The following is a 144,179-nucleotide window of genomic DNA, read 5'->3' on the forward strand; positions in this document are numbered from 1 at the left end:
CTGGTCCATTCTTCCAGGATCCAGCACTTGTTCAGCTGGGCATTTCTTGGCCTGTGACCTAGTCACAGCAAGGACATGTGAGGAGAGACCTAGCATTTCTACATGAGTCCTGTACTCCACATCTGACCACAGTGAGGAGTCCAAATCATTGCCCAAAAGACAATCTACTGGGAGGTCTGAACTAACTACAACCCTTTTGAGGCCAGTTACCCTTCCCCAGGAGAAATTAACAACTGCCATACTGTGATTGGTAGTGACATTGCTAGCATTGGTCACTAGGTAATCTGAACCTAGCATGATCTAGTCAGGGTCCACAAATGTTGGTGTCACCATGGTGACACTGGCACATGTGTCCCTGTAGGCCTGAGCCATCTTTCCATTAATTAAAGGCGTTTGTCTGTATTTGCCCAGAGTGCTAGGACTTACAGTAGGGGTCATATCCATGTCCCCAGTACAAACAAGAACTGCCTGAGTAAGAATTCGAACTAAGTCAGAACCCACCTCAGTTCCCAGGGTTAACCCAACTATAGCCGTGGGAGGTACACTACCACTACTAACTGTACTAGGGGGTGCAGGTGTCTTAGGGACAGTAGTGGTAGGAGTTTGGCCTTTCTTGGTGCACTCACTAAACCAGTGAGTCTTACTTTTACAGTATTGGCACCATGGTTTCTTAGGACCATCATTCTTCTTCTTTTGGGAAGTTTGGGACCCACCCTCCTTAGGTTGTTGGGGCCCTGTTGAAGACTTCTGGTCATTTTGCTTATTCTCATTACCCTTCTGGTCTGCTTTCTTCTGGCCACCACCCTGGTTCTGGTTCTGCTGCTTGACCCTTGTCCTGACCCATCTGCCTGACTTCTTTCCCAATTCTTGGGGAGAGGTCAGATCTGAGTCAATCAAGTGCTGATGCAACAACTGGTTCTGACAATTATTTAAGATTTGCTCTCTCATAATTAGATTACACAATCCTGTGTAATCAGTAACTTTACTTCCCAGTAACCAGCCCTCCAGGGCCTTAGTGGCACAATCAACAAAGTCAGTCCAATCTTGAGCCTGAGTTTTCTGGGTATCCCTGAACATCAACCTGTACTGTTCAGTGGTTAAGCCAAACCCATCAATCAGAGCAGTTTTCAAGACTTGGTAATCATTTGCATCCTCATCTCTAACAGTGAGGAGCTTGTCTCTACCTTTACCTTCAAAGGAGAGCCACAATATAGCTGCCCACTGACTTTGGGGTACCCGCTGTACTTTGCAGGCTCTCTCCAAAGCAGGTATCCACTTGTGTATATCATCTCCTGTCTTATAGGAGGGCACTATTTTACTCAGGTGTCTATTATCAAAACTCCTGTCTCTATCCCTAGGGATAGTGCTGCCACCAGTGGGGACTACCCCGCTCAACTGTTGCTCTCTAGCAAAGGCAAGCTTCTCTTTGGAGTCATGAGAGTGCACAGATCTATTGGAGTCCCTAGAATGAGATCTATCCCTCCTAGCTCCAAAGTTAGGCCTGCTCAGGGTCAGTACTGGGGGTCCCCCAGATCCTTCCCTATGTAGGTCTAAGTTGGCCCTTGTGAGTCTGCTGACTATCACAGAGCCATTGTCTGCCTCATCCCCAGATGGTTCTTCTTCTTCCTCCTCCTCTTCTACATTCTCTGTTTCAGGGAGGTCTGGATCTCCAAGAGTACCTTCTAAGGCTGGCATGCTCCTATCTAGATTAGAGGGGTCTGTGTTGGCAGCCCTTCTGGCATCATATGTCTCTAAGAGACCTAACAGAAAAGGAGTGGTAAGGTTAGAACCCTGTTTCAATTTCCTGGAGGTACACAATTGTCTCATCTCCAGGAAACTGAGAGCTGCATATCTGGAAAGGACCTGTGGAGGGTCACTAACCACTAGGGGAGTCTCTGAGGACTCTCCATGGGTAGACATGCTTTCTAGTGAGGTGTAAGTGATGCACTTACCTACACTATGGGTTTTCCTACTGATCCCTTGCTAAGAGTTGTAGTCAGGGTGTGCTAGGCCCTTTCTACTACCACAGCTGGTTCAGTAGAACTCAGAGTATTTCTAAGCTTGTTATATGTACCTAGGTACCTTATGTGATCTTTCAAATGATATTTCAAGATTATATGTGGTAACAACAACAGCAAGCTCAAATCCTAACCGCTGCACACCAATGTGAGAAGTTGGCCTGATATATGATGCTCACTAGTTCTAGTGATCACCTTGTATCAGTCCAAACAACCCTTATGGTGATTGGTTGTAAGTCAACCTTATAGACCAGCTATCCTAATGGTAGCATGGACAAAGCAGTCTTAGGCCAAACTCTTTTGGCATGTGAAGCCAGCTGTTTTACCACAATATAACCCCTTGAATACCAAGTGAAAGGACACCACACAGGTTGTTATGAAAATAAACAGTATATTTATTAATAACAACACCTCTGAACTCTTTATGAGGTCAGAGGGCTAAGCACATGACAATCTCTTACGAAAAATACGTCAAGTTGCACAAAATTACAATGGTGCCTTAGGGGCACGACAAACCATATACTAAGTAAGTGGAATGTGAAAGTCGATAAAAGGAATGGAGCTGTCCAGAGGCTGTAGGATCGATGGGACCACGCTATACTAACTTCAGGTAAGTAATAGGAGGCCCACGGAACGCGTGTGCAGAGTGTGAACTCACACGCGAGATGCGTAACAACGTCTATGGACAGTACTGTTCAAGTTAAAGGTGAATACGGACAATCCTGACTAGGTAGGACTAAAACGACTGTGGAACTGGACACTAGGACAGTTAAACTACCCTTGAGCACCGAAATGCTCTTGTTACCTCACCCACGGGCCGCGGGTGCATAGGTGTCAAAGTGCGTCGGGTTCTCGCGTTGAAGTCAATGGAGCCTGAAAGAAAAGATGCTGCAGGCGACCAGGAGGAAGATGTCCGGTGCAATCCAAGGGTGGATTGTTGAAGAAGGAGACCTGAAAGCAGAGGGGACAATGTTCACAGTTACTAGCCAGTGACTGGAGTGGAACCAGGAAGGAACCAGATGTCGTCGTCGCGATCAGGTGAAGAGTGGACGCTTGACTCTGCAGCCACGTGGACCAGGAGGTGTCTTCGACAACCAGGATGGAGGCACGAGCTGTCCCACGCAGGCTCTTGCTGTCGGCGGTGTCGGATCCGGGATTGGACTCAACAGGCCTTGGCAAAGGCAACCCACGCGGTGATTGAAGAAAGTGTCTGGTGCGGACTAGGAGAGTCCGGTGTGCCCCTCTTTTGGAAGAGAGCAAGGGCCAGTCTGGAGCAACCAGACCAGCAGTGAAGATTCAAAGGTTCGTCGTATAGGAGGCCACTAGCCAGCCGGCAAGTGACCAGACAACGCATCGAGCAGCAAACAAGCAGAAGGGCCCCACACAGATCTCGTGGATGCTGGAGGGCTGATCTTCGGTGCAGGGGCTGCTCGGGGCTGGGGCTTCTCAGTCCCCAAAGCACTTGGTCGAGTTTACCTCGGGAGTCGTGCTGGAAGCGAAGTGCAGGTTCGTTCTAGATGGCCGGTCCCACGTGTCTCGTCGCACCCACGGGTCTCAGCTTTGCTGCAGATGTAGGTGGGGATCGGAGAGGTCTGGGAATCCGGGTCTTGTCGGGCTCTGAAGTCTGGATCCTCGAGGGAAGACGACAAAGTGAAGCCGCTGGACGCTTGATGGTGCCTGCAGTTGCAGGGTGGACATTCCTTGTCCACAAGGGAGATTCTTCAGTCTTCTGTGGAGCAGAACGTCGAAGGCCAGAGTTTCTTCTTGTTGAATAGTTCAGGATAATCTAATTTGGAATGGGACCAGCTCCTACCTTTATTCTCCTAAAAGGGGCTGCACTACTGACTAGGTGCCTCCCCTGGGTGGGACCAGGAAGGGGGGTGGTTACACCCCCTATCCTTTGTCCGGTTTCCCACCAGAGCTGGGGCTGGGATGCCCCAGCAACTGGTTTGAACCGGTGTATGCACAGGGCACCTTGTGTGCCCCAGGCATGTCTCATTCCTTTCAGGCCTCCCTACCTCAATACACAAAATCCTGTCTGGGGTGGTGTTAGCACCTTCCAAGGCAGGAAACCCTTTGTCCAGGCCATCCTCGCTGGAAGGACTCCCAGCAGCAGGAGGTCAGACTTGTGTCTGTGGTGGCAGCATCCATTTTGTGATGCTGAGGCTCGAGTTAACTTTAACCGGGGTTCACAGTTACATACATGTCGTGTCCCTCTAGAAGGGTGTAATGCTACCACCGTCGCCAGAATTGGCGAGGGGGTAGTATTCCAAATCGTATGACACCTTATTCGACATGTTTTGATAATGCTATACCAGAGTTAGCATTTAACCGCGGGGTTGATAATGCACTTAAGAGTATATGGTATAGCGTTATCATGGAACACCTATTAGGACTTTGTTCCGCAAGCTGCAAACGGGCTCAGCTCATGCCAGAGCACCATCTCACATAATTCTAAGCACTCTGGAATGGAATGGAATGGAATGGAATGAGAATTTGTAGAGCGCGATGCCTACCCAGGGGCGTCACAGCGCTGTAAAAAAAAGTGATAAGTTGAGCTGAAGGGGTGGGAGTGTGGGGAGCAGAAGAAAAGGATTAGGTGGAGGTTTTATTAAAAAGCCAAGTTTTTAAAAGTTTTCGAAAGGTAAGCAGGTTAGGTTCTGATCTGATTAAGAGGGGGAGAGAGTTCCAGATCTTGGCCAGGTTGTAGGAGAGCGAGCGGCCTCCGCATCTGGCTCTTCTTATGCGTGGTACAGAGGTGAGGTGGGAGGTCGCGGATCTGAGGGGCCGAGAGGGACGATAGGCTTCCACCAGAAGATGATTTATGGCGGGGCCTGTTCCCCAGTAAGAGCGATGCGCAACGCACATGCTCTTGAATTCTATTCTAGCTCTCACAGGGAGCCAGTGAAGGTCCTTCAATCTGGCTTTGACTGAAGATCGACGGGGGAGGTTCAGCAGGATTCTTGCCGCGCAGTTTTGAATAACTTGTAGTTTGGTGAGTGTGGACTGTGGGGCGCCAAGATATAGGGCGTTACCGCAGTCGAGACGCGACAGGATTAGTCCTTGGACCATGATCCGTCTTGAGTGAAACGGGAGGAGGGGGAGAATCTTTCGGAGCAGTCTCATCAACCCAAAGCAGATAGCGGCAAGTTTGGTGGCTTGGTGGTTGAAGGTGAGATTTTGGTCGAGCCAGATGCCTAGGCTCTTAATTTGGTCTTTGGGTTAAGGGGGGCTGCCTAAACAGAGGGGCCAGATGGTATCAATGGATTTCGTGATGTTATTTCCAAGGAGCATTACCTCTGTTTTGTCCCCGTTAAGTTTTAGATAAGAGTCCGACATCCAGGTTGCAACAGCTTTCAGGCATTTATGTAGGCTGTGGTGAGAGTTGAGAGGAGGGTCCAGCACTACCACCAGCTGAGTGTCGTCCGCGTAGGTAACAATTTTCACCCCGAAGGGGCGGACAACATCAGCCAGAGGACTAAGGTAAACATTAAAAAGGGTCGGACTCAGGGAGGAGCCCTGAGGCACTCCACAATTAAGAGGTTTACTAGAGGAGGTGAACTCCTTTTCGAATACCTGGAAGGATCTATCTGTGAGGAATGATTCCATCCAGGTAAGTGCTGTTCCTGACACTCCCATCATACCAAGGCGGTGGAGTAAAATGCTATGATTTACAGTGTCGAAGGCGGCACTCAGGTCAAGTAGGACGATGGCCGTGGAGCCGCCACCGTCCAGGATCCTTCTTGCCTCCTCCGTCACTGCAATCAGGGGGGTCTCAGTTCCATGGCGGGGCCTAAAGCCAGTCTGGGTGGGGTCCAGTATATTGTTGGATTCTAGAAAGTCTGTTAAAACAGAGTTGACGTGCTTCTCCAGAAGTTTGCTGAGCCAGGGTAGGAGGGAGATGGGTCGGTAGTTGGAAGGGTTGGACTGGTCGAGGTTGGTTTTATTAATAGGGCTTTGACCATAGCTCTCTTCCATAGGGGCGGGACAATGCCAGTCTCGAGGGAGGAATTGAGCAGGTCTTGGATGGTAGGTGATATCTGGCTAATTATTTGAGTGAGTACCCTAGGAGGAGCTGGGTCAACTGGTGATCCAGATTTGACCAGTCTCATGAACTTTTCTAGATTGGTTTTGTCAAGAGCCGGGAAGCTATTGAGAACACTGAGTGGGACTGTCGTGGGGTCTGTGTTGGTGGTTGGTTGGTGGAGTCTCTGGGCGGAGTGGCAGAATGGGGGAAGGAGGAGTTGATGATTTCTATTTTATGGTGGAAAAACTCCGCTATTTCCTCACAATGGATCTGGGTGTTATTGTGAGCTTTAGAGGTCTCAGGAAGTTGCAGGAGAGATTTAACTATACGGTAAATCTCCTTGGGTTTGGACGCTGCATTATCTATCTTTTGTTCATAATATGTGGCCTGAGCTCGTTGGATGTCTGTTTTGTAATTTTTAATAGCTGCTCTATAACTAACTTTGTCTGCTAGGCAGTAGTCAAGGCGCCATTTTCTCACCATTCGCTTGCAGGCACGTTTGGCCTCACGTAGATCGTTTGTGTACCATGAGGCTGTTGGATTGCCCCGCTTGGGATGGATACTTTTCAGTGGGAGTACGAGGTCTAAAGAATTGGTGATCCATCTGTTGTAATTATCGTTACCCTGGATAGGGTTGGATGAGTTAGAGGGTTTTGTACACTGTAAGGAGACTTGCCATTCCGGGGGATTTTTTGCCAGTTCCGTGACTGCTGAGTTGTCGGGGGATTAGGGAGGGTCCAAATGAATGGGATAAGAAAATGGTCGGACCAGGGCAGTGGGGAGGGGTTTTTAGCGAGAAGGTTCGGGCAGTTACTGAAGATGGGATCTAGGAGATGCCCTTTTTGGTGTGTGGGCCCGATGACAAGTTGATGTAGATCCAGGGCTTGTAGGCTTGATGTAAGTTCTCTGGTGGAGGGGTCGGTCAGATCATCCAAATGGATGTTAATGTCGCCCAGAATTGTGTAGTTGGCAGAGCTAAGTGCCAGGTTTGCAACTGTCGGTGCAAGGTTCAAAAGAAATAGACCTTGTGACCCTGGCGGGCGGTATATAAGCATACCGGAGAAGGTATGAATGGGGCTAAATTTTATAAAGAAAGGAAGACATTCACTGTCTGGGAGATGCACAGGGGTGCTAGTAACTTCATAACCTGCTTTATGGATTACTGCTAGCCCGCCTCCAGTTCCTTTTTTCCGGTCGAGGCGGAGTATTTGATATCCAAGCGGAAGAGCTTGTACCAGATCAGGTTACGAGTGTTCCTGCAGCCACGTCTCTGTGGCAAAGAGGATGTCTGGGTTTATTTCCTCTAGCATTAGATACATTTCCATGGAGTGTTTGGGAAGTGAACGGCAATTGAGCAAAAGCATGGAGTGTGTTGTGGGTTTCATAGGGGGGTGAGGGGCAAAATGAAAGCCGCAGTTACTGCATGCAGGATGTTTTATAGAAGGATCCCATTCGTGTAGGCAGGGTGGCTCAGGTAGTTGGTTTAGTTGCCGTAGGGAGTGCGAGCTATAGGTGATGGTCTGGCTCGATGAATGGGCAGGGGGAATGGCCCCTGGCCTCGTGCGGTCGCGGACGGGCGCAGACGGGCTTACCTTTGGCGCGCCTTCGGCGTGCAAACGTCGCGCCCGCTGCGCTCGTCCGCTGCGCGTCCGGAATATGCACATAATTTATGCAGCTGCAAGGTAATGACCGTGGAGGTGTGGCCTCGAAAGGGGGCGTGCCCTCCGTTCTTAGCGAGATGGCACCAAGGAGTGTTAGGGATAGCGGTGCCGCAACAGCGTTAACGCGGCTGCCTAGGACAACTCGTTTCCCTGCCTTCAGGATTGATAAGGCCTTCCATAGGAGTGACTGATAGGAATATATGTGTCCATTTTAGGGTTAGATATAGGTATACTATATCTACAGCAAAGGGTGTTTACACCACCTTGCCCCAGCTGTCATGCAGCCAGTTGTGTCAGATTTAGATGGCCAGCCAGGGGTGGCATAATACATGCTTCAGCCCCTGGTAGGCCCTGGGACACCTATGCCCTGGGTACAGGGACTGATAAGGTGGCCCAGTACCAATTGGTAAATGCACTTAAAGTACATGGTTGTCAATTTAGAGAGAGAACAGCTAGGCTGTGGGTCTGATTAGCAGGCCCACAGCCAGGGAAAGTCGTAAACCAGTGAAGCAAAAAGCAAAAATCTGGGGTGACCATAGGATTGCAGACCCCACTCTACTACAGGGGGTGGTGGATATTGTGTCTTCTGTAGTTCCACATGCTGCCCTTGCTACTTGTATTCTACCAGTTCCTTATGTTAAGGAGACTTGTACTGTTCCTGCCCAGGCCGTAGCTGTTCCATGCTTTAGGGTAGGGTTCTCATTTCACTGATAACTCTCCAGTCTCCTGTGAGGAGCTCCACTATATATATCTGAAAATTATAAATTAAGAGCTTCTGTTTTGTTAAATTAGTTATGGTTCAAAAATTGAAAAGGATGTATTTAAAAGCAAAATGTGTGTGTTTTTTAGAACTGATGAGCTGGAGTTTACATAAAAAATATATTTAAGACTGATATGAAAATGGTAATTCATGCTGTGTTAGGCAGTTTAATTACTTGAGTTCTTCCTTAGGTGCTTGAGACATTGTGTATATGACAGCTATGTCATCTAAAGGCATTCAAAATAAAAATTGATAAACTGTTTTTACAGTATTGCTGGTGACCTTGCATGCTGTACAGTGGTGGTCATTGCTAGTAATCCTGCATGTAATGGCCACTAATGAAATCCTGTCTGATGTTGTCACTCTGCAGATAGTTTGTGCAGGAAGTCTGTTGACCAGGGGTCTCTACAAGTCCTCTTTATTTGGTAATTCTTTTTTATTTTCAGGACATGGGTATTGTGATGTTACATCTGGCCAATCAGAGTGTGAGGTCCTGCAGTATGGACCCCATGGGTCACTGGGAGAAAAGGCTCATTCAGCCAATGTGATTTTAGTATTTTATTAATTTTCGGATCAACTGGACTTACATAGAGGTCCTGCAGGGACCAGTGGTCCAGATATCACTAACATATACCCCCTTCATAACTAGGTCAGGGCGAAATTTAAATTACACCGTGTTCATTCTGAATTTTCAGGAATTTTGTGTCCTGCTTATTGCATGAAATTCCCAAAATTAAGCCATTATGCATCATTATGTTCCCATCATTTCGGTCCTTGTACCGAAAACTGATACAAGGATGCATTTTGTGCTAAAATGTAGTATGACATGACGGAATTGTATTTCATGTAATTGTGCATCATTTTGCATAATTATACCATCATTTCACATAATTACGCGCAACTATATATGTGCAGATATCATTAAAAAAATGTATAACTTTCCTTCATGGGAAAGTCCTGCTTTGTAATCTACCTATACATGGTGCGCGTGGTACTTACCTGCATGGTAAACACTGCCTTGTAAACAGACTATGTGATAAAAGATGTGTTGTAAAGGTGACACACCCAAAATGGCAGTAGGAACATTCCCACTGTCGCAGAAGGCCTTCCCTGCCCCATATTTTTTAAACTTTGTGAGCTCTTCGCTCTTCGCTTAGCAACACTGGAGAAGTTTAAATAATAAATTCTCAAAGTTATGAGGTCTTGAGCATTGAACACCCCTACTCAAGAGTTACACTGCACCTCTAGCCTAGAATACACCAAGCACTGACATCCCATAAGGGAGACATTGGGATGGATTGATTGCAACCCTACAATGATACTTATAATACCGAGATTGAGTGCCCTTGTGATGCCTCGTTCTACTGTAATGCATTACTGTGCACTCTATTCTAAGAGATGCTAGTGATAGCTCAGTTGAAAACATTTCAGAGACCAGCAGAGTTAAATGTTTAATCCCAATAAAATAGCTGATGGGATGACTAAGAAAGACAGTGCAGAGGGATATGGTGTCTTCTTCAGTTCCACATGTTGCACTTGCTATTTGTATAACACCTGTTCCTTGTATTAGGGAGAATTACACTATTTCTGTCCATTTGATTGCTTCCCCATATTTTAGTGGAATCTGTTAAAATGCATTTGGAATACACTACACCAAATCAATCATTATTTTTTTATTTTTTCCCCAAATCTCTTGATTTTTAGCAATGCATTTCAATCAAACTGGGCAGATTAAGCACTCAGCCCTGCAGGTTGCAAGTTCAGATTCTCAATACAGTCTTTGTCATCAAGCGATAATAAAATAAACAGCCAACTAAAATAATACAAATCACATGCACAAAAGCTCTAAAAAGTGCTGATGATAAAAGCACGGATCTGTGTGTGTGTGTTTTTTTTAAATGGCTGTTTCCACACACCATGAAAGAGTGATGCATTTTGTTTAATGTATCTAAGGGCAAATGTCATTTACCTCAACAATTAGAGCACACTCTGAACACCTGAATATGGTAGTCAAAGAGTAAACGGTGAGCACAAGGAACCTTGTCCAGACAGCTAATTGCTTCAAAAAAGCATCTATCCTAGTGCGAGGCCCCTCCTGTGAATAACAGGGCCTTGGCTGTGGGAGTTGAAACGCCCTTTGAGGCCACATTAAAGGTGAATGCGGTAGAATGCAATGACAGCACTTGCCAAGCACTGAGGAAGCGTTGCTAAAAAGGCACCCGCTGTCCTGCATTCTCCAGGTAATGTTTACTTTTAATGAGGAAAAAAAGAAACAAAACTCAATAAATGAACTGACAGTCTAAACCAAAATATAATCGGGAATGTATATTTTAGTTTAAAGAGAAATTTAGTTACAAAACATGGACATGAAAATGTCTAGTGCCTGCTGAACTTGTACTTTAGTAGGTCTGTGCCGTTGCGCGATAGTGACCCTCTCTGACCTTATTGACTATATTACACCTTCTCTAAGGATGGATTCTGCGGGCCAATTCATAGAACTAACTTAAGACAAAATCCTAAACTTACTACCATTTTGGTATTAACAGTAGGCACTTACTCATTTCGGTATTCACAGAAGTTAGGAGTCCTAACTTTAGGACTCCTAAACTGAGAAAAATTCTAATTTTAAGACTTTCGGTATTCACAGAAGGCATTTAGGAGTCCTAAAGTTAGGAGTCCTAACTTTACTACTACTAAACTGAGGAAAATCCTAATTTTAAGAAGTTTCGGTATTCACAGAAGGCATTTAGGAGTCCTAAAGTTACGACTCCTAACTTTACTACTCCCAAACTGAGAAAGATCCCAATTGTAAGACTTTCGGTATTCACAGAAGGCATTTAGGCGTCCTAAAGTTAGGACACCTAACTTCTGTGAATACCAAAATGAGTAAGTGCCTTCTGTGAATACCAAAATGGTAGTAAGTTTAGGATTTTGTCTTAAGTTAGTTCTGTGAATCGGACCCTCCGTCCCTTTCCTGTGATTGCATACCAGAGCAGATTACACTCCCAAAGCGAAAAGCGGGATTCACTCTCCATTCTCAGATACAGTCCCTTACCCCTGCTGTTGATGTGCGAGGTGAGGGCTTGTATAATCATTCCAGTGAATGCGAAAGAGGTGCGAATAAGCGCGCTTTCAGGCAGCTCTGAAAGATAAAGGGCCCGACCTTGACACTCACAGCTCCAGCCGAGTAGCTTTGGCCCCTGGCTCCAGTGTCTGTAGATTTCGACGAAATGCATTCACTTCTCAAACACTTACATTCCAACAGCGCACAAGCTTAAAAGCATTGTATGTTTTGCAGTGAAAAATAAAACTTTTCAAAGCTGCAACCATTTAACATTTACTTTTTATCCTTATTTATATTTTTAGCAATTAAACACATAAACAATCAACAGTGGCATTCAGACATGGTTCCGGAATACTGATACACATATGTACAATGGCTGTAGTCTTATCCTGCCCCTCAAACGTGTGATGACACATAGCAGCTCCATAATATATCCAAAGTGGGCTGCTGAAGTCTTTAGTCTGCTGATGAACTATTTAACATTCTTTAAATAATGTGACAAGCCCGGGCCACTGTGGCAAATGCCCAGCAAAATATATTCATATCGCAATTCAATTACATTTTCCAGAACCTGAAAGGAAATCCTATAGCTTTGACTTAGATATACATGTGTATACAAAGATTGACTGCATGCTAATGTCTGTGTGCTTTTTATAAGCAGGTTCTTTACATTCTAATGGTCTTCATTTTCTTATAATTCTTGTAACATTTCCTACCCTTTATAAGATCACCTAATGAGCAGTATTTCTTAAAGGTAAAACTTTTTCAGTGGACTGATCTTTCCACATCTCATGGTGAACTTCTACAAAGTCAATGACTTATAATTGTACATCAGTAGGCAGTATCCCTGCCTGCCTGTAAAAAGCATAGCACCAACTTCAATCATTACCATTTGATAAAGAGTGGTTGTTGCCGGTGAAACGTTTGGTTTTTTTGTACCATGGGGCTTATTTACAAGGCCCTTGCGCCACTTTTATGTCATTTTTAACATGGGAAAAGTGACGCCAAAGTGTTGCAAGAGGCTAGTAAATAAGCCCCTATGTTTTTACTGCAAAACTATTTTCATGCTCAAATATAACGTTAGTATTGAAATTGCATTTACATAATTACATGTCATCTTGCATAATTTCACCAAACTTTTGCATAATTACGCAAAAGCAACTGATGCAAATTTTGCACACTGTACCACTTTACATGTAAAAAGGATTTCTGCCTTGCAGACGTTGCCAGATGGATTACTAGGCCTTCTTTGATATTTCCCTGCTGTCCCTCTAACTAGGCTAGTGCTGTGGTGCTGCCTATATGTTTTAGTTCTAACTACATTATAATTTGAGTGTCTATCTCTCACAGCTCCTGCTTCACTCATAGGCACTGTGTCCCAAGAGAAGATAAGAGAACTCTCTGGGCATTCAACATGACAAGGGATTTTCGTTGGTTTGTTGGCCTGCCTGCGTTTCTATATTCCTTTACTCTGGTTGGTAAATACTGTCCATCTGTCCCGCCTTTGTGTAACGGTTTCCCTCCCAGCGGACATCACCAATTGTATTTTTTGGTTGGCCACCTGATGCCTCTTCTGCTCGCATCCCCTCCCTTCCGTCATTGCTGACATCCTTCCTGCAGCATGTCCTACCCCTCTGCACGAAACTGTATTGAATTTCGTGGCTATGGCGGCACGCCACGCTTTAGCTTTAAATATCTAAAGCGTGGCATGCCGCCATTGCTACAAAAGTCAATAAATAGAAAAATAAAGCAGTCGGATGCCTCATACCTTTTACATTTGCAAAGCAATAGCTCAACATTTAACTAATGCAAGACCTATTGCTTTGCAAATGATTGCACACCTTTAGTACCAATTTAACACCCACTTTTAGCCATAAGTAATAGGTGACCATTCCAGGTTTGCAAAGGGCCTTCCACCACACTGTAACATGTGTTGCTGAATTTTCTGGTAACGTTTGAGCTAGAAACAAGTTTTTTTTGTTCAAATCTGCAGATTATGCGGCAAATGACAGTTTATGTGACAAATACGGAAAATGTATAATTATGTGAAAATCGGCGCAGCAGAACAGTCCCATAATTGCAGTGGCCCTGCACAGGCCTCTGACTTGGTCCAGAACTGCTCCTCTGTGGTTGCTTCTTTTTTGTGTCTCATTGAGTTTATAGTTGAGCCTCTATGGAAATAAGAAAGACTAAACCTGAGGCTACCACTCCACAACCCAGACTACCACACCACATAATTACTCCCCATAACACATAATCCCACTCCACATAGTTCATTCACACTAAATACCACATACTTTGTAGCCACATAATTTCACTGCACAACATACCAAATAATTCCACTACACACAACGTACATCCGTTCCACTCCAAAAATATTAGTAAAAAATGTTTACATTTACAACACCAATAACGCTAACTCTCTCAAATGCGAGACCTTTTGCATTACAAATGCTTGTTTAACTAGTACCAGCATTTGCAGAGTGGTGGAGAAAGGGGCTGGGCCTCCAACCAGTGCTCAGGAATTCCACTGCGTAGGACTTATAGGAGGTACCAGGAGGGCTTCTTGGCCCCCAAAGTCCCTCAGACCTCTTAGCAATCCCACTGTGTGGGAATTTCTGGAGGTAACTGGAGGGGTAGTTGGCAACCAAGGACGTCCTTGGAGGCCAACTACCCCTCCTATTATCTTCAGTCAGCCCCACACAGAAGGATTACTGAGTTCTGGCACCAGGCCACACTCCCTTTGTCCACCTCTCTGCAAATGCGCCTCCAGGCGTACTCTTGGTTGGGGGAGGAAGTCCCCTTCGCTGCTGGGGGTCCTTAGGGGCCAACTAGCCTACCTGTTACCTCCAGTAAGCCCCACACAGTGGGATTGCTGAGAGGTGGTTGCAGGCCATGCCCCCTTTTTCCACCACTCTTCAAACACAACTCCTGGAGCGCTCCTGGTCGGGGGATGAAGTACCCTTGCCTATTGAGGGTCCCTGGGGGCCAACCATCCCTACTGTTACCTCCAGTAAGACCCACACAGCTGGATTGCTGAGAGGTGGTTAGAGGCCACACCCCTTTTTACACCACTCTGCAAATGCACCTCCTTGCGCACTGCTGCTTGGGGGATGAAGTCCACTTTAGTTCTGAGGTCTGCACAACACAACGGGACCACATCCAATAGGCGCCTTTGCAGAGTGCTGTAAAAAGGAGCATGACCTCTGAACACCCCTCAGCAATCCCACTGTATGGGGCGTATTGGAGGTAACAGGTGGGTTAGTTGGCCCATAAGGACCCTCAGACTATGTGTGTAGGTGACTGCATGTGTGTTGGTCTGTGTGTGTTGCTGACTGCATGTGTGTTGCTCTGTGTGTGTAGGTGACTGCATCTGTGTTGGTCTGTGTGTCTGTGTGTGTGTGTAGGTGACTGCATGTGTGGTGGTCTGTGTCTGTGTGTGTAGGTGAATGCATGTGTGTTGGCCTGTGTGTGTAGGTGACTGCATGTGTGTTGATCTGTGTGAATGTGTGTGTAGGTTACTGCATGTGTGTTGTCTGTGTGCGTAGGTGACTGCATGTGTGTTGGTCTTAGTGCCTATGTGTGTAGGTGACTGCCTGTGTGTTGGTCTGTGTGTCTGTGTGTGTTGATGACTGCATGTGTGGTGGTCTGTGTGTCTGTGTGTAGGTGACTGCATGTGTGTTGGTCTGAGTGACAGTGTGTGTTTAGGTGACTGCATGTGTGTATTCTGTGTGTGTAGGTGACTGCATGTGTGTTGGTCTGTGTGTCTGTGTGACTCCATGTGTGTTGGTATGTGTGACTGTGTGTGTAGGTGACTGCATGTGTGATGGTCTGTGTGTGTAGGTGACTGCATGTGTGTTGGTCTATGTGGTAGGTGACTGCAAATGTGGTGGTCTGTGTGTTTGTGTGTGTAGGTGACTGCATGTGTGTTGATCTGTGTGAGTGTGTGTGTAGGTTACTGCATGTGTGTTGTCTGTGTGTGTAGGTGACTGCATGTGTGTTGGTCTGTGTGACTGTGTATAGGTGACTGCATGTGTGTTGGTCTGTGTGTGTAGGTGACTGCATGTGTGTTGTCTGTGTGTCTGTGTGTATAGGTGACTGCATGTGTGTTGGTCTGTGTGTGTAGGTGACTGCATGTGTGTTGGTCTGTGTGTCTGTGTGTGCAGGTGACTGCATGTGTGGTGGTCTGTGTGTCTGTGTGTAGGTGACTGCATGTGTGTTGGTCTGTGTGACTGTGTTTGTAGGTGACTGCATGTGTGTTGGTCTCTGTGTAGGTGACTGCATGTGTGTTGGTCTGTGTCTGTGTGTGTAGGTGACTGCATGTGTCTTGTTCTGTGTGACTGTGTGTGTGGGTGACTGGATGACTGTTAGACTCTGTGTGTAGGTGACTGCATGTGTGTTGGTCTGTGTTTCTGTGTGTGTGTAGGAGACTGCATGTGTGGTGGTCTATGTGTCTGTGTGTGTAGGTGACTGCGTGTGTGTTGGTCTGTGTGCCTGTGTGTGTAGGTGACTGCATGTGTCGTGATCTGTGTGTCTGTGTGTGTAGGTGACTGCATGTGTGTTGGTCTGTGTATGTAGGTGACTGCATGTGTGTTGGTCTGTGTGTCTGTGTGTGTAGGTGACTGCATGTGTGTTGGTCTGGGTGTGCAGGTCACTGCATGTGTGCTGGTATGTGTGTCTGTGTGTAGGTGACTGCATGTGTGTTGGTCTGTGTGTGTAGGTGACTGTATGGGTGTTGGTCTGTGTGCATGGTTCTGTAGGTGACTGCATGTGTGTTGGTCTGTGTTCGTAGGTGACTGTTTGTGTGTTGGTCTGTGTGCTTGTGTGTAGGTGACTGAATGTGTGTTGCTATGTGTGTCTCTATGTGTAGGTGACTGCATGTGTGTTGGCATTAGTGCCTGCGTGTGTAGGTGACTGCCTCTATGTTGGTCTGTGTGTTTGGGTGACTGCATGTGTGTTGGTCTTAGTGCCTGTGTGTGTAGGTAACTGCATGTGTTTTGAACTGTGGGCCTGTGTGTGTAGTTGAATGCCTGTGTGGTGGTCTGTGTGTGTAGGAGACTGAATGTGTGGTGGTTTGTGTGTCTGTGTGTGTAAGTGACTACATGTGTGGTGGTCTGTGTGTGTAGGAGACTGCATGTGTGGTGGTTTGTGTGTCTGTGTTTGTAGGTGCCTGCCTGTGTGGTGGAATGTGTGTCTGTGTGTGTAGGTGACTGCATGTGTGTTGGTGTGTGTGACTGTGTGTGTAGGTGACTGCATGTGTGTTGGTCTATGTGTCTGTGTGTGTAGGTGACTGTATGTGTGTTGGTCTTAGTGCCTGTGTGTGTAGGTGACTGCCTGTGTGTTGGTCTAAGTGTCTGTGTGTGTAGGTGACTGCATGTGTGTTGGTCTGTGTGTCAGTGTGTGTAGGTGTCTGCATGTGTGTTGGTATGTGTGTCTGTGTGTGTAGGTGACTGCATGTGTGCTGGTCTGTGTGTCTGTGTGCTGGTCTGTGTGTCTGTGTGTGTAAGTGACTGACTGTGTGGTGGTCTGTCTGTCAATGTGTGAAGGTGACTGCATGTGTGTTGGTCTGTGTGACTGTGTGTGTAGGTCACTGCATGTGTGTTGGTCTGTGTGTGTAGGTGACTGCATGTGTGTTGGTCTGTGTGTCTGTGTGTGTAGGTGACTGCATGTGTGTTGCTCTGTGTGTAGGTGACTGCATGTGTGGTGGTCTATGTGTCTGTGTGTGTAGGTGAGTGCATGAGTGTTGGTCTCTGTGCCTGTGTATGTAGGCAACTGCATGTGTGGTGGTCTGTGAGTCTGTTTGTGTAGGTGACTGCATGTGTGTTGGCCTGCGTGTCTGTGTGTGTAGGTGACTGCATGTGTGCTGGTCTGTGTGTGTAGGTGACTGCATGTGTGCTGGTCTGTGTGTGTAGGTGACTGCATGTGTGGTGGTCTGTGTGTGTAGGTGACTGCATGTGTGGTGGTCTGTGTGTGTAGGTGACTGCATGTGTGGTGGTCTGTGTGTCTGTGTGTGTAGATGACTGCATGTTTGTTGGTCTGTGTGACTGTGTGTAGGTGACTGCGTGTGTGTTGGTCTGTATGTGTAGGTGACTGCATGTGTGTTGGTCTGTGTGTGTGTGTGTGTAAGTGACTGCATTTGTGTTGGTCTGTGTGCATGGTTCTGTAGGTGACTGCATGTGTGTTGGTCTGTGTGCATGGTTCTGTAGGTGACTGCATGTGTGTTGGTTTGTGTTCGTAGGTGACTGTATGTGTGTTGGTCTGTGTGCTTGTGTGTAGGTGACTGAATGTGTGTTGCTATGTGTTTCTCTGTATGTAGGTGACTGCATGTGTGGTGGTCTGTTTGTCTGTGTGTGTGGGTGACCGCATGTGTGTTGATCTGTGTGCCTGTGTGTGTAGTTGACTGCCTGTGTGTTGGTTTGTGTGTCTGTGTTTGTAGATGACTGCATGTGTGTTGGTCGTATTGCCGATGTGTGTGTGACTGCCTGTGTGTTTGTCTATGTGTCTGTGTGTGTAGGTGACTGCATATGTGTTGGTGTGTGTGTCTGTGTGTGCGACTGCAGGTGTGGTGGTCTGTGTGCCTGTGTGTGTAGTTGACTGCCTGTGTGTTGGTTTGTGTGTCTGTGTTTGTAGATGACTGCATGTGTGTTGGTCGTATTGCCGATGTGTGTGTGACTGCCTGTGTGTTTGTCTATGTGTCTGTGTGTGTAGGTGACTGCATATGTGTTGGTGTGTGTGTCTGTGTGTGCCACTGCAGGTGTGGTGGTCTGTGTGCCTGTGTGTGCAGGTGACTGCATGTGTGTTGGTTTGTATGTCTGTGTGTGTAGGTGACTGCATATGTGTTGGTGTGTGTGTCTGTGTGTGCGACTGCAGGTGTGGTGGTCTGTGTGCCTGTGTGTGCAGGTGACTGCATGTGTGTTGGTCTATGTGTCTGTGTGTGCAGGTGACTGCATGTGTGTTGGTCTTAGTGCCTGTGTGTGTAGGTGACTGCCTGTGTGTTGGTCTAAGTGTCTGTGTGTGTAGGTGACTGCATGTGTGTTGGTCTGTGTGTCAGTGTGTGTAGGTGTCTGCATGTGTGTTGGTATGTGTGTCTGTGTGTGTAGGTGACTGCATGTGTGTCTGTGTGCTGGTCTGTGTGTCTGTGTGTGTAAGTGACTGACTGTGTGGTGGTCTGTGTGTCAATGTGTGAAGGTGACTGCATGTGTGTTGGTCTGTGTGACTGTGTGTGTAGGTCACTTCATGTGTGTTGGTCTGTGTGTGTAGGTGACTGCATGTGTGTTGGTCTGTGTGTCTGTGTGTGTAGGTGACTGCATGTGTGGTGGTCTATGTGTCTGTGTGTGTAGGTGAGTGCATGAGTGTTGGTGTCTGTGCCTGTGTATGTAGGCAACTGCATGTGTGGTGGTCTGTGAGTCTGTGTGTGTAGGTGACTGCATGTGTGTTGGCCTGCGTGTCTGTGTGTGTAGGTGACTGCATGTGTGCTGGTCTGTGTGTGTAGGTGACTGCATGTGTGCTGGTCTGTGTGTGTAGGTGACTGCATGTGTGGTGGTCTGTGTGTGTAGGTGACTGCATGTGTGGTGGTCTGTGTGTCTGTGTGTGTAGATGACTGCATGTTTGTTGGTCTGTGTGACTGTGTGTAGGTGACTGCGTGTGTGTTGGTCTGTATGTGTAGGTGACTGCATGTGTGTTGGTCTGTGTGTCTGTGTGTGTAAGTGACTGCATGTGTGTTGGTCTGTGTGCATGGTTCTGTAGGTGACTGCATGTGTGTTGGTCTGTGTGCATGGTTCTGTAGGTGACTGCATGTGTGTTGGTCTGTGTTCGTAGGTGACTGTATGTGTGTTGGTCTGTGTGCTTGTGTGTAGGTGACTGAATGTGTGTTGCTATGTGTTTCTCTGTATGTAGGTGACTGCATGTGTGGTGGTCTGTTTGTCTGTGTGTGTGGGTGACCGCATGTGTGTTGATCTGTGTGCCTGTGTGTGTAGTTGACAGCCTGTGTGTTGGTTGTGTGTCTGTGTTTGTAGATGACTGCATGTGTGTTGGTCGTATTGCCGATGTGTGTGTGACTGCCTGTGTGTTTGTCTATGTGTCTGTGTGTGTAGGTGACTGCATATGTGTTGGTGTGTGTGTCTGTGTGTGCGACTGCAGGTGTGGTGGTCTGTGTGCCTGTGTGTGCAGGTGACTGCATGTGTGTTGGTTTGTGAGCCTGGATGTGTAGGTGACTGCGTGTGTGTTGGTCTGTATGTGTAGGTGACTGCAGGTGTGGTGGTCTGTGTGCCTGTGTGTGCAGGTGACTACATGTGTGTTGGTTTGAGTGCCTGTGTGTGTAGGTGACTGCATGTGTATGGGGGCATTTACATCCAGGCGTGGATGAATGAGGGAGTGGGGGGATGAACACCGAGGGGCCCTGATTCCAGCCCATGCCCCCCACACTCCTGGCTTCTTTTTCTCACTCCTCCGGGTTATTTGTACTCCCCCTCACTCTCTCTGTCCTGTTTGACTCTTTCTCGCTCCTTCTCCGTCTTGTTCTGGGTCTGATGGTAAAAGGTGGAGTCTCCCCCCACCCCTCCCCCCCCCCCCCCCCCCCCCCCGTCCCCGGCGCCACGAGCACGTCTTGGCGCTGCTTGGGATTGTTTGTAAACTGCACCTGGGACAAAGGTCTGGGAGTGCTGTGAGAGAGAGCTGCGGGATCAAGGCAGGGCAGAGGGCGGGAGATAGCGCCTACTTCCACGGGGGGGGGGGGGGGGGGAGGGAGAGCTACCTTATGTCTGGCAAGTCCAGTCTGGGGGTGAAAGTCCACTCACCCTCCCTCACACTCACTCACTTTCACTTTCAATCCTGTGAGGGGCAGAGAGCAGGAGATAGCGCCTCGTAGGGGAGGGATGGGGAGGTGGGGCGCTGCCTTATCTCTGGTTAGTCCAGACTGGCCCTGTGGGTGAAAGTCCACTCACCCTGACTCCCTCTCACTCATCAGCTGACGGCAGAGATTCCCCAGGGCCCGAGGCAGCAGCACATGAAGGGCGCTGCACCCTTCGAGGCGCTGTAGGAGACCCCTTTCTGATGAGTCCACTGGGAGTGACCTGAAGGGATCCCCCCAGCCGAGAAGTCCCCCTGGAAGGGGGGGTGAAGAGAAGGTAGGGGCCTTGGGGGTATATGTATTTACCGCACCAGGGGAATCACTGGGTAGAAAGAGGGACAGGAAATTAAAATAAAGGTCCCCTCTTTGATGAGCGAATTGAGCGAGTCTAACCTTCCGAAAAGGTTTTTAGAAAGGGGGGGGCTGTGCTGAGAGGGGGCTCTGTTGATATGAACTTTTATCTCGTGGTAAGGATTAAATAATGCATTTTAACACGTTTTACAGAAATTTCTAAAAAACGGAAGCGTCTGCCCAATGTTCTAATGGGTTCCCCTGAAACCTTCTGTCCCTCACGCAGTAGATTTGTAGAGCGCTACTTGTCTGCCCGGAGGGCATCAAGGCGCTGGATAGTAATAACAAGCATTGAAAATGCAATAGGTCTCGCATTTGATTAAGTTCAAGGCATTTACTTTGCTATACAATACCATTAGCAAATCAAATGGCTTTAACTTAATGAAAGGCGAGACCTATTGCATTTTGAATGCTTGTTTGACATTGGCCTACTTTCCCTGTCATGGGATTAGCTGTTCTGGCAGCGGACTCTGCTCTCTGAATCCCTAGTTATAACCAGACCTTTTTATCTGTTCCACAGGAGTGAAGGCCTATTGGCTCACTCGAGTAAAGTCCCACTGATATACACTAACCTAGGTCCCAGCACTACAATTCTAGCTCATATTTGCATGCATGTATGTATAGGTGTGGCCTGCATGATGCATTTTTATTGTGTGCTGAGTAAACAGAGTAATGGAAGTCTGTGAGTTTCATTTTTAAAGCTTGTGTCCTGATGATCTTCACCAAGTGGAATTGTGTTTTTTTTCCAGATGGTAGAATTATATTGCTGACATTCATGAAGCTGTAGGGAGGAGGCAGGTCTCACTTTAGATTTAGAACTTCTCAATAAAGTGTGAAATAAAGTGCATCGAAAGTATTCACTCTATCTGAGGTCCGTGGCTGGGAGCACCAGGTTCCAATGTTGTCTTCGGCTTAACATCAGCTGTGGGCGTTGTGTGAAAAACATGCGTCCCAGCTAATGTAGGAGAGTGTGTTACGCCGGAAGTGACAGATCCAATCCCGCTGGGCGGGGCCAAAAGGGGAGAGGGTGGCAACAAGGAGGGATTGAAATGCCTCCGGTGCAATCATTGCACTGTCTTCGGCATAGTTCGTGATGCCAAACGACGCGCACAAATTAAAACTGAAGGCGGAGCTGGGACATGGCTTCGGAATCCGTATTGATTCCAAGAAGCCTCTGCATGGCGAGAACAGCGCATGCGCTGCCCTCACCATGCAGAGACCTAAAAAAGATACTTGCTGTGAGCCAAGGCCGGTCCTCTACGAGAGTGTTAGGGCGTCCATCCATCCTTCCTTCTTCATTTCCCACCTCGCCTCTGTTCAACCATCCACCATCACATCAACCATACACCTTAGCAACCATACACCATCACATCAATCATACACCTTAGCAACCATCCGCCATTACATCAACCATACACCTTAGCAACCATACACCATCACATCAACCATACACCGTAGCAACCATTCACCCATCACAGCAACCATACTCCTTGGCAACCATACACCATCACATCAGCCATACACGATACCATCAACCATACACCATCATTTCAACCATACACCTTTGCAACCATACACCATTACATCAACCATGCACCTTGTCAACCATTCCCACATCACAGCAACCATACGCCTTAGCAACCATACACCATCACATCAACCATACACCTTAGCAACCATCCACCATTACATCAATAATACACCTTAGCAACCATTCACCCATCACAGCAACCATACACCTTAGCAACCATACACCATCACATCAACCATACACCTTAGCAACCATACCATCAACCATACACCTCAGCAACCATACACCATCATATAAAGCATACACCTTAGCAACCATCCACCATCACATCAACCATACACCTTAGCAATCATCACATCAACCATACACCTTAGCAACCATCACATCAACCATACACCTTAGCAACCATACACCATCACATCAACTATACACCTTAGCAACCATCCACCATTACATCAACAATACACCTTAGCAACCATACACCATCACATCAACCATACACCTTAGCAACCATATACCATCACATCAACCAAACACCTTAACAACTATTCAGCCATCACAGCAACCATACACCTTAGCAACCATTCACCATCACATCAGCCATACACCATCACATCACCATACACCATCCCCTCAACCATACACCTTAGCAACCATATACCATTACATCAACCATACACCTTAGCAACCATTGACCCATCACAGCAGCCATACACTTTAGCAACCACCCACCATCACAGCAACCATACACCTTAGCAACCATATATTATCACATCAACCATACACCTTAGCAACCATCACCATCACATCAACCATACACCTTAGCAACCATTCACCCAGCACATCAACCATACACCTTAGCAACCATCCACCATCACATCACCCATACACCTTACCAACCATCTACCATCACATCAGCCATACACCATCACATCAACCATACACCTTACTTAGCAACCATTCACCCATCACATCAACCGTACACCTTACCAACCATCCACCACCACAGCAACCATACACCTTAGCAACCATACACCATCACCTCAACCATACACCTTAGCAACCATACACCTTAGCAACCATCCACCATCACATCAACCATACACCTTAGCAACCATCCACCATCACATCAACCATACACCTTAGCAACCATTCACCCAGCACATCAACCATACACCTTAGCAACCATCCACCATCACATCACCCATACACCTTAGCAACCATCCACCATACACCTTACCAACCATCCACCATCACATCAGCCATACACCATCACATCAACCATACACCTTAGCAACCATTCACCCATCACATCAACCGTACACCTTAGCAACCATCCACCACCACACCAACCATACACCTTAGCAACCATACACCATCACATCAACCATACACCTTAGCAACCATACATCATCACATCAACCATACACCATCACATCAACCATACACCATCACATCAACCATACACCATAGCAACCATCCACCATCACATCAACCATACACCTTAGCAACCATTCACCCTTCAAATCAACCATACACCTTATCAACCATCACATCAACCATACACCTTAGCAACCATCCACCATTACATCAACCATACACCTTAGCAACGACACACCATCACATCAACCATACACCTTAGCAAACATCCACCATTACATCAAACATACACCTTAGCAACCATCCGCGATCACATCAGCCATACACCATCACATCAACCATAGAACATTACCTCAACCATACACCTTAGCAACCATTCACCCATCATAGCAACCATACACCATCACATCAGCCATACACCATCACATCCATCATAGACCATTACCTCAACCATACACCTTAGCAACCATACACCATTACATCAACCATACACCTTAGCAACCTTACGCCATCACATCAACCATACACCTTAGCAACTATACACCATCATATCAACCATACACCTTAGCAACCATCCACCATTACATCAACCATACACCTTAGTAACCATTCACCCATCACATCAATCATACACCTTAGCCATGGCACTCGGTACAAATGTTTATATGTCATTTATTTGTCTGCAATAAAAACACTTAAAAAACATCAATCATACACCTTAGCAACCAATCACCCATCACAGCAATCATACACCTTAGCAACCATCACATCAACCATACACCTTAGCAACCATCCTCCATTACATCAACCATACACCTTAGCAACCATACACCCATCACAGCGACCATACACCTTAGCAACCATACACCATCACATCAACCATATACCTTAGGAACCATACACCATCACATCAACCATACACCTTAGCAACCTTTCACCCATCACAGCAATCATACACCTTAGCAACCATACACCATTTCATCAACCATACACCTTAGCCATCATGCACCCATCACAGCAACCATACACCTTAGCAACCATACACCATCACATCAACCATACACCATCACCTCAACCATACACCTTAGCAACCATACACCATTATATCAACCATACACCTTAGCAACTCTTCACCCATCACAGCAACTATACACCTTAGCAACCATACACCATCACATCAACCATACACCTTAGCAACCATACATCATCACATCAACCATACACCTTAGCAACCATACACCATCACATCAACCATACACGTTAGCAACTATCCACCATTACATCAACCATACACTTTAGCAACCATCCACCATCACATACACCTTAGCAACCATCCACCATTACATCAGCCATACACCTTAGCAACCATCCATCATCACATCAACCATACACCTTAGCAACCATACACCATTACATCAACCATACACCTTAGCAACCATTCACCCATCACATCAACCATACACCTTAGCAACCATTCACCCATCACATCAACCATACACCTTAGCAACCATCCACCATCACAGCAACCATACAACTTAGCAACCATACACAATCACATCAACCAAACACCTTAGCAACCATACATCATCACATCAACCATACACCTTAGCAACCATGCATCATCACATCAACCATACACCTTAGCAACCATACATCATCACATCAACCATACACCTTAGCAACTATCCACCATCATATCAACCATACACCTTAGCAACCAACCACCATCACATCAAACATACACCTTAGCAACCATACTCCATCACATCAACCATACACCTTAGCAACCATTCACCCATTAATGTAAATGTAAATGTCGGAATTTGTAAAGCGCACAGCTACCTCCACCGGAGGTGTCCCGGCGCTGTCCGTATACCGCTTAGGAACCCTTCCTGGCTTTCCTGGGAAATGTCCACTCCTGGGCACCCCCCAGGTGCAGCCAGGCATCCCAGCGCTTTTGGGCCGTTGTGGAGACTAAGCAAGCTATTGCCCAGAGTTGCAGCGTGGGACCCATGATCAGAACAGGCACTGAGGCGAGAATATCCAGTCAGGGAAATTAATGAGCCGGAGACCCGCCGAGGCGGGAATCGAATCCTGGTCCCTGGCCAGATCTCTGCATCAAGGTCTGCCTGCTCTAACCATTGAGCCACACTTCTCCACATTACATCAACCATACACCTTAGCAACCATCCACCATCACAGCAACCATACAACTTAGCAAACATACACCATCACATCAACCATACACCTTATCAACCATACATCACATTAACCATACACCTTAGCAATCATACATCATCACATCAACCATACACCTTAGCAACCATCCACCATTACATCAACCATACACCTTAGCAACCATCCACCATCACATCAGCCATACACCTTAGCAACCACCCACCATTGCATCAACTATAAACCTTAGCAGCCATACACCATCACATCAACAATACACCTAAGCAACCATTCACCAATCACAGCAACCATACACCTTAGCAACCATACACCACCACATCAGCCATACACCGTCACATCAACCATACACCATCCCCTCAACCATGCACCTTAGCAACCATACACCAATACATAAACCATACACCTTAGCAACCCTTCACCCATCACAGCAACTCTACACCTTAGCAACCATACACGATCACATCAACCATACATCTTAGCAACCATACATTATCACATCAACCATACACCTTAGCAACCATACATCATCACATCAACCATACACCTTAGCAACCATTCACCCAGCACATCAACCATACACCTTAGCAACCATTCACCATCACATCAATCATACACCTTAGCAACCATCCACCATTACATCAACCATACACCTTAGCAACCATCCACCATTAGATCAGCCATACACCTTAGCAACCATCCACCATTACATCAACCATACACCTTAGCAACCATCCACCATCACATACACCTCAGCAACCATCCACCATTACATCAACCATACACCTTAGCAACCATACACCATCACATCAACCATCCACCTTAGCAACCATACACCATCACATCAACCATACACCTTAGCAACCACCAACCATCACATCAACCATACACCTTAGAAGCCATTCAACCATCACATCAACCATACAACTTAGCAACCATCACATCAACCACACACCTTAGCAACCATCCGCCATTGCATCAACCATACACCTTAGCAACTATACACCATCACATCAACCATACACCTTAGCAACCGTCCACCATTACTTTAACCATACACCTTAGCAACCATACACCATCACATCAACCATACACCTTCGCAACCATTCACTCATCATAGCAACCATAAACCTTAGCAATCATACAACTTAGCAACCACACACCATCACATCAACCATACACCTTAGCAACCATACACCATCACATCAACCATACACCTTAGCAACCACCAACCATCACATCAACCATACACCTTAGAAGCCCTTCAACCATCACATCAACCATACAACTTAGCAACCATCACATCAACCATACACCTTAGCAACCATCCGCCATTGCATCAACCATACACCTTAGCAACTATACACCATCACATCAACCATACACCTTAGCAACCGTCCACCATTACTTAAATCATACACCTTAGCAACCATACACCATCACATCAACCAAACACCTTAGCAACCATTCACCCATCATAGCAACCATACACCATCACATCAGCCAGACACAATCACATCAACCATACACCATCACCTCAACCATACACCATTACATCAACCATACACCTTAGCAACCATTCACCCGTTAAAGCAACCATACACCTTAGCAACCATACACCATCACATCAACCATAAACCTTAGCAACCATACACCGTGACATCAACCATACACATTAGCAATCATCCACCATTACATCAACCATACACCTTAGCAATCATCCACCATTACATCAACCATACACCTTAGTAACCATACACCATTACATCAACCATACACCTTAGCAACCATACACCATTACATCAACCATACACATTATCAACCATTCACCCATCACAGTCCCTATACACCTCAGCAACCATACACCACAACATCAACCATACACCTTAGCAACCATACACCATCACATCAACCATACACCTAAGCAACCATACGCCATCACATCAACCATACACCTTACACCTTAGCAACCATCCACCATTACATCAACCATACACCTTAGCAACCATACACCATCACATGAACCATACATCCATCACATCAACCGTACACGTTAGCAACCATTCACCCATCACAGCAATCATACACCTTAGCAACCATACACCATCACATCAGCCATACACCATCACATCAACCATACACCATCCCCTCAACCATACACCTTAGCAACCATACACCATTACAGCAACCATACACCTAAGCAACCATACACCATCACATCAACCATACACCTTAGCAACCATCCACCATTACATCAACCATACACCTTAGGAACCATACACCATCACATGAACCATACACCCATCACATCAATCGTACACCTTAGCAACCACTCACCCATCACAGCAATCATACACCTTAGCAACCATCCACCATTACTTCACCCATACACCTTAGCAACCATCCACCATTACATCAACCATACATCTTAGCAAACATCCACCATCACATCGCCCATACACCTTAGCAACCATACACCATTACATCAACCATACACCTAAGCAACCATACACCATCACATCAACCATACACATTAGCAACACCAACCATGAGAGTTCAACAATGCACCCAGCACTGGGCTTCACCCATCTACCCACTATGAGACACTGAACATGCACCCAGCACTAAGCTTTAAAATTCATCACATAACTCCGCATCAACCATGCCTCCACCCACCAGGCGTTAAGCATGCAAGCACCACTAGTCCATGCATCTCACCACTATTGGCAAAGCTCTCCACCATGTCTGTATATGGCGTTTCACTTGAGAGAATATAACCAAAAGGTACATGGTCAAAGACAAGCATAAAGTCAGTGAGTAATAGGAGACGATTCTGGGCTGTGAACAGTTAATGCATTGTGATCTGGTCTTCTTTGAAGAGATGAGTCTTACATTTTTTCGTAAATTGGAGCAGCATTGTAGCCAGGCCCGGACTGGCCGTTGCGGGCACCGGGCAATCCCCCGGTGCGCCGCAAGGGTGGGGGCCGGTTTGGGTCCAGGGGGCCGGTTCTGTTACAGGGCAGTTTTTGCAGCATAGCTGCAAAAGTGGCCCTGTAACAAAATCGGCCGAAAATGGGGCCCCACCAAAGAGCTCGGAGGCACCCCCAACCCACCGAGTGGGGAGGGGGTGCGGGGGGCCACCCAAGCACTTTGCCAGGGCCGGTTTTAATTCTCAGTCCGGCCCTGATTGTGGCGGTGCTGATGGATAACGGATGTTGTTCTAGATAGAAACGACCTGTTGTCTTGTTTTTTTTTCTTTTTACAACTCTTAGCCTGATGGAGTCCTGGCTGCGTGTGCGCTGGGAACCACCAGAGATGGTGAGCTTGTCTGAAAGATAAGCGTAAATGATGCAGCTGGTTTTGAAAATTGATTGATCTGACAAGTGGAGCGAATGGAGTTCCATCAGGATGGGGAAAGGGGTCATATTTCTTTAGGCTCTGGGTGAGATGAGCTGCGTTATGAAGGATGCCATAAAGGGGTACCAGTTTGAGTCTGGGAGGCCATGGGCAATAAGATACTATCATATGGATGCAAGGGTACGGGGTTTGTATTGGGTTGCTTTCTGGAAGAAATGGTTTGACTTTCTTTAGGAGAGGAAGAGAGCTGGTACCAGGCCATCTTTGTGTTTTGGCAATCTACCCATCAGGGTGAGGTTGGGGTACAGGATGAATACAGGTGGCATGGCATTGGGTAAAAGTTGGGGCTGGAATCCGTCAAGGTTCATGACATTCAGCCGGATTTGCACATTATCTTGTTTATTGAACACCCCACTTAACTTCTGAGGTATGACCTAGAGCTGGTAAGCCCACGTCCCTTCTGGCCATGTCTCCCGTTGCCTCCCCTCTGGAGCTCGCATCACTGCCTCCAAGATCACACAGCTCATCTGCAGTCATTTCAGGAGCTGGGTCTGAGGCAGGAGTGTGGACAGCCTGACACGCTTCATCAGAGGGTCCTTGTAAATAATCTGCTGCTCCAGGAGACTTAGGGACAGATTTGCAAACTTTTGTGCTCAGTTTGTGACAAACTCGCTAAGTCTTTTTTGGGGGATTTATGCAAAGTAACGCAAAGGGCCACACACTGCTGTATTCTATCATTCTGCCTTAAGGGGGCATTCATTGGGTGGTACATGGGTCGTTCCCATACAGTCACCCATGGTATTTTTTACACAAAGCCCTGACTACTAACAATAGCAGACATGGTTTTGTATAAAAAAATAATAGCACTTGGGAGCAGGCGTTAAAAAGGAAAAATGCTTTTATTTCTTCTAACTTTTCTGCGTTTGCATGTGCGCTGCACTGCACAGCACACCTCCGACGTGGGAAAGCGTAGAAAGTTAGTCAATGCATAGTAATTTGTACTGGAGAGGTATCCTTCCAGCATAAAACCTATGCTAGACTCACACAGGCACTGTTGCACTATGTTGCAAAGTGTGTGTGTATGTGTGTATGTGTGTGTGTGTGTTTGCTTGTGTGTGGGTGGTGTGTGTGTGGTGCGGTGCTTGGCTACCTCCTTGTGCGCAAGCATTAAGGCGAGAGTAGGACAGTGCCGTATATCTGTAGATGTGGCTCTTTCCTGCTCTCTCCCTGTCATGCAACACAGCAGGCAACTTTCATGTTTGTGCTGTGATGTGTTGTGTGGCAGTTAAGTACGTTGCCTCCTCTACCGCTCTTAGCCTCACGCGGTTTCCCGCCACCACCGTTTCTCACAGCTTCTCCTTCTCCATAGCTAACCTCCAGTTACCCACGGTAACTGCCACAGCGTTGACGCATATCTCCGCTGCCCCCAGCCAGTGGTCCCCAGTCCTTCCACACTGGAATTCTCTCAGCCTGGTAAGTTCCGGCACCCTTGCGGTACTTGTTCTCTCCATGCTCCCTCCCTTCCACACGCGCTTATACCTCTCTCCCCTTCTCCAGTACCCTTCCATATCGTCCTTACCCCCCCAACCGGCCCTTACCAACGTTCGGGGACCTTGGCCATGATGTTGAGGTCCCACGGACCGGTTTGAGACTTAGTTTCTTCCATTGGGAAAGCCACACTGGCCCTTGATTCCCAGTTCCTGCCTCCTTCAGGGAGGCCAGCCCTGGATCCACCAGTGCCTTCTCCGCTTCCTCATGCGCACCGCTTCCCCGGTCCCATCGCTCCCTGATCTCTTCCCTTTTCTTCCCTTGCACTGCACCCACTACTTGGCAACCTGGCCCTGAAGATGATCCTGAATGAATAGGATCGAAACGCCGTTGACAATCCAGCGTAATCTGCAGCACTAATTCAACTATGGTTCACATAAATGCTTAAACAAAACCATGTCCAACTATTGTAAATAACCCTTGGTGAACCATATATTTTTGTACATACTTTTCACATTGTCACATTGTGCCTTCCGCTGTTCTTTCACTTGTCACTTGCGCCGCCACCCTTATGTGTCATGAGCACATTAGGGCACCAAGTTCTCTACATATATATGATGTTGGAGACAAGGCCGGTAAATTGATTGCTTGGTTGGATAGGAAAGATAGAGCAAGTTGTGTGGTGCCAGAAATCGAGACGGAAGAGGGAGTCTTGGTTACAGACCCGCCGGAGGTAGTGGCGTGCTTCGCCACCCATCTTCGCAATGTGTACTCCTCTGTGTCTGATAGGCCGGAGGAAGATTCTTGTTTGTTACTTCGGGATATCACCCTTCCAAGTCTTTCTGAGGAAGATAGGGATTTAATGGATTCGGCGATTACGGCGGACGAAATAGCATTGGCTCTGCGTTCCTTGCGCTCGGGTAAAGCAATGGGCCCAAACGGTTTGTCAATTGAGTTATACAAGCTTCGACCCAACAGGATTGCCCCGTATTTGAGGGATATGTTCAAGGAATCCCGCGATAGTGGATTTCTCCCCCGCGATCAACGTCTGGCCACTATAGTTGTTATACACAAGGAGGGAAAGCCTCGGAACAAATGTGCGTCATACCGGCCGATTTCATTGTTGAATGCCGAGCAGAAGATTTTGGCTAAGGTATTGGCCAATAGACTAATCAAGGGTATTAGTGATTTAGTACATCCGGATCAATCCGGTTTTATCCCGCACCGGAATACTGCATTGAATCTTCGGCGGTTGCATGGTGTTATCGCTAGGGCAGGGACGCTGCGTGAACCGGCCATTTTGGCGTCTCTTGACGCCACTATGGCGTTTGATACTGTGGAATGGCCGTACTTGTGGGCGGTTTTGGCCAAGTTCGGCTTCGGCTCTGAATTTATCAGTTGGGTACGACTTCTTTATGCTGACCCCCTCGCTCAGGTAGTGGTTAATGGCCGCGCTTCTGAAACGTTTGCTCTTTGGCGTGGTACTCGGCAGGGTTGTCCGCTTTCTCCTCTCCTGTTCACATTGGCGCTTGAACCCCTGGCTGCATGGATCCGTTGGGAACCTTCCATGAGAGGTATCTACTGGTCCCCGGAACATGAGGATCGTATCTCCTTGTATGCGGATGACATCCTATTGTATCTTACTCCCCCCAGAAAATCCCTGATAGTGTTGTGTGACGTTTTGGTCTCTTTTGGTAAGAATTCTGGTTTGATCATCAATTGGGCGAAATCCTCCCTTTATGTACTCAGTGGTGATGCGTCGGTTTTGCCGCGAGGTTGTCCTATTCAGATCACACAACAGGGGTTTAAATATCTTGGAATTTTATTTTAATGGACCCTTTGATCCGATATGAAAAAAACCTCCTCCCTCCTTTGGCGCGGTTGAGACGGGATGTGGCGGGGTGGCGAAAGCTCCCGCTTTCTCTGCTCGGGCGTGTGGCCCTCTTTAAGATGATGTCCCTTCCTCGTTTTCTGTATGCCTTGCAAAATACTCTAGATTTGGTTCCTGGTAGCTACTTCCGTGTGGTTGAGGGTCTGCAGAGGGAGTTGCTGTGGGATGGTAGGCCCCGAATTGCTCTTTCCAAATTGACACTCCCCTGGTACGATGGGGGTATTGCTCTTCCTGATATTAAACGGTACTATCGGGCATCACAGTTGGGAGCTATCAACCATGGTACATATTGTCCCGGGCCTCACCCGGGTTTCGCTATGGACAGGTGGCTGCTCCCCGGAGGTAACTACAATAGGGCATTATATTCCAAATCGGTAGTGGGATCTCTGACGGGGCCGACGCATACGGCTTTGCGTGTTTGGCAGGTTGCCACTGATGCATTGGGATGGAAGGATCGTTTGACCCTGGCTACCCCGCTGTTTGGATCGGATCGGCTTGGCAAACTGTGGAATACGAAGGGATTTGACAGGTGGGACCTCATTGGTATCTCCAAGGTGGGGGACCTCTGGGCGAAGGGACAGGTGAAGTCCTTTGTGGCCCTACACGCCGAGTTCAAACTGGGTGGATCGGAGTTCTTCCGCTATGCTCAGATTCGTCATGCACTGGATTCGGTCTTTCCTAAAGGGACGGATATACCTGAATCTGCCCCGCTGGAGGATCGTGTGCTGGATGGATATATACCGGATAGTACCATCTCTCTGGTGTATAAAAAATTGATTAATCATAGAGCGGACCTTCTCTCCCAGCTGCGGGATCAGTGGACCCGTGATGGCCTTGAACTTGATGATGAGGACTGGCAGTCAGCGATCTCCTCCCCGAAGGAGGTGGCGATACCAGCTCGCCTTAGATTAGTGCAACTTAAAATACTACACAGAGTATACGTCACGGGCTCTCGTTTGGTGCAGATGGGTTTTTCGGAGGAGGGTCTGTGTAGGCAGGGGTGTGGCCGGCTGGCCACTTTTCTGCACATCATCTGGGAGTGTGATCATATCATTGATTACTGGCGCAGGATTCACGGGGTACTCCAGGATGTAACGGGGATCGCACTTTTGCCTGAAGCCAGGCGTTGTATTGTAAATGTTTGGGAGCCCACCGATCACAATGTAGCCCAAACTCAGTGGGTGACCTTGGGAACGATGATTGCCAAACGCAATATTGCACAGCTGTGGGGATCCCAACGGCCTCCTACTATTGAGTGTTGGATAAATGATATGGATTGGTGTATGTTTAGGGAAAAGACAGTGTACGTAGCTCGGGGTCGCCCCCGGAAGTGGCAGAAAATCTGGGCCCCCTGGAATCGCTATAGGGGAGATATATGTATACCACCTGAAACAGTGATACTTGATCTCCCGCATTCGCCCTGACCATCACGCTATATGATGTCTGAATGCTTCCTTTTGTCTTCTTCCTCTCCTCCCCTCACCCCTTCTTTATTATATTTGAGTGAAATGATGCTTGTTTCAAGGATCCGCCATTGCACAGTCTATTTGCTTGATGTACCTATCTGACACCTTGCTGTTTTCTTGTTAATTTTCAATAAAAAGAAATATAAAAAAAAAAAGGAAAATGCTTTTATTTCTTCTAACTTTTCTGCGTTTGCATGTGCGCTGCACTGCACAGCACACCTCCGACGTGGGAAAGCGTAGAAAGTTAGTCAATGCATAGTAATTTGTACTGGAGAGGTATCCTTCCAGCATAAAACCTATGCTAGACTCACACAGGCACTGTTGCACTATGTTGCAAAGTGTGTGTGTGTATGTGTGTATGTGTGTGTGTGTGTTTGCTTGTGTGTGGGTGGTGTGTGTGTGGTGCGGTGCTTGGCTACCTCCTTGTGCGCAAGCATTAAGGCGAGAGTAGGACAGTGCCGTATATCTGTAGATGTGGCTCTTTCCTGCTCTCTCCCTGTCATGCAACACAGCAGGCAACTTTCATGTTTGTGCTGTGATGTGTTGTGTGGCAGTTAAGTACGTTGCCTCCTCTACCGCTCTTACCCTCACGCGGTTTCCCGCCACCACCGTTTCTCACAGCTTCTCCTTCTCCATAGCTAACCTCCAGTTACCCACGGTAACTGCCACAGCGTTGACGCATATCTCCGCTGCGCCCAGCCAGTGGTCCCCAGTCCTTCCACACTGGAATTCTCTCAGCCTGGTAAGTTCCGGCACCCTTGCGGTACTTGTTCTCTCCGTGCTCCCTCCCTTCCACACGCGCTTATACCTCTCTCCCCTTCTCCAGTACCCTTCCATATCGTCCTTACCCCCCCAACCGGCCCTTACCAACGTTCGGGGACCTTGGCCATGATGTTGAGGTCCCACGGACCGGTTTGAGACTTAGTTTCTTCCATTGGGAAAGCCACACTGGCCCTTGATTCCCAGTTCCTGCCTCCTTCAGGGAGGCCAGCCCTGGATCCACCAGTGCCTTCTCCGCTTCCTCATGCGCACCGCTTCCCCGGTCCCATCGCTCCCTGATCTCTTCCCTTTTCTTCCCTTGCACTGCACCCACTACTTGGCAACCTGGCCCTGAAGATGATCCTGAATGAATAGGATCGAAACGCCGTTGACAATCCAGCGTAATCTGCAGCACTAATTCAACTATGGTTCACATAAATGCTTAAACAAAACCATGTCCAACTATTGTAAATAACCCTTGGTGAACCATATATTTTTGTACATACTTTTCACATTGTCACATTGTGCCTTCCGCTGTTCTTTCACTTGTCACTTGCGCCGCCACCCTTATGTGTCATGAGCACATTAGGGCACCAAGTTCTCTTTGGGTTGCCTTTGCATCTTTTGTCCACAGTGCTGATATTATTGTCCTGTATTATTTGTTACTTTAGTTGATGAGCACGTTTTGAAAAAAATATACGCGTCTCCCTTCTTCCTTCCTTGCAATGTTTTGTATAAGGATATATATTTGCCTTCCTCAATGATACCGGTTGAGACATTGTTGTTAGTTTTCGCCTACTTAACCAGATATCAACCTGGTCTATGGGTTATACTCGTGTTGTTCTTTACTAGATAGTGATGGCAGTGCATTAATGATCAGTAATTGCCTTCCTTTCTCCTGGTGATTGTGACAGCAATGCACTTGTGATCAGTAACCACCCTTGCCTCTGCTGATGATGATGAGAGCAGCACATTACTACTCAGTACCCGCCCTTGTCACTGTGGTTGTGGGTGGAGCAGTGTGGTGTTGATTGGCTGCTCTGAGTAGTAACCAATCTCCTCTTCTCAACAGGTTGTGCTGGACGCCATGTCTGTGAAGGTGTATTTGGTGATCGCCCTGTCGTGTCTGAAACTGCCCTGTGCCTTTGCAGGTATGTTCTGTCCATCTGTGAGCTGTCACATGCCTCTTGTAATTGTGCTCTGAGTAGTTATTATAGCAAGTCCTTGAAATGCTCTGGTTGAAGGCTTCCACTCTGAGAAGATTCTTTCACTTGCTGTACAGAAGGCCCCCTTTTCAGGAACACTTACCAGAATATATCTGTTGCTTTCGGGAGCCTCAGCCGGAGGTCACCTCCTGTCACGTAGGAGGCTTAAAACTTGGAAATAAACCGGCAATACTTTGAGGGGGCTCGAGAGGAGCAAGAACTGTGCAACCCTTTACCTAGATTTTCATGTAATACTAAGGACAGACAGGGTTTCAACGTGTGTGGTGGGAAGTGGCGCCTCCAACAAGTGTGCATATTATCTATCTTTGGTGCCCGTAGGATGGTGCCACAGAAGGATTAACCCCTTGAATCAAGACCAACGGTCAAACACAATCACAACGAGCCTGTGCACACGTCGACAGTCACTGCAGAGCAATTTTTCTGTACCATAACTTATCACAGAATAGAGATAAGATGTCACAGAAATGCATCATAAATGATGATGAACAATCAGGAGTATTGTTTGTTCTTCTTTTTAATCCTGAACGGTTGCCCAGCCAACACATGTTTCGTCTGGGAAGTGCCCTAAGACTTCTTCAGGGCTGAAAGGTTGTACAGCAAAAATGTCTCAGACAAAACGCACCAATAATGGTCATAAGATTGTGTACAAGGCGACCAGTGCCTGGCGAGTGAGCACCCTACGTGACAAAATACCCTGTGTTAAAGATTAAAAGCATCCACATGCCGACCCCTCTTGGATGGCCAGGAATAACAGTGAACACAGGTGAAATGATATATTACAACAGCATAATGTTTATTGACCGGTGACACAGGAATAGTGAATGAGACAGATATAACAGAAAGAAAGACAGGCTTCAATGAAGACATTGGAAGGGAGAGAGGGAGATGAGGAGAAAAGAACTGAAATAAAAAGTAAGACAAAAAAGGCGGGAAAATCTCAGCACCCATAAGATGGCCAAAAAGTGAAAGTGAGTACTAAAAACAGAAAGGAGTGAAGCGTGCAAGCCAGAGGGGAAGGAAAGGCCCTTTGCGTGCAGGGAGAAGACTATACACGGACAGTGTCCTCGCATGCTCTGCGACTGTGCCCCGTGGTGAGAAGACGCAACTCAGCTAGGAGTACTTAGCGTGGAGTGAGATAATAACAGTGTATAATTGTGTAGTCCTACCTTATGGCAATAGGAAAGTATTGATAATCTAAGGGAAATGACAAAATGAGGAAAAAAAGAAGATCAGGAGTGAGTCGGAGTCTCCCCAAGAAAACGTAAGGAAAATATGGGATGAAAAGAGAGGTATCACACCTCTCTGCCGGTTGTACTTCCATCCCGGGTGGCGAAGGGAAGTGAGTATGTCTTACCAATGTGAAGGGTTTAGGGCATAGACGATGAGGTGAAGCCAAGAGTAAGGGCTTCACTGTCAGAGAGGACAAAGGCATAAGTCACAAAACTGGGGGGTGACACAAGCGTGGGAGGGGGTGAGACCCAGTCAAATCACTGTGAATAGGTCCTCCACGAATCCCGAAAACGAAGGAGTCACCCCATTGGGTCTACAAACGGACATTCACAACCGCCACCCTCAAAACACTAACACTTACTTTTAAGAGGTCACTTCTGTAGTTACAATAAGAAGATGGATTACATGTTCGTCTCACGTGTTAGGACAGAGATACATTGGTTCCTTCATCATTCTAAAGGAATCCATACAATTCGTTGGTGGCACATTGAAACGAAAGAGGTAGTCTGTGCGAGCGAGGTCCGAAATACAGAGATGTTACAAGATACTTCTAAGTGGTAAGTGCAAATTGTTACAGTCATGATCATACAAGAAGACATGCCAGCATCTGGATACAGTGGTGTGCGCAGCAGCTGTTACAGATACAGTCATTAGTAAGACATTGTTATGGGATGGAACACAGGATCACCTACATTGATATGGATTACAGAGTTGTGTCGTCAAGAGCACGTCAGACATTATTTATGTAATGTTTGTTATTGAGCACAAGCAAACCGTATCCTGTGCATCATTTATACCACCTCGAGGTAATGGACCACAGTTTAGTGCCAGGTTATTGACCAGTTGTGGGTGAGGGATATCAGTCGCCCAGGTAATATTTCATCTCATGGTCAGTGTTTAGACCACACTCTACTGCTTTTAGACACATGATCCAGGTAGCCTCAGTGCATTAATGACCAGTAACTGCCCTACTCTCTGCTGGTGCTACTGACAGCAGTGCAAACCACTCGCTATCGCCTACAAGCTGTCGCTAACTGGTGTTAGCGACAGCTTGGTAATAGGGCGATGGAATTATCGTCGCCTAGCGGCCGAAAACGACCGCTAATGTAATATGCCCCTCAGTCTCCTCACCGCAGTTCCTCCTGGCTCTAGTGAACTCACCGTAGGGGATAGCCCTGATTTGGTGAGAGGGATGTTAGCTGGTAGCATGGAGGACAGCATTGCATGCTGTGGGTTTACTGTGCAATTTGCTGCGTAAAGTGCCAATGCTGATGTACAATTCCGCATCTAGGAAGACGTGTGCTACTGTGATGGTGTGTAAACTGGACCCCCAGTGTGTTGGAGTTCATGAATTTATAAACTTTCTGTAGTTTTTCTTCTGTCCCTGACCAGAGCAGGAGGCAGTCGTCAATATCCTGCCCCCAGTAGACTACGTGTTGGTTGAAAGTATTGCCACTTCAATTCCATACGCATAGGGAGATGCGTCACGTTGTAAAGCCCTGTGCCACATGTGGGCGTGCCAGCACAGGTGGGGGGGGGGTGGCGTTCCAGTGCAGGAATGCCTCGCAAAAGTGGCTGAGTGAAATTTCCAAGATTTCACTCAGTCACTTTTACGGCCATGCTGCGCCAAAACCCTGGGCCTACTTGAAGCAGGCATAAGGATTGATGCCGCATGTCAGCCATAGGGGTACCCCGAGCCTTGCTGGAGCTGCGTCACGCTTGTGACGCAACTCCAGAAATGCGCCGCCTTTCCTCCGGGGGATGCGTCGCGCATCTGCCCATCCACAAAGCTTCTGGCGCATCCCTGCTGATTAGCAGAGATGCACCAGAAGTAGTAAATCTGCCCCTTTGTGTTTAAAAAAAACATGAAATGGTTTGCAAAGGATGGTGAGAACTTTGAACCCGTAGCGACCGCTTGTGTATGTTTGTACTACTGACCCTCGAATATGAAACAGTTGTTGTTTAGAATTAGCTCCATCACAGACAGCAGCACACAAAAGCATTCTTGTGTGCAGCCATTGGGTGGCCGGTCTTTTACTTAGGTGCCAATCCATGGCCCACATGCATAAGCGGGTTTGATATTGGTGTATAGGGCGACAACGTCTAGGGTAGCTAGAATGATGTCCTCCTGCCAAGTGAGATCTGACAAAAGACTGAGGATGTGTTTTGTGTCCCAGATATGCGAGGGGAGATTCTGTACTATGAGTTGGAGGAACATGTCTACATATTCAGCTAGTCTATCTGAGGGGCCTCCTATGCATGACACAATGGGTCTACCCAGTGGGAAAGGAAGATGTTTATGTACTTTGGCTAAGGTGTATAGTACAGGGAATGTGGGTCTACGTACCTTGAGGTATAGATGTTCATCTTCATTGAGGAGACCTTCGGAGTATCAGTCCCTCAGGTGTCTGTTGATTTGGATGGTGAGGGGCCCTATGGGGCTTGTAGTCAGCTATTCATAACAGCTGGTGTCAGTAAGTTGAGTCAGTATCTCCCTATTATAGTTCTCCTTGTTCATGACCCCGATGTTGCCCCCGAAACACGTGTTGGCTGGGCAACCGTTCAGGATAAAAAAGAAAAACAAACAATACTCCTGATTGTTCATCATCATTTATAATGCATTTCTGTGACTTCGTATCTCTATTCTGTGAAAAATTATGATACAGAGAAATTGCTCAACCAAAGGGGATGATGGACGGAGTGTTGAACATTGCAAGCACTCACCCCCAACTGATCTGGGTTTGATCCATCATCATTCTTTAGCTCACTCCGCCACCCCAGTTCAGACATGGCCGTATGCAAATCAGTCTGACCCTGTGCCTCATGGGAACTGACTTCCCTGGACCGGAAACAAGCATGCTGGGACCGGTTTCTGGCTAATCAGCAATCATCAGCCAGGCTAGCTTAAATCCAGTGGCAAAGTGAGCAAGGGACCCACGTTTGAGCATACCCTACCAACTTAGGGCAAACAAAGCAAAACCAAAGGGGATGATGGACGGAGTGTTGAACATTGCAAGCACTCACCCCCATTCAACTGATCTGGGTTTAATCCATCATCATTCTTTAGCTCACTCCTCCACCCCAGTTCAGACATGGCCATATGCAAATCAGTCCGACCCTGTGCCTCATGGAAACAGTTCAGCCCGAACTGACAAGCCATGTCTTCCTTGGACCGGAAACAAGCGTCCTGGGGCCGGTTTCTGGCTAATCAGCCGTCATCAGCCAGGCTAGCTTGAATCCAGTGGCAAAGTGAGCAAGGGGCCCACGTCTGAGCATACCCTGCCAACTTAGGACCAGCAAAGCAAAACCAAAGGGGATGATAGACAGTGTGTTGAACATTGCAAGCACTAGGCCCCCAGTCAACTGATCTGGGTTTAATCCATCATCATTCTTTAGCTTACTCCGCCACCCCAGTTCAGACATGGCCATATGCAAATCGGTCTGACCCTGTGCCTCATGGGAAAAGTCCAGCCCGAACTGCTGAGAGAAATTGCTCTGCAGATATTGCTGACATGTGCACAGGCTCGTTGTGATAGATTTTCATGTCTTCCCAATGTCTGATCCTGGTGAGGTGTGGCCCTTAGATATGAAGTACAGGGATTGCTGAGGGACTGCTGAGCGAAGACTCTGCCTCAAGCATGAAAGGCATGGCCACTGACCAACAAGTGGTCTTCAGACCCCAATGTCAATCAGTCAATCAATCAACATGACTCGTACAGCGCAGCTAAACACCTGTAAGTGTATCCAGGCGCTGAGGATCTCCCAGCGAAGGCTCAGTCGAGCAGCCAAGTCATGAGTCCTTTCCTGATTTCCCATAGCGAGGGTGAGGTCCAGAGTTGAAGAGGGAGATCATTCCATGACCTGCCACATGGTAGGAGAAGGAACGTCCTCTGATGTAGCTTCAACATATGTGAGGGGTGAGAGCTAGGTGCAGGTAGGCAGACCACAGGTATCTAGAGGATTGGTGGAAGTTCAGGTGGTGGTTGATGTACGCTGGTCCTCGGTTGTGCAGGACTTTGAATGTGTGGGTCAGTATCTTACAGTGACATCTCTTCTGGATGGGAGTCAGTGAAGCTCTCTGAGGTGGGGGGGTCGAGGATGAGTCGGACCACATAACTCCGTATGGTCTTTAGTCTCTTTCTGGAGGTGCAGGGGGATTCCTCCATAGAGTGTGTTGCCGTATCCCATCCGGCTGATGACTAGGGCTTGGGTGACTGTTCATTTGGTGTTGACCAGGAGCAATTTGAAGATCTTGTGTAGTATACGGAGAGTGAGAAAGCAGGTGGAGAAGACTGTGTTGATCTGTTTTTTATGGTGAGCTTCATAGTGAGCTTGCTGTCCAGGTTGATGCCAAGGTTACAGGCAAGGTCTGTCGTTGTGGGTGAGGGTCCTAGTTCAGAAGTCCACCAGGAGTCGTTCCACGGGGAGGTGTTGTTTCCGACGATCAGTACTTCCGCTTTGTCTGTGTTGAGTTTCAGGCAGTTGTCTTTCATCCAGTCTGCGATGCTTGTCATTCACCTGTGGACGGTGGCCCTTGTGGTGTAGGGCTCTTCTGACAGAGAGATAATAAACTGGGTGTTGTCAGCGTAGTAGATTATGTTTATTCCATGGGTTCTGACTATGTTGGCAGCGGGGGTCATGTAAATGTTGAACAGGGTGGGGCTGAGGGGTGAGCCTTGAGGGACACCACAGATGAGGCTGTTGTGTTTGAGGGTGAAAGGAAGAAGAGGATTCTCTGGTTTCTTCCAGTGAGGAAGAAGGCAACCCATCTGAGGGTGTCTCCTTGAATTTGGATGTGGTGGAGTCTCGAAATAAGAGTGTGGTGGGATACAGTGCTGAATGCTGTTGAGAGGTCGAGGAGGATCAGGGACGCTGTTTCACCATGGTTCATGAGGGCTCTGATGCCATCAGTGGCAATTGTTAGGGTGGTTTCAGTGCTGTTGTTAGTGTGGAATTCAGGCTGGGAGATGTCCAGAGTTTGTTGTTCTCCAGGTGATCCGTGAGTTGGCTGTTGATGGCTTTTTCAAAGGCCTTTGGTTGAAAGGGGAGCAGAGAGATGGGATAGAAGTTCTTAAGTTCGCTGGAGCTGACGGACAGTTTCTTGAGAAGGGGTTTGACTTCAGCTTTTCCATTCATTAGGTAAGTTGGCCGTGGTGATGGATGCATTGAAGATGGTGGTGGGTTTATTACTGATCAACTTGCTTCCAAGGTTGAAGCGATTGGGGACAGGGTTCAGTAGGTGTTCCTGAGTGGGTGGAGTACATGATGGCAGTGGTGTTTTGTGTGGTGAGATGGTGCTAGGTGGTTAGCAGGTGGTCAGGGTTTGCATCTGTGGGAGCAGTGAGGCTGAGGTTATTGGCGGTGGTGGATTAGGGTTCGAGATTTTTGTACATGTTGGAGATCTTGTCCTGGAACAAGTAAACCAGGGTGTCGCAAAGTTCCTGGGTTAGGGTGGTAATATTTTCGGAAGCTGAAGGGTTGGAAAACTCTGATGTTGAATAGTTCTTTACTGCTTTTGGCAGTGGCCTCAATGCGGTTGGCAATGGTGTTCCTTTTTGTCTTTTTCAGGAGTTGGTTCTTTTGGTTTAGGGATGTTTTGAAGGAGGTTCGGTCTGAGGTGTCCTTGCTGGTGTGCCACCTTCTTTCAAGTTGCTTGCCGTTGCGTTTTGTGAAATGGTGTACCAGCTGGCCTGTTTGAAGGGTTTTGTGGGCTTGATGGTGGTGACTCTGATGGCCAGTCGGTGATCCAGGTGGAGAAGTTCTTGACAAACTGTTCCAAGTTGGTTGAGGTATCCGGGTGGGAGGAGTTGAGGGCACCAGTCCATTGGATCTCTGATACTTTTTTCCAGCTTCGGTGAGAGGTGCAAGGTGGTTTGGTGGAGGTTCAGGGGGACCTGTGATGGTGAAGTTGATAATGGTGTGGTCTGGCCATGTGAGTTCGGTGGCGTGGCTGTACTTGACTCTTTCACTGGCCATGAAAATGGATTGAGTGTGTGTCCTGCGATGTGCGTGGGGTTGGTGACTTGTGTGATGCACAGGGCGTCCATACTTTCGAGGAGGTTGGCAGTGTCTGTGTTGACAGGGACATCAAGGGGGAAATTGTGATCTCTGAAGAAGATGTAGTGTTTGCAGCTGATGGCAAGTGGGGCGATGAAATCGGGGATAGTGTTGAAGAAGCTGTGGCGAGGCCCTGGAGGTATATAGGGAAGGGTGCCTCTGATGGTGCCACAGATTATCCATTAAAAAAATGCCAATTTGAATTCTTCAATCCTCTCTAACTCTCTGCCTATTTCTCTACTTCTATTTCTAGATAAGATTTTGGAATACCTTATTAGTAAACTGACAGGCTATCTTGAGGAAAATAATATCCTGCACCCCTCTCAATTTGGTTTTAGGTCTGGAGACAGCACCGAGACATCCTTGGTTGCTGTGACAGATTCTTTTAGAGGTTCTATGGATGCTAGCATCCCTACTATGGTGCTGTATTAGACGCTCTTTGGGAAAGCCCAACAAATTTGGACTCCCTATTGGTGGCTTCCTAAATTAGGGAGTGCCCCCCTCCCTGTCAGGTTGTATACCATCTAGGCATTACATTAGATCAAGCCTTGACAATGAAAGAGCAGATCCTATCTAGAATGGGCACCTGCTTTTGCATGTTGCAGTGCTGCCTCTTTGGTACAAACGGATCTAGATTACACTGTGTATCTCAAAAGACTGGACCATGTCATACTGCTGTGAAAGTGATCTGTATTGCAATGTAGCTGGTTTATGAGCAAACACGTGATAAACTAGATCTTCCCTTTAAAAAGCCATAAGTGACCCACAGGAGAAGACAACCAGGCTTCCTGCAAGAACAAGATCTGTCTGCAAATCAAACAATGGCAGCAGCATTGGACTCTGAGCAGGCAGGGTTCCTGCAAGAGGAACATCTGTCTGCAAATCAAACAATGGCAGCGGTGTCTGCCTCTGAGTGGCCAGGCTTGCTGCAAGAAGAACATCTGTCTGCAAGACGAACAATGGCAGCGGCGTTGGACTCTGAGCAGCCAGGGTTCATGCAAGAAGAACATCTGCATGATGAACAATGGCAGCAGTGTCTGCCACAGAGCAGCCAGGCTTCCTTCAAGGACAACATCTGTCTGCAAGACAAACAACGGCAGCAGTGTTTGACTCTGAGCAGCCAGGGTTAATGCAAGAGGAACATCTGTCTGCAAATCAAACAATGGCAGCAGTGTTTGACTCTGAGCAGCCAGGAATCTTGTAAGAGGAACATCTGTCTGCAAAACAAACAATGGCAGCATTGTTTGACTCTGAGCAGCCAGGCTTGCTGCGAGAAGAACATCTGTCTGCAAGACAACAATGACAGGGGCGTCTGACTCTGAGCAGCCAGGCTTCCTACAAGAAGAACATCTGCATGACAAACAATGGCAGCGGTGTCTGCCTCTGAGCAGCCAGACTTCCTGCAAGAGAAACATCGGTCTGCAAGACGACCAACGGCAGCGGTGTCTGATTCTGAGCAGCCACACTTCCTGCAAGAGAAACATCTGTCTGCAAGACGACCAACAGCAGCGGTTTCTGACTCTGAGCGGCCAGGGTTCATGTAAGAGGAACATCTGTCTGCAAATCAAACAATGGCAGTGGTGTTTGACTCTGAGCAGCCAGGAATCATGCAAGAGGAACATCTGTCTGCAAATCAAACAATGGCAGAGGTGTCTGTCTCTGAGCAGCCAGGCTTTCTACAAGAACAACATCTGCAAGACAAACAATGGCAGCAGTGTCGGAATCTGAGCAGCCAGGCTCCCTGCAAGAGAAACATCTGCAAGACGACCAACAGCAGCGGTGTCTAACTCTGAGCAGCCAGGCTTCCTGCAAGAGGAACATCTGTCTGCAAATCAAACAATGGAAGCAGTGTCTGCCTCTGAGCAATACCTTTGTCAACAGCACTTGTCTTCAGGGGTGGGTGAGAGGGCATCATAGTAGGGCTAGGGTCCACAGGACAGTGTTACTCCTCTTCTTACAAGACCATACTTGATGAAGTATATGCTCCACGAATCCTGAATGTTGAGGAGATGAGAAGAGCCTGAGAGCAGAGGGAGCTGCTGCTCGGAAAGACTAAAAAAAGGGCTGGGCCTAGGAAAATCATCCATAAAGCATCTCAGATCTGCATTTTGGTTTTTGAAGAACCTACACCTTATTGAATTTCCACATTGCTGATACCTTTCTTGTATAGAGGATAAATGTTACAGCCATGTCTTTGGAAGCAGCATCATATAGTTACATGTGGCATTTTCATCTTGTTGGACATTTATACACAGCAGAGCTTATGTGTCCGAGTCCTCAAGCTGGCTGAAGTGGGTTCCACCTCACCTTCACCAGAAGCGATTAATTGATCAGTCTGCGGCGTTGACTCTTCCTTCCAGAGGTCCAACACTTTCAAACCCATTCTTGATGGTTCGACAACTTAAAGCCTGAGGTTTAAGCTAGCTGCTGATCTTTGTTTCCACCAAGCACTACTCTATAATCGGCAGGTCTATGGTTCGATTCTGACCTCTGCGTGATCCATCTCAACATCCATGACCTGCGTTGCACGTTGGCCATGGCAATCACCATTACACGGTCAGACCTAATGTGTTTGCCCACATGATTCCACACATGGAACAGCATGTTTTGGGATATTAAACTGTTAGGAACTGACCTCTCAGAGGTCAGTTCATAACAGTTTAATATCCCAAACATGCAGGATCTAGATTACACTGTGTACCTCAAAAGACTTGACCACGTCATACTGCTGTGAAAGTGGAAGTGATCTGTATTGCAATGTAGCTGGTTTATGAGCAAACAAGTGATGAACTAGATCTTCCCTTTAAAAAGCCATAAGTGACCTACAGGAGAAGACAACCAGGCTTCCTGCAAGAACAAGATCTGTCTGCAAATCAAACAATGGCAGCAGCATTGGACTCTGAGCAGGCAGGGTTCCTGCAAGAGGAACATCTGTCTGCAAATCAAACAATGGCAGCGGTGTCTGCCTCTGAGTGGCCAGGCTTGCTGCAAGAAGAACATCTGTCTGCAAGACGAACAATGGCAGCGGCGTTGGACTCTGAGCAGCCAGGGTTCATGCAAGAAGAACATCTGCATGATGAACAATGGCAGCAGTGTCTGCCACAGAGCAGCCAGGCTTCCTTCAAGGACAACATCTGTCTGCAAGACGAACAATGGCAGCAGTGTTTGACTCTGAGCAGCCAGGGTTAATGCAAGAGGAACATCTGTCTGCAAATCAAACAATGGCAGCAGTGTTTGACTCTGAGCAGCCAGGGTTCATGCAAGAGGAACATCTGTCTGCAAATCATTCAATGATTGTTCACTATTTAATAATACTTTTATGGCACACACTTTTCACTCCTCGGTGCCGAGTGCATGACTCTTGTTGGCATTTTCTTCTGTCTGCTAAACGTACTAAGGACAATTCCGTTTTTTAGATCTCAACTGTATTGCTGATTTGGCTAGGTGTGCTGCTCTCATTTTGCTATTTTTAAGTTTGAGGACATTTCTTCACCCAGATGCAAAGCCTGGTTTTATGCAGCTTGAGAATACGTCCCGCTGCAGATACACGGCTTGTTGCTATGCAGTCAGGTACTCTCAGAAAGCAGAGTGCAGAAGGTACAAGCATTGATGTTGTACAGTCTGAGAATCCTGCCTGAACAATGACCTTTTTTATTTCTATGATGTGTGTGGTGTATGGACATAGTAGAAACCCCATCAACTGCTGCTGCACCCAGTGAGGTCCTTCTGTAAAGTCTACAGCACACCAGATGCAGTGGGCAAGAACTGGGGATAGATATGAAGCCAGATGTAGGAATCCATGTTTGATCCATGCCAGCATCTTTCTCTCTTGTTATGTGTTCTGCTGCTGTCAAGTGTTATGACATTGCAATTCGGCGAACATTTCATTTGCTTTATCATTTTAGTAGGTACATTTACTGCTGTGGGACCCAATGAAGCCATCTTTGTTAATTATGGTGAGGACGCTGTGCTGCCTTGCCACCTCATCCCTCGTCTGAGTGCGCAGAAGATGGAGGTGAGATGGTTCCGATCACAATACCAGTCCGTGGTGCACCTCTACCGCGATGGGAAGGACCAGCAGGGTGTTCAGATGCCACAATTTCAGCAGAGAACAGAGCTCCGTAAACATGATCTGACCAGTGGGCATGTTGAGTTGAAGATACGCAGCGTGAAGCTCTCAGACGCAGGCTCCTACACCTGCCTCTTCCAGTCTCACTCATTCTACGATAGTGCGCGGCTGGAGCTGGTGGTGACAGGTGGGTGGTCACACACTTCTTATGACAGGACCACATGTACTTCTATGTGTCAACTTGTTCTGCAACTCAGAGGAGACCCAATGTGCCTATTCTTAGTAGTCCAAAGTGTGATCCCTGAGTGACTGTCCACGTGTTCCAGCTTCTCCATAAGATGCCCTGGGTCAAGGGACTATGGGCCATATGTATCAACAAACTATTTTGCATTTCCTAAATAGCGATTTTTAAGGAATCGCTATTTAGGAATTGCAAAATGGTATGTATGAAAAAAATCGCTATTTTTTAACGATTCCTTAATCTTCCTTATTTGCGAATTCGCATTTTGCGAATTCGCAATTAAGGAATAATTTCCAATGCATTCCTATGGGCCAGGGATTCGCAAGTTACCATCAACTGAAAGTTGGTGGTAATTTGCGAATTCTTAACCATAATTCGCTAGCCAAAAATGCTACATACATAGCATTTAAGGAATTGCAAAATTGCGATTCCCTAAATGCTATGGCAAAATAAGGAATCGCACAACTTTGCAATTCCTTATTTTGGGAATGTTTCATACATCCCAAAACATGCAAAACGGCCGTTTGCGAGTCGCAAAGGCCGAAATTCTGCGAATTTCGGCCTTTGCGATTCAAAAGCGGCTTGATACATATGGCCCTATTTGAATTATTGTCCATGACAAATACATACATAAATAAAAAGTATATTAAAAATTGCATTAAAGATATAAACGCACAGTAAGCAAATGCCAAGAGAACCTAAATGAACACTCAATCAGCAGAGATTCAGCTCTCATATTGAGTTGACTGGAGTAGTGGCCATGGGTGAATGCCACCCATGGTATTGAGTTGGCTGGAGCAGTACCCATGGGTGAATGCCAGCCAGGTTATTGAGTTGACTGGAGCGGTGTCCCTGGGTGAATGCCAGCCAGGGTATTGAGTTGGCTCGAGCAGTACCCATGGGTGAATGCCACCCATGGTATTGAGTTGGCTCGAGCAGTGCCCATGGGTGAATGCCACCCATGGTATTGAGTTGGCTCGAGCAGTACCCATGGGTGAATGCCAGCCAGGGTATTGAGTTGACTGGAGCAGTGCCCATGGGTGAATGCCACCCAGGTTTGCTCTGAGTTCTGGAGACGAGTGTTTCTGCACCCGGAGCTACAGGTAGCCTAAGATATCTCTACTGTCATCAACATGTCTCTTTCCAATAACTTAAAGAATTAGGACCTGATTATGAGTTTGGCGGTGTAGCAGAGGAGCAACAAGCCACCGCCCTGCTCCCACATCACCACTCCACCGCCGACTGCCTGCTGGATAACAAGTTGTAATCCGGGAGGGCAGTCCTGTGGTGGCTGGCTCACGGTGCTGCCTTCCAAAGGCTCACAGGAGAGCCTTAGAAAGGCAGTGCTGTGGGACCCCCAGCCCAGCATGGACTGTAAAGTCCATGCAGTGCAGAAACTGGGGGTTCAGAAAGATAGGGGGGGCACACCATCTGCCCCCCTACATGCACCCCCTTGCACCGAGGTCAATGGGGGCCCTATAGGGCTCTGTTAGTTTCCTCACCACCACCCTTTTCATGGCAGGCTCATGCCCATGAAAAGGAGGGCAGTGAGGAAACTCATAATATGCTTAGTGGTGCAGCATTCGCACACCAGCATATTGTGGCCTCAGACCGCTGCAAGACCGCCAGGGAATGGCGATCTCTGCGGGTAGCAGCAGTCCTATAGTGGTTGGACCGCCAAAGCCATAATACGGCAGTGGGACCGCCTGCACTGCCACTGTGGGTCTGGCTGTCAATCGGGCTGCCAAACTCATAATCAGGACCTTAAGTCTTTTTTTCTACTACTCGTTCCCAGAGTCTGCTGCATCCAAATGGAATCCCTACCCTCTCCTATCAGAACCCAGCCTGTCACAACTTAGGAAAGCTTTAAAAACCTACCTGGACACCACACAGAAGAAAGGGCCATAATCTGAGAGTCTAGTCTCCGGGCTTTATATGGGTACCATATAGTAGAATATAGTGGAAGACAAACAGGGAGACAAAGCTAGATCCTGCGGCAATCCTACATGATGTTTTTTTTCCTGAAGCTCGCATTGTATGAAGTTTGTTACATTTACAGGACACTGTCAAACCACATTTGCTCTGTAATTGTAATTTTGTGAGATTTTCATGTAATTTCACTAACGTTTCACCACTAGCTCCCTTACTGAGGGTATTTTAGGGAGCAGAAAAGGAGCATGTGATGATGGACAAGAATCCAAGGGTCCTTCTAGATGCATTTGCCCTTTGGCCTGAATCCTGTTGTGGGTCACTTGGCCCCCTTAGCCTTGGCACGAAGGGATCACAGTTGTTCTTGGAGGGATGCCAAAGTCATGGGGGTGAATTCTATGCTGTCTGTTGGTGCCTGTGGCTGGTTCGGGGTACTGGGCGTTGATGTGGCTGGTATTAAACAGTGGACGATGGAGGTCATGGAAACATTTTAAATATCTCCATCAATATATATTTGGAAATTTGCATCAGGCAGGCATGTCCATACTGGGTGCGCCTCAAAACCTTATTCCGTTAAAGTGAAACTGCTGCTTCCATCACTTCGTGATGTGCAACAACTGACTAAATATGACTGAGTTTCTATGCTTTCCTTCCAACTTTAAGGCTTCGGCTCCATTCCCCACGTCCACGTTCATCACTATGACGATGGAGGGATCCGGGTCGCGTGTAAATCTTCAGGTTGGTATCCGGCGCCGGAAGCCCTGTGGCAGGATGTGAACAAGAAATCCTTGCTACCGCTCAGCGAGACATGGGCTGCAGATGAAGACGGCTTGTTCTACGGGGCCATCACAATCGTCATGAAATCAAAATCCAACCAGAATGTGTCCTGTTTGATGAGGAACCGCCTCACTCAGCAGGAACATGGCGTGCACATCTCTATGGCGGGTAAGTCTTCAGAAAGAGACATATGCACCTAAGCAGGTCTTAGATTTAGTGTCTGATAGAGGGTCGTGAAGTTCTAATATGACCATAGTAGCGAGGCCGGGACGATGGGTGGGAGGGGGGATGATGGGTGAGAGGGTGGGACGATGGGTGAGAGGGGGGTGGGATGGTTGGTGAGATCCAAGCAATGGCTTCTGGACTCCAGGATTGACAATGATTTGAAGATTGGTCTCTAGAAGAATTCTTGCTCTTTTTCATGGAATCATGAATTGTTGTCATGAGTGAGCCTTTTGTCTACTACTTTTATTTTTTCCATGTAATTCCAACTTTGCATGTGTGCTGCACTATGCTATCCAGCACCTCTTTATGGTCTCATATGCTGACAACACCCAGCCAGTGATCTCTTTAACAAACACCTCTGACCAACGCATTGCCAACTTTCAAAACGACATGATGCCCATCGCAGAATGGCTGGCAGCCAACTTCCTCCAGCTGAATGCGAGCGGATCCGAGGTATCCTCCTTCTAGGAAGTGGCACGCATCTCTGGAGTGATCAATGGTGGCCTGCCGCTTTGGCAGCCCCCTCCCCACCCCTAAAGAAATGGTAAAAAACCTGGGCATCTGGTTCTACTGTGCTCTCACCTTTCAGGCTCAGACTAAATCTGTGGCTGGCAGCTGCTTTGGCCTCCTACACGGGCTAAAGCCTGTGGTTGGGTTTTTTGATGCTCAAATACGCCAGACAATCTTCCAATCTACTATACTTTCCAGACAAGGTTATTGTAGCTCCCTTTACCTGGGTGCTAATAAAGCTGGCATCAGTCGGCTTCAGAGGGTGCAGAACGCTGCTGCCCGTACCCTCTTCGCCCTCCGGAAATCCTGCCTCAGTTCCAAATTTGTAAGTAAGTTTCACTGGCTCCTGGTTGAAAGGAGAATTTATTTTAAGTCCTTGTGTATCTCTACAATTACTCAAATGACGGTAAGGGTGACTAGACAAGCACTAGGGCAAAAATCAGTGTATTCAATAACCATAAAGTCTAGAAAGTTCATACGCTCTTCCTCCAGGGGTCTACCGTTAAGGCCCCAAATGATCCAAAACAAATGAAAATAACAAGGAAGGAGCGTTGTGTTCGTGAAAAAGTCTTTGGTACAAATGTTGTGTTCCAAAATTTTATTGTTGCACATTTCATCCAAAAATCAGCAACAGAAGTTTCGTTTCCAAATGTACAGAGTCCAATTCAATCCAAATCAATACAGTGTAGAAAACTCATGACAGCCAACGCGTTTCATCCGGAATGGACATCATCAGGGTTCGGAATAACTGTATTCAATCATAAAATGGAGGCTTCTATTCAGTTCTAAGATCCAGTGTATTGAATCCTCCCTGCTCTGATGATATATCTCAAAATATCAGCTTCAAATCTTATTCAGGCCTGGATATAATAATTCATGCAATATTCACATTCCAATCTTTAAATTAAAGAAACCAGAATTGATCCCCAAAAAAAGTTAAAAGGTATAATCATCTGCCACCATCTGGGCAAATAACGGTGATGTCTTCGATCAGGATCCAGGCCAGCGTCACTGGGTATGTATACTTCCACTGCGCAGTGAGCCCTGATGATGTCCATTCCTTGTGTATCTCCTACAAAAATATTTATGCCCAAGCCCCTCTCGTCTTAGCCAATCTTCTCATCCCCTATGTACCAGAATGCACCCTCTGCTCCTGCAGTCAACATCTGTTCTGTGCGCCCCATGTTAGAAGAGCATGGGCAGGATGGCGGTCTTTCTGGGCGTTAGCCTCCTCGCTGTGGAATACTCTCCCATGCACTATCAAAAGCATTCAGGACCAAGGGGTTTTCAGGAGCGCAGTTAGGACCTGGCTCTTCCCTGAATAACCCCCTTTTTTACTTCCTCCTCTCGGTCTGGCAATCTTTGGATCAGGCGGGCAACTAGAGCCACATTTCGGGGGGGGCCTGAAAAATATTTCGGGGGGCGCTAATTCTTCGAACCATAGACAGAGTGACTGAAAGAAGGGGTTAAAACACAACAAAAGCCTAATTTACAAGTAAATGGTCCTTTAAAGACCTGTTAAGTACTCGGGTGCGGCTGCAATTAGATCGTCGCCAGCCCGCAAAGCTGTGTCAGCCCGGGCTGAGACACACGACGGGGGGGGGGGGGGGGGGGCTGAAGCCCCGTGAGCCCAATGGGTGTTGCGCGCCTGCTGCGGATCTAGCGCTGGGATACCCCGTCGCTGGGGCATCCATGCGCTTTACAAATCCAATAACATAAATTGCACATCACACATTCAAAGGGGGAAAGGTTTTAACGTTTGTCTAGCCATCCTGTTTTTACTGGGAGGGTACCCATGCTTTGCAGGCATCTTAGAGAGGAGATGCTTTGTGCTTCTCTATCATTTTACAGATTTTGGGCCCAATTTACATCTTGGTGGGCGGGTTACTCTGTGACAGCGGTGACAGATTTACCATCCGCCAAAATATAAATCCCATAGGATATAATACATTTATATTTCAGAGGACGGGTTATCAGAGTAACATGTCCGCCAAGATTTAAGTTGCTCCGGCCATATTTACTGACAGCTCTTTAGCATGATTAGAGTGACTGTTAGCAAAGCGGTGACTTCAAGGAGCATTCTGATACGCATGTACTAAGCTGTGCGTTAGTCAGATGGTAAAGTCCAGATGACACCAGAATAGTCATTACAGGTCGAAACATCGACAATCCCCACTCCTTTCGGTTGCTTAGTACTTTTACTTCGATTGGGGATATTGTGCACATGCAGATACTATCTCGATTCTGAACTATCCTAAATCATTAGCCAACCTTGCAGTATTGTAGAGTCTCTTTTGTGTGTGTTTTTGTGTATATGTTCACTACTCAAGCATTGTGTCATCTGCACTATGATCTCATTGTATAGTTCGCACCTTGTTCTTTACTGAGGGTGGGTGAAATATTCAGTTCCGTCCGCAAAAGTTGCGTAATTTTGGCAACTCCACATTACTCTTGTAATGCAGACTTCAGGCCAAACTCGGCCAATTGCGGCAGGGCAGAATTTCTTTTCTTGCATGCAGCTTCAGGTGGCTAGAGAGAGTTGGTGCCACCTAGTGTGATTCCTGGTCTTTGGGAGGACACGTGTCGAGTTTTTCCTAACGTGAGTGCTCGTGGGCCATTTGCAGGCTGCAGACTGCCGCGCAAGTAGAAAATCCACTCCAGTGGCAGCAAAATAAACTTGAGTAGTGGTGGCCTCTGGCACACCATGTGGTGCAGGCGCACTGATTTTTTAGCTTGGACCAGGCTGTCAGCACTAAATCACAGTGTGAACAGCACAACGTGCCACCCATTGTCAGAACTCAACAGTTTCTGCAAGTTCCACCGACCCCTATTCCTAATGAGGCAAATTAATGAACTTTGGAAACAAGGAAAAAAGGATCGAATGATCTACTTAAGCTTAACACCTCTTAAGCATACAAGGTTAAATGAGTCGTCTCTGTGGGCAGATAGGGTTGTACTTGTTGTATTTATAGATTTGTCTCCCTGGGCACTGTCAGGGTTGAAGGCTGTGACTGCAGTATCTGTTGTTCAGCGTGAGAAGGGCCCTGTAGGTGAGGCCAGCATTTTGTGCCTTTCCTGATCACCATCAGTGGAGCTTTTAATGAGCTGGGAGCAGAAAGCTCACGCCTCTTTGTGCTGGTGTTGTGGGTACTCCAGGCTGGAAACAATCATACTGTGAGGGGCATCACTCTACACAAATGCTGTGTCTGGAGAGCAGCCTGCATAGGACACTTGAAAGAGGAACCGCCCCATACTGGTTCTCATAATGCACCAGAGAATCCACATTTCCTGCCTACTTGACCTGCATGAAAGTGGGAGCCACAAGCTCACTTGTTGTTCCAGCTCCAAGTTCTTTTCAAATAAGGTAGGGAGACATCACCGGGTGTCTGGCCCTGTTGAAAGAGCTTGCATCTCCAAACGGAAGCACCTTGAATCCAACCTGCTGTGGAGAAGATAAAGGAGAATGCTGACCCTGCAGAGATGTGACTGACCTCAAGTAGCACAGCAGCTTCGCCCCTGGTACTGTGTGGGTGTGCGTTGATCTACATGAGTCTGCATGGGTCTGTGTAGGTCTGCGTGGGTCTGTGTGTGTCTGTGTGGCTCTGTGTGGGTCTGCATGGGTCTACGTGGGTCAGCGTGGGTCTGCATGGGCTGGTGTGGGTCTCTGTGGGCATGCGTGGTTCTGCGTGGGTATGCATGGGTCTCTGTGGGGCTGTGTCGGTCTGTGTGAGTCTTATGTGTCTGTTTGGGTCTGCGGAGGGTTTGAGTGGGTCTCTGTGGGTCTGCATGAGTCTGCGTGGGTCTGCGTGCATCTGTGTGGGTCTGCGTGGGTCTTTGTGGGTCTCTGTGGGTCTGATGGGTTTGTATGGGTCTGCGTGGGTCAGTGTGGGTCTGTGCGGTTCTGCGTGGGTCTCAGTGGGTCTGTGTGCATCTGTGTGCATCTGTGTGGGTCTGTGTGGGTCTGCGTGGGTCTTTGTGGGTCTCTGTGGGTCTGATGGGTTTGTGTGGGTCTGCGTGGGTCAGTGTGGGTCTGTGCGGTTCTGCGTGGGTCTCAGTGGGTCTGTGTGCATCTGTGTGCATCTGTGTGGGTCTGTGTGGGTCTGTGTGGGTCTACATGGGTCTGCGTGGGTCTGCTTGGGTCTGTGTGGGTCTGCCAGCCAAAGGAAGGAGCCCTGAGGAAAAACACAACCAGACCCTTTTCACGCAACCTACTTAGAGAATGTAGCGAGCATGCAATGCTCCCCCCGCATGGCCAGGCCCTTGGTGCTGTGTGGGTCTGTGTGGTTCTGCATGGGTCTGTGTGGGTCTGTGTGGGTCTGCGTGGGTCTGTGTAGGTCTGTGTAGGTCTGTGTAGGTCTGTGTGGGTCTGTGTGGGTCTGTGTGGGTCTGTGTGGGTCTGCGTGGATCTTTGTGGGTCTGTGTGGGTCTGTGTGGGTCTGTGTGAGTTTGCCAGCAAAAGGAAGGAGCTGTGAGCACAAACACAACCAGACACTTTTCACACCCCCAGCTTAGAGACTGTAGTGAGCATGCACTGCTCCCCCGCATTGCCAGGCCCCTAACATTTTATCGCAGTCCCCTGTGAAATGCTCATTCTACATGGCCAGGCCCCTAACACCCTCCCAAGCCCCATGCAATTCTCCTCTCATGTGCCCCGGCCCCATATATTTTCCCCGGCCCCATATATTTTCCCCGGCCCCATATATTTTCCCCGGCCCCCATGCAATTCTCTTCCCACCTGGGAGAGCACCCGCACAGGCTTTCGCCTCCTACCTTCTCAGACCAGGTGGTGTGTGGGGACAGAATCATTATAAACATTTGGATCTGGCCTGGAATGTAATCCTCCTTGCTAGAAGGTTATTTCTTCCAATATGTTGAATAGAGAGAGGATAAAATACTTAATTCTGTTCTCTCAATGTTTGAGCTTTTACGCTCAGTTATTGATACAAAGTGGGGAATTATCTGTCCTATTCTCTTTTGCTCTTGAGCATGAATTTAAATTCTGTAAAGTAATGTGTTTTTTCTCCTAACAGATGAATTCTTCTCTCCAGTTTCTGCACTAATGGTGGTGCTGATGGTGGCTGTGATCGTTCTGATGGGGGTCCTTGTCCCTGTCATTTACTTCGTCTGGAAATATCGAAAGGATAACGGTGAGTGGCTATGTAGATGTAGTGACATGGAGTGGGGGAAGTCTGCCCACATCCCATAGGATGTCAGAGTTGTGGTCTCTCCTTGTGCAAGAGTTGGCTGCAAACTGAAGGATTTCACTTAGGAGAAGCTGATCAACCCTTTGAAACTAGCATCCAGTATACCAGTGCAGCGGGTGAACCCCTTAAACCTAGCGTCCAATACACCAGTGCAGCGGGTGAACCCCTTAAACCTAGCGTCCAATACACCAGTGCAGCGGGTGAACCCCTTAAACCTAGCGTCCAGTACGTCAGTGCAGCTGACCAACCCCTTGAACTTAGCATCCCGTACATCAGTGCAGCGGGTGAACCCCTTAAACCTAGCGTCCAGTACCTCAGTGCAGAGGGTGAACCTCTTGATCCTAGCGTCAAGTACACCAGTGCAGGGGGTGAACCTTTGAACCCAGCGTCCAGTACACCAATGCAGCGGGTGAACCTTTGAACCTAGCATTCAGTACACCAGTGCAGCTGGTGAACCCCTTGAACCTAGCTTCCAGTACATCATTGCAGCGGGTGAACTCCTTGAACCTTGCGTCCAGTACACCAGTGCAGCGGGTGAACCCCTTGAATATACCGTGCAGTACATCAGTGCAGCGGGTGAACTCCTTGAACCTTGCGTCCAGTACATCAGTGCAGCGGGTGAACCCCTTGTACATAGCGCCCAGTACACCAGTATAGCGAGTGAACCCCTTGAACCTAGCATCCAGTACATCAATGCCGCCGATGAACCCCTTGAACCTAGCATCCAGAACATCAGTGCAGCGGGTGAACTCCTTGAAGCTAGCGTCCAGTACACAAGTGGAGCGGGTGAACCCCTTCAACCTAGCGTCCAGTACATCAGTGCAGTGGGTTAACCCCTTGAACCTAGTGTCCAGTACACCAGTGCAGCGGATGAACCCCTTGAACCTAGCGTCCAGTACACCAGTGCAGCGGGTGAACCCCTTGAACCTAGCGTCCAGTACACTAGTGCAGCAGGTGAACCCTTTGAACCTCGTGTCCAGTACGTCAGTGCAGCTGACCAACCCCTTGAACCTAGCATCCAGTACATCAGTGCAGCGGGTGAACCCCTTGAACCTAGCATCCAGTACATCAGTGCAGCGGGTGAACCCCTTGATCCTAGCGTCCAGCACACCAGTGCAACAAGTGAACCTTTGAACCTAGCGGCCAGTACATCAGTGCAGTGGGTGAAAACTTTGAACCTAGTGTCCAGTACACCAGTGCAGCGGGTGAACCTCTTGAACCTAGCGTCCAGTACTAGGGCAGCGAGTGAACCCCTTGAACCTACAGTCCAGTACACCGTGCAGCTGGTGAACCCCTTGAACCTAGCGTCCAGTACACCAGTGCAGCTGGTGAACCCCTTGAACCTAGCATTCAGTACATCAGTGCAGCGGGTGAACCCCTTGAACCTAGCGTCCAGTACACCAGTGCAGCGGGTGAACACCTTGAACCTAGCGTCCAGTGCACCAGTGCAGCGGGTGAACCCCTTGAACCTAGCGTCCAGTTGTAATGACCTACTTCTCCGTATGTTTTGGTGCTTCTGTCAGTCACCAGGTCATTACTTACCACATCCTTTCTCAGGTTCCAGAAAGACACCACATTTCACAATACTTACCCAAGAAAGGAATAAACACTGACAACATATAAGACCATTGCCGAGGAGCTCGCAAATAACAAGTCACAACACCTCCCCTATCCGAGAGGGTACACAAAGCATGTTCCTCCTAGCAATATATTGAATAGAATTTAGACATCCCTGATGGGAGCCGATTTCCCTCCCGTATCAACAATTACCCATTAGAGGGGAATCGCCCATCCCTCTGTAAGTACTTGGTAAAAAAGGGTCCCGACCTTCCCTCACAAGGAATACAAACAAATGATATGCTCTAGGGTTTCTTTATTACATGATAATAGGATGACAAAAGAAAGAAATAACTAAACATCACAGTAAACATTAGTAGCAATCATCAACACATACATATACATAGAACCTGAAAATAAAAGACATAGTTAGATACCATAAGTACACCTGGAACACCTCACCATAATGTTAGGCGTCTTACATCTGAAGAAGGGTCCGTCTCTCTTTCCCTCACTGGTTGGTTCCGGACTCTCTGTTACACAAACACGACTGCACGTCTGCACCGTGATGTATCATCAGACCGCCAAAAAACCAGACCAGCATCTCGGCATCTCACCATCTCAGAATCTCTCCCTCTCTCGGACCCCCTTTCTCTAATATAGAATGCAGCCCTCCATCGAAGTTTCTAGCTAACTCCGCCTACAGTTCTCATGGGATTCCTGTACCACCTCGTACCAAGAGCACAACAAGCAGCTGGCCAAGCGTTTTGCTCTGACTCGGCACGAAGAGAGCACATTCCACTCGATAAGAACCGGTCCTGTCTGGTTCACTACTGGTGGACAACACATGTAATCTCAAACATAACCTCTCACCTACAGAGGCTCAGAAGATGGCTGCAGTTTAGAATATGGAGTTGCTCAAGCATAGGCCTCTACTACTTGGAAAGGCAGAATGATATTAGACCACGTCAAAGCCAATAGGCTAAAGTCATAATTCACCTAACTCATATAAAAATATGCACTTAATCCCTCAGTATCCACTATGGAGCACATGTGTGCACCATCACCAACAACACTGCACCTTGACATCCCATACCTTCTATTCTTTGGCAAGATTATTCTAATGCAAGACCATCCTACATTAAGGCTAAAGTAACATAGCACACTAAAGTCAGTACACAATGGTGGTGATCGAGATCATCAGAACCCTAAAGTGGCTGATTCACTACACCAGTACGTCAGTGCAGATGACCTACCCCTTGACCTAGCGTCCAGTACATCAGTGCAGCGGGTACACCCCTTGAACCTAGTGTCCAGTACATTAGTGCAGAGGGTGAACCCCTTGATCCTAGCGTCCAGTACACCAGTAAGGCGGGTGAACCTTTGAACCTAGCGTCCAGTACATCAGTGCAGCGGGTGAACCCCTTGAACCTAGCGTCCAGTACTTCAATGTAGCTGGTGAACCCCTTGAACCAAGCGTCCAGTACAACAGTGCAGTGGGTGAACCCCTTTGCACCTACCAACCAGTACACTAGTGCAGCGTGTGAAGCCCTTGAACCTAGCGTCCAGTACTCCAGTGCAGCAGGTGAACCCCTTGAACCTAGTGTCCAGTACACCAATGCATTGGGTGAACCCATTGAACCTAGCATACAGTATACCAGTGCAGTGGGTGAAACCCTTGAACCTAGCGTCCAGTACACCAGTGCAGTCGGTGAACCCCTTGAACCAAGCATCCAGTACACCAGCGCAGCGAGTGAACCCCTCGAACCAAACGTCCAGGACACCAGTGCAAAGGGTGAACCCCTTGAACCTAGCATCAAGTACATCAGTGCAGCTGGTGAACCCCTTGTACCTAGCATCCAGTACACCAGTGCACTGGGTGAACCCCATGAACCTAGCGTCCAGTACTCCAGTGCAGCGGGTGAACCCCTTGAACCTAGCGTTCAGTACACCAGTGCAGCAGGTGAACCCCTTTGAACCTAGCGTCCAGTTCACCAGTACAGCGGGTGAACCCCTTGAACCCAGCATCCAGTTCACCAGTGCAGCGGGTGAACCCCTTGAACCTAGTGCCCAGTACATCAGTGCAGCGGGTGAACCTTTGAACCTAGTGTCTAGTACACCAGTGCAGCGGGTAAAACCCTTGAACATACCGTCCAGTACACCAGTGCAGCGGGTGAACCACTTGAACCAAGCGTCCGGTGCACCAGTGCAGCGTGTGAACCCCTTGAACCTAGCGTTCAGTACATCAGTGCAGCGGATGAACCCCTTGAACCTACCGTCCAGTACACCAGTGCAGCAGGTGAACCCCTTGAACCAAGTGTCCAGTACACCAGTGCAGCATGTGAACCCCTTGAACCTAGCATTCAGTACATTAGTGCAGCGGGTGAACCCCTGGAACCTAGCGTCCTTTACACCAGTAGAGGGAGTGAACCACTTGAACCTAGCATCCAGTACATCAGTGCAGCCGATGAAGCCCTTGAACCTAGTGTCCAGTACATCAGTGCAGCGGGTGAACTCCTTGAACCTAGCGTCCAGTACACCAGTGCAGCGGGTGAACCCCTTGAACCTAGCATCCGGTACACCAGTGCAGCGGGTGAACCCCTTCAACCTAGCATCCAGGACACCATTGCAGCAGGTGAACCCCTTCAACCTAGCATCCAATACATCAGTGCAGCGGGTGAAGTCCTTGAACCTAGTGTCCAGTACATCAGTGCAGCTGACCAACCCCTTGAACCTAGCATCCAGTACATCAGTGCAGCGGGTGAACCCCTTGAACCTAGCATCCAGTACATCAGTGCAGCGACTGAACCCCTTGATCCTAGCATCTAGTACACCAGTGCAGCTGGTGAACCTTTGAACCTAGAGTCCAGTACATCAGTGCATCAGGTGAACCCCTTGAACCTAGTGTCCAGTACACAAGTGCAGCGGGTGAACCCCTTGAACCTAGCGTCCAGTACTAGTGCAGCGGGTGAACCCTTTTAAACTAGCGTCCAATACGCCAGTGCAGCGGGTGAACCCCTTGAACCTAGCGTCCAGTACGTCAGTGCAGCTGACCTACCCCTTGAACCTAGCATCCAGTACATCAATGCAGAGAGTGAACCCCTTGATCCTAGCGTCCAGTACACCAGTGCAGCGGGTGAACCTTTGAACCTAGCGTCCAGTACATCAGTGCAGCGGGTGAACCCCTTGAACCTAGCGTCCAGTACATCAATGTAGCTGGTGAACCCATTGAACCAAGCGCCCAGTACAACAGTGCAGTGGGTGAACCCCTTTGCACCTACCATCCAGTACACCAGTGCAGCGTGTGAACCCCTTGAACCTAGCGTCCAGTACTCCAGTGCAGCAGGTGAACCCCTTGAACCTAGTGTCCAGTACACCAATGCAGCGGGTGAACCCATTGAATCTAGCATCCAGTATACCAGTGCAGCGGGTGAACCCCTTGAACCTAGCATAAAGTACATCAGTGCAGCTGGTGAACCCCTTGAACCTAGCATCCAGTACACCAGTGCAGTGGGTGAACCCCTTGAACCTAGTGTCCAGTACTCCAGTGCAGCGGGTGAACCCCATGAACCTAGCGTCCAATACACCAGTGCAGCGGACCTAACGTCCAGTACATCAGTGCAGCAGGTGAACCCCTATCAACCTAGCGTCCAGTTTACCAGTACAGCGGGTGTACCCCTTGAACCCAGCATCCAGTTCACCAGTGCAGCGGGTGAACCCCTTGAACCTAGTGTCCAGTACATCAGTGCAGCGGGTGAACCTTTGAACCTAGCGTCTAGTACACCAGTGCAGCAGGTAAAACCCTTGAACATACCGTCCAGTACACCAGTGCAGCGGGTGAACCACTTGAACCAAGCGTCCGGTGCACCAGTGCAGCATGTGAACCCCTTGAACCTAGCGTTCAGTACATCAGTGCAGCGGATGAACGCCTTGAACCTACCATCCAGTACACCAGTGCAGCGGGTGAACCCCTTGAACCAAACGTCCAGTACACCAGTGCAGCGTGTGAACCCCTTGAACCTAGCGTTCAGTACATTAGTGCAGCGGGTGAACCCCTTCAACCTAGCGTCCAGTACAGCAGTGCAGCGGGTAAACCCCTTCAACCTAGCATCCAGTACATCAGTGCCATGGGGGAACCCCTTGAACCTAGTGTCCAGTGTACCAGTGCAGCGGGTGAATCCCTTGAACTTAACGTCCAGTACACCAGTGCAGTGGGTGAACCCCTTGAATCTTGTGTCCAGTACACCAGTGCAGCGGGTGAACCCCTTGAAGCTAGTGTCCAGTACGTCAGTGCAGCTGACCAACCCCTTGAACCTAGCGTCCAGTACATCAGTGCAGCGGGTGAACCCCTTGAATCTAGCATCCAGTTCACAAGTGCAGCGGGTGGACCCCTTGAACCTAGCGTACAGTACATCAGTGCAGCGGGTGAACCTTTGAACCTAGCGTCCAGTACAGCAGTGCAGCGGGTGAACCCCTTGAAACTACCCTCCAGTACACCAGTACAGCGGGTGAACCCCTTGAACCTAGTATCCAGTACGTCAGTGCAGCTGACCAACCCCTTGAACCTAGCGTCCAGTACATCAGTGCAGCGGGTGAACCCCTTGAACCTAGCGTACAGTACATCAGTTCAGTGGGTGAACCTTTGAACCTAGCGTCCAGTACACCAGTGCAGCGGGTGAACCCCTTGAAACTACCCTCCAGTTCACCAGTACAGCGGGTGAACCCTTTAACCTAGCGTCCAGTACATCAGTGCAGCGGGTGAACCTAGCGTCCATTACACCAGTGCAGCAGGTGAACCGTTGGACCTTGCGTCCAGTACATCAGTGCAGCGGGTGAACATTTGAACCTAGTGTCCAGGACACCAGTGCAACGGGTGAACCCCTTGAACCTAGCGTCCAGTACACCAGTGCAGCGGGTGAACCCCTTGAACCTAGCATCCAGTACATCAGTGCAGCGGTACGAACCTTTGAACCTAGCATCCAGTACACCAGTGCAGCAGGTGAACCTTTGAACCTAGTGTCCACTACTCCAGTGCAGCAGGTGAACCTTTGAACCTAGCGTCCAGTACATCAGTGCAGAGGGTGTACCTTTGAACCTAGCGTGCAGTACATCAGTGCAGCATCTGAACGCCTTGAACCTAGCATCCATTACACCAGTGCAGAGGCTGAACCTATGAACCTAGCGGCCAGTACATCAGTGCAACGGGTGAACCCCTTCAACCCTAGCATCCAGTATGTTAGTGCAGCTGACCAACCCCTTGAACCTAGCATCCAATACACCAGTGCAGAGGGTGAACCTTTAAATCTAGCGTCCAGTACACCAGTACAGCGAGTGCACCCCTTGAACCTAGCATCCAGTACACCAGTGCAGTGGGTGAACCCCTTGAACCTAGCATCCAGTACATCAGTGCAGCAGGTGAACCATTTGAACCTAGGTTCCATTACACCAGTACAGCGGGTCAACCTTTGAACCTAGCGTCCAGTACACCAGTGCAGTGGGTGAACCGCTTGAACCTAACGTCCAGTACCACTGCAGCAGGTGAACCCCTCGAACCTAGCATCCAGTACACCAGTGCAGAGGGCGAACCTTTGAACCTAGCGTCAACTACCAGTTCAGAGGGTGAACCTTTGAACCTAAGGTCTAGTACACCAGTGCAGCGGGTGAACCCCTTGAACCTAGCGTCCAGTCCCGTTGCAGCGGGTGAACCTTTGAACCTAGCGTCCAGTACACCAGTGCAGTGGGTGAACCCCTTGAACCTAACATCCAGTGCTCCAGGGCAGGATAAAAGACAAAAGCCTTGATAACAACTGTCCTGTAAATTACGAAGTGTGAGGTGTCTCCTGTTAACGCAGATATCAGAATTATGAGTTTTGAGGATTTTATCACACCTGTAAATATAATATATGCTGCCTTTGGATACATTTCAACAGGTCACACTCACACCAAATACGGCGTGCTATGTTCTATTTTCAAAACAGCAGATAAATGTCATCCCTGATTCTGAATGCCTTTGTCTTTTTGTCTGGTAATCAAGGCCACAGAGATGTGGGCTCTGACAAACAGGAAGTGCGTCATCATATGTCCATGGAGTCCATGAGCAGAGTGACCTGGACTCCAGGAGGGAATGTGGGAGCAGGCAACATGCACACACGGTGGCATAGGCACACACTGTGGCATAGGCACACACTGTAGCATAGGCACACACTGTAGCATAGGCACACACTGTAGCTAGGCACGCACTGCTGCATAGGCACAAACTGTAGCTAGGCACACACTGTAACATAGACACACACTGCAGCATAGGCACATAATGTAGCTAGGCACACACTGCAGCATAGACACGCACTGTAGCTTAGACACACTGTATCATAGGCACACACTGTAGCGTAGACACACACTGTAGCTAGGCACACACTGCAGCATAGGCACACACTGTAGCGTAGACACACACTGCAGCATAGGCATACACTGTAGCTAGGCAACACTGCAGCATAGGCACACACTGTAGCTAGGCACACACTGCAGCATAGGCACACACTGTAGCGTAGACATACTGTGGCGTAGGCACACTGTGGCGTAGACACACACTGCAGCATAAATACACTGTGGCGTAGGCACACATTGTAGCATAGACACACACTGTAGCGTAGACACACTGTGGCGTAGGCACACACGCCCCTCGCGAGTGTGGAAACAGTAGGCAAATGAGACATCAGTTGGTGTGTTAAGTATCTATACATGCATATTTGTCTGTGTGCATGCTGTGTCATTTTCAGTAAGGTAAGAATATGATGTTATGAAGTTATTTCTGTTTAGGTTGTTAGGATATTATCTTGTGCAGGTATATTGCTATTTTATGGTATTTTAGGTCAGGGAAGGTGCTATGATTTTTCTGTTAATAATGTATAATTGTTGTGTTCTATTGGGTTAGGTTTTGTTTTTTTATGAAGTTATCATAATATAGTAGTTTAGAGTTATAATACTATGGTATGCTAGTACAGGTAAGATAATTATATGGTGTTATGGTATCCTATTCTCTTTGGCTTAAGATTTTATTATATGAAGGTATTATATTATGAGAATTTGGGTTAGGTTAGGATAAATTAGGTTAGTTTATATTATTATGGTATTTGGTTTTTTTTTGGGTTAGGATATGATGGTACATTATGACGTTATGCTAACATGGTATTTTAGGTTAGGGAAGGTGTATGTTAAGAAGTTATAATATTTTCTTTTTTTAGATAACGTTGTGATGTTTTAGGAAGCTGTGATAATATATTTTATGTTATGTTAGGTCATGTTATGATATAATGTTATGTTATTTCATCTTAGCTCATTTTCACAATGTTATGATATGTCATTTTGTGTTACACTAAGATGTTATTCTATATGAAGATATTATAGTATGTTATTTTAGCTAAAGATACACTAAGGGCCTGATTTAGATCTTGGTGATACTAGCGCCTCCCAGCCGCGGCAGCAGTTCAAAGTACTCCACCGAGCTGATGTGTTCCGCCATCGTATTTAGATGTGGCATCAATAGTCTGTGTCTCGCCACATTGGCGGTCTTCTATGCTGGCGAACAGTAATCCGTCGCCATCATGCTGGCGGGTTTACCCTGCACTAATTTAGATGTACCTGTTGTGCTGGCGTTGTCCTGACGGAGTGTGGCCAGGCTTGTGTTGGTGACAGGTAAGTACTACTAATTCATGATTCACTACACATATACGTTGTGATTATGTCAAAATGTGTATGTAGGTAACGTGCAATGCCCTTTTTGAACAGAGTGACAAAACAATACAGGGGGTGGCTCTAATCAGTAAGGACGAGCCACTAGGGCAAAACAACAGGAAAAATACCTATACTGATCCTTATTTTAATAAAACCATCATGAAAGGTACAGAAAGCAAATTACTGCAGACCTTCTTGAATTAGATTTTAAAAAAAAAATTACTTTTTGATTTATTTAGCAAACTTCATTTTGTTTTCACATAATAGAAATAGTTCAGTCATATTCCACATCATACCACAACAACCAAAGAACAAATTGACCTAAAACAGAGACTAAATCGCAAGAAAAACAAATAATCCGCAACATTAATGACAACTCACTCACATAGATGATGAAAGACACAAAACATATACTCAAATCACTTTTCTTGTTAATTAATTTTTGTTTAAATAGAGTTCTACAATTGAAGAAGAACCAGAAAACAGTGTGAATGTTTGACAAAAAAGATTTGACAAAAAAGAAGAACTTCTGCACTGGGCCAGTAAATGAACTTTATTTTTACAATTCTATAGAACAGGCAGAAAATATCTTAACATTAAGCACACTTGCTTTCCAAAACAAAAAGGTTGACACATTTTGAACCCCATAAGTTGTTAGCTGGGGTTTTTCTTCAGGAACCATAACTAGAAAAGAGAAGAAAACAATCAGAATGATTTTAGGGGCAAGTTTGTGATGTGAACTATTGGAAAGCCACTACACATGAAGTGACACTAGGTTTTCTCCCACCCTGGGTAACCAGTTTCTAGCTTACCTATTTGAGGAAATCAGCCGATTTCGCATTTTAGGCATGGATCACTGCTACGGATTGCTCTAGCCATGACACGTGGTTAGTACGACATGGGCAGACGTCATAGGTTGGATAATCATTGCGATCCTATGGAGCCATGGGAGTTGCAGTTTGTTCAATAGCTGTCAAAATTGAAGAAACTTTATAAAATGTTCGGTGGATGTGGAAGAACATGTTTGATCTTCCTGCCCTCATTGTCCACATTAAATCGCAGAGCGTCCGTTGTTATAAAAAATACAACATGGGCATATGATGATTTTAGCACCTATTGAATAACCTAATTTGAATCATATAACGTGTCCAAATTTCAAATATCACAGATAGGACTCTATCACAAACAGGCATTTTGGTAAAAAATGGATGGAGAAATGGCCAGCAAATCAGTAAAAGCTTGTCTGTAAAAATTGTCCTACGGCATGGATGTATCTTTTCACTCATAATTTGTAGATTTTAGAAAGTTTGTTGAGACCATCAACTGCTGTATTGAATTTGACAATAAGAAGTGCTTCACGATTAATTTGTTTTTGTTCTAAATCCCCACTTCGGGGATCTTGTTCCACCTTCGATATTACTGTCCAGGTTAGATCTTTTTCTTGGTGATTATAACTTCGCCAATGCTTAACCAATGGAGCTGTCTGAACATTTTTGTTAATTCGCGATTTATGTTGGGTCAAACAAAAATTCATCAACAAGAAAAATGATTTGAGTATATGTTTTGTGTCTTTTGTCTTCTATGTGAGTGATTTGTCATTAATGTTGTGGATTATTTTTTCTTCTTGCGATTTAGTCTCTGTTTTAGGTCAATTTGTTCTTTGGTTGTTGTAGTATAATGTGGAATATGACTGAACTATTTGTATTTCGTGAAAACAAAATGAAGTTTGCTAAATAAATCAAAAAATTCATTTTTTTAAATTTAATTCAAGAAGGTCTACAGTAATTTGTTTTCAGTACCTTTCATGATGGTTTTCTTAAAATAAGGATCAGTATAGGTATTTTTCCTGTTCTTTTTTAACAGAGAGCATAGTATATCAACAACACACACACACACACACACACACTATTGAATGTACACCCACAGGTACCACAAGCACATCACCCACAGTCACAACCACCAAAGAAATATATATTTTTAGAGTCAATATAGGTGTGTAGATTTTACCAAGATAAGTTGTAGGATGAACACTTATGAATGATGTTGGACAGGCCACATGAAGGGCTCGCTCCCTCCCCGCAGGACAGGGGCCGGGCCACCGTCAGCACCATTGCCCGGCCCAGCCGCCATCTTGGACACGGCACCACGCGGCCGTGCGGCCTCAGCCCGACCCCAACCCTGGGCCTGGCCAGGCCCCGACATCCCGGCACCACCCTCCACCCAGGAGGTGAACGGCCCACTTGGCAGGTCAATGGGAGTACGAAGTGTCGATGGCTCTCCCCCGCCAGGTGCCGAGCACCCCCAGCCTCCTCGGGCGCTGGCTCCACCCCCCTGCTGGGTGTCTGGACTCCCTCATCCCGGACCTCCCGACCTCCAAGAGCGAGGGTCCGGACATCAAAGGGCGCCAGACCTATAACTGAGGCAGCCCCAGGACAGGAAGGCAGTTGTATCCTGGAGTCGAGAGACACCGCGACGAACTCATCCTTGACGGACTGTTGGCGCTGCCACAGCCCTGCCTTGTGAACTATTGTCCTGCCTGCTGGCGCTGCCGCGGCCCTCTGCAACCTTCATCCTCGTGGGACCTGCTGGCGCTGCTGCGGCCCTCTGCAACCTTCATCCTCGTGGGACCTGCTGGCGCTGCCGCGGCCCTCTGCAACCTTCATCCTCGTGGGACCTGCTGGCGCTGCCGCGGCCCTCTGCAACCTGCATTCTCGTGGGACCTGCTGGCGCTGCCGCGGCCCGTTGTAACCTTCATCCTCGTGGGACCTGCTGGCGCTGCCGCGGCCCTTTGCAACCTGCATTCTCGTGGGACCTGCTGGCGCTGCCGCGGCCCGTCGTAACCTTCATCCTCGTTGGGACCTGCTGGCGCTGCCGCGGCCCGTGCCACCTACGACCTCTTCGGGACCTGCCGGCGCTGCCGCGGTCTGACCCCTCCGAACACCGAGCTCGAGGATTGTGAGCTATCACCGTTACACACCCGTACCCGTGGGTACCAAGACTGTCCCGCTACCCCCTTCCCTTACTAGAGACTAGAATTGAGAGGATCATCGTGTCCTGATCGCCCTGTATCGTACCACTCTACTACCCGAAGTGCCTATAAAAGGTGTTACCATAAGCTTTGTGTGGTGTCCATCTGTGGGGGGGAAGTTACCTGTCTGTGCGATCACTGTGCTCGGCCGACCCTCCAGGTCCCCGTCTAACATTGGTGGCTAGCGGCGCGATCCGAACCAACGCGTACCGTACAGACAGTAACTCACCCTACAACTAAAACCACAATGACGACCAAAGAGAGCGGATCGGCGGAGAAGTTCCAGATGGAAAAGCTGGAAGAATACAACCACCGAGAGCTCAAGCAATTTTGCATGGACTTAGGCATTGCTACCACCGGGCTAAGCACAAAAGAAGACTTCAAAAACGCCCTAGAGGCCTGGACAGAGACAAATACCGCAACCCCCCGGGACCCCGCAGCCCCGGAAGTCAACACCACCCGGACGGAGGAACGGAGAACAGGCCCCTCCCATGAAGAGATCCAAGAGCGGGAAAAAAATAGATTACACGAGTTAGACTTGGCACGACTCAGATTAGACGGAGAATTGAAACTGGCGGAACAAAAAATAAACTTAGAACACTTACGGCTCAGAGAAGAGCAAGAGGAAAAACAGAGACAGAGAGACCTCGAAGAAAAAAGACTGGCATACGAGCACTAGTGCAAACTAGCGGAGATCGAAATGCGCAAACTGAACAAAAACCTAGGGGTGCCCGAACAACCGCACTCCCCGGGTCCTACCGAGCAGAAGGTCCACATCCCCAAGGATGTGGTCCGAGAATATCACCGGAACGACGACATACAGCAGTGGTTCAAGGCCTATGAGATTGCCATGACCGCCCACCGGGTCGCTCGAAGTGACTGGGGAGCCGGTCTATGGGGGAGATTCGTCAACGAGGGTCGTGATGCCCTGCTGCAGCTTCCGGACCATCAAATGACGTCCTATGACCACATGAAGGCCGCCCTCCTCAATCGATATGGACTTACACCCGAAATGTACCGCCAGAGGTTCCGCAACTGCACCAGGATCCCAGGTACGACGTGGTTGGAATACGTGAACTATTTCAGCCGAGCCTTCGAGGGGTGGATCAAGGGTAACAACGTAACCACTTACGAACAACTCTTCAATCTCATTGTGTGGGAGCACCTCTCCAACAACTGCTTTGTCGAGCTCAGGCAGCACCTCCTCGACAGTAAATTGACTGAACCCCGGCAGCTCGCCACCGAGGCTGACCGGTGGGAGAGCACCCGAGTGGCCCGGAGTGGGCCGAATGAGCAGAACAGAACCAACCAAGGTCACCATCGTCCCCGAGGAGGAGGAGGAGGCCCGGGCCGGGGCAGAGACGCCGCCCCGGCCGCACCCACTAACGCCACCCCGGCCCCAGCAGGCCGGGGAAACCCCCCCGATGCGCCCGGGGTTCCGAGCTAACGTGACGTGTCATCGATGCCAGCGAGTCGGCCACTATGCCAGTGACCCGACCTGCCCGAAGAACCAGGCCCCCGGGCCCCGCCAGATGGCGGCCGCCGCCCTGGGAGAAGAACAAGTCTCCGAAGACACGGAGACCTATGAGTCGGAGCAGTTCGAGTGGGAACCCGCCGCCATGACCCTGGCATGCCTAGGAGGAAGAGACATGGTCCCGCGGACTCCCCTGCCCGCCAACACTCGGAAGTACAGCCAATGGGTGAGCATCAATGGGCGCAAGGCCGAGGCCCTGCGTGACACCGGGGCCAGTGTGACGGCCGTCCGCTGTCACCTGGTGACCCCAGAACAAATCCTACCAAACGTACTTTGCCCCGTCCGATCGGCAGATAACTCGGAGAGCCTGTGTCGGATGGCCTGCGTCCCCTTCGAATGGGGAGGAGTGTCCGGCATGCTGAAAGTAACTATCCGTGACGATGCCCCCGTAGACTGCCTCCTGGGGAACGATCTCGAGAGCTCCCCGTGGGCCGCTGTGGAAAGAAGAGAGCATCTGGGGATGTTGGGTCTCCCGGACTGGGCGTGCGTAACCACCCGGTCCATGGCCACCCGCACCATCCCTAGACCAGAAGAACCAGAATGGGCAGCACCTCCGCCCTCGATCATTCCAGAAGAAGACTTCCTCCAGACCGACCACCCGGACCCCACCCCAGAGGGGTCCACACAGCCCCCCGAGCTTCCCGACCTGGCTCAGTGGCGTCAAGAAGGGGGGCCCACCCAGGAACAATTCCGGCAGGAGCAAAAGACCTGCCCCTCTCTCGAGGGATTGCGACAGCAAGCGCTCGCCCAGAGCCAAGGAGACACCACCGGGGCCCACTGGGTTTATTGGGACAATGATCTCTTGTACAGCGAACAGAAAATCGCAGAACTGGGGGCCGGGCGAGTGCTGGTGGTGCCCCTCCACTTCAGAGACTTCCTGTTGAACCTAGCCCATGATGTCCCCCTGGCCGGGCACCTGGGCCAAGACAAGACCTACCACCGCCTGGTGACTCACTTTTTTTGGCCCAAAATGAGAAATGACGTATCCAACCATTGCCGGTCCTGCCCGACCTGCCAGGCCAGTGGGAAGAGCGGCCGCAAACTCAAGGCACCCCTACAACCATTCCCCGTGGTGACCACCCCGTTCGAAAGGGTGGGAATAGACATTGTGGGGCCCCTGGACCCCCGAACAGCACAGGGACATCGCTTCATCCTGGTCCTGGTGGATCACGCTACCCGCTATCCTGAAGCGGTCCCCCTTCGTACGATAACAGCCCCAGTAGTGGGTCGAGCCTTGATGGGGATCTTCTCTCGGGTGGGCTTCCCCCGGGAAGTCGTCAGCGACAGGGGTACGAACTTTATCTCAAAATACATGAAGTCCCTCTGGCAACAGTGTGGGGTCACCTACCGATTCACGACCCCCTATCACCCTCAAGGGAACGGACTGGTTGAGCGATTCAACCGCACGCTCAAAGGGATGATTGGGGGGTTGGAAGAGCCCCTCCGTCGCCAGTGGGATGTGCTACTACCGTGCCTTCTCTTTGCCTACCGAGAAGTCCCCCAGAAGTCCCTCGGCTTCAGCCCTTTCGAACTCTTGTATGGACACCCGGTGCGAGGCCCGCTCAGCCTAGTCAAAGAAGGCTGGGAAATGCCCCCTCTAAAGAACACTCCAGATGTTTTCAAGTACCCCCTAACCCTCCGCAACCAGACCAGAAGGTTCAGAGAGATGGCAAAAGCAAACCTGGAGGCCAGTCAGGAGGACATGAAAAGGTGGTACGATCAAAATGCATCCTCCATCGAATTTGAACCCGGCCAACAAGTGTGGGTAATGTCTCCTACCGAACCATGCGCCCTGCAAGACAAATGGACGGGGCCCTTCAAAGTAATCGAGCGCAAGAGCCCTGTCACCTATCTCATCGATATGGAATCTTCCCGAAACCCTCTCCGGGTCCTCCACGCTAATAGACTGAAACCCCACTTTGTACGCTCCGAACTCAGTCTCCTGATGGCAACCGACAATGGAACCGAGGAGGACTCCGAACCCCTTCCTGACCTCCTACGGTCACGGGAGAAGGACGGCTCCGTGGACGGGGTCCGACTCTCGGAGGCCCTCACCCTGGAACAGCGCCAAGACTGCCGAGTCCTCCTGCTCCAGTTCTCCACCCTGTTCTCCCTCACCCCAGGGGTCTCCCCCTGGTGCTTACACGACATGGACACTGGAGACAGTCCCCCTATCCGCCATCGGGCCTACCGCGTACCAGATCGGGTACGGGCCTGCATCCAAGAGGAGGTGGCCAAGATGCTCACACTCGGGATCATCGAGCCCTCAGACAGCCCCTGGGCCAGCCCAGTGGTACTGGTCCCCAAAGCGGCCGCCCCCGGCGCCACGCCGGAGCTCCGGTTCTGCGTCGACTACCGGGGCTTGAATGCGGTCACCAGAACAGACGCACACCCCATCCCCCGAGCAGATGAACTAATCGACCGCATGGGAGCTGCCCGCTACCTCAGCATCTTCGACCTGACAGCGGGCTACTGGCAGATCGGTCTCACACCCCGGGCCCAAGAACGATCGGCATTCTCTACCCCTGATGGCCACTATAACTTCAAGGTCATGCCATTCGGCATGAAGAATGCGCCAGCAACATTTCAGCGGCTAGTAAACCAGGTCCTGGCAGGACTCGAAGGATTCAGCGCCGCCTACCTGGACGATATCGCTGTGTACAGCCACCACTGGTCCGACCACCTCCACCACCTCCGAGAGGTGCTACAGGCCCTCCAACGAGCTGGCCTCACGATCAAGGCCAGCAAATGCCAAATTGGCCAGGGGTCCGTGACCTATCTCGGGCACCAGGTGGGAAGCGGTCTGGTGGCCCGCTGCAACTCAAGATCGCTGCCATCCAGTCGTGGCAGTCCCCCATCACCCAGACCGAGGTCCGCGCCTTCCTGGGACTCACAGGCTACTACCGACGGTTCGTGAGGGACTATGGCAGCATCGTAGGGCCCCTCACGGAACTCACCTCTAAAAACCAACCCAAGGAGGTCAACTGGACCCCAGACTGTCAAGCGGCCTTCGAGAAGCTGAAGGCCGCCATATGCTCCGCCCCGGTGCTCCAGGCCCCCGACTACAGCCGGGAATTTATCGTCCAAACAGATGCCTCCGACCACGGCGTTGGGGCAGTCCTTTCCCAGCTGAACCCCGAAGGACTTGACCAGCCAGTGGCTTTCATCAGCAGACGGCTCCTGGCCCGAGAACGACGCTGGAGCACCATCGAGAGGGAGGCCTTCGCCGTGGTGTGGGCCCTCAAAAAGCTCCGGCCTTATCTCTCCGGCACCCACTTCCGGGTCCAGACCGATCATCGACCCCTGCAATGGCTCATGCAGATGCGGGGGGAAAACCCGAAACTACTACGTTGGTCCATCTCCCTGCAGGGGATGGACTTCACTGTGGAACATCGACCCGGCCAAGACCACGCCAACGCGGATGGCCTGTCCCGCTTTTTCCGCCTCGACGAGGAAAGTCCCCAAGAAGATGGGTGACTCTCCCCGCCTTCAGCTGGGGGGGACGCATGTTGGACAGGCCACATGAAGGGCTCGCTCCCTCCCCGCAGGACAGGGGCCGGGCCACCGTCAGCACCATTGCCCGGCCCAGCCGCCATCTTGGACACGGCACCACGCGGCCGTGTGGCCTCAGCCCGACCCCAACCCTGGGCCTGGCCAGGCCCCGACATCCCGGCACCACCCTCCACCCAGGAGGTGAACGGCCCACTTGGCAGGTCAATGGGAGTACGAAGTGTCGATGGCTCTCCCCCGCCAGGTGCCGAGCACCCCCAGCCTCCTCGGGTGCTGGCTCCACCCCCCTACTGGGTGTCTGGACTCCCTCATCCCGGACCTCCCGACCTCCAAGAGCGAGGGTCCAGACATCAAAGGGCGCCAGACCTATAACTGAGGCAGCCCCAGGACAGGAAGGCAGTTGTATCCTGGAGTCGAGAGACACCGCGACGAACTCATCCTTGACGGACTGTTGGCGCTGCCACAGCCCTGCCTTGTGAACTATTGTCCTGCCTGCTGGCGCTGCCGCGGCCCTCTGCAACCTTCATCCTCGTGGGACCTGCTGGCGCTGCCGCGGCCCTCTGCAACCTTCATCCTCGTGGGACCTGCTGGCGCTGCCGCGGCCCTCTGCAACCTTCATCCTCGTGGGACCTGCTGGCGCTGCCGCGGCCCTCTGCAACCTGCATTCTCGTGGGACCTGCTGGCGCTGCCGCGGCCCGTTGTAACCTTCATCCTCGTGGGACCTGCTGGCGCTGCCGCGGCCCTTTGCAACCTGCATTCTCGTGGGACCTGCTGGCGCTGCCGCGGCCCGTCGTAACCTTCATCCTCGTTGGGACCTGCTGGCGCTGCCGCGGCCCGTGCCACCTACGACCTCTTCGGGACCTGCCGGCGCTGCCGCGGTCTGACCCCTCCGAACACCGAGCTCGAGGATTGTGAGCTATCACCGTTACACACCCGTACCCGTGGGTACCAAGACTGTCCCGCTACCCCCTTCCCTTACTAGAGACTAGAATTGAGAGGATCATCGTGTCCTGATCGCCCTGTATCGTACCACTCTACTACCCGAAGTGCCTATAAAAGGTGTTACCATAAGCTTTGTGTGGTGTCCATCTGTGGGGGGGAAGTTACCTGTCTGTGCGATCACTGTGCTCGGCCGACCCTCCAGGTCCCCGTCTAACAAATGACACATAAAAAAAATTCATGTAAGAGTAATATGAAAATACACCAGGCTAAAGCAAATGTTAACGTACAATTTATAGGAAGACAAGTGTAAGAAAGGTATCTTTGATTCCAGCGACAATGGAGTGGATTGGTGTTGGGCTCAAGTTGTAGCAGCGAAGGAGGGACCTGGACAATGGGGTTCAACGTGGAAATGGAAGTCAGAACCAGAAAAAAGATACATTTTTACCTCCTTTACTTTGATTCCACCAACTCAAAGCAGGAGGTATCCCCACCTCATTTTACCTGACGGAAAGGCACATTGCAATTAGCACGGCGGTAATCCTGGCTGGGCTCCCTCTAACAATTGCTTCTGCTATGATGCCGTCAACGCGGGAGAGGAATCCTGGCGGAGTCGGTGGCACTCGGACAGTCTTTCATCTATGGACCCACCAACATGTAAATAGTACAGGTGGACCACTAGGTAGGCAGGTGGGAAAACCGTTGAAAAAGGGACGAAAGTACCAGATCCACCAACATCTAAATCAGGCCCTCATTAGCTTAGATTATAATGTTATTTTATGAAGGTATATTTTTTAGGTTAGGATATGATGTTAAATTATGAATTTACTATAGAATGCTATTATAGGTTAGCATATATTAAGCTAGGTTAGAATATGATGTTATTTAATGAAGTGATAAGTTTTAGGTTAGTATATGATGCTACATTATGAATTTATTATAGTATGTTAACAAAGCTTAGTATAGATTAAGTTAGGGTAGATTATGATATTATTTCATGAAGCTATAATTTTTAGATTAGGATATAATGTTACATTATGAAGTTATGATATTAGTTTATTTTGAGTAGGTTTAGGTAGGTTATGACATTATGATGTTACATTATGAAGTTATGATATTACATGAAGTTATTCTGGACAGTGTGAGCCTAAATGAACAGAAACGGTAAATTGAGTTCACATGACAAATCCTGTGTATGCCGGCGACCCATTGTGGCTCCACCTTGGTGGTCGCACAGACTCATCTCATAGGTACCCTTAAATCCCCGAATAATTCTTTGGAACGAGAGGTGCTGGTTCTGAGATAAATAGGAAGTGGTTAAGCTTGGGACTTGGAAACAAATAATTCCAAAGTCTGTGGATGAAAATTGAAGATCCACCTGTCCAGATCAATCCACCACCCATACGTAGCAAATGTCTCCCTGTCCCCTGTCTTTTTTAACTTTTTCCCCCGGTCTCATGTCGGTTACTCCTCATCCCACTCCAGGGGTGTCCGTGCCAAGTTATCTGGACAAACATATAAAACATGAATCTATTTTTTCAGCATTAAGGCAAACACTACACGGTGAACTGGTGTCTCCTCTACCTGCCAGTAGGGTAGCTGGTCTCTGCAGTGTGACTGAGAATGAGACAACATACCCTCGGAGCCTCCAAAGGGTAGGGGGTCACTGTTGTCCTAAAACGTGTAGGAGAGACCTTCACTCTAAAGTCTGGAAGCAAAGCTTGTGGCCTGACTGAGAATCGTCCTCACCTCTCCAGTGAGAACAGGGTCAGTCCTTATTCCCGGACCACAGAGCCTCTGCTGGAGTACATATGGCCAGTCTCTCCTCCAGATATGCCAGAGCCCCGGCACAAGTTGGGGGTACACGCAGATACTAGGTGTCCACCCACTATTTTCAGGGGGTGGAAGCCACCCACTCTGACAAGAAGTTGATCCCCACAAACTTATGTTGAACTTGTCCTTGTGTCATTTTCAGACACCGGGCACATTCAGCAGCACCTGTACATTGTCTGCTTCCCATTCCCAGCAGCAATATGCAGGCAGGGACTTTTTTCCCCCATCCAGCTGGGCCAAAGATAAAGGCCAAAGTTAAGGGGCCATTAGGCCTCCTTCTGTTTGAATATGCTGTCTGGAGCCCTCCTAGAACCTCACACTTAAAAGTAAATGCAACGGAGGGGACCCAAAGGCATACCGCTTGTTATCTCTTCACGGGTACCTAAGAGAGGCAGCTTTTGAGTTTTTTCAGTCCCTGTATGTGATAGATTCATGTGCTGTAAGAATGTCAGATGTGTTGGACTGACATTTTTACAGTGTGGTGTCACAGTTCTTTACAAAATATACACCTTACACGTTGATAATAAATTAGGTAAATGTGTAAATCAATGTACAAGATGAGTTACATGAGACAGGGTTACAAGGTGCAGGAGTCACATGTCCTTCATAGCTCACTGTGCTCTTTTTGAAGGAATACAAAAGGATGTCTGTGTAAAAAGCAGTAATCCACTTACCTATCTACATAAAATAATTATCTGTCATCTCCATGTTACATAATGCGCTTTGCAGGAGACACATTAACCTACTATACTACTTTGATTCAAATCTGGGACTCAACAATACCCAGATCTCTCCCACGAATGTGTTAACCTCCAGAGTTATCTCACTATTACCTCTATTCCCTAAGATTTACTGGGCACCTGTGCAGCAAACACCTTAACCCAATCAAATATATTAGTAGAGTTTACAACCAATTAAGCAGAACGGATCTACTGCCATGTTTCTCCTTCTTGCCAATGTGTTTGTGGCAGGGTTTAAAAAAATAAATGTATTAGTTGAGGCCTAGATTTTGGATCAGGATCGCGCCACTTTCTTGGCACAAACCCAACAACAAATCTCATTTGTTAAATCTCATAATGCGCTTAAATGTACTCATGATACACCAGATATTCATATGTGTGAGGTTTTAATATCTGATATCACTTCTTGTGATGTCAATTCCAGTGAGGTCACTTACTGTGATGTCACGTATTGTGACATCATGAGCTCTGATGGCACAAGTCAATGTTTCACTTGCATACTACCTATCTTGATTAGTCCCCCCACTTCTTTTTTTAGGACTTGTTCCCTGGCCAGAGCCCTTCCGTGAGGTCAGTTAAAGGTCAAACTGTGCAGTTTGTAGTAATACAATGTCCGCTGGAAGTCAGTGCAGAGGCCAGTGCCTGATTGATGGGGCATCAAACTTGACGACCTTGAGCAGGAAGGTGCTGATTACAAGTTGCCCAAAGGCGTATTTCCTGGTTGGATACCTTTACAGCCTTTGTCAACTGGCCTGGCAGTCTCACACCTGGAGATTCTGGGTGAGGGATAGGCCTGGGCGGTAAATTCCATTCCGCTCGCGGAATTTGCGAAATTTGTGTAATTTCACGGTCCGTGGAAAACGCGGAATTGCCGAAAATTCTGCGTTCCGTGGTTTCACTGAATTTTTACTTGTTCGCGTTCTCAAAATGCGTGTTCGTGATATATTTCTCCCCAAGCACGAAAAACAGTGATTGCAAACAGGAAAAAAGTATTGCGAACAAGCAATTCCGTGTGCTTGCGGAATTTCTGCGTGTTCGTGGAGGTTTTTACCATTTCGTGAAACTTTGCGTAGCGCGACTATGCAAATTACGGCCACCCCTAGTGAGGGACCAATGAGTCCAATTTATCAGACGGATAAGTTGATGGATAAAACCATGTGTGGATCCAGGTAGGAGCCGCGAGCACAAGCGAAACAAGATCCTTTACCCAAACCCTGCCTGGAGGACTTTGTGAGTATTCAATACTCCTCCCACCTGGCCACGCCGGTAACATCTTCCCAGGCCCTGAGAAGTGCTCCTCCCACATGGCCAAACCCCTAGCATCCTCCCAGGCCTGTGCAATGCTCCTCCCACCTGGCCACGCCCTTAACAACTTCCCAGGCCCTTGGCCATGCTCCTCACACCTGACCACGCCCCTAGCATCCTCCCAGGCATCTTGCAATGCTCCTCCTATCTGACCACACCCCTACCATCCTCTCAGGCCCCGTCTAATGCTCCTCTCACCTGACCATGCCCCTAACATCCTTCCAGGCCCGTCCAATGCTCCTCCCACCTGACCACAACCTAACATCCTCCCAGGCACCCCCCTACAATGCTCCTCTCACCTGGCCACACCCCTAAAATCCTCCCAGGCCTGTGCATTGCTCCTCCCACCTGGCCACACCCCTAACATCCTATCAGACCCTGTGCAGTGCTCTTCCCACATGGCCATGCCCCTAACCTCCTCCCAGGCACCTTGCAATGCACCTCCCATCTGCCCACGCCCCTAACTTCCTCCCGGCCTCAGTGCAATGCTCCTCCCACCTGGCTGTCAGGTAGAATCAAGAAAAGCTTCTCTTACCGAAATGTAGACATTAAAAGACCCTGTTACCTGTATCTCAGGCTTCGTAGAGCCATTCCTGCAAAGCAGGCAGCTTTGTGGCTTCGATTGCTGATGACTTCAATTTCGCGGAATTCGAAGATGACCACCGCTACTGTCTCCAGTTGCCAGTCTAGCTCTTTTTGCTGTGAATCTGCACAGCTGAGGTCGGCCGCGCTTCCAAATTTCGCTGCGCACTACAACTGAAGTTTTTCCTGGAGCAGCAGCTTTCCCGGTATTTCCGCAGCCGTTCACCGATTCAGCAGGCCTTTTTGATAAGTGTTGAAAGCAATTGAACACTTTCCTGTGGCGCCTACGCTTCGCGCCTATTTGAGGGTCATTCGCTGGATTAGGAGAAGATTTGTCGGTGTTTTCAGTCACGCTAAGAGACGCATTTAGCGCGAGTCGGGCAGTAAAGTTTGTGCGGGATTTTTCCTTTTCCAGATATACCCCAGCAAGTAAGTTCTCTTATTTTCTGTTGAAGAGTAACAAGGACAGATTGTTATTTCGAGTTCTAGCACAGAATAGTGCATATCCTTATATGTAAGACTCCAAGAAGCCTTATTCAAAGTAGAGTGAGGCTCTGTGATTTCTCAAGAGACTTTATTGTGAGGCGGACCAGTTAGCTCATCATGATTCAGGAAGAGATTTCATATTGTCTTTTGGATTATTCCCATGCACTACAGAACTTTGAACTAGTGAGTAAACTGAGCAACAAGTAGATATAATCTATATATATATATATATATATATATAAAAACAAATGTATGTCTGTCTGTCTGTCTGTCTGTTTGTCCTTTATGCATTACTACACCATTCATCCGACCGCCATGAAACTTTGGGAAGTTGTTGAATACACTCCCCGAAGGTTTCTGGCATAAAATGTTTTTAAATATTGGCCCTCCAGGGCCCTCATAATCTTTCGAATACTGATGTACGCACCAGACGGAAAAACAACAAATCTTGGATCCACAAGCACTTGAATAAATAAATACAATTAAAACACCATTCATCCGATCGCCATGAAACTTTGGGAAGTTGTTGAGTACACTCCCACGAAGGTTTCTGGCATAACATTGTTTAAATATCGCCCCCCCGGGGCCCTCATAATCTTTCGAATACTGATGTACGCACAAGACGGAAAAACTAAAAATTGTGTATCCACAAGCACTCGAATAAATAAATAGAATTAAAACAGCATTCTTCCGATCGCCAGGAAACTTTGGAAAGTTGTTGAGTACACTCCAGCGAAGGTTTCTGGCATACATTTTTTTAAAATATCGGCCCCCCAAGGCCCTCATAATCTTTCGAATACTGATGTACGCACAAGACGTAAAAACAAAAAATTGTGTATCCACAAGCACTCGAATAAGTAAACAGAATTAAAACAGCATTCATCCGATCACCAGGAAACTTTGGGAAGTTGTTGAGTACACTCCCGCGAATGTTTTGACATAATATTTTTTTAAATATCGGCCCTCCAGGGCCCTCATAATCTTTCGAATTCTGATGTACGCACCAGACGGAAAAATAAAAATCATGTATCCACAAGCACTCAAATAAATAAATAGAATTAAAACGACACTTTGAAATGTTTTCCATATTATAATGAATATGTTTCAATAAAAATGACACAATGTAAATTAAATGTTATCATAACGAGTTTCATTGAATTTCCTTTCTAAGGAGATCGCAGCAACGGGCGACGGGTAAGCTAGTTATATATATACTAGCAGCCCGTCCCGACGTTGTCCGGGTATGAATTGCTGCCGGACAGTAGTATATTGTTTTGTAGGATTTTGTTTTGATAGCATTTCTTATCTGTGACAGGCCGGTGAAACGCTCAGATTCACAGTGCACTGCTGATGCACTTTAGAGTGCGCGATCAGTAGTGTGTGAACTCGAGTTTCCCTACTTTATTTTTCGTTGCAATATTATATAGCGCGAACTTGACAACATGGCATGAGCACAATTTTCATTACAAAAGAACACATTAATTTGTGGTAGGCACGGGGAGACAAAGCGATTTGCCTGGAATCACAGGATGTTGAGCTGATGCCGAGATTCGATCGTAGCTCCCCAGATCTAAAGTTCGCAATTCTAGAACTTGTGGCGGGAGGTGTGTCTAAAAGTATATGTCGGTGCTGACCATCAATGAGAGAGACCTGTGCATTTTTCAAATCGGTGGTGAAAAAATATGAGTATGTTGCTGGAGATGTGGGCCGCCGTGCCACCAATGTACTTACTGGGGGAGGGTAAACACCCATTATTGCGCAACTTTCTTTCCGCATACCATCACTCCGCATACTTTCAGTACGAAAGTACCATGACTCCGCAATGAGATTATAACTCATGGCATTACACTTTATATGCTTTTACCACGCATACATTTATAACGAAATTCGTTGTAAATGAATGAATGGTAAAAGCATATTTTAAAAAAATGTTTGGATAAGGTAAGTATGGGTATAGGGGTATATGTTTTGGGGTACTATACTATATGTTGGGGTGTTTGGGTATTTTAAGGGTTCAGATATAGTTTTGGGTTATGGGGTACAGGGGTAGTTTTAGGGTTTAGGGATAGGTATGGGTTTTGGGGTAAAGGGGTATTTTTAGGGTTCAGGGCTAGGTTTGGGTTTTGGTATATAGGGGTATTTTTAGGGTTCAGGGGTAGGTTTGGGTTTTGGGGTACAGGGGTATTTTAAGGGTTCAGGGCTATGTTTGGGTTTTGGGGTACAGGGGTATTTTTAGGGTTCAGGGCTAAGTTTGGGTTTTGGGGTAAAGGGGTATTTTAGGGTTCAGGGGTAGGTTTGGGTTTTGGGGTACAGGGTTATTTTTATGGTTCAGGTCTAGGTTTGGGTTTTGGGGTACAGGGGTATTTTTAGGGTTCAGGGGTAGGTTTGGGTTTTGGGGTACAGGGGTATTTTAGGGTTCAGGGCTATGTTTGGGTTTTGGGGTACAGGGGTATTTTTAGGGTTCAGGGCTAAGTTTGGGTTTTGGGGTAAAGGGGTATTTTAGGGTTCAGGGGTAGGTTTGGGTTTTGGGGTACAGGGTTATTTTTATGGTTCAGGTCTAGGTTTGGGTTTTGGGGTACAGGGGTATTTTAAGGGTTCAGGGCTAGGTTTGGGTTTTGGGGTACAGGGGTATTTTAGGGTTCAGGGGTAGGTTTGGGTTTTGGGGTACAGGGGTATTTTTAGGGTTCAGGGCTAGGTTTGGATTTTGGGGTACAGGGGTATTTTAGGGTTCAGGGGTAGGTTTGGGTTTTGGGGTACAGGATTATTTTTATGGTTCAGGTCTAGGTTTGGGTTTTGGGGTACAGGGGTATTTTTAGGGTTCAGGGGTAGGTTTGGGTTTTGGGGTACAGGGGTATTTTAAGGGTTCAGGGCTAGGTTTGGGTTTTGGAGTACAGGGGTATTTTAGGGTTCAGGGGTAGGTTTGGTTTTTGGGGTACAAGGTATATTTATAGGGTTAAGATGGATTAGTGTTTAAGGGTGTTGGGGTATTTTAAGGAGTAAGCGTGGGTTATGATTATGGGGTGCAGGGGTATTTAAAGGGAGCAGGGTGGACACCCGGAGCTGGAATGTACAGAACCTGGGAAGAAAAAAACAATGAAATATTGGGCACAACGGTCGCTTTTTTTTCCGTAATCCCGCGCCCCGCACACGCCCACGCCCCCAGCTTACGCCAACAGCACACGATATGAGACATGGCATGAAGGGCGGAATGTACCACACGCCTCAAGCGTTTGTCACGCCCCCAGCACATGCCCACAGCACAACGCAGACACGCCCACAAGGGACTACTTTGCTGGCACGGTTCTTTTACCTTTTAAATGTATATGGTGGGCGTCTGCATAGCCTATGTCCTTCTGCTGCAACTGCCCTTTCCACCGCTGTATTGGGTGTTGTGATTGGTGCTGTGGTTCCTGAGATTACCCGCCTCAAAGGTTTGGGTTCTTATATTAGTATAGATAATTGTACTTACCAACTTGTTTTGGAACTGCAGTCAGGCATCTAAAGAAAAGAAAGATAAAAAGAAACAAAAAGCTAACTAAGACAACTAACAAAGACAATAACGACCATTTACAAGAATAGAATAAACAGTAGGACGACTTTAATAAACACACAGGTAAAGTTGGAAGAAATAATCAAACTAAGACTGTTATAGAGTTTTGTTGGGCAAGTGTATATGAATATTTGTGTTATAGATTTTCTACCTGAAAAAGACATCACTTAACACAGAAGGTATCCAGTCAGAGTACTAATTAATACCAGCGAGTAGCTATCACTGGAAAAAAGACAGGTAACTTGGAGATGGCATTAGTTCTGTAGTTATAATATTTCAAGTGGCAGTGTACATGTGTATATCAAGTTATCTTTTTGCAGGCACCAGTCAGAAGGGTGGCACCAGTCAGGACCAAAACGAATCCAGTGGCAGTCTCTCTTTTTCTTCCCATTCCCCTTTCCCCCTCTTTGCTATTTAGTGAGTGTCTACTAGCTCGCTGTAGTTGAGTAGAGGATTGAGGAGATACTCGTCTGCTCCTGTCGAAATTACAGTTCTGGTTACCAGTACTTGACACTGGCCACGCCCCTAACTTCCTCCTAGACCCCGTGCAATGCTCCTCCAACCTGGCCACGCACCTAACTTCCTCCCAGGCCTCGGTGCAATGCTCCTCCCACCTGGCCACGCCTGTAACATCCTCCCAGGCCTCAGGGGAATGCTCCTCCCACCTGTCCACGCCATCAAATTAATTAAAATTAAAAGTTATTTATGTCTTAATAAAAATTAATTTACAATGTTCTTCAAATTCAAGAAAGGTTGTTTAAATATTTTAATACAAATAATAAATATGTCTTATATTTATATTTTTTTAATCGAATATTATGTTTAATGTATGTACTAAAATAATGTCAATTAATTTAACATTTTTCCTATGGAATTTGATTTTAAACCATGCCTTTATGATTCTGTTTGGAAGGGTGTTGCAATACCAGTGGTTCACCTTGTGTTGAGCTGGGCTTATTCCAGCTCTGAGCTGGAGTAATTTACTGTCATTTTGAGTCATTTTTGGTTGTAGTAATTTTAGAAGTGTGGTTTGTGAATAACAATGGGCTCACTCTTCAGTCGGAGGGTGCACATTCCTCCCTAAAATTCCTCTACACTCCTCCAAAAACCCGCCCCATTTAGTAGTCAATCGGCCTCTTTTTCCAGGCAATCCCCGCCCCCCCCAACATTTACTGCTAAGAACCAAACATACATGTATGAGGGGCTCCGTAAAAAGAAAAAAGTAGGGAAGGTGGAGGTGACTATCGTTCTACTACTCAATGTAACACAAAATGCAGTTTGCGACTAGCCTCATCTTGTCTATGACGTGGTGGCGGACAGTGGCATGGTCAGTGGTACAGAGCAGTGAACGACTGAGTGGGTAATGCTACCGTACCTACAGACCTTCTCTTCTGATGCCGCGTTGTTTCTTATTTTATGTATTCTCATGCAAATAATGAAACCATGTTTCTCATTTCAGAGATTATTCCTGCAAAGAGAAATCACGGTAAGAACCATTACATATGCACCCAAAGTCTCCGGTGTTATTCTCCCATCATGATGATCCACTTTGATTGCACCAGAGGGAGGTGGGAGCTTTTCACCTATGTCTGGTGAGCGGAGTAGCAGAATTCCCCAAAGCCCCACCGGACAAGGGTCTCATCTCACCCCTACTCCTGTTGTGCTCATATGAGTGGTGCTAAAGCTGGCTGGTACTGACCTCCATACGGAGGTCGGAGGTCAGTACAGCCACAATCTTTAGAGCCGCAATGCATTTAAATTTAAATTCTTGGTGGCCATGTTAAAGTCAGGCAAATTTACTCTTGCTTTTGTTAGTATGGACGAACCAGGAAGTTTGTAACAATTCTCAATGTCAAACATGATTAGGCATTTTGTGATCACAAATGTTCCAATTTACTAAATCAGACCCTTCGTGACAGCAAAATGGGCTTTTGTTATGTACCAAACCCAAACTGTCATATACAGATGGGGTGGGAACACCCTGCTCACATCGCAGCACTCAGTTCGCCCCACTGCATCATGGTAAATGCAGCACATGATGCCACTTACTTCAATGACAGTGTTTAGTTTTTCACCCTTGTCGGTGCAGCCAGTGCTGTGTAACACTGGAAGCATGTTTTGGATTCATTCCTTCATCAGTAGAGAGCAACAAGTAATTTTAGTGGTGCTGGAATTGCTTCTCAAAGTCTTCTCATGCCTGTGAACCACGCACTTGGCTCAGGTGCGAAACCAAAGTGTGATATGATGACATGGTACTAAATTGCAATTTGGGCTTGCGACAACATAGCGAATCCCTGTTTAGAAAGGGCGTGTTTAGCGCATCCCACCCAAAAAGCCATTCACAATGAGATAGATGTATTAATGTTTTGCCAATTAAATCCATTAAAAAAACTCCTCTCCCTGTCTCTTCCTCCTGTAGCTTAAGATGCAATTCTTCTTCTCTGTGGTGTGTGACTGAAACCATCTTTAACTCTTTCATTTCCAGTGGAAGTTCTGATGGACCCCAACACAGCTCATCCTGAACTTCACATTTCAAAAGACTGCAAGACAGTGACGCGTGGAGCGAGACAGTCAGACTTACTGGACTGCCCTGAGCGCTTCGATACTCGCCTCTATGTGCTGGGTTCAGAGGGATACTGCTCAGGAAAGCATTACTGGGAGATTGAGGTGGACAACAGCACTGGGTGGACCGTAGGGGTGGTCCAAAGTACTATCAAAAGGAAAGGAAAAATCGAGCTGTCGCCCAACGAAGGAAATTGGCTGCTGCAGCTGAATGGTGGAAAGTACACTGCGCTCACCTCACTCCCAACTCCTCTGGTCATCAAGAAAGAGACCAAGAAGATTGGCGTTTACCTGGACTATGAAAGCGGCAAAGTGTCGTTCTTCAATGCCAAAACCCTCGACAACATTTATACATTCCGGCATTCATTCTCCAAACAAATACTGTACCCCTTCTTCTCTTTATGGAGCTTAGAGGATAACATTACACTGTGCTAAGAGTCAGAAGCATGTCATCAAGGAAAGAAAAAGAACACAGTCATCCTTTGTGTCGACCTCGGTTGTCTCAGAACATCAGCAACTGATATTATTGTAATTATTGGTGCAACATGTGAAGCACAGCTGATACCTACACATGTGTCCTGGCGCGGTCACTGTACAGCACAAAAAAGAAGTAAATTCCAACCTAGCGGGGTGTAAAGCCAGGGTGTCAGCTCTTTCTTAAAAGTTAGGCGGTCCCCAAAGGAAGTGATAGAGGCGGGAAGATTGTTCCAGAGTTGAGTGTCCTGCACTGAAAGGTTTGGCTCCCTGCACATGTCTTTTGAATGTTGGAACTATTGTTATCCTGTGTCTTCCAATGCAGAAACTCCTTTCATTTCTGTATGAAAACATGTTATTGATACAACAAGGTATGGACTTTGATTCCCTCAAATCCACATTTATAGCATATTCTTATGTTCTGTTAACATGTCATGGACTTATTAGACTCACGTTTATGCAAACACACTTTCAGTGCTTGTTTGGATTGGACGTTATTCCAGGGGTGTCATAAACACTATGATTGTTCCCTTCATAATTATATCATTTTATTTCCTTTAATCATTTGCTTTTATGTTATGTTATGTTGAATATTCATGCTAAGCGCAACACTCACCTGGAGGCATCTAGGCGCTGCAGTAATACGGAGACAAATTATTATTGAGGTTTCTGTATTTTCATTTTATGAGATGGTTTGAGGTTCATGAACACATCCAGGACAGGTTCCTTTTTAGCTGTAGTTTCCATTTCGTTCCCAGCCTGTGCTTGGCGTCCTGTCATCGTTTGCATGGATGGTTGCACTATCTGGCACCACGAGTCTGTTGCACCCTCTTGATATCCACATCTCAAGGTTTAATCAGTAGATACTTCAACCACACATGAGATAAGGAGGACGCAAATGCTTATGGACTATTTACATGATGGACGTATTTTGCATCCCGACTCATGTAGTCCAGTTGGGTCTCGTGTCTTAAAATGCCCCTTCGATTCATAAGATGCAATCAGTGGTCAGAGCCCTACGTACATCCTGGGCATGGACCATTGATTGAGAGAGAGACATCATGTCGGCACCAGTCCAGACGGCACCCGATTCAACCCTGAGGGTACGTTGAGACTCCCCCCAAGGCTCAGGCTGTACCGAAAGGTGCCAGGTATATGTTCGTTCCTGAACAAACACAATGTCTTTGCCCTCAAAATAGATGTGAAGCTATTTCAGACAGACACAAAGGGCCATATGTACAAGCCCCTATCACCACCACAACGTCACTTTTACGGACGTGGTATCGATGGTGGCTCCACCTTATGTACAAGGGAGCGTTAAGCCACTAAACGTGACACCTTTGCACTCCGGTGCCTGCGTTGGCACTAAGTTGTTAAACTTAGCGCCATCGCAGGTTGAAATACAAGGCTGCGGCACATTCTTGTAAATATGGTGCAACCTTGCTTTTCAGAAGTGGAGGAGAGAGGAGTTAAGTCAGGAAGGCTAACGCCTCTCTCTCCCACTCCCTTGTACATTTCCCCTAAATCTTGTTTGTCCCTTGTACACGCACCACCATTGAAACCCCAGTAATCAGTGTATAGTTTATTGATCTGCTAGAACTAGCATAGCGGCTAAAGGCAGCACAGCCAGAGTGTTAGAGCTACAAAGGTTATAATGATGTTGTAATATTTCCTTGTTTTCATTGCTCGTGAAACATTTAGTTACTTCTAAAGATTATCTTCTGTGATGTTATATTTAGCTGCACTAGATTCAAGAATTTGAAAATAAATATGTTTAAATCCATCCTCTATTTCCAGTGATCCTTGAGTGTGAAACTTACTAATGAAGGATCGTTTGGATTCCCGCCGTGTCCCTAAACCTTTTGAGGACTTTCAGTAACCAGAGAGCACGACCCTCAGAGGCATACTCAGTGTGTGCTCTGGGGCTGCAGCTCAAGTGGAAGTCCTTGCTCAGTGATCAAACACTCAACTCCGTTCTTGCACCACGGGGCAGGAACCCAACCCCTGAGACCTGGGGTAAAACCAAGCATTCAGCACAAAACAAGGAGATTGGCGCTGACTGAGCGACACAGTCGCGGACGTAGACACCGTCTGAATTTCTGCGGTAGAATAAATGGGCGGACGTGACGTGTGGCTTCAAGAGTGATACGAAGGGACTTAAAGACGATGCTCCTGGGTCTGAGCAGCCAATGTGGAGAAGCAAGCGCAGCTGTCGAAGATGAGTAACGTGGAGGGGACAGAGGCGGCTGAGTAGAGTCAAGAGAGGAGCTTAAGCAAGTAGTGAGGTGACCCTAAGAGTAAAGAGTGGCAGTAATCCAATCTACTGAGGGTGAAAGACTTCACCACTAGGGGGCAACCATGCCTACAGGGAGGGGCAGATGTTTGTAGAGAATTCTCATGGGGAGAAACAAAAAGCTGACAATGTGTCGACTTATTTAAGAATGAAAAGTCAAACTTCAAGATTACCCACAGAAGAGGCCGTAGATGGAGCGGAATGAGCTCTCAAAGGACCAGAAATCATCTGGGGGGCACCTGGGTTTGACCGCTGAACCACAGCACTTTGTTCTGATCATGGCTGAATTAAAAAAAAGTCTGGCTAAGCCCTACGAGGGTGCTGTGCTTGCAGCGGTGGGAAGCCCCAGAAGTGGAGTGGATTGATGGACTGGTGGAGTGGATTGATGGACTGGAATCAATTGCTGGGGGTTGTCGGTGTCGTTTGTAAGCTTTATACCACATGCCTGCGTCCGAAAAGTCTGCGGTCCTACATAAACATTGAACAAGGTTGAACTCAAAGAAGAGCCCTGCGGTACTCCCTTTCCGACAACTATACATACGGACAGGAAAGGTGGAGGAGGCATGGATTGGGCTGTATTGTCAAGAATCAATTCACATCGTTCCAAGGCTCTACTACTCAGACCTGCACCCGCTAATCAGGGAATCAAGGTGCTATGGCTCACCGTGTCCGAGGTGGCCAGCAGGTCAAGCAAGACCAGGGCCACTAAGTGACCCTTGACGGCTGCCACCTTGAAGCTATCCAAAGCAGAGAAAAAGGCTCATTCAGTGCTCGGGGCCACTAGAACCCCAGATTGGCCGAGGTCTGACTGCCATAGAGAGGAACATATCAACATATTTGTCTATGATTTTTAGTAGAAGATATCTTTATTTCTCCTTGTTTTTCCTTTTTCTATGTGTGCTGCATTCTGAAGCACACATAGAAAGAGGAACAAGCATTGAAAATGCAATAGGTCTCGTCTTTGACTAAGTTAAAGCCATTTGCTTTGCTAATGGTATTGTATAGCAAAGCAAATGGCTTTAACTTAATAAAAGGCGAGATCTATTGCATTTTTAATGCTTGTTATTCCTAGACTACGTGACTCACATCCTTTATCTGGGTTCAGATAATTTCTCCTCTGCTGATCCTGTTTTTTGACTCAATGTATGGTAAGCCTTTAAATATCAAGGCCAATCACTCTTATGCCACTGTCTGGAAGAAGGGCTAGATATGAACACAGTCACCATTTGAACGACACTCAACTGTGCATAATGCGTTCTTTTTTCATCCCCTTGTTGGAGGCACACAATATGTATATATTTCGTACTACTATTCTTTCTCTTTCTTTAGGTAATGGTCATCTATTTACATGCACAATGTTATTCCTTTTCATCTTTTTCACTTGTGGAGTAGAAAAGATTTTCAAGAAGTGATGGATATAGTGAACATTTGAATTGTTTATCTTTGAACTCAGTTTACCTTATTATTTCTAATCTCACGTTTTAGGAATTTCTGTGGCTTTCCTGATGAAGGCGTAGTGTACGCCGAAACGCGCAACTAGCCACTTAAGTCATCTATGTTAATATTTTTCCTGATTTGTATCAATTTTTTATATTTTTTGTATGTACTAATTGTCTTTATTTGTTTTCTGTCAAATGTTTATGTGTATCCACTGCACTGTGTACTTTTGTGAATATGTAGGGACATTATATTATGTATGTAATCAGTTGTCTGATGACACGTTTCAAAATGCTTTTCAACTAGTTTGTATTACAGAAATGAATTTTTAATTGCATTGTTGTTTACACTGAGTTCTTTATATCATGTTGGTAGTCTACATAGTCTGTTAATTGCCATATACCTTTAGTTGCCATGTTTTTTTTTCCACAATTGTATATTTGCCCTGTCCTAGGAAGTTATAGCTGTTGCAAGGGGTCCTTGGTATTTAACTTTGAATAGTTAAATCAGCACACAATCAGCTGGAATATACAATCATATAATGCATATATGACAACATTTTAGACTAGGAAAGTGGGAGATTTATAAAAAAAGAGGGGGTGAATTATTTTCCCTGTTGACTTCTATTGAAGCACAGGCAATTTTAGTTGGGGGACCGCTAAAATAAAGCCATTTGATGATACAAAAATGGGGAGTCTCCTGACTGAGCTGGGTATGTTGGCATGTATAATAAAGCATTATACATGTAGAGTAAACTATCACATTTCATGTTGTTGAAAGTGAAAAAGACACAGGTTGATGGGTTGCATTCTGTTAGGAAGTTAACTGTGGTAGTGCAGTTTAATGGTTTAATGCTCACATGTACAAAATGAAAGTCCACTCGGTTTTCAGCTTGTGTAATCATTTACCCTACCAGATTTTTATAGCTTTATTACAAATGTCTGTCAAGCATGTTTTTTTAACAGAATTTCTGGCCACTTGATTGCCAGTGGCTCCTGCACTCATCTTTTGGATTAATGAATAAAGGCTTTTCTAAGAAACAGTTATTTAAACACTAATTTATGGCAAGACCAGTGTACGACTTCTATCTATGGGTATGAAATAGTGACAGAATTTTGTGGCGGTCCAGTTTAATATACCGACCTGATATGACCGTGCTCAATTAATGACATGAGGTTCAAAGTTGATGATTGTAGGAAACAAAGCAAAGCAAATTCCACAAAATATGTTCATGATTTTTGTTTTGAGTTTATGTATAAAATATTGATCCCCTGCATATATCAAATACTGCACAGTCTTAATGCTCTTTTATTGTTTCACTTTGAAGCAATTATTAAGGTGTCATCTGCACTTCTTGCTCACAGTCTGCCACAATGTGTATTATTCGATACATAAATCTATGTAACTATTAATATATGCTTTACCTTTAAATATGACCTACTCAAATAAATGTATTTAAGACAATATTGCAGGACTTCTAGACCACCAGCGTCTTTACGGGCCACTAGGGAGACATGGAATGGCCAGCCAGATCTAAGAAATTTCACCATATAGGACATGGTTTCTTTTGCCTTTTTAAAATGCAGCAACGCTTTTCTTTTAGTTAAGATGTTAAACAAAGGGGAGGGGTATGTTGAAAAGTTTGCCTCCTAAGAAACTGCAGCGAAGACCCATTGTGGACTGGGGGTTGGTGCAGACCGGAATAACAGGCGTGGAGGCCGAATATATTTCGCTATGGTAGCTGTTTTTTATTGTGGGATTAACAGTCGGGGTAAGAACAACGAGGAAGACTGGAAGCCAGAGACTCGGTTCCTCTTGGTCCGCCGGTAAAGGGATCTTCTGGGACGTTCGACTGGTCCTTCGTTGAAGGCTCTGGTGCAACCTCGGAGGGAAACAGAGAGGCAGAGGGGTTTAGTCCTTTCCAGTGTGGACTGGCTGAGTACTGACACCAGCACCGGGTAGTGTGGGGACAAGAAGGAACGTGAGGACGGGGATGGAAGGGAGGTTTCAGACGGAAGGGAAGAGAAGATGGAAGGGGGGAAAGACAGGTGCTCCAGTGAGTGAGGGGGGGGGGGTTTTGGGCTATTTTACACGTGTGTTTGACAGTGATACTACTAACTATATTTACAGTGCACGAGTGAAGTCTACGTGTGGGCTATCTCTATACAGGTATTTACAGTTATCTACAAAGGGTAAACACGGAGACGGTAACAAGGTACTCACGCGCCCCGCCGTGACTCTCCGACGAGTCACGGCCGCTCTCCAGCCACCTCCAGAGGACTCCACCACTCCTCAGTCCAAACGTCCTCCGCTTCCTCGTCTTCACTCTTCTCACTCCGTCCGCTCTCCGCCACTGGTCCACTACGCTCGGTCTCCTGCCACGAGTCGGCTACCAGGAACGCTCTCCCCTCTTCGTCGTCGCCTTTTCTGCTTCTCGACCTGTTGTTGGGGCCGGGACTTCCGGGTTCACGTCCTGTCACTTCCGGGTTGTCACTTCCGGTTTCACGGAGCTCGGGGACAGCTGCATCCGGGTCAGCGCTCTGTCCTGTCTGTCGGTCCGAGTCCTGCAGGGAGAAAAAGAGAGGCGGATTCCTGGTCGTCAAAGACGCAGGAGGGTTAGCGGTCATGGTCTCCCCGTTCAGGTGCCGCCTCTTTGAGGTGAGTGGCGCTTCCCCTCCACATCCCCTTTCCCTAGCTGTCTTTCTTGTGGGGGAGGCCGGTGGGGGATATCGTGACAAATAGTCAGCATTGCCTTGTTCTACCCCCTTCCTGTGTAAGGTTTTGAACTGGTATGGTTGCAGGGAGAGGAACCACCTAAGCACCCGGTCATTATGACCCCGATTTCGAGCCATCCACTCCAGGGGGGCGTGGTCTGTGTATAGAAGAAACTCACGGCCCTCCAGATAATAGCGCAGGCTCTCTATGGCCCATTTTATGGCTAGGGCTTCTTTCTCAACTACCGCGTAGTTCTGTTCCCGAGAGAAGAGTTTTCTGCTGAGGTACAATATAGGCCTCTCCACCCCTGCCTTGTCTTTTTGGGAAAGTACTGCTCCCAGTCCCTGCTCAGAGGCGTCTGTTTGTAAGATAAAGGTTTGGGTGTAGTCTGGGCTGATCAGTACTGGTTCGGATACCAAGGACTGTTTAAGGTCTTGAAAGGCCTTCCACATCTGTGGTGAGGGTTGACTTAACATGGTCTCGGTTCGAGTGTTTTTCTTTAGGAGGTCTGTCAATGGGACTGCGGTTTGCAAAAAGTTAGGGATGAATCTCCGATAATACCCTAATAGGCCAAGGAAGGCACGGAGGTCCTTTTTGGTTTGGGGGAAAGGAATGGACTGAATGGCCTTTATTTTGTTGTCCTGAGGGCGGATGACCCCATCTCCCAGCAGGTACCCTAGGTATTTTACGGATTGGGCCGCTAGAACTGTTTTTGCGGGATTGATAGTGAACCCATATTCTCCCAGGGAGGTGATAACTCGATTCAGGTGGGACAGGTGCGTTTGCCAGTCATTGCTATAAATGACTATGTCATCCAGATATGCTCCTGCGTATTGGGCATGGGGTTGTAGGACTATGTTCATGGCCCGTTGAAATGTTGCTGGGGCCCCATGAAGCCCAAAGGGCATAACTTTAAATTGAAACAGGCCGTCTGGAGTGGAGAACGCTGTTTTCTTTTTGTCCTCGCTTTTCAGGGGGATCTGCCAATATCCGTTGCAGAGATCCAGCGTACTGATGTAGCTGGCTTGGCCTATGCGTTCTATCATCTCGTCTACTCTGGGCAACGGATAAGTGTCAAAACTCGAGACCTTATTGACTTCGCGAAAGTTGATACAAAACCGCGTAGAACCATCCGGTTTCGGGACAAGAACGATGGGCGAGTTCCAGGAACTAAGGGAGGGCTCTATGATGCCCATTGCCAACATTTGTTTGGTTTCCTCCTGAATAACTTTCCTGCGTGCTTCTGGGACCCTATAGGGCCGCTGTCTTACGACCTTCCCGGGATCTGTATGGATTGCATGCTCCATGACCGTGGAGCGTCCAGGCAGGGAGGAAAACACCGTCTGCAACGGTAATAGGGTAGTCCGTAGTTCTTGTCGCTTGTTTGCGGATAATTCCGGGTCCACACAACCCTCGAAAGGGGGAGTTCTTGGGCATGGTACACTGGATAGCACCGGCTGTGGGCCTTCCCACCTCTTCATGAGGTTAACATGGTATATTTGTCTCTGGTTGCGAGTGTGGTCCAATTCGATTTCGTAGGTGACAGGAGTCACTTGTCTAGTTATGGGGTACGGCCTTTGCCACTGGCCTAACAATTTGTGATCTGAAGAGGGTATGAGAAGCAGTACAAGATCACCAGGGATGAAGGTCCTTACCTTGGCGCCTCGGTCATACTGGCGTTTTTGTGTCGCCTGTGCAGTCAGCATGTTTTGCCTTACTATTTCTCTGATCTGACCCAGGTGGGTTTTTAGGTTGGCGACATATTCAGGTAGAGGTCGGGTCCGATCGGGCTCGGTCTCCCAGGCCTCGCGGGCCATGTCTAAGAGTGTCCTGGGGGGTCTCCCGTAGAGGAGTTCATAGGGAGAATATCCGGTACTGCTCTGTACTTTGCATCGTATAGCGAATAGTGCTAACGGTAGCATTTCCTCCCACCGACGGCTCTCTAGTCCCAACAGCTTTTTGAGTGTAGTCTTCAGGGTGGCATTATACCGCTCGACCAACCCATCGGTCTGGGGGTGGTAGGCAGAGGTCCGTAGTTGTTTGATGCCCAACTGGGAACACACCTGACGCATAAGGGAAGAGACAAACGGGGTGCCCTGATCCGTCAATATCTCCCGGGGAAAACCTACCCGAGTGAAGATGTTCACTAGGGCCTTTGCTATGTTTTGGGTGGTGGGCTGCTTTAGGGCGACAGCCTCAGGAAAGCGCGTAGCAGAATCAACAAGGACAAGGGCGTACCTACACCCGGTCCTGAAGGGCAACATGGGGCCTATCAAGTCCATCCCAACCCTACTGAATGGGACATCAATGAGAGGGAGTGGCTGGAGGGGTACCTTTGGAGGCCGGTATCGACTGTTCTTCTGACATACCGGACACTCCTTACAGTATTGGCTCACTTGTTTGTACACCCCAGGCCAGTAGAACTTGTCCAGAATGATCTGTCCGGTTTTGTCGTCTCCAAAATGGCCCCCTAACAAATGGCTATGGGCCAGGAACAGTACTTTATCGCGAAAGGGACCAGGAACGAGTAGCTGAGGGTCTTGTTGGGGTCCACCTTTCCTATACAACAGCCCGTTCTTTTTGAAGAAATATGGACATACGTGTAAGGGGTCTTCGTTTTCCAAGGCACGCCCCCAGGCGTCCTGCAGTATCGGGTCCTCTTGCTGGGCGGCATGAAACTCCCGATCCGATTCCCAGGGATGGTCGTCCACTTGGACAGGAAAGGCTGTAGTGTGTGTCCTTTTTTCCTTCTTCTTTTGTCCTCTTGTCTTTGGGACTCTGGTTGTTGGGGCCGCTGGAGGAGAGTTCCGGGAAAAGGGAGCCTCGGACCACCACTTTTCCAGGGAGTCCGTAGCTTCCTGAAGTAAGCGGGGTAGACCGTTATAGTCGCTACCCAGGATCACCTGCTCCGGTAGGTTTGGAACCAGGCCTACCGTAAGGGGGCTTCTTTCCCCAGAGTCATGTTGTACTTGGACGCGGGCGGTGGGGTACCTCTTTGTATCGCCGTGAACACATTGAATGTCCACCACGCCGGTCATGGGCCCCACAGGTCTGGGCATTTCCTGTGGCCTTACTACACTTTGTCTACACCCGGAGTCGGCGAGGGCCATCATAGGGTGACCGTCGATCTTCACCGGACACCGGAAGGGAGGAGGGTTGGCATCCATAGTATGACATACATAGTTTCTAGCCAGTCCAACCTCCATAGGTTCTTCCTTCTGGGGACAGAACCTTGCGATGTGTCCATATCCTCCACACTGGTAGCATTGGGGACCGGGGAGACTGGGCCGTGGAGATATCGGGAATGGAAACAAGGGGACAGGGTCTGGTTTTCGGGAACGGTAGGTCTCAGGGCTCGAGGATGGCTTCCCTGTGACGTACGGTTAGGGTGTTCGTCCTTTTTCTGGAAGTCTTGTGCCCGGCTGAAGGCACTTGCGATCTCCACGGCAGTGTCCAAAGTTAGACGGGCATGCTGTCTTACCCATTTCTGGGTGGCAGGGTGTAGAGAGGCCAGGAATTGCTCTAAATAAATCTTGGACAGGATCTCTTCTTTAGTGGCTGTAGCAGGCTTCAGCCAGCGGTTGGTCAGATCTTGGATACGGAAGGACAATGCTCGGGGTGTTTCTTGGGGTCCTTCGCGGGCTTGTCGCAGTCGCAGTCGCACCCTGTAGGTCTCGTCGTCTATCCCTAGCCTTTCTAGGATACAGGTCTTGATGTCCTGGTACGGTGTCTGCCCTTGTATGTTGGCCTGTTGGTAGGCCGCCTGTAATTCTCCCGTCAGAAGAGGTCCCAAGTAATGACCCCAGCGATCAGCCGGCCATGCTGCCGCTTGAGCCAACCGCTCGAAGTTCGTAAAGAAGAAGTCCGGGCCTTCTCCCGGGACATATTTTTGTAGAACCACAGACGGCAAGGAGGTGGTTGGTCTCTGCTGACCCATTACATCGGCGAGTTTTCCTAGGGCTCGGTCTTGCACAGAGCCCTGGTCTTTGAGGACATCGTGGAGTTGACCCCGATCATCCTCGGCTGTCTTAAGGAAGCGCTCCATCATCTTCCCGAGGAGCTCCTGGCTTTCAGCGAGTTTTTGTACTGCAGCCTCCATGCTTCCGGATCCCACTTCTGACACCAGATGTGGACTGGGGGTTGGTGCAGACCGGAATAACAGGCGTGGAGGCCGAATATATTTCGCTATGGTAGCTGTTTTTTATTGTGGGATTAACAGTCGGGGTAAGAACAACGAGGAAGACTGGAAGCCAGAGACTCGGTTCCTCTTGGTCCGCCTGTAAAGGGATCTTCTGGGACGTTCGACTGGTCCTTCGTTGAAGGCTCTGGTGCAACCTCGGAGGGAAACAGAGAGGCAGAGGGGTTTAGTCCTTTCCAGTGTGGACTGGCTGAGTACTGACACCAGCACCGGGTAGTGTGGGGACAAGAAGGAACGTGAGGACGGGGATGGAAGGGAGGTTCCAGACGGAAGGGAAGAGAAGATGGAAGGGGGGAAAGACAGGTGCTCCAGTGAGTGAGGGGGGGGTTTGGGCTATTTTACACGTGTGTTTGACAGTGATACTACTAACTATATTTACAGTGCACGAGTGAAGTTTACGTGTGGGCTATCTCTATACAGGTATTTACAGTTATCTACAAAGGGTAAACACGGAGACGGTAACAAGGTACTCACGCGCCCCGCCGTGACTCTCCGACGAGTCACGGCCGCTCTCCAGCCACCTCCAGAGGACTCCACCACTCCTCAGTCCAAACGTCCGCCGCTTCCTCGTCTTCACTCTTCTCACTCCGTCCGCTCTCCGCCACTGGTCCACTACGCTCGGTCTCCTGCCACGAGTCGGCTACCAGGAACGTTCTCCCCTCTTCGTCGTCGCCTTTTCTGCTTCTCGACCTGTTGTTGGGGCCGGGACTTCCGGGTTCACGTCCTGTCACTTCCGGGTTGTCACTTCCGGTTTCACGGAGCTCGGGGACAGCTGCATCCGGGTCAGCGCTCTGTCCTGTCTGTCGGTCCGAGTCCTGCAGGGAGAAAAAGAGAGGCGGATTCCTGGTCGTCAAAGACGCAGGAGGGTTAGCGGTCATGGTCTCCCCGTTCAGGTGCCGCCCCTTTGAGGTGAGTGGCGCTGCCCCTCCACACCCATGTAACCCGCTTTCTTTAAAAACAAATGGATATTTTCCAAAATTAGCAAAACTATATACAAATGATTTGTACAGTAAGCGATAAAGGGTAGCTCAGTGTCATACATAAATGTACGTTAAATAGAAAAATCCTCTATAGTGAAAAACGTAAATGTTGCTCATACCTAAAAATAAGAAAACTGTCAAACAGGTAAGCAAAACAAGACAGCACCAGCACACTAATACTCTTCAAACATGAAAATCTCACATACAGTATGAAAAATTGGCAGCCCTGCTGATAAACTTTATCCCAACACAAAGCATTATTAGCTTGTCAATTAGGGTGACTAGGCGTCTCGAATTTGTCAAGACAGGCCTGGTTTTGCACCAGCTATCCAGGCAGATTTCGGGAAATTTAGCAGAAGTCCAGGTTTCTCACAGGATCGACTGGAAACAGAGGGAGGCGTGTCTTTTATATATATTCGAAGGCAGGATGAGTCAGCAGTTCTTATCAGAAAGCAAGTTAATTAGTACTAACAGGCTAGGTGTACAAACGGCATTTATGTAGTTTTTTTGTGCCACGTTGTATGTATTGCTATGTTTACAAGCAATGTCGTCACTACCACTCAGATATAACATTGTAGTCCTTCTACGTCTGCTAAACGTCTCGGTTTTTGGGTTTCAAAACCTAGTCACTGTATTGTCAACAAAGACCTAACGCATGGGCAGAGGTGGCGGCCATGTAAGGTGTGGGCAACTAGCAACGTAGAAGACTGGTGGAAGTGTTGCGCCATGAGACGTATATTGTTCCATGTCAGCAGTTCTTGTTAATCTGTAAGAATTTCTTATTTCAGTGAAAAACCTTACCTGCAGACAATGCGCAGCTCCTCCACAATCTCAGCGTTGCATTCCTATTCTTCTACCACTGCAAGATCTTCCTCCTCCGCATCGACTTCCACCTCTTCCTCCAAGGCGCTGTCCCGGAGTAGCAGCACCTCTCGCCACAGCGTACCCAGTGATCTCACGTGGAAGTTGTTGCTACTTCATCCTGGCTTCGTATTCCGGCACGGTGCACCGTTCTCTTCGTGTGCTCTCTTCCCCGTGGAAGATCTCTTCCATGTTGCTCTGCATTTCGATTTTAAGCTTCTGCAATAGGGCATTGCCCCTCCAACAGAAAGCCAGGCGCTTTGTATTGTGGGGCTTGTATTCGTCCTGAGCATTTTTGACGGTTTAGGCATATATTTTAGCACCTGCCAAGGAGGCTGCTAGCAGGGGACTCCTCTTTAATAACCGTTTTTCTTTTGTTGGTCATTGACCAAAAGCTTAACGATTCATATTTTCACCTATACATTTCTTATGAAACTTCCAAATGAACTACAGTCCCCAAAAAGCATGTGTAGACAAGTGCGCCTACTTTAACTGCTCGGGGAGAAAGAAAACGGGTGGCAAGATAAGCTCACAAAATGTTCGCTCAACTCCGGTGCCTGTTAAACAAGCGGCAGTGAAAGCGATTGCAAAAGTGAAAGCGAACTCAAATGTAAAACAAACAAGCCCGTGAGTGGTGCGCGCGCACGCGCCACAGCGAGACATGTGGTTTCAATTATTGCGCCCATGTCTGGGCACGATAATTTAAATGGCGGCGGTGCGGGTAACCGACACCAGTAGGCCATGGGCGGAGCAATGCACCTGCCTTTGCCCAATTGCGTGCTGTCTTTGTTAAAAAGACGCACGCAAAGGCCAATAGCGTGGGCCAAAAGGAAAAGCACACGCACGAGCGTGTACGATTCCTAGGTTAGTTTTGAAACCCCCTACAAGAAGTGTCTCGCTGCGTGACAATGCTGCGCACTGTAACGCTAGGTGCGAGACCTAAAAAGCCTCTTGCGATTATTTTTGTGCAGGAAGGTTTCCTTTCCTGCACAAAAACAAGCCTCCCCTCAACGCCTGCATTGGCACAAGGCAGCCCATTGTGCGCCGGCACAGGGGAAAAGGACAGGAATGTGCCATATCTGTTAGCTACAGCACATTCCTGCCCTTTTCTTTTACCGTAGGGTAGCAGGGAGGCTTGCGGCACTGCCCTACGGTAAAACCTCATATATGAGGCCCCAAACTTGCAGCTACAGATGGTTACATTTGGATTGGAATGGAACAGCAAAACAGATGGACAACTGTCTCCTGGCTCGTATTGTTAGATGGTAAAGGTGTCAGCCAGATGAGTTAGAGCCAAAATCTTCAAAAAATGACTTTTGACCAGTCATTCAAACCTGGCTGATGCCATTCTCAGCAGAGATAATGCAGTGTGGATTAGATAAGGGGCGAGCCCTTGAAAAAGAACATTTGTGCACAAATAGGTGTCTTAATGATTTTTTAGCGAAGGACTTATCTTTGGCAGATAATCGGCTTCTCAGACTCCTTTAAACACTGTTCAACTTGACAAACAGATGCTTTTTGTCAAAAACCCCATGACGCGCTTTCACTTTAGTGCTGGCCACGCCCCTTGCTTTAGACGTGGCTTGTGTAAAGAAGCACAACTTGTAAGGTCCAAAGGGCGAGACCTATTGGCTATGCCAATGCTTGTTTAATTACTCGCTCAGTAGAGCACTCCCAGCTGTCACAAGTAATCATAGGCCTCCACAAGTAATCATTGGTGCAGGAAGGGTTCTCTTTCCGCACATAAATAATCTGAAATGGCGTTATTCAACTTCTATTTTGTACTGAATTAGCACACATGGAACTTGCAAAACGTCTTTATTTAAAGAATTGTATATGTGCAGGAAGGGAACACATTCATGTACATGAACAATCAACAGAGTTGATTTCCTCTTTCTATGTGTGCTGCAGAATGCAGCATGCATAGAAAGAGGAAAAAAATGAGGAGAAATTAATATATTCCTCCTCGTTGTGACTCCCTAAGTCTCCCTTGGGAAGGTGTAGCATTCAGATGCCTTTACAGGCTTACGATTTCTCGGAAATCTGGAAATGTGTCGGTTCCATGTGTGTTGCATGGGAATACCCATGGAACGCCCCTGTGCTGCATGTAAAGGGGTCATATTTACAAGGACAGTAAAAGCCCCACAGGGTGGCTTTTCCTTTCCTTGTAAATATTGGGCAGTGAAATGCGCTGTCGGTGCTGCAAAAGTGATGCACCGGTGCCGCAAGGAGTTTATAAATAAGGGCCATATGTATCAAGGCCAAATGGGTTTGAAAACGCCGAAATTCGCAGAATTTCGGCGTTTGCGAACTCATTTTCGCAAAATAGTATGTATGAAAGAATTTGGGTGCAAAATAAGGAATCGCAAAATTTGCCATTCCTTATTTTGCGATTGAATTTAAGGAATCGCAAATTTTGCGATTCCTTAAATGCAATGTATTAAGCAAAAAAAAAATCAAAAATGCCCTTAAGGAATCTCAAATTACCACCAACTTCTAGTTGCTTGTTTAGGTCGAGCCTAGATGGCGCATGCACTGTCGCTCGACATGCTGCATCTCTCTCAGTGCTTTCACCATGCCCATCACACCCCCCCATCCCTTTCATTTGCTCCTTGGGTAGACTTTCATAAATTCCTTTGTTTTGGTAGGTAAATGCTTTAATCTGTCCCGCCTCCTGGCTGTTTTGTTCTCACCCTGCAGACTGGCCCTGCTACCTGGATCATTTCACCATGGGATATATATATTGTTGGCGCACTACTTTCTCTTTTGCTTCGGCGTCTTATCTTAGTTTCCTGCTTGTGTTCCGAGCTCTGCGCCACCGGTAGTTGTGTTGACTTTGGTCCCGCCCCCTTCATTGTCTGTTGACCATCTCCCTCCTCCTCCTCTCCCTTTTCTAAACGTGTGCTGTTTTTGTTTTTAGTAGTAAATTATACTTCCTTTATTTGAATAAGAATACATGGCCTCTGGTGGGCCCACTGTCTCCCTAGTTCTGCGGGTGCTTCCTGAGTGAGTATTACCCTTCACTCCCCCATACCCTTGTCTTCTGATGCCCCCGTGGGGCGACGTGCCTCCCCTCCCCCGTACCCTTGTCTTCCGATGCTCCCTTGCACGCGGCGTATCTTCTCTCCCTGTACCCTTGTCCTTTGATGCCCCCTTACGGGGGGACATGCCTTTCCTCCCCGGGTACACTTGTCTTCCGATATTTCCTTGGAGGCAGCGTGCCTTCCTTCCCCGTACTCTTGTCCTCCGATGCCTTCCTGGAGGGGTTGTGCCTTCTCTCCGCGTACCCTTTACTTTTAATGTCCCCTTGGGGGCAGTGTGCCTTCCGTCCTGCTTGCCTTCCAAGCCCTGCTCTGAGTGCCGCTGTGTCCAGATAGCATTTTTCCCTTCCGTCGTGTGTTGACCACCTCCCTCGTCCCCGCTCCTCTCCCTTTTGGTGTTATATGTGATGGGGAGACCCTACAACATACATGTTTTTCTATCTGTATTTATCTGTAAAAATCAGTAAAAACGGAAAACAGGGAGCCTTAATTATAATTCCGAACAGTCACTCAGTCCTAACCATTTCTTTTTCGCAAAAATTGCTTTTGGTTCTATAATTGTGTGTTTGCTTCAAGTTGTTTCTTCACAGCTGTTGCATAGGAAGTCCTGCAACCCTTGTTTGGGACATGCAGCGCTACGTGGCCACGTTACTGTACAAATATCAGCCAAAAGGCACCCAGAGCCAGGGAAGGGGTGAAGTGTAACATTTTAAAAGCACGCACAGCAGTCCTAAGTCATGGAAACCACGGAATCACGCTGGTTAATATGATATTCCTTCAAATTAGTTGCGTCTACATGTCGCTGTTTGCCCTCCGCACTGCTGCCCTGGGCACACACAGGCTAATATTCCTTAAGGTGCTTTAAAGCCATGACTTTCGGGTTCCGAAGCACAACCGCCTAAGAGATGGGGACCCTGGGAGGCCAAGTCTGCGGCAGATGTCATGGTCGTTGCCAGACCACACCCAATCCGCATTAAGAGGGGGCGTCCTTTTATTGGTCCGCAATAAAAGGGGGTGTCCTTTTATTGGTCTGAATTAAGAGGGGCATCCTTGTATTGGTCTGCATTAAGAGGGGTGTCCTTTTATTGGTCTGCATTAAGAGAGAGCGTCCGTTTATTGATCCGCATTAAGAGGGGGCGTCCTTTTATTGGTCCGCAATAAAAGGAGGCGTCCTTTTATTGGTCGTCCGCATTAAGAGAGGGCGTCCTTTTATTGGTCCGTATTAAGAGGGGGTTGTCCTTTTATTGGTCCATATTAAGGTGGGGCGTCCTTCTATTGGTGCACATTAAGAGGGGTGTCCTTTCATTGGTGCGCATTAAGAGAGGGCGTCCTTTTATTGGTGTGCATTAAGAGGGGGAGTCCTATTATTGGTGCGTATTAGGAGGGGGCGTCCTTTTATTGATCTGCATTGAGGGGACGTTCTTTTATTGGTCAGCATTAAGAGGGGCGTCCTTTTATTGGTCTGCATTAAGAGGGGGCATCCTTTTATTGGTCCACATTAAGAGGGGGCGTCCTTTTGTTGGTCTGCATTAAGAGGGGGCGTCATTTTATTGGTCGGCATTAAGAGGGGCCGTCCTTTTATTGGTCCTCATTAAGAGGGGACGTCCTTTTATTGGTCCGTACTAAGAGGAGGGTGTTCTTTTATTGGTGCGCATTAATAGGGGCGTCCTTTTATTGGTGCTCATTAAGAGGGGCATCCCTTTATTGGTCTGCATTAAGAGGGGCGACCTTTTATTAGACAGCGTTAAGAGGGGGCGTCCTTTTATTGCTGTACATTAAGAGGGGGTGTTCTTTTATTGGTGCGCATTAAGGGGGGGGCATCCTTTTATTGGTGTGCATTAAGAGGGGCGTCCATTTTTGGTCCGCATTAAGAGGGGCGGCCTTTTATTGGTCCGTATTAAGAGGGGGCATCCTTTCATTGGTCAGCATTAAGAGGGGGCGTCTTTTTATTGGTGCGCATTAAGAGGGGGTGTCCTTTTATTGGTGCGCATTAAGAGGGGCGTCCTTTTATTGGTCCGCATTAAGGGGGGGCAGCCTTTCATTGGTGTGCATTAAGAGGGGGTGTCCTTTTATTGGTACGCATTAAGAGAGTGCTTCCTTTTATTGGTGCCCATTAAGAGGGGGCGTCCTTTTATTGATCCACATTAACAGGGGCGTCCTTTTATTGGTCCCCATTAATGGGGGAGTCCTTTTATTGGTCCGCATTAGGAGGGGCGTCCCTTTATTGGTCCGCATTAAAGGGGGGGCGTCCTTTTAATGGTCCGCATTAAGAGGGGGTGTCCTTTCAATGGTGCGCATTAAGAGGGGGTGTCCTTTCATTGGTGCGCATTACGAGGGGGCATCCTTTTATTGGTCCGCATTAAGAGGGGCGGCCTTTTATTGGTCCGCATTAAGAGGGGGCATCCTTTCATTGGTCAGCATTAAGAGGGGGCGTCTTTTTATTGGTGCGCATTAAGAGGGGGTGTCCCTTTATTGGTGCGCATTAAGAGGGGCGTCCTTTTATTGGTCCGCATTAAGGGGGGGCAGCCTTTCATTGGTGTGCATTAAGAGGGGGTGTCCTTTTATTGGTACGCATTAAGAGAGTGCTTCCTTTTATTGGTGCCCATTAAGAGGGGGCGTCCTTTTATTGGTCCACATTAACAGGGGCGTCCTTTTATTGGTCCCCATTAATGGGGGAGTCCTTTTATTGGTCCGCATTAGGAGGGGCGTCCCTTTATTGGTCCGCATTAAAGGGGGCCGTCCTTTTAATGGTCCGCATTAAGAGGGGTGTCCTTTCAATGGTGCGCATTAAGAGGGGGTGTCCTTTCATTGGTGCGCATTACGAGGGGGCATCCTTTTATTGGTCCGCATTAAGAGGGGGCGTCCTTTTATTCGTCCGCATTAAGATGGAGCATCCTTTTATTGGTCTGTATTATGAGGGTTTGCCCTTTTTTTGATCCACATTAAGAGGGGATATCCTTTTATTGGTCTGCATTAAGAGGGGCATATTTTAATTGGTGTGCATTAAGAGGGGGATTCCTTTTATTGGTCCGCATTAAGAGGGGGCGTCCTTTTATTGGTCCGCATTAAGAGGGGTATTATTTTATTGGTGCGCATTAAGAGGAGGATTCCTTTTATTGGTCCGCATTAAGAGGGGCGTCCTTTTATTGGTCCGTATTAAAGGTGGGGGCGTCCTTTTATTGGTCTGCATTAGGAGGGGGTTCCTTTTATTGGTCCGCATTAAGAGGGGGTGTCCTTTTATTGGTCCGCATTAAGGGGGGCGTCCTTTTATTGCTGTGCATTAAGAGGGGGAGTCCTTTTATTGGTCCGCATTAGGAGGGGGAGTCCTTTTATTGCTCCGTATTAAGAGAGGCATGCTATTATTGGTCTGCATTAAGAGGGGGAGTCCTTTTATTGGTGCGCATTAAGAGGGGGTGTCCTTTTATTGGTCTGCATTAAGAGGGGGTTCCTTTTATTGGTCCGCATTAATAGGGGGTGTCCTTTTATTGGTCCGCATTAAGGGGGGCGTCCTTTTATTGCTGTGCATTAAGAGGGGGAGTCCTTTTATTGGTCCGCATTAGGAGGGGGAGTCCTTTTATTGCTCCGTATTAAGAGAGGCATGCTATTATTGGTCTGCATTAAGAGGGGCGTCCTATTATTGGTGCGCATTAAGAGGGAGCGTCCTTTTATTGGTCCGCATTAAAAGGGGGAGTCCTTTTTTTGGTCCGAATTAAGAGGGGCGTCCTTTTATTGGTCAGCATTGAGAGGGGGCGTCCTTTTATTGGTGCGCATTAAGAGAGGGTGCCCTTTTATTGGTGCCCATTAAGAGGGGGTGTCCTTTTATTGGTGCGCATTAAGAGGGGATGTCGGCGTGCTTTTATTGGTGCGCATTAAGAGAGGGTGTCCTTTTATTGGTGCGCATTAAGAGGGAGTGTCCTTTTATTGGTCCGCATTAAAAGGGGAGGTCCTTTTATTGGTCCGCATTAAGAGGGGCGTCCTTTTATTGGTCAGCATTAAGAGGGGGCGTCCTTTTATTGGTGCGCCCTTTTATTGGTGCGCATTAAGAGAGGGTGCCCTTTTATTGGTGTCCATTAAGAGGGGCGTCCTTTTATTGGTCAGCATTAAGAGGGGGCGTCCTTTTATTGGTGCGCATTAAGAGAGGGTGCCCTTTTATTGGTGTCCATTAAGAGGGAGCGTCCTTTTATTGGTGCGCTGTAAGAGGGGGTGTCGGCGTCCGCATTAAGAGGGAGCGTCCTTTTATTGGTCCGCATTAAAAGGGGGAGTCCTTTTTTTGGTCCGAATTAAGAGGGGCGTCCTTTTATTGGTCAGCATTGAGAGGGGGCGTCCTTTTATTGGTGCGCATTAAGAGAGGGTGCCCTTTTATTGGTGCCCATTAAGAGGGGGTGTCCTTTTATTGGTGCGCATTAAGAGGGGATGTCGGCGTGCTTTTATTGGTGCGCATTAAGAGAGGGTGTCCTTTTATTGGTGCGCATTAAGAGGGAGTGTCCTTTTATTGGTCCGCATTAAAAGGGGAGGTCCTTTTATTGGTCCGCATTAAGAGGGGCGTCCTTTTATTGGTCAGCATTAAGAGGGGGCGTCCTTTTATTGGTGCGCATTAAGAGAGGGTGCCCTTTTATTGGTGTCCATTAAGAGGGGGCGTCCTTTTATTGGTCAGCATTAAGAGGGGGCGTCCTTTTATTGGTGCACATTAAGAGAGGGTGCCCTTTTATTGGTGTCCATTAAGAGGGGGCGTCCTTTTATTGGTGCGCTGTAAGAGGGGGTGTCGGCGTCCTTTTATTGGTGCGCATTAAGAGGGCGTCCTTTTATTGGTTCGCATTAAGAGAGGGTGTCCTTTTATTGTTCCGCATTAAGAGGGGGTCCTTTTATTGGTGCGCATTAAGAGAGGGTGTCCTTTTATTGGTGCCCATTAAGAGGGGGTGTCCTTTTATTGGTCAGCATTAAGAGGGGCTTCCTTTTAATGGTCCGCATTAAGAGGGGGTGTCCTTTTATTGGCCCGCATTTAGAGGGGGCGCCCTTTTATTTGCCCGCATTGAGGGGGCGTCCTTTTATTGGTCCGCATTAAGAGGGGAGTCCTTTTATTGGTGCGCATTAAGAGGGGGCGTCCTTTTATTGGTCCGCATTAAGAGGGGAGTCCTTTTATTGGCACGCAGTAAGAGGGGGCGTCCTTTTATTTTTCCACATTAAGAGGGGCGTCCTTTTATTGGTGCGCATTAAGAGGGGGCGTCCTTTTATTGGTCCACATTAAGATGGTTGTCCTTTTATTGGTATGCATTGAGAGGGGGTGCCCTTTTATTGGTCCTACATGGGCAGCCTAGTGGACAGTGCGGTTCAGTGGTGAGGAAATAGCCAGCGCTGTCTTTCTGGGAAAAGTTTCTGCATATAAAAGATTGCCAGGAAACAAGGTTCTGTTTTTATAGAAGGCGCATCAGGTTAAAACTCACTAGCATTTTCTTTAAAGTTCCAGGCTTTCACAAGTTAAAGCCGATCACTGTTCGACACCCTCTTTTAAATAGCATTGTAAAGGTTGCAAGCTTTTCTAGCGATGTATTTTTATGTTATTTCCAGAACTTTCTCACACATGTCTTAACGCAGATTATCTTTGTAGTAAAGCGCACTGCAGTCTTTCCATCCATCAAGCAACAGCAGCACCTTCTGCACACCTGGAGGCGAGAAAGGAACAAAATCGCGATTCCTGGAGCTGGCTGTTATCTGGTCACACTTGCTGTGCATTCAAAGAAAAGGACAAATAGTAGAAGTAGTTTTCTGAGGGCTTTTTACTTACATTCTCTGACAATGAAAGGTGACTTGTGTGTGCAACCTTCACTTGCTTTTTGTTCCTCGTGCCTTGGTGGCATTCGAACAGCAGACCCTTAAATTGCAATCATTTTTATTGGTGTTTAAAAGTTTAAAGGCTATTACACATTTATAAAAGTATTTAATTCCATAAATAGAATATTTAGGTTTGCTAGTGCCAACTGTTCAATCCCTCACAGCACCCGGGATAATGTGCTGCATGGCTACACACTTATAAGGTTCAAAGGGTGAGACCCATTGGTTGTGCCAATGCTTGTTTAATTACTCCAACCACGCTGGGTGCTCGCTAGAATATGTTATATGCTTCCTGGTGAGAAGATAGGCCTGCAGAGGTGCAGAATTGATGAATGAACTGGCAGCATGACAGGCACTGTGCATAGATGTGGGCAGATGGGCGCAGGTGGGTGTGAATGGATGCAGGTGGGAGCACCTGGGTGCAGATAAAGGTGCGTCAGTTTTGTGGAATGATGACGTAGTGGTGTTCCTAGTTGGAACGCTTCACGAGGAGTATTCCACTCTGGGTGGAATGTAATGGGTGGTAGTTTTAAGGGGGGCAGTTTCTAAGATGAGACGCTGATGGATGAGTTGCATTAAATGTGCTCTCCGACTTTGATCCTTGTTTAGTGTGTCTCATTTGTGTAATACTAGATGCCACAAGTACGACCAAAATGTATACAATAAAGTGCAAAGGCTGATGCGGCAAGCGGCACTAGTATCTAATTGCCCCAGAAAAGTAAATCATATGTATGATGCAGGCAAAGCAATAAAAACAATCAATAGCAATTAACGGAATTGTGGCTAAAATATAAACAATGTAAAACAGTAAAAATGTTGTAAAGTGAATCAAAGAATATGTGATAATTCGAAGGGATAAAGTAAAATGCTTCAATCTGCAAAATGGCAAATGGTGGCTAAACGAGGCCACGCTCTGACCACCTTAGATAGGTTGTCAAGACCCTACGTCCCAGATGAGCGGGTTCTGGGGGCGTGCGATGCGCGGGGTGATCTTGAGATGGGCCTCAGAGTGACCCACTGCTGAAGCAGTGTCTGGGACTTGTATCTCTATCATCTTTCTCTTCTCTTCTCCTCTAAGCATCTCCCACCTTTACCAATAGAGGAAACAGCCTATTTCCCCCAATGGTTTCTACCCTCGACCTTTTCACCAAGGCGTCCCATCACGCATCTTGAAACACTCTGATTGACTTCTTCACCCTTTCCTGCCTTCGCTCTCTTTTCCTTGCATGTGCTGATGTTATCTGTGCATTCAGTGCTTCGAACTGTGTTGGTCTAGGTAAAGGCCGTAACAGTCATACCTGCCTTTAAATGATTCAACACAGAAAATGTGAATGAACCGTATCGTGGGAAAGCCAAGTCTCCAGCCTTTTCAGTAATCTTTTGCCAATTTTGAAGCCAAATTATAGTATGCAGCCCTACGTTCGTAGCCATGTAATGAGCTGCGGAATCCTCGGGCGGGGCTTCTTCCCCCACTCGAGTTACCACCCCTCTATTTCCCCTACAAAGATCTCGTAATACCTTAAAACCTTTCATGATGAAATCAACTCTTTTGCCCACAAGGTTTTCATTTCTCTTCCTGATGTCAATCCACCAATACCAGCACGTCTTTACAGCAACCGTCCTAACACAGCGCGACACACTTCTATGTCACTCTTCCTTCTCACTCAGCAGTTCCCCTCCTTCACAATCTCCTGCTAACACTGTCGCACATCTCACTCATACAGCAAGTAACTGTCTGTCTACCAAACAACCGGACAATCACTTGATCGACTGACTGTCCAATCAAACGACGGCACAATCACTCATAATTGTCTACCTCAATCTGACAATTGTGTGTCCACCAAACGACAGAACAACTACCCTCGACCATCTGCCCACGAACGGCCGGGCGGTTACATAAATAGTTTATAGGATCCAATCAGTCGATTTTACACACACAGTAACCCACGTCCTGCGTTGGTCACTCAAACACTCGCTCTCTCGTTCCCTATATCGGGTGGTGTTGTCAATGACGTCTCACGACTCCCACAATCAATGGTTAACAATTACGGCTCTCGGTGTCTGCTACACCACAATCTATCTATCCCGGGATCTTAGTCTACTCATAGAGCCTAACCTCAAGAAATCACATGGACTGCGGGTGCTCACAGTCCAAAACCACAATCACTCAACTCTCATTCCAACTCCGCAAGACATCACACAATCAAATCATCACCGCAATCTAACAATCATCACTATTCATACTCACTCCTCTGTGAACTGATGTTTCCGTTGCACCGTCACTCTCTGCTGAGCTCCACCAAACACCGTCACCTTCTGCTCCCAACCATCTCTTGGCCTCTATGGGGTTTATAACTAGCTCTTCCCTAACTTCTCCCCTTACTACATCAGTAACCAGCCTCTCGCTCCCAACTGATAAGGCTGGGTTCCGCTACCAAAATTTTTACGAGGCACCCTAGGTCGATGAATCCTTTTTACCTGCTGAGAAGTGTAAAGGGGAGAAACAACTCATTTTAGTCAATTCAACAGTCAGGTTTAACTATGGCTCAAAAGATCACATACTTCAAACTCCAGTTTAGAGGGTTTATTACAAAGCCAAAAACAACTGGCTGTACAAACACCTCAAGATGAGGTTGTAAAAATACATGGGAACAAATATAAAACCATATCTACGAGTAAGCTTGATCTGATGAATCATATAAAGGATGAAAAGTTCTAGAAATAGGACACAAGCAAGGACTTGCTCTAATATTCAAATCAGACTTCATCTGTGTCTGAAAAGTGAAAAGCATTAGGCTATCCCTACTCTATCTCTATGGTGACATCCCTACTTAGCATTACCCAGGCAAAGTCAGTTAAAGGTGTCAGCATGTGAAGACTTCCTAAGAAGTTCATTCACATATAAGGATCAGGTAACCAAAATTATAGCGCTTGTTCTAAGATGCTCTTTCCAGATCGATCTTCTAACCCCTTCTCCTACTCATCCTGTCTCCTTCTGCCTCTCCTCCCTCAGGACACTTTCCCTAATACAAAATGCAAAGATGTAAAACACACCCACAGATCTCCTCATCTCAACAGACACCTCTCCTAGGTAATTTTCCACGTCTTCCACAGTCCTTCCTGTGTTCAGTCCGATGACCTAGCTTCCCAAGCCTCCTCGGTGAGAAAGAACACCGGCTCCCAATTATCGACATTCCACTTACAAAGTAACTCTTCTCTTCCATGCCTAACTCCTAAAACAAAGAGCATTAGTTCTAAGTAACAAAGGCAGCTTCTTCCATCTGCAACTGATACGTGAGAACAAAAATTTTGCATGCACATGATATTCGCAGACTACCTCTTAATGCAAGAGCTTACCAGGGAAATTACAATTTCAGGCCTACACAATTCAGCCAACATAAGAATAAATGAATAGGCCCTTCAAATATATAACGTGAACATTTCATTTAGGCCTTTACACAAACATTTATAGGCATGTCAATATTGCTTTGCTTTGCAACACCTACAAATATTACATTTTAAGCACAATTTCATTTCCTCAAGGAATCTTCATCATGGTGCACGTTTAAATCAAAATGCGTTACATTACACATGAGCTTTTCATTAGGCAAATGCAATATACTAAAGGTTACAGTTTTCAAATATAAAAGCCATTTCATTTCTCTTGTATGGCACAAAATACTTTTCTATTCGTCCACGTTCACATTTTTATTATTACAACACAATCTTAATGATCAAAGTTAATACAACACAAGAATATATGCGGGTGCGGACTATCCATGATTATGATGCACCCCTACAATTTTAGAGCACCTTCGCACTCCATCACCATCCACCATACACTCAGCGCCTGGATCATGGGTAATTTGCCATGCTTTACAAGGCCAGTTTGATTGGTTGAGGATTCTTTCTTGCCTGCCCGCTGTTTCCCTCTGTCTCACTCCTGCCACCTGTAATGCTTTGAAGCAGCGTTAAGCGCCATACAAGAAACAAACATAACCTTTGTGCCTGTGTGTGTCAGTGACTGCATGTGTGTTGGTCTCTGTGCCTGGGTGTATAGGTGACTGCATGTGTGTTGGTCTGTGTAACTGTATGTGTGGGTGACTGTGTGTCGGTATGTGTGTCTGTGTGTGTAGGTGACTGCATGTGTGTTAGTCTGTGTGTCTGTGTGTGTAGGTGACTGCATGTGTGTTGGTTTGTGTGTCTGTGTGTGTAGGTGACTTGACTGTGTGTGTCGGTGACTGCATGTGTGTTGGTCTGTGTGCCTGTGTGTGTAGGTGACTGCATGTGTGTTGGTCTGTGTGCATGGGTGACTGTGTGTGTTGGTGACTGCATGGGTTTTGGTTTGTGTGTCTGTGTATGTAGGTGACTGCATGTGTGTTGGTCTATGTGACTGTGTGTGTCGGGGACTGCATGTATGTTGATCTGTGAGCCTGTGTGTGTAGGTGACTGCCCGTGTGTTGGTATGTGTTCATGGGTGACTGTGTGTGTCAGAGACTGCATGTGTGTTGGTCTGTGTGTGTAGGTGACTGCATGTGTGTTGGTCTGTGTGCATGGGTGACTGTGTGTGTCAGTGACTGCATGTGTGTTGGCCTGAGTGTCTGTGTGTGTAGGTGACTGCATGTGTGTTAGTCTGTGTGTGTAGGTGACTGTATATGTGTTGGTCTTTGTTTCTGTGTGTGTAGGTGACTGCATGTGTGTTGGTCTGAGTGACTGTGTGTGTAGGTGACTGCATGTGTGTTAGTCTGTGTGTCTGTGTGTGTAGGTGACTGTACGTGTGTTGGTCTGTGTGTCTGTGTGTGTAGGTGACTGCATGTGTGTTGGTCTGAGTGTCTGCGTGTTTAGGTGACTGCATGTGTGTTGGTCTGAGTGACTGTGTGTGCAGGTGACTGCATGTGTGTTAGTCTGTGTGTCTGTGTGTGTAGGTGACTGTACGTGTGTTGGTCTGTGTGTGTAGGTGACTGCATGTGTGTTGGTCTGAGTGTCTGCGTGTTTAGGTGACTGCATGTGTGTTGGTCTGAGTGACTGTGTGTGTAGGTGACTGCATGTGTGTTAGTCTGTGTGTCTGTGTGTGTCCGTGACTGAATGTGTGTCTGTGTGTGTAGGTGACTGTATGTGTGTTGGTGTTTGTGTCTGTGTGTGTCGGTGACTGCATGTGTGTTAGTCTGTGTGTGTAGGTGACTGCATGTATGTTGGCTTGTGTGTCTGTGTGTGTAGGTGACTGCATGTGTGTTGGTATGTGTGTCTGTGTGTGTAGGTGACTGCATGTGTGTTAGTCTGTGTGTCTGTGTGTTTAGGTGACTGCATGTGTGTTGGTCTGTGTGACTGTGTGTGTCGGTGACTGTATGTGTGTTGGTCTTTGTGTCTGTGTGCGTCGGTGACTGCATGTGTGTTGGTCTGTGTGACTGTGTGTGTAGGTGACTGCCTGTGTGTTGGTCTGTGTGACTGTGTGTGTCGGTGACTGCCGGTGTGATGGTCTGTGTGTCTGTGTGTGTCGGTGACTGCAAGTGTGTTGGTCTGTGTGACTGTGTGTGTTGGTGACTGCCTGTGTGTTGGTCTGTGTGACTGTGTGTGTCGTTGACTGCCTGTGTGTTGGTCTGTGTGTCAGTGACTGCATGTGTGTTGGTCTTTGTGACTGTGTGCGTCGGTGACTACCTGTGTGTGTGTGTGTGTGTGGTTCTACTGCCAATTGCCACTGATCATATTGGAACCCCTTTCTTTAAATCAGACCTCCTTCACTTGCTTTGCTACTATGTAAGGGTCCATTTACTATAGTGCAAGGAATGGGGTTTCTTGGCTTGGGATTGGCATCTTCAACCATTTCGCCACGCCCCACCACCCCGGTTTCATCTGTATGCCCTTTAAACTAATACCTTTGTCCACCACCTCTCCTTTTTAGTTGGCTACTCAATGGTGATTGTTGCTGAATCTGTGCATAATAAAGGTGATTTGTGCGCCATTTGTGCACCGGCAATTTCATATTCAACATTTGAAAGAGAATGTTAAAAGTATATTTAATACATGCAAGGGTATCAAAAATATTTTTACAGATTGAAGCAATTTGTCATTATTCGCTCCCCCAAAAATTCTTGCGCCCTTTAAAGTGTCATTAGCCCCGCCCATTGTCCCGCCTCCTAGCCCCGCCTTCTTGCCACGCCCCCAGCTCAATTTGATGAGAACCTGCACTTTTTTTCCCATTTAAAGCACTGTCTTCATTCTTGATAGCTTCTGATTTGAGGAGGCATACCAGTTTCTCCAGTCGCTTAGCCGTCGTAGTGGTATCCAGGTCAGATATGCGCTCCTCCGTGCTGTCCAATTTAGCATTTTTGATGGTCCAGGCTTTCCCCCATACAATCAAGGTGACCAGTGAGGGTGTCAAACCTGGCATCTATTAATCAATCAAACATTTATAAAGCATGACAAATTACACATGAGGGTTTCAAGGCACTGCAGATGTTGGCTGCTACGTGGTGGTTTCATTATTCGAACATCCTGGTCTTGAGTTGTCTCCTGAAATGCTGGACCGATGGTGCGGTGCTGAGGTGCAAGGGGAGGTTGTTCCATGCCTTGGCTGCCAGGTACAAGAAGGAGCATCCTCCGCTATTAGTTCCGCAGATCTGTGGGGTGTCTGCGAGGGAGAGGGAAGCGGATCAAATGTGTCTGGTCAGTTGGTGGAAAGTCAGGTATTTGTTGATGTAGGTAGGACCTTTGTTGTGCCTGCCTTTGTAGGCGTGGATCAGCGTCTTGAACAGGCATCTCTTCTGAATTGGGAACTAGTGTACTTTCTTGAGCTTGGTCAGTAAGATTGGGGGGGGGTTGAGCTTCAGATTTTCTAACAGTTGTGCTGGCATATAATGTTAAAATACATTACACGACCAGTAGGGTGCCCGATAGGGGCTTAAGGGGCAGTGGAAAGGGAGAGGAATGCAGAGTGGTTGGGGTACTAAGTAAGGTAAAACCCATTATTTTGTAAACTAACTTAATTTTTGAACACAGACACCTCACCATACCCGACTGAAAGCACCTGCACCCAACTGTTTACCAGAAAATATATAAGGGATTGTAACATCCCAAACCCCCCCCCCCCCCCCCGAGACTACACCCCTGGCTGTGCGCATGATGGGCCCTAGGCAGTTAGCAGCCTTGAGCTGGCAACCGCAGAGGCACGGCAAATCGATCAGGCCAGCGGTGGAGAGCGAGTGTAGGTGTATAATTGCCCAATCCAGGCCAGGGAGCTAACACGGCATTCGCTGTGACTAGGTAGGTAGGCAGGAGAGGTAAGTCCAGCAAGCACAGGTTGCAGAGGAGAGGTAAGATCAATGGGCCCTTAGGGCAGGCTCTGGGTGAAAACTGCAGGGCGGTCGTTATCTGATATGTGCCAGAAACCTTAATGCAGGCAAGTCCGGCAAGCCCGGGTCGTGGCGCCAAGGCAAGGACAGTAGGCCCTCGGGGCAGTTCCCTGGTCACAACTACACGGTAGCCACCACCCGAAGAGCGGCAAGAGCAGCAGGAGTAACAAATCCCTTCCAGTGTCTATTGAGCGCAGTCCACCATATTGCCAGGGTTCTCAGTCGGTAAGCAGGTGAGCTGGGCCGCGAATCCAGGCTGCATCAGGCAGTCCTGGTAGTTTCAGCAGCACTTCCAGGCACTGATGCGCCATGGGGGTAGTCTGAACAGCCCAGGCAGCCCGGCGAGGCACAATGGCCTCGTACCTGAAGCTCACCAGGGTCCCTTGTCTCCGCTGGGCTTCAGAGGTGTGGAGCAGGCCGCCAGGTGCTCGGGTCAATCGGACAAAGTGATGGCACTCAGTCACCAGCAAACTGATGCACATCAGGTCCCTGATGTTGGGGGAGTGAAAGGAAGCATCCCAGATATGGGAATTCCAGCTCTTCCTGCGATTTGCAGGGCAGAGTTCGCAGTAGCTTCAGCGCCGGGCAGCCATCTGGGTCGCTGGTGTGGCCCCACCCCTATGCATCCCCCATCTCTGATGTTGGATTGTGGCATACCATTGGATCCCAGGCCTGCTCTGCTTGGCTGAATTCCAGAGACTCCTACTGCTCACAAGAAACTACTGTTTTTTGCGCAGCTACTAGCTAACAGGCTGATTGCATGCAGATGGGGCAGGCATATTGGAGAAGTGGAAGTGAACATCATGGGTGACTCTGGTTCGCCAATTACAATTTTAGCTCATCATCCTTTTTACTGATTGTGGATGGGTGTTAATTTAATAAAGACTGGTGTTTCAATCCAAATGCATTTGGTAAATTTGATATTAACATGCTGCGTTATTTCAAAGATATAGCATTTCCTGATAACAGTTGAGTAAAGCGTTTTAGTTAGTTGTATGATTTTTAAAGAGTATTCCTGTATTTCAAAAGTTGACACTTTTCAGTAATAAGTTACTGGCTATAGAACTGTTTGAAAATGCAATTGGAATTGTACTTTGCTTGATTTACAGGGGAGCAGTAGAATGCAACACTTAGCAAATACAGTACATTGGAATGAATAGGCTTTTTCAATAAATTGCAGGCAAGTTACTTTTCAGATTACTTTTTCTAACACAGTGCTGGATCCTAGTTTCAGCACAGGGACATTTCTTGGAAACAATTGAGTAAATGTGTTTTAGTTAGTTGTACGATTTTTAAAGAATATTCTTGTATTTCACAATTTGACACTTAAGAAACTTTTTCACATAGAATCACCAATGTTATCCCATGGAAGGAAATTCAATTCACAGGTAAGTTACTTTTACGTTACTTTTCCTACCCAGTGCTGGATTACCTAGATTCAGCACTGGGACCTTTCCTGCAAACAGTTGAGAGAATTTGTTTTGGTTATTTGTATGATTTTAAAGAATATTCGTAGTTTTCAAAAGTGTCAATGTTATCCTATGAGAAAAAACAGGTTATCGGTTTCAAGGTAAGTACTCAATCTTTGGACTTAGGGTTCTTGGGTTAGACTCAAGGGTCTCCCAGGGTCAGTGATGCACTGTTGTTTCACCCTCAGTTGTACTAGGGCGGCCGGGTGCAGAGTGTTGAGGCCCAATGTTATCCTAATGAGGATAGGGGGCTCCGGTTGGTGGCTGCTGGCAAGCAGGCCACAGGGTTGTGGGAGCAAAGCTCCTAGGATTTAGCTCAGGGCAAGTTGGGGACCAAAGTAGCACCAAAGGTGCACCCTCAGCGGTACTAGGGCGGCAAGGTGCAGGGTGCTGATTTGAGGTCGGGTGCCCTGTTGATTTCAATGGAGATTCTCCGGGGCAAAGAAACACTGCAGGCTCGGGGACGAGGATCTTTCAGGAGTGACCACCACTTCGAGGGGTAAGTTGGGATGTTGAGGGATGGTTAGGCACCTCTGGGTTGGGCACACAAGGCTTTGGGGCATCGGGTGCAGGGGTGCACATCGGATTTTCTGGTCGTGGTAGGGGGGTCCTCTGGATTGAAGCTGCAGGTGTCATCAGGCGGCTTGGGGCAGGTCAGGGGTCGGCGGATCTCGGGTCAGGATCGCCGGGGCACCTCCTTGTGGTACTATTCCATTCGAGGGCACTTTCTCACACAAACCCCCCCAAACGAAAGATGATGAGACTAACCTTGCCCTAGAGAGTCTTCGTTGTCTAAGTGGAAGAACCTGGAAAATCTATCTGCATTGGCATGGGCAGTCCCAGGTCTGTGTTCCACTTCAAAGACCATTCCCTGTAGGGAGATGGACAACGTCAACAGTTTAGGATTTTTTCCTTTCATTTGCATTAGCCATCTGAGAGGTCTGTGATCAGTTTGAACTAGGAAGTGAGTACCAAACAGGTATGGTCTCAACTTCTTCAGGGACCAAACCACAGCAAAGGCCTCCCTCTCAATGGCACTCCAAGGCTGCTCCCTGGGGAGAAGCCGCCTGCTTATAAAAGCAACAGGTTAGTCTTGGTCTTCATCATTGTTCTGGGATAGGACCGCTCCTTTCCCTAGCTCAGAGGCATCAGTCTGCACTGTGAACTTCTTGGCATAATCTGGAGCCTTCAAAATTGGTGCTGAGCACATTGCTTCTTTCAGGGTGTCAAAAGCCTTTTGGCAACTAACTGTCCAGTTAACCTTCTTGTGCATTTTCTTGGAGGTGAGTTCTGTGAGGGGAGTCACAATGGACCCATATCTCTTCACAAACCTCTTGTAGTACCCAGTCAAGCCAAGGAATGCCCTGAGTTGGGTCTGGGTTGTTGGAGCTGCCCAGTCCAGGTTGGCCTGGATATTGGACTGTAAGGGCCGTACCTGGCCTCCACCAACAAGGTCGCCCAAGTACACCACAGTACCCTGCCCTATCTGGCATTTGGATGCCTTGGTAGTTAGGCCTGCAGTTTACAGGGCCTTTAAAACCTTCCCAGGGTGGATCAGGTGGTCCTGCCAGGTGGAACTAAAGACAGCAATATCATCAAGATGAGCTGCACTAAAGGACTCCAACCCAGCAAGGACTTGATTCACCAACCTCTGGGAGGTGTGGCGCCGCGGCCAGGGTGACTGACTCCGGAATCTGGGGATCATGGTTCGATCCCCGGCACCGGCGGCAGATTAGCCCAGCACCATGTGACTCTGGGCAATAGCTTGCTTAATCTTCCTGACGGCCCCCAGCACCTAGAGACCCTTACGGGTGATTGTGCGCTTTACAAATGTGGATTATTATTATTATTATTAAGGTGGCAGGGGCATTCTTTAGACCAAAGGGCATTACCGTAAACTGATAGTGCCCATCAGGTGTGGGGAATGCTGTTTTCTCTTTTGCTCCTGGGTCCGTGCCAATCTGCCAGTACCCTGCAGTTAAGTCAAAAGTACTTAGAAATGTGGCTGCCCTCCAATTTGTCTATCAACTCATCTGCTCTTGGGATAGGGTGAGCATCTGTTTTGGTGACAGAGTTGAGCCCTCTATAGTCCACACAGAACCTAATTTCTCTCTTTCCTCCCTGTGGATGAGGTTTGGGAACCAGAACCACTGGGCTGGCCCAGGGGCTGTCAGAGGGTTCAATAACCCCTAACTCCAGCATCTTGCTGACTTCAGCTTTGATGCTTTCCTTGACTTGGTCTGATTGTCGATAGATTTTGTTCTTGACAGGTGCACTGTCACCAGTGTCCACATCATGGGTACACCAGTTTGTCAGACCAGGGGTCAGGGAAAAGAGCTTGGCATACTGTGCAAGACACACTTGCAGTCAGTCTGCTGTTGGGCAGAGAGAGTATATGAAAAGACAACTCCATCTACTGACCCATCTTTAGGGCTGTAGGAGTGGAGGTCAGGGAGAGGTTCACTCTCTGCTTCCTGGTCCTCATCAGTCACCATCAGCATGGTGATGTCAGCCCTGTCATTGTAGAGCTTGAGGCGGTTCACATGGATAACCCTTTTGGGTGTCCTGCTTGTGCATGGGTCAACTAAGTAGGTGACCTCACTCTTTTTCTCTAGTATAGGGTAAGGGCCACTCCATCTGTCCTGGAGTGCCCTTGGTGCCACTGGCTCCAAAACCCACACCTGTTGCCCAGGTTGAAATTCAACCAGTGCAGCTTTTTGGTCATACCAGTGCTTCTGAAGCTCCTGGCTGGCCTCAAGATTCTTGGATGCCTTTTCCATGTACTCAGCCATTCTGGACCTTAGGCCAACCACATAGTCCACAATATCTTGTTTGGGTTATTGGAGAGGCCTCTCCCAACCCTCTTTTACAACACAGAGTGGTCCCCTCACAGGATGGCCAGATAGAAGTTCAAAGGGGGGAAACCCTACTCCCTTCTGTGACACTTCTCTGTAAGTGAAAAGCAGGCATTGTAAGAGGACATCCCATCTCCTTTTGAGTCTTTCAGGGAGCCCCATAATCATGCCTTTCAATGTCTTGTTGAATCTCTCAACAAGGCCATTGGTTTGTGGGTGGTATGGTGTAGTAAACTTGTACTGCACTCCACACTCTTTTCACATGTGTTTCAGGTAAGCAGACATGAAGTTGGAACCTCTGTCGGAAACCACCTCCTTAGGAAACCCTACCCTGGTGAAGACACCGATGAGGGCCTTGGCTACTGCAGGAGCTGTAGTAGTTCAAAGTGGAATTGCTTCAGGGTATCTAGTGGCATGATCCACTATCATTAGAATGATTGTGTTCCCTGAGGCTGTGGGAGGTTCAAGTTGACCCACTATGTCCACACCTACTCTTTCAAAGGGAACCCCCACCACAGGCAGTGGTATCAGGGTGGCCTTTGGGTGGCCACCTGTCTTGCCACTGGCCTGACAGGTAACACATGAGCTGACAAACTCCTTCACCTTTTGGTGCATCTGTGGCCAGTAAAAGGGGCTTACTAGCCTTTCACAAGTCTTGGCTTGGCCCAGATGTCCAACTAGGGGGATGTCATGAGCTAAAGTTAGGAGGAACTCCATGTACTTTTGGGGCACTACCACTCTCCTGGTGGCTCCAGGATTGGGGTCTCTTGCCTCAGTGTACACTAATCCCTCTTCCCAATACACTCTGTGGGTACCACTGACATCTCCATTTGCTTCTGAAACAGCTTGCCGCCTCAGGCTTTCAAGAGTGGGACAGTCCTGCTGACCCTGTCACAGCTCTTCCCTAGAGGGTCCCCCTGGGCCCAAGAGTTCAACCTGGTAAGGGTCAAGCTCCATAGGCTTAGTTCCCTCTGGGTTGTCCAAATCCTTTCCCGGAGGAGATGGGTCCTGATCCTTTTGCTATACAAAAGCTGGTTCCCTAGTCTTCTTACCTTTTCTCTTGGTAGGTTGGGCCATTCTTTCAGGCTCCAACACTATTTTTTCACCCTGCCTTTTGCTCTGTGCTCTTGTTTGTACACACACCAATTCAGGTATATCCAGCATTGCTGCGTGAGTTTTTAGTTCAACCTCAGCCCAGGCTGAGGTTTCCAGGTCACTGCAAAGCAGACATGAAGCTGATAGCTTTGGAGAGACCACTACCTGTTTCAGCCCCCCCCCCCCAGTCTAATGTCACCATAGCCATTGCATGATTAGTGGTAACACTGTCAGCATTGGTGACTCGGTAAGTACGCCCAATCAAATATTGCTCAGGGGAAACCAATGTGTCTCTCACCATAGTGACACTGGCACATTAATCCAAGGGTACTGTAAGTATTTCTTTAAGTTGGGTGGCCACACAGCTACAGTGGCAAACTCACCTTCCCCTCTGAAACTAGAACTGCTTCAGTGTGTAACCTCATTTGCTCTGGGCACACTGTTGATCCCATCTGTAGACTAGCTACACCAGAAGTAGCTGTACTTGTTGAACTAGGGGCCTTATTGCTAGGGCAAGACTTGCCTACAGTTAAGTGTCCCAACTTCTTACAGTTGTTACACCAGGCCTTTGAATGATCAACGTTCTTCCCCCTATAGGGCTGTGGAGTTTAGGGAGTAGTTTGTGACCCCCCCCCCCTTGTGCAGGTTTTTGGGGCCCTTTGGAAGACTCAGACTTTTTATCTTGGGGATTCTCACCACCTTTCCCCTGGGGAGGTTTTGTAACCACTTTCTTCTGGTCAACCCCAGTGGTTGTCCTTGTCACCCTAGTCTTGACCCAGTGGTCTGCCTTCTTTCCCAATTCTTGGGTAGAAATTAGACCTAGGTCTACCAAATGCTGATGTAACTTTTCATTCATGCAATTACTTAATATATGTTCCTTCATAAACAAATTGTCAAGTCCAACCATCCAGTGTCTTTACTGAGTAGTCCACAAAATCAATCCAGGACTGGTTTTAGGTTTTGTGAGCCCCCCTGAATCTAATTCTGTACTCCTCAGCAGTGAGTCCAAATCCCTCAATCAGAGTACTCTTCATGAGGTCATAGGACCCCCTGCATCTGGCTCAGAGAGGGTCAGAAGCCTTTCTCTGCAGTTACCAGAGAACAGTTCCCACAGGAGTGCCCCCAGAGAGGTTTCTTCACCTTTCTCATGTCACAAGCCCTCTCAAAGGCTGTGAACCCTTTGGTGATGTCATCACCCTCCTCAAATGTAGGGACAATCCCTTTGTGGATTTTAGGATCATAAGATTGATCTTTATCCTTGTTGTTTATATTGCTGCCACCATTGATGGGTGCTAAACCCATCTCCTTTCTTTCTTTTTCCAGAGCCAGGAGTCTGGACTCTAGGTCCAATTTTTTGGCGAGCCTGGCTAACAGGCTGTCCTCCTCATTGAGGTTGTCCTCAATGTCCTCACCAGAACCTGAACCACCTGTGTGGCCTCCAGGTCCCCAGGTGTTGATTCTTGGAGTTAAGGGTATGGGGACTCTTTCCTCCCGAGGGATTATTGAAATAGGGTTTCTAGCCCTGTCATCCTCATCCCATTCCGCATCTGATTGGTCATCACCATTTTCAGATGGGTGGTCCTTAGCATACTCAGCCAGGACCTCTGGAGCCCTTGTTTGGTTGGATGCTGGCCCATTGGTATATTTTTAATTTTACATAAGGACCTTATCTCCTTGAAAGACAAGTGAAGATAAGGGGTGAGGTCGAGCTCCTCAACCATGTCATGTATGTCAAGTCAAGTCAAGTCAAGGAAAGCTTTATTCGATTGTTTTTTTAACAATCATACAAGCGCATACAAAAACATAGCACAATAATCAGCATTTTCTTACAAACTTTTTTACAAAAAATTAAATGAATACAGTTACAGTGATATACATAGTTATTACACAAATGACAATCATTAAAAAGTTTGAATCATTTAATACAAAAATATAACAAGCATAAACAGATAGAAAAGGAAGCCCATTAGTTAAAAGTCAGCCAATTAGCATTCTTTTTCTGTCTTGTATGTTATCATTGTTATCTTCACTAATAGTTGGGTTCTGTTTTTGAGACATTCTAACAAAAAGTTATAACCTCTCTACCCTTGACCATAGTGACTTTTTATTTTCTAAAATTCTACAGGGACTTAAGCAAGGCCCCAACGAGACTTAAAATAGTTTGGTAAAAATGGCAATTTGAAAAAATCAGAATTCTAAAGGGAATTTAAAAGTTCTGTCGTGTGATTAGGAGGTAACCAAGTAGTCCAACAAATGCAAGAAAGTGGCTCTATATATACTGCACCAAAGTGAGGTACAGTGTGTATAGAGTCCAAGGGTCTCCAGAGGTAGGCAGAGGTTAAAGTTAGATAGAACCTTACTCTCTAAAGTGGTAGCTTTGGTTGAGCAGTAAGGCAGTATCAGAGGACAGTGTTAAGCATTTGATGTACACACTCAGTCAGCAAATGAATTCACACACTCAAGAACTGAACTCTGGGCGAATTGTTTTTGTATAAAAAATATACTGTTGTTTATTCTTAGAACCAAGCAAGCCTGGTACAGGTAAGCATTAAATACTTTTCAGTAATAAGTTACTGGATATAGAACTGTTTGAAAATGCAATTGAAATTGTACTTTGCTTGATTTACAGGGGAGCAGTAGAATGCAACACTTAGCAAATACAGTACATTGGAATGAATAGGCTTTTTCAATCATCATCATCATCATTATAAACTTTATTTCAGTTGTTATGACCTCAAAAGTGCAATAAAAAATACATACAAGGGATAAAAAAATTACCTCATAATTAGGTTACATATTTTTGTACAAGCAACACTATAAATGAATATCAATGGGTAAAAAAAAAATTAAAATAAACATACAACAATGCACAATCCTGATAGTATGAAGTGGCTAATCACATCGTAAGGAGAATGGACTGACCATAGGCAAGAATACATAGATGAAAAGTGCATAGTGCAGATAATAAATACATAATTACATTAGTATAAAAAGTTCATAAAAAGGTGGCCAGGTCTTATCATTTAAAAATTGGCCTAAACCTCACATTAGGCTTTCTTCCTGCTAAAGGTTACATTTGTAAATCAAATTTTAACAGTAATAAATGAGTAGACTAACTGCTTTGGGGTTCCTCTAACAGTAAGTGAACAGGTTAAAATCAAATCAGGATAACGAGACTGTACACTTAAGGCCGTCATAAAGTAACCATTTGGGAATAGACTACCCAACTTACAAGAACTAAAGTACTTATGATTCTGTTCTCAGGGCATCTATTACCCGATTGGAAGACTTTAAAAAGTACCTACGAGAGCACCACATGGAAAATAAAAAACCTGCGACGGAGTAGACAATAGGGATTCTTGTATCATACTGAAGGATCCTAAAAGCCTCCACACATTGTCTAGTCCCAAGGTTCCTACAGATCTGCACCAGCCAGCGTTTTCTAGCTTTGTAGTGGCCGGGGCAACTGAAAAACACATGATATACTGTTTCATCAGGGCAATCACAAGCCGGACAGTTTGGGTTTTGCATACCCTTCCATTTGTGGGTGAAGCAACGAAGGGGCAACACCCCATACCTGAACTGAAGATAAAGTTTTCTGGCGGCAGCTGGGTTGATGATATCTATGGCAGATTCAAATAAAGGCCTATCCTTTATCTCTAGGAACGCTGAGGATAACTTGCCTTTTCGGGAGCAGCTGTAAAGCTGGGCCAGGTTGTGCTCCTCAAAAAGGGTCTTCAGTTGTTTTCTGGAGATTGAGGAGCAGGCTCAGGATCCACCCAGAGTTCCCGAAGCCCCAAGCTGATGGACATATGTTTAATATGTGCTAACCAAGGCAATGTAGTCGCCCCCCTCAGATTCATTACCTCCAGCAGTTCCTCTCTGTAAACCGAGAGTTCTGGGGTGACTCACAAACGGCGCCAGTACATAAGGGGTTTGAGTTTTAATAATTCTGAGATTGCCATGAGCCCCAAGTCTAATCAGAGTGGGATTAGCGGACAACTCTGTGCGAGATTCAACAGGCGTCTTAAAAAGCTGTTTTAAATTCGCCGGACCAGAGTGGCCCCATAATTCAGCCCCATATGTAACCCCTCCCCGCGCTTGTACCTTATAGATTTGAATGGTTGGACTAATTGATTTCAGGGTGGACTTTGAGAAAACTTTCATAATCCCACCTGAGGATTGGGACAGTTTTAGAGAAAATCTTTTAATATGTTCGCCCCAATCCATTGTATCCGTAATAGTAAACCCCAAATAAACGAAAGAGGAAACTTTTTCGAGGGGTTTTCCATATAAAAGGGGATTTGGGCATGTACTCTTGGAACTATTAAATGCCATAAATTTAGTTTTTTGCAAGTTAATTGCTAAACCTCTTTCTTTGCAAAAAACTTCAAATTTGTTGAGAATCCTCTGTAGTCCCATCGGTGATTTGGATATTAGCAAAGTATCGTCAGCAAACATCATTGCCGGGATCAGTCGAGAGGCTAACTTTGGTGCATCAAGGTCTTTTTCGGCCAAAAGAGTATCTATTAAACCATTAATGTATAAACTAAAAAGAGTGGGAGCAAGGACACATCCCTGCCGGACCCCTCGCTCAATCGGAATAGGGGCAGTTAACTCGCCATCCTTGCCAAACCTGATTTGCGCGAAATTGTTCTCATGTAGCCATTTAATGAGGTGGATTACATTTTGAGGGACCCCCAGCTCATATAAAACTGACCACAGCTTTTCCATTGGGACCAGGTCAAAAGCTGACCTCAGGTCCACAAATCCTAGGAAAAGACTACCACCCTCCAGACGGACCGTTTTCCCGTACAACAGCTGTAGTCTAAGTACTTGGTCCAGGGTAGATAGTTTTTCCCTGAATCGAGCCTGCAAGGGGGACAAAATCGCCTGTTCTTCCATCCAGGTTTGTAGCCTGAGTAGAAGAATACGCGCAAAGATTTGTTGAGAAATATCAATCAGGCTGATCCTGTAGTTGCTTGGCAGGAGTGGGCAGCCTTTTTTAAAGATTGGGATTATTTCTGCACCCAGGCAACTGGAAGGAATTCCCATGCCCTGTACCATGCCCTGTATTATCGCATTATAGAGGACCCAAAAATATGGGGCCCAGACAGCTGGTTCGCTGCGAAACAAATTCCCCGGGATTTTGTCTAGGCCTGGTGCTTTACCTGGGGCTATTCCCATCAATGCTCCCTTAATTACATTTAGGCTTATACTAATGCTAGTGCTGCAGTAGGGGAGGTGGTCGGTAGACTCTGGGCACGAGTAAAATACGTCCCTAGAGTAGAAGCCTACAGATGGATCATCTGGCTGCGGTGCTTCCTTGGAGTCGAGGGTTTGGAAGTGTCCCCGCCATACCTCTTCACCCAAATTCGGGTCTATCGATGTCTTGGGGCCAGAGCTGTCAGAATTAACAACCCCCCAAAAGGTTCTCATGTCCCTGTCCCCAAGGGATGTTCTCAGTGCATCCCACCGCTCTGTTTCCCACTCCTTTCTGGCTTCTAAGATTGACACCTTATATGCCTTCCTTGCTATTTTAATGTTCGGGCAATCATTAATCTTAATTTAGTGCAATTAAAGCTTTTTTGGCAGTACGGCAAGGTCTTCCTAGGTAGGTGATTTGTCCTTTTGTGTGGGTAAAAAAAAAGTCAAGGAAACCACTTAATTTTGCATGTTTTTTACCACCATCTCTAAGTCAAGACCTTCCCCACTTATGCCCATTGAATTAGATGCCACCATAAGGACAGGTATTAAAGTTTCATACAAGGTACTCAATTTGTCTTCTGAGTGACAGAAATGTGACCATCTCACTCTTCTCCTACAATTAGAGAGGGTCAGGTTTCTATCACTAAGTTCAGCCCGGGTGGGAACTTCTCTTGGTTAAATGGTTTAATTTCTACAACTAATGCATGGTGGTCACTTTTCGGTCATGGAACAATTTTAAAATCAACAAGCCTATTCCAAGATTTTAAATCAATTATGATATACTCTAGTAAAGAGCCATGATCGTTTCTATAAAAAGTGTAGCTACTGGATGAATCAGACAATGTTCTCCCATTACATGCTCTTAACGAATGCATGAGGACTAAAGAATTCATCTGGATTACCAGAGGGGACCATTTCTTGACCGGAGGACATCTTGTCTCCGGGATCGCCCAGAATTTGTCCTCGTCAGAAAGAGTGTCTGGGAGAATTCCCTCCAGAGGCTCAAAATGGCAATACATTTTTTCAATATATTGCAGGTAAGTTACTTTTCAGATTACTTTTTTTAACACAGTGCTGGATCCTAGATTCAGCACTGGGACATTTCCTGGAAACAATTGAGTAAATGTGTTTTAGTTAGTTGTACGATTTTTAAAGAATATTCTTGTATTTCACAATTTGACACTTAAGAAACTTTTTCACACCACCAATTTTATCCTATGAAAGGAAATTCAGTTCACAGGTAAGTTACTTTTACGTTACTTTTCCTACTCAATGCTGGATAGCTTCATTCAGCACTGGGACCTTTCCTGCAAACAGTTGAGAAAATTTGTTTTGGCTATTTGTGCTATTTTAAAAGAATATTCTTAGTTTTCAAAAGTCGCCACTTTGAAACTTTTTGGGAGAAAAACTGTCAATGTTATCCTATGAGGAAAAACAGGCTATCCGTTTGGAGTTAGGGTTCTGGGGTTAGACTCAGGGGTCTCCCAGGGTTAGTTATGCACTGCTGTTGCACCCTCAGTGGCACTACGGCGGCCGGGTGCAGAGTGTTGAGGCCCAATGTTATCCTATGGAGGATAGGGGGGCTCCGGTTTGTGGCTGCTGGCAAGCAGGCCACGGGGTTGTGGGAGCAAAGCTCCTAGGGTTTAGCTCAGGGCAAGTTGGGAACCAAAGTAGCACCAAAGGTGACCCTCGGCGGCGCTAGGGCGGCCGGGTGCAGGGTGCTGTTTTGAGGTCGGGTGCCCTGTTGATTTCAATGGAGATTCTCCGGGACAAAGAAACACTGAAGGCTTGGGGACGAGGATCTTCCAGGAGCGACCACCACTTTGAGGGGTAAGTTGAGATGTTGAGGGATGGTTAGGCACTGCTGGGTTGGGCACACACGGCCGTGGGGCGTCTGGTGCAGGGGTGCCTTTGAACGTCAGATTTTCATACCCTCTCTGGTTGCGGTAGGGGGGTCCTCTGGATTGAGGCTGCAGGCGTTGTCAGAAGGCTTGAGGCTAGTCGGGGATCACCGGATTTCGGGTCAAGGTAGCCGGGGAAACCTCCTTGTGATATTTTTCCGCTCGGGCCGGGTTGGGCGGATGCAGAGTGGGCTAGATTTGCGGTTCCTGGCTGGCACCAGAAGCTGCAGTTTAAACAAGTCTGGTGTTCATGGGAGAAACAGCCTTGAAAGTGAAGGCAGGCAGGTCCTACGGGGTTTGTGAGGTTGTTAGCTGCTGGACACGCCCGGGTTTTGCAGGAGCAGGTTCGAGGGGAGACAGGCCAGTAGGGCTGGGGCCAAGTCAATGGGTATCGTCCTCTTGTTAGCTCTGCACAGCTTTTCGTCCTTCTTCTATTTTTTTCTTGTGGTTGCTGGGTCTGAGAAAGGAAGGCTCAGGGTGCCCCCTAAATACTCAATTTAGGGGTGTTACAGGTAGGTAAAGGGCAGGGACCAATGGGTCCCTTCCCTGGGGTGGGTACACCCCCTATTCTGCCATTCTCCAGTGGGAGGGGGCAGGAGCCAGTACCTGGTTGTCTGGGTCCCCCATCCTCAAGATGGTGGGGGCTCGAGGTTGTGCTTCACCTCGCCTCCCCCACCTTAGGGGTGGAGTTGGGAGAGGTGGGTACACCTCTCTTCCTCACTTGTTTTTCCCGTCGGTTCTCCCGCCCAAAGTGGGGGGAGAACCAGTGGGGACCAGTTGCTGGACGCAGCAAATTGTCTGGAGAGGCTCACAAAGGCGGCATGCCTTTGAAGCCTCTCCTTAGTGAACCCTGCCCATTCTGGGGAGGAGGCTTGGCACCTCATCCCAGGATGTGCATTATTTCAGGCCCAAGAGAGCAGCAAGCTCTCGACCAAGGGGTTCAGAAACATGTCTGGTTAGGTCACTAGGGGTTGGTCGAGTTTCAGGGGGCATCTCTAAGATGCCCTCTGTGGTGCATTTTACATTAAATCCCACACTGGCATCGTTGTGGCTTTCATGTGCTGAGAAGTTTGATATCAAACTTCCCAGTCTTCAGTGTAGCCATTATGGTGCTGTGGAGTTCGAATTGACAAACTCCCAGCACCATATACTCTTAAAGGCAGCACTGCACTTACAGTGCCCAGGAATGGACCTGGGTACTGTAGGGGTACAGGGCTCATGCACCTGTACCCTCCCCACTGGCATAAGGCACCCAGCTAGAGGGGTGACTGATGTATTCCAGGGTAGTGGTTTGTGGGCATGGCACACAGGGATGTGTAACTAAACTCAAAGGAACCTATCTAGGTTCCAGTCAAACTGCACCGCCACAACCATAATAGAATGAATCCAATTAATCTAATCATCATATTTCATCTTTGTGTTCCTCTTAAATTACCCCATTGCTATAAAAATGGAGATGCAGTGGTAATAATTTTGAGCACATGAGAGGAGGGTGTAACTGAGGCGTGGGAGGTTTTAAACAACAAAGTATGCACTGATTTAAAATGGTTTAGGCAGGAATGAAGAGTGTAATTCTTTGAATGATTAATTTAGAGAATCACAGTGGGTCCCTCTGCAATGTTGTATTACGGGGAATAAATTTAGGTATAAGACAAGGAACATAAAATGGATGAACATTACCTGTACATGCAAATAAGGTGTACACAAATTATGTTGATGGTGGTGTCTGTTATTTTTGTATTTTGGAGTCCCCTGGCGAAGGGAAGTTTCCCGAAATGCATTGGGACATTTTTAAATAAAATCGTCACATGTGGATTGACTTTTCATTTCCTGTACTTTGATTCAAGCTGTGTTTGGCATCTGAATGAATAAAATGAATTGAAACAAACTTGGAAAAAGAAAGAAAAAGCAATGGAGTTATTTAAGAGGAAAACAAAGATGTAATATGATGGTTCGATTGATTGGATTCATTCTATTATGGGCGTGGCTGTGCAGTTTGATTGGAACCTAGTTAGGTTCCTTCGAGTTCAGTTAGACTGCAGCGCAGTAGGACTGAGCGCGCAGCAAACTTGCATGCATTTAGTATTTTTATGAAGTTGAGTATGGCAAGCAATGAGTACATCGGAGTGCATTTCATTTCCCCTTTTTTATACACAGGGATGTGTGCCAAGACGACTCTTCACTTTGTTCCGCACCAAGACACGCAGCCTGCAAAGGCAGTGTGTGAGTGTCAGGGTACAGGGCCTCTAAGGGTGGCACAATAAGTGCTGCAGGTCTTAGAGGCATTCTCTGGTCACAGTGCCCTGGGTACCTATGGTACCATTTACCAGGGGCTGACATGTGGCCAGAGATGCCAATTGGGTTTCAACTTCAATGCAGTTTTAGGGAAGGAACATAGGCCCTGGGTACCTGATTAGCAGGAGCCCAGGGCACACACAGTCAAAAAACATCAGCAATTCAGCAAAAAGTGGGGGCATACATGCAAGAAAGAGGGCACTTTCTCACACAGCAGGAAGGGGGGCAGAGATGTGCAACATCGACTTCATGCAGGAGAGTAGTTTGCCGACTTCTTCTTCAGGTAAAAAGCAGAATTCAGTTCAAATTGCATCGTTTTTCAATTGTCAAGGGTTGCAGTTGGTGTTCTGGAATGCTGATAGGGAGAGATTGGGGAGACAGCCATTGGATAGTGGCAGGGTTTCGGTTAGGCCCTCTGTGTTCTGGGGGGGCAATCATGGTGCAGGGCGGAGGTGTGGGTGGAAGGAGAGAGAGTTCAATGTTATATCTTTTTTTTAGAGAAGACTGTTGCTAATTCTTTGCAGCACTTGGTAGAATCATTGCGTAAGTGTTGAGGGAGAGAGGAGGTTTGCTGCTTGATGATGTTGAAGCAGTCTTCAGGCCCGTTTCTGGATCAGTCAAGTTGGGCTCGGAAGTAGGATGATTTTTCTCTGAAGATATGATTTTTTTATTTTTGACATTCAGCTTAGAGGATTGAGAGATTGGTTAGATAGGGCTGTTGCCTCCAGTTTCTTTTAGTTAATTAGATTTGTCGCCTTTCTTTGTTGAGGTTTTTATTAAACCAGGATCTGGAAGGGATATTTTTTGAGTTTCAGAGGGGTGACTGTGTCCAGGAGTTCTGCCATTTTTGAGTTATAGTGGGCTGTGAGTTCATCAATAGAGGTGAAGTCGAGTGGGGGAGAAATTTAGGAATTGACTAATCCTTCTAAATTTACTTTGTGGATTTGATGTATATTCCTCACCCAGTGCTTGGGACGGGAAGTTTGCGGGTGGTCCTTTGTATGGATAGTCTGAGATTGAACATGATTTGGTGTCCAGTCAGTGGGCAGGGTGGGGTGGAGGGGCATGGTGTTTTGCTTAGAGATTATTGCGCGAGGGTGGAGCCTTTCTCATGGGTTGGTTTATTGCAGTGTTGGGTGGGGTTGTTCGCTTCCAGAAAGGTAGATAGGGCTTGTAATATAGGATCATCTGCCTTGTTCAGGTGCAGGTTTAAGTCTCCTAGTATAATGTCTGCCTCTAGGAATTGTTCTTTTTCGCCTGGAGGGAATAAATGACATGATAGAGGGGGAGAGGTGGGGCGCCGCGGCTAGGGCGACTGACTCTGGAATCTGGAGATCACGGTTCGATCCCCGCCACCGGCGGCAGGTTAGCCCAGCACCTTGTGACTCTGGGCAATAGCTTGCTTAATCTTCCCAACGGCCCCCAGCGCCTAGAGACCCTTACGGGTGATTGTGCGCTTTACAAATGTGGATTATTATTAGTATATTTGATACGGTTGGGGTTTTTAGAGGCGATCTGAGCTCTTAAATATTCAAAAGTATTGTGTTGTGGAGGGGAGTTAAGGAAAGGTCTTTTTGTGTTTGATGGCTAATCCATCGCCAGTGCGATCCTTGCAGTCACAACAAATTATGGAGAAGCATGTGGGGAGAAGAGATTAATGTAAGGGGATGAATGTTCATTCAGCCAGATTTCGGTTAGAAAGCAGAGGTTAATATAGTATAGCAGGATAGTTTCAGCAATGTCAGTGGCATGACATTTTAATTCATCTTGAAACCATTCATGATCATAATGTTATTTTGAATAAAGTTTTGGGAACACTTGATGACTAGGGTATGACAGAAAGCAAATCTAAATGTAAATGTTTGCAAATAAGAATTGAGTTGTAGGCCATACTTTGTCTGCTGATGGTATAACACCTAAAAAGGATTTAGTTAAAGCCATCAGAGAAGCACAAAATCCCAAAGACAAAGATACATTACAGTCATTCTTAGTCAAATTGATTTGCTCTGAGCCCCCCCTCCCAAAATATTTTGAAGTCAGGGCCCCTCCAAAGATTTATGGACATTCTTGGCAAGTGGGAGGGTGAGGGCTGAGCACAGAGGGTGGGGCTTATGAGATCATATCAGGGGCACTTTTTAGTAGGTCTTACTCCACACTAAATGTAAGACATATAAAGGAACAAACACATGCAAAACTGAACTAAACAAAAACACTACTCCCATTAACTAAGGTCCTCATGCTCTTGGGTCCCAATGCAACTGCACCTTCTGCACCAATTATATCAGTGGCCCTGAATAGTAGGTTATCCCCTCCGCCTTTTTCACCCCTTCCCCACCACATCTGGCCATCGCTCCACTCTTGAAAAATGAGCATCCATGTGTGGCCCACCTCACCCTAATGCTTTCGCCATGTTTTACTGTAAAGTGTAAGCCATTCTTAATTCTGATGCAGTAGGTCTTTCATACTCCTGGACCAAAATGCCATGTCGCTTGCTTCACTAATGAGACCTACCGCCTTACGAAGTGGGAAGTCTTCTAAGCCCTTTGGTTAAAGTCCTCCTCCCTTCATCTTCTCTGTCATCTCCATGAAGTCTAATGCTGTGTCATCTCTATTCCAATTATTCCCTCTCTTGGGCCATTGGTCTGATGCCAAAAACAACACGTGCACAGCACGGGTGCACTAAGCCCTAATGCAAAAAAAGGAATGAATAAAGCAGTCATAATACAGGTTTAGTTGGGCCCTCACGCCCCTGGATCCTGGTGCCACTACATCTGCAGCACCAATGATGCCTACTTCTCTGGCCATTCCACTAGTCATGACTTCTAGGTCCATGACACAATGCAGACTGTCAGCCCCTTTGTTTCGAGAAAAGGAGGAAAATATCCACATCCCCTCCCCAGTTGCATGTAACCTGAGCTGCAATGCTAACAAAGAAAATGGCTTCCCACCCATTTGTGCTAGTACCACACCCATTATTGGGGTGCAGTGACCCCTCACACCATTGTCCCAGTGCCAATGCACCTGCAGTAATGGTAGTGATAGCCTTTAAAAAAAAATCAGGCCACATTTCTCAACACGTTCTTCAGGGCATCTCTCTGAAGAAGGGGAAGCCGTCTCATTTATAAACAAAGTATTTATATTCCACATAGCGTCACCTCCTTTGGGCCATCTCTTTGGCGCTATCAATTAATTTGATTCCTTTCCTCTTTCTTCTGGGCCATTACATAGATACCCCATTGGTCTGGACGATCAGGACTCTGAATATGACCATACTGGCCTCCTACCTTCCACCCTCTCAACTCGCCTAAATGGACGTCTGCATGTAAGCTGAGGCCAACGTTGGCAGGGTGTATGAGAACTGAGGTGCCCATGTGTTTTTACAAAAACTCTTCCCAGATTAATTAATGGAGACCTGGAGGTACCTCAGTGTGAGAGTTAAAAGAGAAGGTCTAAAGTGATTTTATGTATGGAGTCACTTCAAGCATCATGATGACAAAAAGTTATTCCTTTTAGAGGTAATGTAAGTATGTTGAGCTTTGGAAAGTGTCTTTTTAAATGACTCATAAAAATGCCTGCACTAGGTACTGTCTGGTTAGCTATTACTAAAATGTATTATTTGAAAGCATTTGTTTTATACAAGGCCACTGGAATTGTGCGATTCTGCAGCTGCTGCTTTTTTTTGCATAATTATGGATTTGCCAAATTTGCCCCATAATCCACCACCTGCAGTATAATCTTCAGATGTTAACACAATCAATATTGCTTTTAGCTCAAACAGATCAAAAGTTACTAAAAAAAAAAAGTGGTGACATGTTTGCAGTAGTGGAAGCCCTTCACAAAAGGTAACTGGTCATCTTTCAGTTGCTTATTTCTGTATTTGATTATTAAATTGGTACTAAGGATTTGAAATCTTTGCCCAGAAAGTACTACTATGTGAAACAATGTCAAAATAACAAATTAAGGGCGTGGCTAACGGCTGTGGAAAATGGCCGCCTAGACCCGGAGCTCCGGAGCAGTACCGGCCCTAACTCTGAAATCCGCTCACTAATACGTGTCACAAGAGTCCGTTGAAGGGTTCCCCCAACAGTACAACTCTCCAGATACGCATCGGTTTTATCCGGAGCTCTGTCCGACGCCGGTAGCAAAAGTTATCACTGAGTGTTGGGCTCGGCCTAGCTGGTCCGGAAAGCCCGGGGACTTGAGTGGCGGTGACGGTCGCCTGCGGACTGACTGCAGGGCCGGAAGTAAGGACGCCCGCGGAGCCGGCGCTGCGCCCTCCCTGCGGCTTCTGTCTCTGCCGGTTGGTAGTGTGTTACACCATTTTGAGCACCGAGCTACCCTCCTGCTGTATGCTGCTACGGATTCAGCCGGGGTCTAGGGTGCGGCAGAGGCGACCATCGGAACTCGGTGAGTTTCCGTCACCGCTTTGCCTGGTTCCCTGGCAGTGCAATCCATTTACCCTGGCTGTCACAGGTGCGGGACGTTCTGGATACCGTGAGACCGGGTGGAGCCAGGGAGTATTGTGGTTCGGGCCATCCATTCCGGCCTCTGACTGCAGGGGGACCCTGGCTGGATTTATAGTAGAACCCTGGCCTAACATTGACTCTATACTCTCTTCCTGGATTGCCGGGGGTCCCCCCGACTGCGGGGAAAGCTGTCCTGTGATCTGCGCTGGGTGTGGGGACCTCCACGTACTACCTTCCACGGAGCGGCAGTGGTGCTAATACTTCCATTATTTATCCGGCCACTCATACCGGCCCTTCCCCTACACACTGACCCACGCAGCTGCGGACCCTATTACGCTGTTTCGGCTGCGGACTTCTGGGTTTGGGTCACTGAGGGTGAACCAATTTGGGTGCATAACACCACTACATCGGTTTGCTTGGCCCCGCCTCTATTTTCATTGTGTTGGACAATCTACCTCTTGATGTCGAGCAGAGGGCCTAGAAATCAGTCTGTCCAGGCCAAGTTGGACAAATTCACCTTTGAGAAGGGATCAAGCACAACACCGCCTCACAGCAAAGCGCAGGAGGGCGACGGCGGGAAGAAGGTAACGTTGGAGGATATCATGAGAGCGCTTGCCAAGTGTCCAGACGACAGTGGGAATGATATCCACGGACGTGTCCCTGCTACGGGCGGACCTTCATAAGATCGCGGACAGAGTTAAGGACGTCGAAGTTGTGACGAAATCCTTGGTGCAGGACACGTCTGACTTGCAGCTCTCGGTGACCCGCCTGGAAAAGGCCAATAGAATGTTAATTGACTGGCTGGACGACCAGGAAGGGCGCGCACGACGGAATAACGTCAGAATTATAGGTATTCCAGAATCGGAAGGCGCCCAGGCAATGGACCTATATGTTGAGGAGCTGATAAACACCAGACTACAGCCTAAGGGACTTTCCCATTTCTTCTCGGTTGAACGTGCTCATCGAGTGCCTGGCGGCAAAGCAAAGCCTGGGGCGCCTCCGAGACCAGTCCTTGCGCGTCTATTTAACTTTAGAGACCGGGACGCAATTCTATAAGCAGCACGGATCTCCCCTCCCATCCGGATCTTAAACTCCACTATCTCCTTCTTCCCAGATTACACGGCGGCTGTTGCGAGGAGACGTCGCAGTTTTTTTAAGTTAAAAAATTGCTCAGAGCACAGGAGCTGCCATATTCCTTGCTTTTCCCTGCGAAGCTGAGAGTGGTGGCTGAGGGGAAGACTTGGTTCTTCGACTCTCCGGAGGCGGTGCACGAGTGGCTGGAGGGATGGCGACCAGTGCACAGAACAGACCGACCTCGAGGACCACGCAATCGTCGACTGGAGGAGCTCAGCCCGGGAGGTACGGACTCTGGCACTCAGGACCCACACCACGACATACCTCCTGAAGAAGAATAGGGCTGGACTTGGAATGAGCAGTCCTCCGTAACTGCTGATGCGGCACTGGAGGTGTTACAAAGAGACTGAACAAAACATGGACCAGGGGGGGCCCTCAGGACTCTAAAAGGCGGCTGCCTCGTAAGACTCCCCCCGAAACGCAAGTATTGCAGCACAGGGTGGGAAATTAAAGCGCTTTGCTGAGTTGGGGTGGCGGGCAGTTTTAGGTTTGCTGAGCAGGGAGGCAGGGTGGGTGGGTGGGACTTGGGAAGGGAAGGTAACTGAAGAGTTTCATTTTGTTGATTATACTGCATGTCTGATTTTGCTTTTTTGTTATGTTGAATGCACACTGGTTATGACGGCACTGTGTGATCTTCTTTTAACTTTGCGGGTTGAATGCAGTTCCAGATGTTTGAAACGCCTCACGCTGTATGGCGGCTGACACTATCTCACTGGGGCTGAAGGCCCCAAGCACCTCACTCACCCTACTTACTTGGAATGTTCGGGGATTGGGAGACAAAGTTAAGAGAGGCCTGGTGCTGCAGCACTTGAAGCGCTATGACCCTGCGGTGGTCTTTTTGCAGGAAACACATTTGGTTGGCACAACTGTTCGAGCCCTGGACAGATGGGGATTCCGGATGATAGCTCATGCGGATTTATCCTCGGGCTCCAGGGGCATGGGGATTCTTATTAGGAAAAACTTCCCACTGGTGATACTGCAAACCTGAGTTGACGATCAGGGCCGCTTTGCGGCGTTGACCTGCCAATGGGAAGGACGAGTATTTAATTTGGTCTCTGTCTACATACCTCCGGCACTTCATACACGGGCCCATTCCGATTTGACTACATTCCTGCTGACACTACCGGAGGCAACACTCTTAATGGGGGGAGACTTTAATGACATCATTGATAGCACATTAGATCGGTTTCCTGTCGGATTGACAACACAGGGAGGGCGACGGCTGCTTGGTTTTATAGATGCTCTGGGACTGACGGACAGCTGGAGATTTAAGCATGTGAATGACTCTAGATTCACCTTCTACTCGCCAGTCCATAACTCTCTTACACGCATAGGTTATGTCCTTACATCGGCGGACCCCCTGCAGGGTATAGAGGAGGTTACTATCTGTCCCAGGGGCATATCTGACCACTCCCCGGTACCCTTTAAATATACCCTTTAACAGCCCTGTAGAAGGCACATGTTCCCGGTGCACGTTGGATTCCTGCAGATAGCACCGATTACAAAGGACCTCACACGTATTACCGAACAATATTTCCAAGAAAACCAGGGCTCGGTTGACTCGCCCGGGGTGTTATGGGAGGCATATAAGGTGGTGCTCCGGGGTCAGGCAATGGCTTCTATCCTGGGCCACAAACGGGAGAGATGGGCAGAATTGGAAAGTCTCAAGGCTGATTTAGCCGCGGCCATCGAGGAGCAGGAGACCCACCCATCGCAAGGAACTGCTCGTAAGGTCCGTCTGAGACAAACGGAAGTTGTAACCCGTCAAAGACAAACGGCACAACTCAATTTACAGGCCACCAGGCACAAGGTGTACGAATTGGGAGACAAGGCAGGCAGAATGCTTGCCTGGCTAGATAAGAAGGAAAGGGCGAATAAAGTCATTGCGTAACTGGTATCCCCTGAGGTATCAATGGTCTCTGACCCTGAAGATATAGTGAACCTTCTAGCTGACCACTATGAACAGATATATGCTCTCCAGGCAACCTATACAATTGCGGAGGCGTATGACTATATCAAGGATCTATCAATACCTAAGCTCTCCCCGGAGGCAGCACTGCTGTTGGAGGCCGATATTACCACGGATGAGATCCAGGCAGCCACCTACGTGCTGGCGTCTGGCAAGGCACTGGGGCCAAACGGGTTACCGGTTGAACTCCATAAGAGAACGGTACAAACGACAGCCCCCTTTTTCTTAAATATGTTATCCCATAGCCTTGAAATGGGGGAGCTCCAGCGGGATCAGCGACTGGCCACAATTGTCGCGATACACAAGCCTGGTAGACCCCAAACGAACTGTACCTCTTATCGTCCAATTTCGCTCATCAACACAGAACCCAAAATACTAGCCAAATTGCTGGCGCTACGCCTTACTCCTCATTTAACGTCGTTGGTGCACCCAGACCCATCTGGCTTTATGCCACATCGAAGCACCGCCCTTAACCTTCGACGGCTACATGCAGTCCTGGCGCGAGCACTGCACCTTAAAGAACCAGCTGTTATCCTTTCACTTGACGCTACTATGGCGTTTGATACAGTCGAATGGCCCTATTTATTTGCTGTGCTTCAACATATGGGATTTGGTCCCAAATTCTGCACCTGGATTCGTCTACTATATACTAAACCCTAAGCGCATGTAGTTGCAAATGGGCACATCTCACGCGACTTCTCGCTTGGCCGCGGCACAAGACAGGGCTGCCCTTTATCCCCGTTACTCTTCGCGTTGATTTTAGAGCCTCTAGCAATTTGGATCAGGTGGGAACCTTCCATCAAAGGGATCCGCTGGTCTGACATGTGGGAAGATCGTATATCCCTCTACGCGGACGATATCCTTCTATATCTCACCTCCCCTAAAAAATCTATCCTGGAAATCTTAAATGTTTGTGAGAAGTTTGGTAGGGTGTCCGGATATAAGATTAACTGGAGTAAATCAATCCTATTTGTCCTGGCGGGTCCCCCACCCGTTTTGCCTCTTAGCTGCCCCCTGGTCACTGCCACAACGTCTTTCAGGTATATGTGTATAGTTGTCACATTAGATCTGCACGACTTTTATGACCTCAACCTCCGCCCCCTCCTGGAGAGGTTTCAGCGTGACGTTAAAGTATGGCAGACTCTTCCTCTTACACTTCTGGGTAGAGCCGCCTTATATAAAATGATAGCGCTTCCTCGCTTCCTATATGTGCTAGAAAATACACCATCGGCAGTCCCTCCACAATACTTTAAATCGATCGCAGCAACAGTGTCTAATCTACTATGGGGTGGAAAGCCGCCTCGAATCGCGCAGGATAAATTAATCAGGGACTGGTAGGATGGGGGAATAGCGCTTCCAAATGTAGAACTATATTATTTGGCGACACACCTAAAACAGATCAACTTCTGGCTGCATGTCCCACAAACTGAGCCGGCATATCAGGCAGACAGACACTCCCTGGAAGACAGGGGACTACTATGTGCTCTGTACGGCCCTCGTCCACCTTCAGATCTGATAGGCCCGACACAACACTCAATCCAGTTGTGGTACAAGGCCAACAGGCGTCTTAAGTGCTTGGGAACTATCACCCAGATGACACCGCTGTGGGACTCCAGCAAATTGGTCTCCCTCCGTAATAGTAAGGGATTCCGAGCCTGGGATACCATTGGTATATCTGTAGTGGGCGATCTCTGGAGGAAGGGAGGGGTGGTGGAATTTGCCCATCTTCAAAAGCATTACGAGTTGTCACACACCGAAATGTTCAGATACCTGCAAATTAAGCATGCGCTACACTCAGCCATACTGAAGGGCACTGTCCTACAGGACTCCTCGCCTCTTGAAGACAGACTTTTAACAGAACACATGCAGGAGAAAGCAACCTCCCTTACGTATCGAAAACTCATAAACAACCTCTCGGACGTGACTATGACACTACGACAACACTGGTCGGAGGAGGTGGGTCCCTTTGATGAAACTGAATGGCGGAAGGCCCTTGCCTCACCCAGGGAGTCAGCTATACCCTCTAGATTGAAGCTGATACAACTTAAAATATTACACCGCACATACTACGCCAGAACACTTCTATATAGAATAGGAAGGGCCACACATAAATTCTGTTTACGTGAATGTGGGGAGGAGGGAACGTTTTTCCACACCATATGGGAATGCAGGTACATGATGATTTACTGGAGGGCAGTGATGCGCACGATCTCCCAGACCTTAGACCTCTCCTTGCTTCCTGAGCCCCACCGCTGCCTGTTAAATGTTTGGGAACCAAATTAATTGAATCATAGCCAACAGGGCTGGGTAATGCTTGGTATGTTAATAGCAAAATGTAATATAGCGAGACTCTGGGGCTCTGCAACATCGCCGACGCTTCGAGATTGGTGTAGGGATGTAGATGAGGCAATGGTGGCAGAAAAGGCAGTTTACATCCACCATAGCTGTCCAGGAAAGTGGGGCAGAATATGGGGGGCGTGGAATGCATTCAGAGGTAATATTTGTGAACCACCAAGAGTCACTGAAGAAGGTGAATACTCAGACTGAGGGAGCTAAGTCGAGATATACGAAGTGAGGTGATAATGTGATAAAGATATTAAGTTCGAGATTTACGAAGAGAAACTGGATTTAATTGTGTTGTACCCACTAACAATATCTATGTATCTGAGGTAACGAATTCATGCAGAGCTGTCATGTTTACCATTGTTAACTGAAAATAAAAACATTTTTAAAAAATGAATAAATAAATAACGAATTAATACTAGAAACAAAATGTGACACATTATACCGCATAATTTGCCTTTTCTTGCGGCATAATTTAGTAAACCCTACTGCATAATTTGATACTTCCTTACCCCAATCTTCCAGTGGCCTTGATCACATACACAAATTCATTGTGTGACAGACTATCTTATACAGTGTTTAATGCAATTTTAGAATAAAGCCTTACATATTCACATTGCTTTCTGTTACATACTGGCACCTCATAGCAATATAAATACACAAGTCACTATTATGCACTGCATCAACCAGGATTCCGTTCTGTGACTTTCTGGTCTCACATAGAGACTTCTAAAGGGATCACATTAACCAAGTTTCATAATGTGAACAAATGTGTTTCCCATTAATTCGTTTATAGTGCATTAATGTTACACCTTCTTCTACACTTTTAGGTGCCTGCATTATTTTAAATGGAGTTGCTATGAATGCGAACATCCCAAAAAATATTTGTAGAATATTTTGTTGTTTCTAGTCAAGACATTGACCCTGCTACCACAGGGCTCAGGGTTGCAGCTGATATACTTTTTTATACACTTCATTTGTCATCTAAATGAAGAGAACCTGGAAACTGGAAAAATAAACAAAGTCGAGCTTCCGGGACAACTTCATTTACAAGTACTTACTTAGGTATTTGTGCCTCCGAAGGAACGCCGCAACGGACCCACTGGGGTTGGAGGGGGACCCCCCAGTTTGAAGACCTCTACTCTAGATTCATCATAGGATATACAATAATTGTTGAACCATTAACAAAAATATTGCATAAAATAAATGAATTTGAATAGGGAATGGAACAATGAATTGCATTGAAATAAATCAACAATGCTATATCAAATGTACCACCTCTTTAACCATATGATACCCAGGGCAAAAATATAGTTACTGTGGATGCTAGTGCAATTGGGCTAGGAGCTGTATTCAGCCAAGTAGTTGCTGGTAAAAACCAAACTGTGGCATTCATTTCTAGAACATTTAAGAGTGCTAGGAAATGTTATAGCACTATTGAAAGAGTGACTTTAGCTTGTGTATGGGCCGTGGAGAAGCTGGAAAACTATCTTTAGGGCAGAGAATTTGAACGTGTGACTGATCATAAGCCTTTATTGTCCATGATGGATGGGTACGGTAGAGGCACTCATAAGGCATCTTCACAACTTGTGAGATTAATCTAAAAATTACAGAAATATAACTTTTGAGTAAAGCATAACGCATAAGGATTGAATAAACGTACTGGTTGCTTGTCTAGATTACCTCTGGAAGAAGCCTGTGAAACCAAGCTAGATGATGACTTTGCGTGTGTTGTGGCAGCTCTAGATGCACTTGTACATTGTAATGATTGTAATGATGTTATTTTTTAGAAAGAGTAGGTGAATGCCTCCAAAAAAGATGTGGTTATGCAACAGGTCATGAAAAATGACACAAATGGTTGGACACCAGTTAGGAATTTGGATACAGTGTTGAATTGTTTTTTGCAAGTGGCACAAATTAGTTGACTATTGAGGGAGGGTTCTTACTTAGACATGATCTATTTGTACAACATGTATTGGGAAATAAATTGATAGGTTTAGCTCATAAAGGTCATCCAGGAACTACGGCCAGGTGTAGATTCTGATGCTTACATGTTTGTCGATAAATTTATATATTGAGTGTTTTAGGTTGGATAAACACTGGATAACCAGCATGGAAGAAATATATATGGTGAAAATTCCTAATGGACATTAAATCAAGTTGGCAATAGACTTTTTGGGTCCTTTTAATTTCCTAGATCAGATAATGTGTTATTTAGTTGTACTCACTAAATACTATTCTAAATGGATTTATTATGAGTTCATTTCATGTATTACAACTGATGGGATTATAGAGTTTCTAACAAAGATTTCGGCAGTTCGAGGTCTTGCCGAATATCTTGGCATCTGGTAACGGCACACAATTGGTATCACAGAAAATAATTGTGTTTTTAAGAAAATATAGTAACGAACAAGAAAAACCACCATTATACAACCCTCCCTCAAATGGTTTGTTAAACATGTTAACAGATTTATGAAAGAGGGCCTTCAGACTGCTTTAGCATCTTATATGTTGGTGTATGAATTTTACGTAGAATGTAGTTATAATAACACATCAAATACTGTTACTGGATAGTCTCCTTTTTATTTGTTGAGAAAGAGAAAAGAACATACATTACTTACACCTAGGTTTGGAAATTGCAAGAATTTACAAAACATGGTCAAGGTAATTGATGATGAAGAATTACTGGTAAAAAATAATGGGCCCTATTACGATGTCGGGCGGAAAGCCACCCGACAGCTTGTCGGAGGCTTTCTGCCCAACATTGTAGTTTTCCTTCTGACCGCCGTATCACGATACAGTCTTTGATCAATCGTGTGTTATGTCACAAAACTATAACACTGGTATATATCCCACGGCTCATGCGGAGACGCTTCGGCACTTAAAGAATAATGCCCCGAACCACATAAGAGCCTATCAGAGCTCACTATGTTCTCTAGCATTGCTGCTTTATGAAGCCTATCACAGTTCATATTTGCCTTACTTTCTGGCGAATACCATTAAAAAGATAGAAATACACCACTCTCGCAAGGGAATTCCGAAGATACCGTTATTTTATACTTACTAAGGACGAGCGGAAGTTTCAGTCAAATCTGGTTTTTGGCGACTTATACAGGGCCCATGGGGCCTCCATTCTGAATATGGAGCTCTTCATTGAGACCCACTGACCTTCTCATACTAAGCCGAAAAAACTGACTAAGATTATATATCTCTTTTTGCTCCATAGACCTAGACAATCCAGAACATGACTCCTTGACCTTGGCTAAGATATTACAATCTTTCATCTTCTTGCCTATCAAGATAATTCTTACATTTTGGCGATTCACAAGCTTGATAGGATACATCTCGTTCTTGCTCATTTCAGTAAAGCCTTGAGGAAGTCACTTCTGAGTGACGAAACACGTGTCGGCTGCCCTTTATATCATCTTACTGGATATCTGTCTAGAAGAACTTTTACTATCAAAGTGCTGTAAAACTGTATGTGCAATCTCACAGAATGGACTAATTTATGTATCAAAATAATGGACATTAAATCAGCAAAATCATCTGTTTGTCTTAGATTTTCTCTTCATGTGCATATTTTCTAAATTATATACCTATTGTTGGTCATTCATGATTCTGTAATCAAGGTCATGTAAATAAGAATTCATTTCTCATGGAAGCACTTGTTCCCATGAATAACACATAATTGAGTGCCGGGGTTTCACTGTGTAGTAAACACATATTTCTGAATGCATGTGCTAATTAATAAACAAGGGAAAAACAAAAATACAGAAGCGCCAGAGTTACAAATATCACAAGTATTTCGGTTTATTTTTAAGCACATCCAGCACATTAATATGCAATGGTCAGAGGTTGCCTCAAAAAAGCAAGAATAGGAGGAGGGGAGTGATGGTGTGAGGTTAGAAAGGAAAAGATCATAGGTTGAGAACAGGCATTTTTAAAACATTTTCAATAAATGCTGGTCAGAGTACCAGTATCGTTGAGACCTGTCCATAAATAAAGTTTTGTTTACACAATATTTCTGTCAGTTCATACAAGCACGAGGGGACACTAAACCTAATCCTGGTGCCAGTCTGGCAACTCAGGTAGCATAATAATGCTAGACCTAGTTGCACATTTTTGTTAGCCCTGACGCCCTCCCTCTTTTTCCCCACACAGGGATAATGGATTTATACGGATTTTGAGACTTGGGCACCAGTTTAGCCCTAGTTTAAAGCCAAGAATTACCAAGTCATGTTAGAGCTTCCCGGGATCTGGCGAGCTTGAGCCAGGTCTGGTTTAGATCCTGATCGGATGACAGCGTTTTTCCCCCTACCTGAGTTGCCAGGCTGGCACCAGGATTAGGTTAGTGTCCCCTCGTGCACTTTCTTGACTTAGCTTCCCATTACAGAGCGCCCGTTTAACCCGCATTCTCCATCCCTAGGTTGCCTCCACCTTGTCCTGAAGAAGACTTGCAGCTGAGGCTCCCAGTTGCCCTCTACACGTTAGTCGAGTCAAAAGGTCGACGCCCTCTACCCATAGTAGCCCTGTACCATTCTTCCCCACACTACATTTTAGAAATGCAAATGTTGCTTGTATGAACTGACAGAAATATTGTGTAAACAAAACTTTATTTATGGACAGGTCTCACCGATACTGGTACTCT

The 144,179-nt window shown here is 47.3% G+C and overlaps 1 protein-coding gene across 1 annotated transcript; it reads left to right on the forward strand.

The window, feature by feature from the left end:
* The first annotated feature begins 20,335 nt into the window (after nt 1-20,335).
* On the forward strand, nt 20,336-87,876 carry LOC144773470 (butyrophilin subfamily 1 member A1-like). The gene is made up of 7 exons (XM_078658507.1): nt 20,336-20,655; nt 35,867-35,945; nt 47,213-47,563; nt 50,210-50,491; nt 56,089-56,205; nt 84,517-84,543; nt 85,543-87,876. The coding sequence occupies exons 2-7, from the start codon at nt 35,882-35,884 to the stop codon at nt 86,052-86,054; spliced, it is 1,353 nt and encodes a 450-aa protein (XP_078514633.1). The 5' UTR covers nt 20,336-20,655; nt 35,867-35,881; the 3' UTR covers nt 86,055-87,876.
* The last annotated feature ends 56,303 nt before the right edge of the window (nt 87,877-144,179 follow it).

The sequence above is a fragment of the Lissotriton helveticus genome, chromosome 8 (assembly GCF_964261635.1).
Source record: "Lissotriton helveticus chromosome 8, aLisHel1.1, whole genome shotgun sequence".
Lineage (NCBI taxonomy): Eukaryota > Metazoa > Chordata > Amphibia > Caudata > Salamandridae > Lissotriton > Lissotriton helveticus.

Excerpts from the sequence above, each read along its gene's own strand:
- LOC144773470 (XM_078658507.1), top strand. The coding sequence starts at position 35,882 with ATGTCTGTGAAGGTGTATTTGGTGATCGCCCTGTCGTGTCTGAAACTG. Across the intron at positions 50,492-56,088 it reads CGTGCACATCTCTATGGCGG|ATGAATTCTTCTCTCCAGTT; the intron begins GTAAGTCTTCAG and ends TTCTCCTAACAG. Across the intron at positions 56,206-84,516 it reads GAAATATCGAAAGGATAACG|AGATTATTCCTGCAAAGAGA; the intron begins GTGAGTGGCTAT and ends TTCTCATTTCAG.